Source organism: Pogoniulus pusillus, chromosome 7 (assembly GCF_015220805.1).
Source record: "Pogoniulus pusillus isolate bPogPus1 chromosome 7, bPogPus1.pri, whole genome shotgun sequence".
NCBI lineage: Eukaryota > Metazoa > Chordata > Aves > Piciformes > Lybiidae > Pogoniulus > Pogoniulus pusillus.
Genome location: NC_087270.1, coordinates 24,088,094 through 24,219,307, shown reverse-complemented (window position 1 = coordinate 24,219,307; position 131,214 = coordinate 24,088,094). Strand labels below are relative to the sequence as shown.

The 131,214-nt window shown below is 49.6% G+C and overlaps 1 protein-coding gene across 1 annotated transcript; it reads right to left on the bottom strand.

Moving 5' to 3' along the window:
- Positions 1-17,140: 17,140 nt before the first annotated feature.
- Positions 17,141-116,729, bottom strand: SPRED2 (sprouty related EVH1 domain containing 2). Its single transcript, XM_064146217.1, has 6 exons — positions 116,444-116,729; positions 59,367-59,544; positions 57,553-57,721; positions 52,544-52,608; positions 23,473-23,622; positions 17,141-21,479 (listed from the first exon to the last, which is right to left on the bottom strand). Exons 1-6 carry the CDS (start codon positions 116,488-116,490, stop codon positions 20,829-20,831), a joined length of 1,260 nt encoding a protein of 419 aa, XP_064002287.1. The 5' UTR covers positions 116,491-116,729; the 3' UTR covers positions 17,141-20,828.
- Between the last annotated feature and the right edge of the window lie 14,485 nt (positions 116,730-131,214).

Below are 131,214 nucleotides of genomic sequence, written 5' to 3'. Positions count from 1 at the left end.
AGCTCTTCCTTTCAGCCAGCTGCCTATTTTCATAAAGTCACAGAATGGTTTGGGTTGGAAGGGACACCAAAGATCACCCAGTTTCAACACCCCTGCCATGGGCAGGGACACCTCCCACTAGCCCAGATTGCTCCAGGCCTCATCCAACCTGGCCTTGGACATCTCCAGGCAGGGAGCATCCACAACCTCCCTGGGTAACCTGTTCCATTGTCTCACTACGCTCACTTCAAAGAATTTCTTCCTAATGTCCACTCTAAATCTGCCTCCTCAAGCTTCAGTCCATTCCCTCTCACCCTGTCACTCTAGCCCTTGTATAAAGTCCCTCCCCAGCTTTATTGTAGCCTACTTCAGCTGCAGGAAGGCTGCTCTAAGATCTCCCTGCAGCCTTCTGTTCTGCAGGCTGAACAACCCCAACCCTCCCAGCCTGCCCCCATAGCAGAGGTTCTTCAGCCTTCTGATCATCTTTGTGGCCTCCTCTGGACACTCTCCAGCAGCTCCAAGTCCCTCTTATGCTGGGGTCCCCAGAGCTGGGGGGCAGTGCTGCAGGTGTGGCCTCACCAGAACAGAAGGGGAAGCCTGTGGGTGACTAGTTTCCTTAAGACCTCCTTTTGCTTATCACTGGCTGTGTGGTTCAAAATCCATTACTGGAGTAGTACAGGGAATAGATGAATTGTGCAAATTCAACTTTGTTAGAAACCAAGCCAAGGCTGAATCTCTGCCTGCCTCTTTACTCCAAGCTATGACTAAATTCAATGAGTCTCAGAGCCTTAAGACCCACATCTTCAAAAACCCCATGCTTGCTATTTTTAGTGATCTCTGGCTGGATTTGCTGCGATCATCTGTAGTTCAGGTTGAAACAATCAACAATCACTAAACAATCAAATTAAAAGTATCATGTGGAGGATCTAAACATTACCCAATGAGTTTCTGTATCAGCGCCACTAAGTTTCCACTGTTTGGCTGAACCTGGCCAGGCCTGGTTTTAAGCAAAGCTTCTCTTTAACTTGTATTACTTGTGACTGAGACCAAAGAGATGAGCCTTAAATAGATGATGACAGGCAATCATGATGGCTGCAAAATGCTTCTGTGTTTCTTTAAAGAATGGGAAAATGCACAGAAGAGCTCAGCACAAAGAAATAAACACAAAGAGGCGTTTTAGTATTCTCTGCATTAGCCAAGCTCTTCAAAAAAGAGCTGCCAGTAATGAGTGGCCTAACCCTCTATTTTAGGGGTGATCAGCTATTGGTGAAGCCAGTGGGAAGTTTGCCATTGACCTCAGTGAGGACAGTGTTTGACACCTACCCTGTCAGGTTGATGGGTTTCAGGAAGAAAACAAAGCATTCAATACCTCTCACAGCAAAGCCACTTGTACTTAGGAGCAGGCTTTGCACCTTCACCTCAGACACTCAGTTCATCCCAGTTTTCATCATCACAGAATCATAGAATGGCTTAGCTTGGAAGGGACTCAGAGATCATCTACTCCACCCACCCCTGCCATGGGCAGGACACATCTGACCTAGATTTGATTGTCCAAGGCCTCAACCAACCTGGCCTTGAACACCTCCATGGGAGGGGCATCCACAACCTCTCTTCCAGAGGCTCACCACCCCAATACTGAAGAACTTCTTCCTAAGACCAAATCCAACCCTACTCTTCCTCAGCTTCAAATCATTCCCCTTTGTCCTGTTGCTAGACATGCTCAGGAAAAGTCTTTCTGCAGCCTTCTTGTAGGCTCCCTTCAGATACTGGAAGGCAACTCTAAGATCTCCACAGAATCTTTTCTCCAGGCTGAACACTCCCAGCTCCCTCAGCCAGTCCTCACAGCAGAGCTGCTCCAGCCCTTGCATCATTTCTGTGGCCTCCTCTGGACTCACTCCAGCAGTTCTGTGTCCTTGTGCTGGGGACAACAGAATTGGAGGCAGTATTGGAGATGAGGTCTGAGCAGAGCACGGAAGAGCCAAGAGAGCCCCTCTCTTGCCCTGCTGCCCACACTCCTCTATTTGCAGCTCAGAATAGGGTTTTACCTTCCACATTTTTTAATCACAGGTGCCTTTGAGATAATCTGAGCCCCCCAAACCAAGCATTATAAGTCCACCTCCATGTCAGTGATCTGACAAAATCCAAACCAATAAATTTGTTGTCTTTTCTTTTCACTACCTACTTCACAGCCTTAATCTGTTTTGTCTTTGACACATAGGATACTTCAAAGAAACTGTGTACCAATAACATAATATCATCATGACAATAAGAAAATTAAGGTTAAACGATCCACAAAAGGGGATTAAAACCACTTGCCAAAAGAAGGATTTGCAGGAGGAGACACTGACATTTGCAAAATGGCTGCTCTAGGGCTCCTAAACATCACCACTTTTCAAGGGCTATCTGTATAGAAACCCACCTGGGAAAAGCCCTCAAACTCTTAATTCAGGACTACAAAACTCTCCAGAAACTAAAAAAAAACAAACTGTCAAAGGCTTGAGATGAAATTTGGGAGAAATCAAATAACATTCAAAGAAAAAATTGTTAGGTTTAAGGAACAAACTCACATTGCTGCTACACTGAGTTGAAATGAATAATTATTTTTCTCTCTCTCTAAGAGGCACATAAACTTTCCTGTTTGAGGGGATAAATCAATGACAAATTGTCTGATGTTGGGAAGATATTTCCTCTGCTAGCAGATGATTCCAATACAGAGTTTCTTGTATTCTCTCCCTTTGAAGTATCTGGTGCAGGCTGTGGTTAGAGACAGCATATCAGCCTGACAACCCCCAAAGACATTTTCTTGTAGCTCAGAGTTCAGATGGTCACAAACAGCAGTTGTTCTGGCTAGAAGAAAGCATCACGCATTTGCTGTAAGTTCAAAAGCTCTCTGCTCAGCACCTGGATTTCTGCTCTTCATGCCACATCTTTACAACCACTTCCTTCAGGAACTGGCCATAAAATGTGCTCTGATGGTGACAGCTCTTAAAACATTATGTATGGGAGTGGGTTTGAAAACACAGCCCTTTCATGGGGGTTTCTTTGTCACAGGGATCTTTTCTCGTGTGTGTTAGCACACAGGCACCCTTTCAGCCTTTTAATCTGGGATTGCAAATTCAGCCTGATATGGGAAGGAGCTGCTGCCAGCTTGAAACCCTGCATGCTGTCAAAAATGAGTGAAAGGTGACTGAGGGAATGCCCCTGCCAATTTGTCACTTTTTAAGTCCACACTGCTTACTCCTTCTAGATGCATTATTGTTTTTTTTTTCTTTTCTGAGCTGGTTTGTGAAGGTCCTAATTGAGGCTGACCAAGGGTGATGAGCCAAGTGCTTAGACTAAACTCAGTGCTCCTGAGGTCCTGCTCTCAGCAGGATGTTCTTGCTCCTCAGTCACAGAATCACAGAAACATTCTAGTTGGAAAAGCCCCTCAGGACCACCAAGTTCAACACATATCCCTACTTCACAAGGCTCACCCTAAACCATAGCCTGAAGCACCACATCCAAATGACTTTTAAACACATCCAGGGTTGGTGACTCCACCACCTCCCTGGGCAGCTCATTCCAAGGCCTGACTACTCTTACTGGGAAAAAACGTTTCTTAATGTCCAGTCTAAACCTCCCCAGTTGCAGCTTGAGGCCATTCCCTCTTGTTCTATCACTAATTACCAGTGAGAAGAGACCAGCACCAACCTCTCCACAACTGCCTTTCAGGTAGCTGTAAGTCATCTACTTGCAACTTTCAAACACAGTTCTGTAAAGGCAGGAATAGGGAAGTGGTTCATTGTGTAAGATAATAAACTCCTTTGTGTGGACTTTAGCTGTCACTCTACCTGGTGTATTCCTTGGGAGAATGGAGGAGGGAGAAGGCCATGGAAAATTCACCTCAGGGAGGTGCCAATGCAGGGGGTACTTGGTGTGCCAGACCTTGAGATACTGGCATCCAAATCCTGCAGATCCCAGGACACAAATCCTGGCTTCACAAAAGTGTATGAGATTTTTGCCATTGACTTAAGTGAAGTCAGGAATTTACCCCAGGGAACTGAGGAAAGCAATCTTTTGGCACTGAATGGGCTGTTCCCCTCCAGTCTTCTCCTGCTTGGTGCTGGGAGGAGGCCATTTGCTCCAAGTCTAGGCAAGCAAAAATACAGTAAACAGTGTTGCATCTCTCATGGGTGCTAGAGCTCTGAGATTAAATGTATGTGGTATTTCTTGCTGCCTCTCTGACCTGTTGCAGCCCCTTAAATCTCTGCAAAGCCTCAGCCAGAAGCTTGCTCCAGACCTGTGGCACTTCTGGCCACACCTGGAATCAGAGTCACAGAATTAACCAGGTTGGAAAAGATCTTCGAGATCATTGAGTTCAACCTATTACACAACACCTTCTAATTAACTAAGCCATGGCACCAAGTGCCTCATCAAGTCTCCTTTTAAACACCTCCAGGGATGTGGACTCCACCACCTCCCCAAGCAGCCCATTTCAATGCCAAACACTCTCTCTGGCAAGAATTCTTCCTAGCATCCAGCTTGCCCTGGTGCAGCTTGAGACTGTGTCCTTTAGTTCTGTTGCTGGTTGCCTGGGAGAAGAGGCCAACCCCACCTGGCTACAGCCTCCTTTCAGGTAGTTGTAAAGCGCAATGAGGTCTGCCCTGAGCCTCCTCTTTTCCAGGCTGCACACCCCCAGCTCCCTCAGTCTCTCTTCACAGGGCTGTGCTCCAGGTCCCTCACCAGCTTTGTCGCCCTCCTCTGGACACCTTCCAGTATCTCAGCATCTCTCCTGAATTGAGTGGCCCAGAACTGGACACAGCACTCAAGGTGTGGCCTAATCATGCTGATCACAGGGGCAGAAAGACTTTCCTGGTCCTGCTGGCCACACTACTCCTGATACAAGCCAGGATGCCACTGGCCTTCTTGGCCACCTGGGCACACTGCTGGCTTATGTTCAGTTGAATGTGAACCGATAACCCCAGGTCTCTTTCTGCCTGGCTGCTCTCCAGCCACTCTGTCCCCAGCCTGTAGCACTGCATGGAGTTGTTGTGGGCAAAGTGCAGAGCCTGGCACTTGGACTTGTTAAAACTCATGGCATTGGACTGTGCCCATCTGTCCATGTCCCTATGCGGAGCCCTACTACCCTCTAACAGACGGACACTTGCTCCCAACTTGGTGTCCTCTGCAAGCTTAGTGATGGAGGACTCAATCTTCTCATCCAGATCATCAGTGAAGATATTAAACACGATTGGGCCCAGCACTGATCCCTGGAAGTACAGCCCTGTGGTAGATGGGGGAAACCATATGGAAACTATGGTCCTGGCACCACTGCCAAGGCTGCCTTGCTCTGGCCAAATGGTTTGCAGCAAGCCCCTCCATTTCAGGTGGGTGAATCAGTGCACAGTCTGTCCTAGTCACCATAATGCCTGTGGTTTCCTCTCCAGCCTCAGAGAAAGAGACGCCACTGATCACTCAGCACATGACCCTCAAGTCACAACAGAGCAGATAACTCCTCTGGGCAGAAGAGACCTCTTTGCTTCGTCCTGCTGCTACTAGTTCACTTTATACTCTAGAGGCCTTCCCACTTCTGTGGCTGGCTCGGGCACTTCATGAGGTGCTGAGGTTTTCCCCAAGATGAGGATATTCACTGAGGTCCTTTCAGTAAGGGAAAAGAGAAACCCTGCAGAGATATCCAGCACTTGGGGCTGCTGCACAGAGAGTCCCATTCATTGTTGCCAAGCCAGAAGGGCCAGCCACACAGCTGAAGTTTTATCTGCTTAGTTATTTCTTTGGAGGACGAGGATCACTTGGGTCTGCAGCTCATGCTGGTGGTTCCAGCTTGCTGCTCCAGGAGGATTCACATGCACACATATGTGTATGTACATTTCCTGCTTGGCAGCCCGAGCCGCATTGTTGGTCTTAACAGGAGCATTCTCAGAGGCACAGACCATCTGCCCTTCCTGGCAGGAACACATGGAAACTGCTGAAGGTACCTCAGCTTGAACATCAGCCCCCATACATCACTGTAACACTGGGAGCTTCAGTTTAGGTACCACTCAAAAGAGCCCAAACAGATTCATTTCAGTTGGAAAAGACATTAAAGCTCATCCAGTTCAACCATTCTCTACCTCTACCAAGGCTGGGGCTTAAATCATGTTTCTCAGCACCACATATCTGAGTCTTTTAAACACCTTCAGGGATGGGGATTCAACCACCTCCCTGGGCAGTCTGTTCCAGTCTTTGAGAACCCTTTCAGTCACAAAGTTTATCCTAATATCCAACCTAAACCTCCCCTGGGACAAGTTGAGGCTATTTCCTCTCCTCCTATCACTTATTACTGGGGAGAAGAGAAGGACCTTCACCTGACACCAACCTCCTCTCAAGGAGTTATGGAAAACTTGATCTCCCCTCAGCCTCCTCTTCTCCAGACTAAACACCTCCAGGTCCCTCAGCTGCTTCTCACCAGCCCTGTTCTCCAGCCCCTTCACCATCTTCACTGTCCTTCTCTGGACCTGCTACAGCACCTCAATGTCTTTCTTGGAGTGAGGGTCCCAAACCTGAATCCAGTACTCAAAGTGTGGCCTCACCAGTTCTGGGTGCAGAGAGACAATTACTGTCCTGGTCCTACTGGTCCTACTATTCATGACCCAGGCCAAGATGTTGTTGACTTTCTTGCCCACCTGGGTGCACCGTGGTTCACATTCAGCTGTCTGTCAGCCAGCACCCCCAAGTCTTTCTCTGCCAGGCAGTTTCAAGGCACTCTGCCCCAAGCCTGGAGCATGCATGGGGTTGTTTCGGTCCAAGTGCAGGGCCCAGCACTTGGTTTTGTTGAGTCTCATCCCACCAGCCTCAACACATCAATCCACCCTGGGAAGATCCCTCTGTAGAGACTTAGAATCATAGAATCAAGCAGGTTGGAAGAGACCTCCAAGATCATCCAGTCCAACCTAGCACCCAGCCCTAGCCAGTCAACTAGACCATGGCACTAAATGCCTCATCCAGTCTTTTCTTGAAGACCTCAAGGGATGGTGACTCCACCACCTCCCTGGGCAGCCCATTCCAAAGCAAATCACACTCTCTGGGAAGAACTTCCTCCTAACATCCAGCCTGTACTTCCCTCAGCACAACTTCTCTCAATATATTTCATATCTGGGATGAACCATGTATCTGCATTCAGTCCTAGCTTCTACTCTGTCTTTTTCAGCTGCTCAGTTTTCTGAAACAAATTGACTTTGTTCAGACTATTGAACGAGCCCAGCAGAGCCCTTCCTTTGGCTGTGCACATTGAAATGCTCCCAGTTGTGGCAAAATGCATTTGGAAGTTCTGCTTTCTAACCTGGCTTTTATGACCATTCTTAGGAAGCTGTAAAGAGTAAGCACTTCAAAAGTGAAATCACTTGAGTTTAGTAGTTCTGGAATTTGGCTTTTAAGGTTGAAAATGGCCCTCCAGGGCACAGGGGCGTGAATGCTTCAAATTTTAGAAGTGCCTGAGCTTTTAGGTTCTGAATCAGGTTGGAGCTAGACGTAAGCTGAATACTGGAAAACTCAGAAGACAGAGTACATTTGGGAACATATCAGAGCTGATTCCTCATCATCAAGGATCTGTGTGTGCACTGACAAGTTCCTTACAGCTGTTTAGATTTTTCTTTTTATAAGACTGAAATCTCTCCTCAAGAGCTTAAACAGTTAATAAGCTAACACTGGCACAACAGTGAAGTGGAGAAAGGAGAGTGAAAAATCAGAAAAGTGCTTGATCAACTTGGGAAGCCTGATAACAGTCCCCTAAAACAGCTCATTGTGACATAACCTTCTAAAAAAGAGGGAAAGAAATGTCACTTCACATTGCACTCTTTGGATAATTAAGAACAATTAAGTAGTCCAGATAAGGATTAAGATTAAGGCTGTGTATGACTTGGTGATGTCTTAGTCATCACGAAGTAAGCTTCCGTTCCAGCTGCCCCATGCAATGATATGTACCCTCTAGAGGTGATTCTTCCCCTCTACTCTGCTCTGGTGAGACATCACATGGAGTATTGCATAGAGTTCTGCAGCCCCTATTATAGGAAAGATCTGGATATCCTGGCAGGTGTCCAGAGAAGAGCCATGAGGATGATCAGAGGGCTGGAGCTGCCCTGCTGTGGAGACACACTGAGAAAGTTGGGATTGTTCAGTCTGGAGAGGAGAAGGCTCCAGGGAGAACTTATTGTGCCCTTCCAGTATCTAAAGGGGACAAGAAAGCTGGGGAGGGACATTTAGGGTGTCAGGTAGTGATAGGACTGAGGGGAATGGAACAAAACCAAAAGTGGGTAGATTCAGACTGAATGTTAGAAAGAATTTCTTCAACATGAGAGTGGTGAGACAGTGGAACAGGTTGTCCAGGGAGGTGGTGGAAGCCTCATCCCTAGAGGTTTCTAAGACCAGGCTGGATGTGGCTCTGGGCAATCTGATCTAGTGGGAGGTATCCCTGCCCATAGCAGGGGGCCTGGAACGGGATGATCTTTGAGGTCCCTTCCAGCCCTGACAAATCTGTGATTCTATATTCTTAACATCAGGGACTCCTTAGGCCATTACATGAAAGACATTAAGGCTGGAAACTAACTTTGTCCTTACCTTGCCACTTCAGAGCTGTGATGGCTCATGCCAAGAGGTGTGGTATTACAGCCCTCAGAAACCTTTCTCTCTGCAGCCACCCAGAGCTCTGCTGTGAGATCCTGTCTGACACCACGTTAGGCAGCAGGCTGGAAGTCTAGCAGGAGCCAAACTAAAGTCTGTCAGCTCTTCCTAAACGAATTCACACGTGAGGAACGGCATGGGGGGGGGGGGGGGGGGGGGGGGGGGAGAAGGAAGGAGAGAAGGCTGGGATGGCTGCGCACAAGCGCAGGGAAGCAGCTAAAAATGTTTGTGGAGCTATAAGTACATCACCCCCAAAATACACACATATTTTCCACCATTTAAATATCTTCTCTCTGGCTGGAAGCCAAACATTTTCCTGTTTCTTTCCACGTATGCCACTGAGATGCAAAGGAATTTGATTGCCTAATTCCCAATATTAAGGAAATGCCAGAGGGTTGAGCATCCTGGGAATGGACGAGGTGCTAGGAGGATGTTCACTCAGCTTGTGCTGAAGAAAGGAAAAGTGTTTGTGGCTGCTGGTGCTGCAAGCTTGCTCTCAGAAAAAACACCTGAAAGAGTTCAAGTCCGTGGGACCCAACGGGATACACCCATGGGTGCTGAGGGAACTGGCAGATGAGGTTGCTAAACCCCTCTCTATTATATTCCAAAGGTCATGGCAGTCTGGTGAAGTTCCCACTGACTGGAAAAAGGGAAACATAACTCCCATTTTCAAAAAGGGCAGGAAGGATGAGGCAGGGAACTCCAGGCCAGGCAGTCTCACCTCTGTGCCCAGTAAGATCATGGAGCAGATTCTCCTGGAGGCACTACTGAAACAGAAGAATAATGAAGAGGTGTGATGGTTTGGGTGTTCCCTGCCCCCCACACATTGGAAATCACCCAGACCAGACTCAGCTGGCTCTGGAAATATGAATGAAGCTTATATTTACAGCTAGCACAATATACAAGCAGATATTTACAGTATATAGAGTTACATACAGAAATATACAAGGTAAAAGGTAATACAGAAACACAACTCCCCTCCCAGAAACCTGAGTCCCCAGGAGGGGCTCCCAACTGCCCTTTCACCTTCTCCAGCCCCTCTCAACCTTATCCTAGTCCCAAGGAAGAATGGAGGTTTGGCCAGAGGGTTAGGAAGCAAAGTGGATTAATCAGAGAAATGGCAGAGAGGCTCAAAGACATGCAGCTCAGAGCTCCCAAGCAAAATGACTCCCTTATCTGATTGGATTTTTGCTCTTATACCTCTCAGCAAGCCTATGAGTGAAGTAGACATCATTCTGTTTTTCTTTTCACAGCCTGTGATCTAATCCTTCTCACCAAAACATTCTAGCTAGCTTTAAACTAGCACAAGAGGTGATTGGCTACAATAAGCATGGCTTCACCAAGGGCAAATCCTGCCTGACAAACCTGGTGGCTCTCTATGAACAGGTCACAACATTAATAGATGAGGAGTGAGCAACTGACGTCATTTACCTGGACCTGAGCAAGGCCTTTGGCACTGTCCCACACCACATCCTGGTCTCCAAGCTGGTGACACATGGGTTTGATGGGTGGAGCATGAGATAGATAAAGAACTGGCTTGATGGCTACACCCAAAGTGTGGCTGTCAATGGGTCCTTGTCCAAGTGGAAGCCAGTGACAAGCAGAGTCCCTCAGAGAACAGTCCTGGGACCAGTCTTGTTCAACATCTTTGTCAGTGCCATGGACAGAGGCATTGAGTGCAGCCTCAGCAAGTTTGCTGATGACACCAAGCTGTGTGGTGCAGCAGACACCATGAAGGGAAGAGATCCCTCCAGAGGGACCTGGACAGGCTGGAGAGGTGGGCACAAGCCAACCTCAGGAGGTTCAACAAGACCAAGTGCAGTGTCCTGCATCTGGGTCGGGGCAACGCCAAGCACAACTCCAGGCTGGGCAGTGCCTGGCTGGAAAGCAACCCTGAAGAGAGAGACTTGGGGGTGCTGGTGGATGAGAAACTCAACATGAGCCAGCAGTGTGCACTTGCAGCCTGGAGGGCCAACCAGATCCTGGGCTGCATCAGAAGTGTGGCCAGCAGGTCGAGGGAGGTGATTCTCCCCCTCTACTCTGCTCTGGTGAGACCCCACCTGGACTACTGTGTCCAGTTCTGGAGCCATCATTACAAGAAGGATGTGGATGTGCTGGAGTGTGTCCAGAGAAGGGCCACTGGGATGGAGCACCTCTCCTATGAGGACAGACTGAAAGAGTTGGGGCTGTGCAGTCTGGAGAAGAGGAGACTCCGAGGTGACCTTCTTGTGGCCTTTCAGCATCTGAAGGGGGGCTACAAAAAAGCTGGGGAAGGACTTTTCAGGATATCAGGGAATGACAGGACTAGGGGGAATGGAGCAAAGCTGGAGATGGGTAGGTTCAGGCTGGACGTGAGGAGGAAGTTCTTAAGCATGAGAGTGGTGAGAGGCTGGAATGGGTTGCCCAGGTTGGTGGTTGAGGCCCCGTCCCTAGAGGTGTTTAAGGTCAGGCTGGATGGGGCTCTGGTCAGCCTGATCTAGGGTAGGGTGTCCCTGCCCATGGCAGGAGAGTTGCAACTAGATGATCCTTGTGGTTCCTTCCAACTCTCACTGATTCTATGATTCTGATTCTACGAAATGGTTTGTGGAAAGGGCTGAATCTGGCCTCTGCCACACAGACACAGTTCTGTCTGTGATAAGCACTGCAAGGACACCTCCTGTTCCCAGCCATCCTGACAGCTACTTCCAGTTTGCATTTCCAAGCAGAATTAGCAGAGAAGGGAGATTTGCACCTTCCCTGCTGATTGAGCTGGTTGTTCTGATTTGTGCTCTGTGCAGTGAGGCTCCTGCAGAAGCCCAAACCTCCCAATAATTAATCTTCAGACAGAGTGAGAAGAGAGAGAAGCTTTGGAAGAAGATCATGGTGAACTTGTGCCACAAATTCCTCATGTGATGTTATGCAAGTCATTCAGGCTCTCTTGGACTGCCTGACTTTCACAACAGGGCTAAGCCACTTTTGCCTATTTTAATTACAGCTCTCTGAGCAGAGCGAGCTAAGCTTTAATTGCTCAGTCAGAAAAAGGAGGCTGGCTGCAAATATTCTGCCCCTGAGGGCAATGCTGGGCAGCTGCAGTCACTCCTGAGAAATGCTTGACAGTGTCATCCTAGTGCCTCACAGGAAAACAGAGCTGTTTTAGCTGGAGGGACCCACACATGCCCTCCATGCTCCCTGCAGTTGCTAACCTGACACTGTGTTCATGAGCAAAGGCTTGGTGGAAGTATGTGCAGGTTTCCTGGGTGAGCTCAGTCAAGAAGATCCTCTCCTTACCCTCTGTCTCTTCAGTTACACAAGATCCAAGGAGAAAATTTCACACAGGTTGGACTTCCAACTTGAGCACTGTCTCCAGGTCCTGGTGCCCCCAGCATGAGGGACAAGGAACTGCTGGCATGGGCCCAAAGCAGGCCACAAAAATCACAGGGCTGCAGAACCCTGGGCACAGGCTGGGGGAGTTGGGGCTATGAAGCCTGGAGAGGAGAAGGGTGTGGGAAGGCCTTAAAGCAGCCTTCCAGTACCTGAAGTGAACTACAAGAGAGGTGGAGAGGGACATTTTACAAGGGCTTGTACTGATGGGATGGGAGGGAATGGACTGAAGATTGAGAAGGAGAGATTCAGTCTGGAGACTGGGAAGAAATTCCTGAGAGTGGGGGTGGGGAGACACCAGAAGAGGCTGCCCAGGGAGTCTGTGGATGCTCCTTCCCTGGAGGTGTTCAGGGCCAGGTTGGATGAGGTCTTGAGCAACCTGGGCTAGTGGAAGGTGTCTCCACCCATGGCAGGTGGGGGTTGGAACTAGATCTTTAAGCCCCCCTCCAATCCAACCCATTCTATGAACATTTGTCTGAACCCAAAGATGCCTCCTCGGGAGAAACACCTGGGGATCAGCTGGTTTTGTACTGCTCCTGTTGCCAAAGAGAGGATCACAGAGGCTGGGGAGAGCCATTCTGACCAGGGCAATGAATGGCAACAACACATTTGGTGTCAAGTCTCTTTGCTGTAAAATACCAAAAGCCTGCATTTGTCAGGCCTTTTGCAAGGGGAGCATGACTGGACATTATTCTGACATGCAATTTGTGGTACATTTACTAGTGAAACTGTGCTTTTTAAAGCTATATAGTATTCAGCCTTGGTTGGTAGGGTTGCAAGCTTACAATATCTGCATCCTCTCCAAACTCACATCTCCTTGTTTGCAGCTTGCCAAGAGGACAGTGCTCATCCCAGGCAATGAGCAGGACTAAGCCCAGGACCTCCACATTGATCAGGGCAACAAAGCTGGTGAAGGGCCTGGAACACAAACCCTATGAGGAGAGGCTGAGGGAGCTGGGGTTGTTTAGCCTGGAGAGGAGGAGGCTCAGGGCAGAGCTCATTGCTGTCTACAACTACCTGAAGGGACACTGTAGCCAGGTGGGGGGTGGCCTCTTCTCCCAGGCAACCAGCAACAGAACAAGGGGACACAGTCTCAAGTTGTGCCGGGGTAGGTGTAGGCTGGATGTTAGGAGGAAGTTCTTCACAGAGAGAGTGATTGGCATTGGAATGGGCTGCCCAGGGAGGTGGTGGAGTCACCATCCCTCGAGGTCTTCAAGAAAAGCCTGGATGAGGCACTCGGTGCCATGGTCTGGTTGACTGGATAGGGCTGGGGGATAGGTTGGACTGGATGAACTTGGAGGTCTCTTCCAACCTGGTTGATTCTATGATTCTATGATCAGCAGAAGGCTGATTACCTTTCATGGTGCTTTTGTGTCATGGTGGGGGCATTTTCCATGGATCCAGGGTCCAAATGTACCAATTTCCTGGTCCTTTTAAAAAATCTCTAGGCACAAATAAACCCTTTGATTCACAGACAATAACGAGAGAACGCTACTGGCTTCAAGAGGATACATGGCTCAGTCAGACCTTCACACAGAACCACAGAATGTCAGGGACTGCAAGGGGCCTCCAAAGCTCATCCAGTCCAGCCCCCCTGCCAGAGCAGGATCTCCTATAGCAGATCACACAGGAACACACCCAGGTGGGTTTTGAATATCTTCAGAGAGGGAGACTCCACAACCTCCCCTGGGAAGCCTGTTCCAGGGTTCTGTCACCCTCACAAGGAAAAAAATCCTCCTCATGTTTATGTGGAACTTCCTATGCCTCAGCTTCCACCCAGTGCCCCTTGTCCTGTCACTGGGCATCACCCAGCAGAGCCTGGCTCCAGCCTCCTGCCACTCATCTTTGCATCTTTATAAACATTAATGAGGTCACCTCTGTCTCCTCTTCTCCAAGCAGCAAACCCCCAGCTCCCTCAGGCTTTCCTCATAACAGAGATGTTCCACTGCCTTCATCAATTTTGTGGCTCTGTACTGGGCTCTCTCAAGCAGTTCTATGTCCCTCTTGAACTGGAGGGTTTCAGAGCTTGGCTCAGTACTCCAGATGTGGCCTTACCAGGGCAGAGTAGAGAGGCAGAAGAACCTCTCTCAACCTACTAGTCACAGCCCTTCTAATCCACCCCAGAATGGCATTGGCCCTCCTGGCCAATGAGCACATTGCTGGCTCATGGTCAGCTTCCCATTTACTAGGATCCCCAGGTCGTTTCCACCTTCACTGCTCTCCACCAGGTCAGTCCCCAACATATACTGACCTCTGGGATTGCTCTTTCCCAGGTGCAAGACTCTACATTTGCCTTTGTTGAATTGTGTGGGATGAGCTGAAGTCAAATGTCCAGGGGAGAATGCTCAAGTCTCCTTGTTACCATTAGTCAAGAAGTGTAAGCAACAGGTCATCTGAGCCCCTTTGCCCTCAGTTTAGCCATGCCTGGAGCCAACACCAATGCAACCAAGGGATTTTGTGTGCAACAAGAGTGCTCCTCAACACGTCTGACCCCATGGAGCGTCTGCTTCTTGTGAGGCCTGCAAAGCCTTGTGTAGACACAAACCATTCTAACAAATACACACTTGCATCATAAATGTAAACAAAAATCTATATGAGCACATAAACACTCCTAGAAGCAGATGAATGCAAATATAAACCCATAAAAGGCAAACATGGACTCAGGATCTCAGCAAAGCTGCGACGAATGAAGTCATTGAGGTTACTGAGACAATCAGGGCGTCACCCCATGTGCTGGGTGGGTGCAGATGACACAAAGAGCTGCCCCTGCAGCAAGCAAACCTGTCATCTGGGAAGGACACATCTAGTTTGGCACTTGTGCTCTTTGCCTCCCCCCTCACACACTGCTTGAAGAAGCTTGGTTCAGCAGCACAAGAAGCAACTTGGTTGTGTTATCACCTTGGTGGTATTATCCCTTACCCACAGGAAAGCAACACTGGGCTACTCAGCAGCACACAGGGTCATACAATTGTAGGGGTAGGTCACACAGGAATGCAGCCAGAGGAGTCTTGGAACTCTTCAAAGGATACTCCACAACCTCTCTGAGCAGCCTGTTCCAGCACATTAACAGCCATTTTCTTTATGCTGAGGTGGAACTTTCTGTGTTCCAGTCTGCACCCATTGCCCCTTGCCCTATCACAGGGCACAGAGCCTGGCCCCTTCTTGACACTCACCCTTTAGGTGTTTATAAATGCTACTAAAATCTCCAGGCTAAACAGCTCCAATCCTCTCAGCCTCTCCTCAAAGACAAACGTTCCAGTCCTTAGTCATCCTCCCTTGGACTCTCTGTATAATTTCCCTGTTTGGCTTGAACCAAGGAGCCCAGGACTGGCCACAGTACTTCAGGTGTGGTCTCACCAGGGCAGAGGGATAGGAGAACTTCCCTCAACCTGCTGGCCACACTCGTCTTCACGCACCCCAGTATGCTTCCCTGGTCATGAGGGCACTGTGCTGGCCCATGGGTAACTTACTGTGCGCCAGGACTCCCCGAGGCCCTGCTCCGGAGCTGCCTTCCAGGGCAGTGTTGTCCTGCCGAGCTCCCATCAGAGGCAACAATGAGAAACACTCACTCTTCTCCTTGTCTTTTGTCAGTCCAGCAGCTGCAGTGGTGCCCATTTTCAGGAGATTATTCCTCCCCCATCTCCACAGGAGCCGTTCCCGCGCAGGGCTGGCAGCGCTCCCCGCAGCAGGCACAGCTCCCCGCAGCAGGCACAGCTCCCCGCAGCAGGCACAGCTCCCCGCAGCAGGCACAGCTCCCCGCAGCAGGCACAGCTCCCTGCAGCAGGCACAGCTCCCCGGCGGCCCCGAGGCCTGCACCGGCGAGGCCTGCACCCCCCCACCGTGCAGCCTCAGGAGGGCAGCCCTGCCCGCAGGCCCTGCCCGCTGCCTTCCCCTTGGCCTTGGGGCTGCTCTAGCTTGGCTGGGACAAAGGAAAACAACAATGTCCCCAGCAGCCTACTTAGCCCAGCCCAAAGCAATTCCTGGGGGACAGTCATAGAAGGCTTTAGGTTGGAAGGGACCTCAAAGCTCATCCAGTTCCAACTCCCCACCATAGGCAGGGACACCTCTCACTAGAGCAGGTCACTCAGGCCTCATCCAACCTGGCCTTGAACACCTCCAGGGAGGGAGCAGCCACAACCTCCCTGGGCAACCTGTGCCAGTGTCTCTCCACCCTCACTGCCAAGAACTTCTCCCTAACATCCAGTTTGAATCTCTCCTCTGCCAGTTTAAACCCATTCCTCCTCGTCCTGTCATTACAAAACCCTGTCAATAGTCCCTCTTCAGCCCTCCTGTAGCCCCCTTCAGATCCTGGAAGGCCACTCCAAGGTCTTCTCAAAACCTTCTCTTCTCCAGGCTGCAGAGCCCCAACTCTCATAGCAGCTGCAGCCCTCTGAGCATCTTCGTGGCCTCCTCTGGCCTCACTCCAACAGCTCCAGGTCCTTCTTGTGTTGGGGGTTCCAGAACTGTAGAGACTACTCCAGGTGGGGTCTGACAAGAGCAAAGGGGGAGAATCACCTCCCTTGCCCTGCTGCTCTTGATGCAGCCCAGGGAGAGGGGAAGGCCAGGGAGAGGAGATGGCCAGGGAGAGGAGATGGCCAGGGAGAGGGGAAGGCCAGGGAGAGGAGACGGCCAGGGAGAGGGGAAGGCCAGGGAGAGGAGATGGCCAGGGAGAGGGGAAGGCCAGGGAGAGGAGACGGCCAGGGAGAGGAGATGGCCAAGGAGAGGAAGAGGCCAGGGAGAGGGGAAGGCCAGGGAGAGGAGACGGCCAGGGAGAGGAGAAGGCCAGGGAGAGGAGATGGCCAAGGAGAGGAAGAGGCCAGGGAGAGGAGACGGCCAGGGAGAGGGGAAGGCCAGGGAGAAGAGATGGCCAGGGAGAGGAGAAAGCCAGGGAGAGGAGTCTTTATTGCTGTCACGGCCACAAGGACTCACTCTCTCAGAATGCATGGAATACCTGAAAACCACCTCAAAAACCACTAGAAAAAAACACCTGTCCCCTAGGGCTAGCAACATTTGCCATAGAAAAACCTAAAATAAACACATTTATTTTTTTCCTTTCCTTTTTCCCCACAGAAACTGTGAGGTCTTTTGGGCAGGAGGCAGCATCTCCCCCTCACCTCCCAGGCAGCTGAAGGACAAGGCAGCGGCGTCGTTTTGATATCATGTATTTTATATTTACATGGTACATTGGGAAAGCAACAGCTACACTGATCATACATATTAGAAACAATAAAAAAAGAAGTTAAGAACTAAAATGTACATCATACACTTGTGTATATATATTTTTTTTGTGGGGTTTTTTTTTGTCTTTTTTTTGTGTGTGTGTGTGGGGGTGGGTGGGTTTTTTTTTTTCATGTTTTTTTTTTTACACAGAGGTAAAAAGGCTTTATAAAAATCAATACAACAGGGTTTGGGGTGGTTTTTTTTTTTTTTCCTTTTTTAACTTTTAGTATATAGGTACAATAATGATGAGGCTTCAGGCACTTTAATTTGTTAACGTGAGCGAAACAAACGAACAAACAAAAGTCCCAAACTAAAACCTCCCAACCAAAAGCAATAATAATAAAAAAAAAAAACAAACAACAAAACCAAAACCTTTTCCACAACAGAAATAATAATAATAATAATAATAATCTGGTTAATGTTTTGTTACCACAGATACAAAAATAAAATCTGACTAATTTCTCTCGACTGATTGATGTCAGTATTGCAAAGCTGACCGGGAGAACGCTCCACACCCGTTCAGCAGCGGTGTGGAAATTCAATAGGAGAAAGATTATTTACAAAAACAAAACAACAAAACAAAAAAACCCACCCCAAAACAAAACCAGAAACAAAAAAAAAAAAAAAAACCAAAACAAACAAAAAAAACCCACCAAAACCAAACCACCAGACCCCACCCATGTCTGTCATTGTGCCCTTACACCACTGCCTTCACGAACCAAACAACACACGCAGCAAAATCTACGAGGAGTACACAAAAATAAAACCCCTCAAGAGAATAGGGGAGGAAAGGGGGGGAAAAAATATAGCAATTAAAAAAAAAGTATTAAAAAAATTAAATTAAAAAAAAAAGAGGGATTTTTTTTTCCTTCCTTCCTTCCTTCCTTCCTTCCTTCCTTCCTTCCTTCCTTCCTTCCTTCCTTCCTTCCTTCCTTCCTTCCTTCCTTCCTTCCTTCCTTCCTTCCTTCCTTTCCTTCCTTTCCTTTCTTTCCTTTCCTTTCTTTCCTTTCTTTCTTTCCTTTCTATTTCCAGCCATACAGAAAAAGGCTTGGAGTAGGTCTACTTTATACTTAAAATAAATAGGGGCACTTTGAGAGCAGACAAAAAGCTGTAAGATCTTTTGTTTTTCTTTTCTTTGTAGTGTTGTGCTTTGTAGAGAGAAGACCTTACAGATATTTGTTGATGTGAAACCACTCTGAGAACAGAAATGTAAAAAAAGGTTAAAGAAAAAATAAAAAGGTTGATCCATTTTTTTTTTGTTTTCTCTTGAGGCTGGCTTGATGGTTTTAGACACCATTTGAGAGATTTGTCAATTGCTACGAGGCACAAAAGAGTCATCTTCCATTCAGCAAACCCAGACACATCACCCAGAGTACAACAACTCCATCCCTTTCTCCCCTATCATTCACTTATTTAGTATTTCCACACACACCCCACCCCACCCTCCACCAACAACTGAAGAAATCCCCAGCAACTGCTACGAATTAAACCTAAGGAACTCTAGAGTGTATAAGCACATTGCATAATTAATTAATGGTTAACTAACAAAAAACAAACCCCCAACAAACCAAACCAAACAACAAGCTGTGATTAACTCTCAGAGGAACCGTTGGGACATTCCACCAAGAAAAGAATGGCAAGCGCTCCTTTGACGTTTATTTGGCAAATTAATAACAATAATAATAATAATAATAATTAAACAAACCAAAAATCAAACAAAAAAAAAAAAAGAAAAAGAAATTCCTCTCTTTTTTTAAGACTGATGTCAATGTGCAATAGAGGGAGGGAAAGGACATGCGGCCCACTGGCAATTTACTGCAGAAAGAAATTATGGCAGGAACAGCAGTGCCAGCTTTGACAAGCCAATCCCTAGCTGCCTCAAAGGATTCAGATTGTACTATGCTAGTTAGAGCTCACTGCACTAATTTATTTTTTATTTTTATTTCTTTTTTTTTTTTTTTTTTAATAAAAATTATTTGGCTATTCCTTGTAATATATTAGAAAAATACTCTTTTTCCAAGCTAATTACAAGCCTTGTACACAAGACAACATGACATTAAAAAACAAAACAACAAAACAAACAAACAAATGAAAAAAAAACACCACAATTAAAGTAATTTTATCCTGCACCTTACACATCCACTTGATAAATCTGGGTGGTGAAGTGGGGAGGGAAAAGCCAGGGAGATGCTTCAGTCCGGCTCCTGCAAAGACTCACCTAGAATCATACAGTGGTAAGGGTTGGAAGAGACCTCCAGAGATCACCCAGCCCAAGCTCCCTGCCAAAGCAGGGTGGCTCAGGAATATGCCCAGTCCTATGCTCAGTCTGGCAGCAAGAACGGTCACACACGCGAGACATCGAGACACGTGGAAGCATCTGGAGGACCGGGACCTCAGGTCAGGAAATGGAAGTGGTGGTTAACATCCTGGCTTTTTTTGACTCTCAATACCTGTTCAGATCTCTACCGTGGATGCCTATGTTCTCATGCTCGTGTATGATACAGAAAACAAAGAAACAAAGACAACTTTCCACCACTTAATGCAGCATTTCCCCACAGTTGCCATAATAGTGCTTTTGACATTGCATTGTTAGTTAATTCTTTGCATAACAACGACTTTCCCCATCTGGAACCTTAGTGTTTTATTCACAGATCATCACACGGGCTGGCTAACAGAGAAGTTCCCTTTCTTTTGGGCAAAACTCTGAACACACAGTTTTATTTTTTCCAATGTTATTTAAGGAAAAGAAAAGGAAAAAAAAAAGGAGAAAAAAAAAAAAAAAAGAGAAAACCCCTAATGTCTAAGTTTCCCTTTCAAGTAGTGGTCTGAAATGACTACAGGTAAGGAGAGCTCCCAGATTCTCAATGGTTATGTGACTATGGTAACTGAGCCTTGCTTTCTGCTCGCAGAGCTTGAGGAACAGAGAGAAGTTCAGATGTTTGTTGAAGGAAATGATGATGGACTCTGGAAGAGAAACTGCAGCTCAGATGGCTATTTAGGCTTCCAAAAACAGAACAACGACCCCAAAGAAAACCAGAAATACTGTGTTGTGGTACAAGTTTGTTACTAGCACACCTTCTATACACACACAATATCTTGAGGGCAAGTTAAAATATCTTCCCAGTGAGATTTCATCCACCACACCACCCCCTTGCTGGAAAGGTTGAAGCTTGCGAGCATGCTGGATGGCATCGAGCAAGCTGGGGGTGGGGGGGGCAAGACAGATGCGACCTGGAGATGTTCTAACAATCCACCACCATTTAAAGCAGTTCCTTTTCTCAAACTCATGTTAAAACTGAAAGAAAAAGGAAAAACAACATTAAAAAAAAATTTAAAATAAAAAATAAAATAATAAAATAATATAAACATGTACAAGACGAGTCTGTTTTGATTACAGATTAATAATACAAAAGTCTTATGCTGTAGGTTAGTTAGTTAGAACACTTGATGAGCAAATCAATGCAGTGTGAGCCCCGGACGACTGGATGTAGAACAGGCGGCTTCCGGATGCTGTTGGGCACAGTGGCTGCATCAGAATGAGTGACCTCAATGCTCCAAAACCAACGTGTTCCTTGAACTACAGAAGAGAGAGAAGGCTTCCGACACATCTGTAGTCATCCAGCAGCTTTGTGTTTTCCACCACAGCACCTGCACATGACCCCACAGTGGTAACAAGCCCGAAGCGGCAAGTAACAGCACATACATGGAGCAATGAAAGACAAGGCGATAAGGGCCATCCACCGGAGGCAAAACATTTCATCACTGGTGTCACACGAGCAAGGATCCGTATAGTCTCCTTCTGGGTCGGACATACAGTGATAGAGCATAGTGTCTGCACACCACATACAGCTCACTCGATGGATGCACGTCTTGACGCGGTCCGGAGCATCCTGGCACTGGCCCCGTTTGTTCTCCTCGTGGTTGAACATGTCCCTGCAGTACACGCACCGCGACCTCTCCCCATCTTCCTTCCTCCTGGGCTTGAATTTGACAGGTTGAGTCTTTATCACAGCACCCTTGATATCTTCACCCAGGTCAAAGTCCGAATTGTCTACGTAAGGGTAAGTGTACTCGTGTTTGGAGGCCTCGCTTTTGGCAAAACGCACGTAGGAGTCCATGTCGTCGGGGTCGAAGCTCTTGCCTCGCGCTGGGGCGTGGCGGTAGTCCTCGTACCCAGTCATCCAAATCTTCTCCCGAGGATTGATGCGCACGATCTCCTCGTCATCGTCCGGGAAGTTGACGTGCCGGTAGGATCGTGGGACTGACTGCAGAAGCAGGGAGGGGAGGGAGAACAGAGAAGTGAGCTCGCTTTGCTATCAGCAGTCACCGACACGCTGCTCGGCCCCTCTGTTCTGCTGGACTGGGGACTGCTCAGTGCTCCCTACCCCTCAGCTCTGCTGGCAAGGCTGCCACAGGGCATGGCTTAAATCTGAGATCCACATGGAAAACCTGGGCCCTGGTTCCACCCTGGCTGAGCTGTGTGGAGCTGGAATTGTTCAGCCTGAAGACGATGAGAGTGAGGGGAGACCTGGAGTACTCTGTACAGTTCTGGAGCCCACAGCACAAGAAGGACATGGAACTGTTGGAGCAAGTCCAGAGGAGGCCACAAAAATGCTCAGAAGGCTGCAGCAGCTCTGCTATAAGGACAGACTATGAGAGCTGGGGCTCTGCAGCCTAGAGAAGGCTTCCAGGAGACCTTGGAGTGGCCTTCCAGCATCTGAAGGGGGTGACAGGAAGGCTGGGGAAGGACTATTGACAAGGTCTTGTAATGACAGGACAATGAGGAATGAGTTTAAACTGGCAGAGGGGAGACTTAAACTAGACGTTAGGAAGAAGTTCTTTCCAGTGAGGGTGGTGAGACACTGGCACAGGTTGCCCAAGGAGGTTGTGGCTGCTCCCTCCCTGGAGGTGTCCAAGGCCAAGTTGGATGAGGCCTTGAGTGACCTGTTCTAGTGGAAGGTGTCTCTGCCTCTGGCAGGGGGTTGGAACAGGATGATGTTTGAGGTCCCTTCCAATCTAAACCATTCTGTGATTCTCACTCTCTACCTAAAAGGAGGTTGAGCCAGGTGAGGGGCAGTTTCCTCTCCCTTGTTATAAGTCATTGAAGGAGAGGAGATAGCTTCAAGTTGCACAAGGTGGGGTTTAGATTGGGTATTAGGAAGCATTTCTTCACCAAAAGGGTCATCAGGTACTGGAAGAGGTAGTGGTGGAGTCACCATCCCTGGAGATGTTTAAAACACTGTTTGGATGAGGAGCTTAGGGGTGTGTTTTAACAGTTGTGTCCAGGGACATGTTACAACATAGTTGGACTCTGCAATCTTGAGGCCTTTTCCAGCCAGGTGCTTCTACGATCCTGCCTTCTCACTTTGTGAAAAGACAAGAACAGCTCAGGCTGCAGAGCACCAACTCCAACTTCCCTGCCGTGGGCAGCCTCTCAACTAGACTTGGTTGCCCAAGACCTCATCCAACCTGGCTTTTAACACCTTCAGGTAAGGGTCATCCACAATCTCTCTGAGGCAACATATTCCAGAGTCTCACCACCTTTGTACAGAATTTAGTCTCAGGGATGAGCATGACTGTCACAGACCTACAATGCCCTGTGTGCAGGTGATATAACACATGAAATCACTGTGCAAACTCTTCTGTTTTAAATAACTGGAAGCCATTTAAAGCTATCTGAGAAGGAAAGAGGGGAAAGTGCAGAATATTAGGGGTTGGAAGGGACTTCCAGAGATCACTGAATCCAACCCCACTGCCAGAGCAGAATCACCCAGGGCAGGCCACATAGGAACACATCTAGGTGGATTTCAAGTCTCCAGAGGAGACTCCACAACCTCTCTGGGTAGCCTCACCATAAAGAACTTTCTTCTCATGCTGAGGTGAAACCTCCTGTGCTCCAACTTGTACCTGTTGTTCTGTCCTGCCATTGGGCAGCACCAAACCAAGCCGGGCACCTTCATCTGGACACCCACCTCTCAGGTATTTATAGATATTGATCAGGTCCCCTCACAGCCTTCTCTTCTCCAGACTAAACAGCCCCAGGACTCTCAGTTTGTCTTCATAGGGAGGACATTCAAGTCCCCCAATCATCCTTGTAGCTCTCTGATGGAGTCTGTGCAGCAGATCCCTGCCTCTCCTGAACTGGGGAGCCCAAAAAACAGGACACAGAAAGGGAAGGGGGGTGGGGGGAAAAAACCAACACCAGCCTTAGCTATGGCAGACGGCCCTTTAGGTGGCAACACAAAGAAGAAACCTTACTTGTTCTAGATGGTAGTGGTCAGAGCTGTAATGGTCGTGAAGGTGTCCACGAGTGCAAATTCTTCGATGTTCGCAGGATGCAGGAGAAGCCAAAGTTCGCACAGGCTGTTCCCTTTTCTGAGAGGAGTTTGAGGAGCTGTCTGTGGCATTCTGGAGGGGGAAAAAAACCCAAACCATCAGGCATTCAGGGCTTTTGCCACTCACCAACTTTGCGCACGCCTGCAGCGCTGGAAGCATACTGCAATAGGCACTTTGATCAGTTTCACATTAAATACTTAAATAAGGTAGAACTGTTGCCAAGCCATAAAAGCTGTTGCCACACACAGAAGGAAAAATCATATGCCATGGACCACCTGTGATCTATTCACCAACACCTCTCAGATTTGCTTGGCATGCTGGGTATTACACTGGGCACTGAGTGATGAAGAGCGCTTGCACTGGAAGCTCCCTCTGAAGAGCAGAGCTAAACTCTGTCAGATGATGCAGCTGTCCAAGGCCTGCTGGCAGCCTCAGAGAGCAGAGTGTGCCCAAGCTGGACCCTACCAGTTAGCCAAGCTACAAAAATACTGGCAGGTTGGTTAAGCTGCAGGTGTCCCATTAAGGCAGAAAGTCTTTCACATCATCTTCTCTAAACACTCGCCAAATGCTAGTCCATCAGAGCCTTCATTTCCAAACCCCAGGTATTTAATTTTGCTCCTTTTGTCCCTCACCTCTGCTGTGCAAGGAACGTTACCTGGGCTTTTTTACGTCCCTGGCTCCTAAGGAGTGCTTCCCTTAGATAATTAACTGCCTCAGTACACAGCAACAATCAGGTGAATGGAATACCACACACAAACAGGCGGCTGCCAATACCTGTGGCTTCTCAGATGCAGTCATTGAATGGTTTGGGTTGGAAGGGACCTCCATAGGTCATCTAGTCCAAACCCGCCCTGCAGCCAGCAGGGACATCCCCCAGTAGATCAGGGTGGTGCTTTCAACTAAGAAAAATCATGGACTGCCAGGTGGGAAGGGATCTCAAGGTCCAACCTATTTAGGTAGTAGTCTAGCTGAAATGAGACAGCCCAGCAAGCTGAGTTTTAAAACTGCCCAAAGTAGAGGAATCCACTGCTTCCTTTGGGAGATGACTCCAATGTCCAGCTGTTCTCACGGGGAATCTTCTGGAGTAATAGAATCATAGAATCAACCAGGTTGGAAGAGACTTCCAAGGTCATCCAGTCCAACCTATCACCCACAGTCCAATTGGAATCTCCCCAGGAGTAGGCTAGTTCACATACTATGACTCACTTGCCACAGAAGGAGATAGTTTGTGAACCATGGGTCACCTAACAGGCATGGGGATGGTCTGTGTACCATGGGTCACCTACCCGTCAAAGGGATGCTTTGTGTACCACAGGTCATCTACCAGGCAAGGAGATGATTTGTGAACCACAGGTCACCTACCATACAAGGATATGGTTCAACATCACACCTCTGTCCCATCCCAATGGGGACCACATGCACCATCTCCCCCATCTCCACAAACAAGCTGTGCTGCAGCTACGATGACTCTAAGGGAGAGGTTTCACTTGCCACAACAGTTAGCTAGAGATGCAATCTCAAGAGTGAAGAAAAGTTGTATGGGCAGTGGGAGAAGACTGGTTTTACCTGAAAAACCTTCTCTCCTTGTCAAGAATGCACTCTCTAAACATTGTTTCCCACTGAGCTGTACCAGACACGTCCCTTACTCCATGAACACTCACTGTGGGTATTTGTTTCTTCTGAAAACAAGGCTTGGCAAGGCTCTGTCCAAGGGGTGAGCACACCTTCAAGCATTTAACACACAAAGAGGGATGCTGATCCTCTCGAACCAGCATAGCACTGAAAGCAGAGCTTGCTTTGTTGAAAGCAAACACAGAGATCTGTTTGCAGTGTGATGTAAAGCCAGGCTGGGTTATCTGAGAGGTCCAACAAGTAGGATGAATGTTGAATGGCTGACCCACCCATGAGGAGCAGACTTTTAATGCAGTGTTTGCTTTAGCAGCTACTTCTTTTTCTTTCTCTCTCTCTTTCTCTCTTTCCTTCTCTCTTTCTTTCCTTCTTTCTTTCTTATTAAACAAGGACCTAGAAGCAGAACAAATCCTAAGACAGCTACCAACAGCTCTACAATGTAACTGCACCATTGCTCCAGCCCTTTTTAAAGTGGTTTTGTCATAGAAAGGTTTGGGTTGGAAGAGACCTCCTCCAGTGCCCTAGCAGTCAGCAGGGAAATCCTCCCCTAGATCAGGTTCCTCAGAGCTTTGTTGAGCCTCAAGTACTTCCCTGGGCAACCTGTTGCGGTGTTTTAGCACCTTCATGGTGCAGAACTTGTTCCTAACATCCAATCTAAATCTGCTCTTCTCTGACTTGAACCACTGTCCCTTGTCCTACCACTGCAGGCCTTTGGAACCAGTCCCTCTGCAGCCTTCTTATAATCCCCCTTCAGATCATGGAAGGCCACTAAAAGGTTGCCTTGAAGCCTTCTCTTCATCAGAGCCTCTTCAACAGACTCCCTCAGCCTGTCCTTGCAGGAGAAGTGTTCCAACCTCTGATCAACATCAGCCCAGTCCTCATAACTTATTAGACAAAGGCACTTCAAATCCAGAGGTCAAACCCCCCAAAGCTAATTTTTGCACTCATAATTTTAGGTAGTACAATACAGAATCATAGGATTGCTTTGGCTGGAAAAGACCTCCAAGACCATGCAGTCCAACTGTCAACTAAAGCCACCAAGGCCATTAAACCATGTCCCAAAGTGCCATGTCTACACATTTCTGGATCACCTCCAGGGACGGTGACTCCCTGGGCAGCCTGTTCCAATGCCTGACCACTTTCAACAAAGAAATTCACAGATCCATAGAATGCCAGGTTGGAAAGGACCTCAAAGATCATCTAGTCAAACCTTTCAGGGTAAGAGTACAGTCTAAACGAGGCAGCCCAGCACCCTGTCAAGCTAATCTCCAGCCTAAACCTCCCCTGGCACAATTTCAGGCCATTCCCTCTTGGCCTATCATCTGATGTTAGGAGGGGCAGACCAACCCCCACTTAGCTCCAACCTCCTTTCAGGTAACGGTAGAGAGCAATGAGGTCTCCCCTCAGCCTCCTCTTCTTCAGACATTCCCCCACATTTCGAGGACACTTCAGAAGAAAACAAGCAGCTTCTACAAGCAAGTACTTCCCAGTGACATTAGTCTTCCCACCTCTTTGGAAAGCCTGAGGGAAGTTAGGATTTAGCCACAAGAGCCACCTCACAGGAGTGCCTTTCTGCAGTGCTACAGGTGGTGTAGACCCAGCGGGTGGGTGAGGGTGGAACAGGTTGCCCAGGGAGGTGGTTGAGGCCCCATTCCTGGAGATACTCAAGGTGAGGTCAACAGGGCTCCAGGAGATCTGGATCTAGTTGAGGATGTCCCTGCTGACTGCAAGGGAGTTGGACTGGATGACCTTTAGAAGTTCCTTCCAACCTGGGTGATTCTATGATTTTGTGTCAAGGTGTAATTGAAGCTCCTCAGAACAAGAACAGAAAGGCACAGCCCAGGCAGCTTCAGCCTGCAGCACGCTCTCAAAGTTAAACTTTGACTGGCATGAATCAGCAAGGAGGCAGGGCCTCAACACAGGGCTGTGTCAGCCAGCAGGACCCTTCACCCTCACTGGCTGAGCCCTGCTGGGACAAGCTTCTTGGGGATAGGCTCCAAAGCCATCGTGGGTGCTCTCACGCAAATTAATGAGGCTTGGGAAAATGATCCAACTGGAGGAGGCTACATATCCTAGCCAGCAACCCCTTCAGCCTCCTGGATGAAAATAACAATCCCAGGACGGATATAACTGCTGGATCATCCCAACAGGGCAGCTGGGAGCTAGAACCAGCCCTGCCAGCAAGGTCCTGTTTGCTTCCTCTCGCAGGAGACAGCACTTCAGCGTCAGGCAAATGGAAAAGAGGCTGCAGCGATTTTTATCTTGCCCCATTCTTATCTACCTTTGCTTTCCTCCACACCTTATCCTCCTTCAGACCTGGCAGGGGAACCAAGCCTCTCCTCCATGTGTTGACATGGCTACAGAACCTGTCTGCAGCAGACCGTGGAGGCTGCAGCACTGCCTCCACTTTCACCTTATTAAAAATCGCTGCATTTCCACCTTCAGTGTCCTCAGCTTAGAGGGGCACCTTGGCAACACTAACACCTACCCTGAGCGCCCAGGAAGGCAGAAAGCAAGCTCTCCAAACTAGGGATCTGCTCATGAAGGAGTTCACACTGCCTCCTGCTTGGTGACACTTAAGGACAACTGGATGACAAACAGAGTGTCTGCAGGGCTACCTGGCTGACCACTGAAGTGCTGGTGTGGGTCCAGAGAAGGGCAACAGAATTGGTGAAGGCTCTGGAGAACAGACCTGGTGAGGAGTGGCTGAGGGTAGTGGAGATGTCTAGCCTGAAAAGGAGGCTGAGGGCAAACCTTGCTCTCTGCAGCTCCCTGAAAGGTGGCTGGAGTGAGGTGAGAGTTGGTCTCACCTCCCTAGGATCAAGTGATAGGATGAGCAGAAGTGGCCTCAAGTTGCCCCAGAAAAGGTTTAGATTGGTTATGAGAAGAAACTTCTTCACTTGAAAGGGTTTCTCAAAGACTGGAACAGGCTCCCCAGGGAGGTGGTTGAATGTCCACACCTGGAGCTGTTCCAAAGAGGCAGAAATGTGCTGAAGGACATGGTTTAGCCCTAGCCTTGGCAGAGTTAGATAATGGTTGGACTCGATAATCTCAGAGGTCTTTCCAGCCAAAGCAAATGTAGGATGTTCTGATTGCTGGGATAAGCACTGTTAGTTCACAACAAGGTCTCCTGTCAGAGCTTCAGGCTGCTGTAAGAGAGAAGGCTCTTGACACGTAAGGGTGAATAGCTTGAAGACTGGGGAAAAAGGCCCAAGATATCTCCCTCCAAAGCAGAAGGCCACCAGTGACCCCACAGGCTCCTCATCTGTTCTGGTGAGAACACTCATCAAAGATCTGAAGGGAGAGGTGACCAAGATGAGAGTTTTCTGCTGACCCTTGAGTTATTCACTGGGCCTTAAAATGAAAGCTGACCCTGAGAGCACCAAGTGACAAGAACACCTTGATCTGAGGTGCACAACCATGCAGCCTCAGCCAGCTACCACTGCTCAGCAAAGAGGGCTTGGAATTACAACAGGCAGCCCTGTGGCAGTGTCAGCTTGGTGGCTCAGCAACGAATACAGGCAAAAAAAAAAGCAGGTACAAAAGCAACTACCAAGGTGCTGCACCTATCTGCTGTGCTTCCCTGGCCTATCTGCAGGTTTGGCACTGCCTCCACCCTGCGTCACTCAGGGCATTGCATAGTATCACAGAATTGTTCTGGCTGGAAAAGACCTCCAAGGTCATCCAGTCCAATCATCAACCCAAGACCACAACAGCCATTAAACCATGTCCCCAAGTGCCACGTACACACGTTTCTGGAACACCTCCAGGGATGGTGACTCCACCACCTCCCTGAGCAGTCTGTTCCAGGCCCTGACCACTGATTCAGCAAAGACAGTTTTCCTAATCTCCAACCTAAACCTCCCCTGGCACAGCTTCAGGACATTTCCTCTTGTACTATCACTTGTTACTAGGGAGAAGAGATCAACCTCCACCTCACTGCAGTCTCCTTTCAGGAAGCTGTAGAGAGCAATGAGGTCTCTCCTCAGCCTCCCCTTGGCCCAGGCTAAACAACCCCAGTTCACAGAATGCCAGGGGCTGGAGGGGACCTCCAAAGCTCATCCAGTCCACCCCCTCTGCAGAGCAGGATCATCTACAGCAGATCACACAGGAATACAACCAGGTGGGCTTTGAATACCTCCAGAGACAGAGACTCCACAACCCCCCTAGGCAGCCTGTTCCAGTTTTCTGTTACCCTCACAGGGAAAAAAAATCCTCCTCATGTTTACATGAAACTTCCTATGCCTCAACTTCCACCCACTGCCCCTTGTCCTGACACTGGGCATCACAGTTCCCTCAGCTGCTCCTCATTTCCACAGTGGCAAGCTCAAGGACACAAGATGCTTTCTCAACAGCAGCAATCTAAAGAGCCTGGGTCTCTACATCCTGGAAAAGACATCACAGAATCACAGAATGTTAGAGGTTGGAAGGGACCCGTAGAGATCATCCATTCCAGTCCCTCCAGCCCCACCTAGGGCAGGTGACCACGAAGATGGGAAGAGAAGAAAACCTACTGAATCATGACTCCCATAGAAGCATTAGTTGGAAGAGATTTTACTTCTGGTATCCTTTAGAAGAGTGATGGTGAAGCAGCCACTGGAACAGACTCAGGTGAAACACCAACAGAAGGAGGTACTTCTGCCAGGGTCCACAGTTAAAATGTGGTTTGAGAACCTCTCAGAATAGAAGAAGAATGTGGCTGAGGATCAAAGGCAGGATGATGCTCAGGACTTCAGAACTGTACTCTCGGTACCACTCCACTGGCCTGGCACTTGGTGACTGGTGAAAACCAGACACGTTCTCAAGGAAAAGCCACTCACATCTTCTGCAAAGTGCCACCATTGAGGAATGATAGCAAGACTCTGTCAGTGATGGAAGCAGGAAAAAGCTCTGTTCCCCCATGACAAGGACTGGCTCTTGGCTGGGACTTTGTGAAAATTTGAGGGAAGATGGCAGAGGGGGAGACATGAGAGGTTTGCTGCAAGTCACCCCAAAATAACAGCCTTGCTTACAGGTAGAGAGGACGTGGTGTTGAGAGAAAGGCTCTTCTACCAAAGGAAAAAATGGTCCTGCTGAGCCACCAGCAGTCAGAGAAACACTGGCTTCACAACATCACAGAAGGTATTTGGTTGGAAGACACCTCCAGGGTCATCCAGCCCAACCTTCGCTCCAACACAGCAGGGTCAACACTAAACCACATCCCTAAACACCCCCAGGGATGGTGACTCCAGCACTGCCCTGGGCAGAACATTCCAGTGTTTGAGATCCCTTCCAGTGAGGAAATATTTCCTAACATTCTCTAAAGTCTGCTGAAATCAATCCAGCTCCAGTTACTTGCTTTTGGGGGAAAGCTATTGAAAACATGGTCAGATGCCACAGGAGAGAAACGAACCCAAAACAGAGTTGTTGGAAGAGGGAGGCCAGTTCCAGTGTGAAGTGTCTCTACCCGTGGCAGGGGGTTGGAACTAGATGATCCTTGTGGTCCCTTCCAACCCTGACTGATTCTGTGGTTGTATACCCTCAAATGCTCAGTCAGAAAAGTTTGTGCTGCATGTAGTAGAGATCTGAGATTGCTGTGATGGTTCTGAAGTCTTGTGGTTTCACCACTCAGGTAACAGAATCATTAATCATGACCATAACAGCAACTTTGTAAGAGCCGTGCAACACATTTCCTTCTGGAAGTGAGCAAGCACACCTTTGATACCAGCCAGCAAGGTGCCCTTGTGGCCAAGGCCAATGGTATCCTGGGGGGGGATTAGAAGGGGAGTGGTGAGTAGGTTGAGAGAGGTTCTCCTGCTCCTCTGCTCTGCCCCAGTGAGGCTGCATCTAGTTGTGGGCCCCTCGGTTCAAGAAGGACCTCAGGGAAGTGCCTGAAAGAGTAGAGCCCAGAGCCACGAAGCTGCTGCAGGCAGTGGAACATCTCCCTATGAGGCCAGGCTGAGAGAGCTGCCCTCATTGCTGCTGATAAAGATGTGCAGGACAGTGTCAGGAGGACAGAGCCAGGCTCTCCTCAGGGAAGTCCAATAACAGGACAAAGAACACTGGGGACAAGCTGGAGCAGAGGAGGTGCCACAGGAACAGAAGGGAAAACATTTTCCCTGTGATGGTGCTGGAGCTCTGGAGCAGGCTGCCCAGAAAGGTTGTGGAGTCTCCTTCTCTGGAGATATTCCAAACCCACCTGGATGTGTTCCCTGGGTGATCCTGCTCAGGCAGGGGGGGGTTGGGTGATTTTCCAGCCCCTAACATTCTGTGACATGGCTGCCTTAAGAAACACCACCAGGCTTCTGCATACAAATGGCTACACCTTGATCATCAAAAAAAAAAAACCCAACAGACAAAAAATCCCAACAACCCAACCCACCCCAAAACCCACACAAAGCCCCCAGCCAACGAACAAAAAAAGAGCTGTCTCCGTTTCTCCCTCAGACTTTCAGAAGTGACTCATTAAATTAAGTAGCTGGAATCGTTAGTAAAGAAGATTATGTTAATCATTTACTGCAGTTTACTTCTCACTGCAATGGATTTGCCACAGCAGAAGGGCTGACTAAGCAGGGGCCTAGCTGATATTCTGAGATAGGCATCTATCAGAAACAAATCACAAGGGGGAAAAAAGCCTTCTCCTGCTCCTCAGCTGGACTGCTCATCTTGCCTCTAATGGCTTTGCAGAAGGGGTTCAACCCATGTGAAGCAAAACGTCTGAGGGTGACTAGGAAAAAAAGATTCATCTCAAAGTGCTGAAGCAATGCAATCTGCAGCAGCTTGTCAGAAATGGTTTGCCAGAGGGAAATTGCAGAGCTCTGTCACTTGTAACTTCCAGAAGTGCTCTCTCAGCCAGCTAAAGCACTTGCAAGTTTGCTGTCAAAAATAACAATGAGTCAAGCACAAAGTGGCTGGTTTTTTTGTTTTCCTCTTCAGGATTTTAATGGCTCCTGGAGGTGGTGAGGACATGGGGAAACTGAAGCATCATGATGCTGAACCAACAGTTTTGCAAATAGTGGTCTTAAAGGAATGCAGAAACTGCCAGTCATAGTATCATTGATCCTTAAGGTCCCTTCCAGCCCACAACACTCATCTAGCTCCAATCACCCACCATGGGTAAGACACCTTCCAGTCAATCAGGCTGCTCAAGGCCTCATCCAGCCTGTCCTTGAACACCTCCAGGGAGGGGGCAGCCACAGCCTCCCTGGGCAACCTGTGCCAAAGTCTCCCTACCCTCACTGTCAAGAATTTCTTCCCTATCTCCAGTCTCAATCTGCCCTCCTCAGGCTTCAATGCCTCCCCTCTCATTCTATCAGTACAAGCCCTTGTAAAATGTCCCTCCTCAGCCTGGCCTGTGCAAAGCAGAAGTCCTCTCCAAGCCCTCCTGCTCTCTAATGGCACTCTCAGCCAACTTGTCTCCCACTGCTGTGCTAGCCTGCCCAGTGCAGAACCACATCTGGCAACATGCAGTGTGGAAATGCAAAACCTGGCGGAGGCTTGAGGTCTCTTCTTCACCATGCAGCCTTCTGCAACAGCTTGGAAAAGGGGAGGGTAGAGGGGGACTTTATTAATGCTTACAAATAGCCAAGAGGTGGGTGTCAGGAAGGTGGAACCAGACTCTTCTGAGGGGTCCCCAGTGACAGGATGAGGTAACAGGCATAGACTTGAACACAGCAAGTTCCATCTACACATGAGAAGGAATTTCGTGAGGGTGGCAGAGCACTGGAGCAGGATGCCCAGAGAGGTGGTGGTGTCTCTGTCTCTGGAGATGTTCAAGGCCTGCCTGGGTATATTCCTATATGGTCTGATTTAGGTGATCCTGCTCTGGCAGGGGAGTTGGATTCTATCTTCACTAATGAGAATGACTATGGGACTTGAACATCTCTCCTATGAAGACAGACTGAGAGATTGAATGTTTAGTCTGGAGTGGAGAAGGCTGAAAGGGGACCTGATTAATATCTATCCGTATCTGAGGGGTGGGTGTCTATAGGAAGGTGCCAGGCTCCGCTCAGTGGTACCAAGGAACAACAGGAACAAGCTGTAACACAGGAGGTTTCACCTCAGCATGAGGAGAAAGTTCTTTACATTGAGGGTGATGGAGCACTGGAACAGGCTGCCCGGAGAGGCTGTGGAGTCTCCCTCTCTGGAGACTTTCATACCCTGCCTGGATGTCTTCTCTGTGGCCTGCCCTGAGTGACCCTGCTCTGGCAGGGGTGTTGAACTGGATGATCTCTGGAAGTCCCTCCTAACCCCTACCATTCTGTGAAGAGCAAAACCTCCTTGCAGCAGCTCCTGTGTTCACTTTGCAAAGCCTGGGTGTGTTAAGAGGAGCTCACTGCCACCTGAAAAGACAGGGCAGGACAGGACACCAGCACCTGCAGAACAAGAAGCCCAGCTCCCTCACCAATCCATGGCTTGGGGACGAACCTGGAAAAATAACAGGCAGCAAACTGCAGCCTCTCCCCCGGCCTCAGCCTGACCACCTCCAGCTAAGAACTGCGCCATGAGCTCCCGCGGCAGGCAGCTGGAGCCTTCTGCTTGCCTGCTCTGCCCAGGTGTGATCCCTTGGGAGCCCCAGCACAAGCCAGCTCTTTGCTTGGCCCTTTTCACTCGCTGAAATCAGGGAAAACACAGCTGTGCTATCACCATGGAAAGGAAAAATGATATAGCTGGTGAGCGGCGCTCAGCCCAGCGCCCATCTGAAGTTTATCTGCAGGGCCTCCGCTGCTGCTGAACTTCACTAAAAGGAAGTCTGAGAGTTATTTTGGATGCATGGTGAAGAAAACTTCCACCTTTTCAAAGAAACTGAGATAAAGTATAGTCTTCCAGAACTCCCTCAGCTTGATCCTGCCAAAACAAGTCCTTCCTTTCCCTCTAGCTGTGCTTTTTTTTAAAGCCTACAGAGACTTCTGGTTCCATAGAGGGACACAACAACACGGATTCATGGGACTGGGTTGGGTTGGAAGTGACTTTAAAGATCATCTAGTTCCAGCCCCCCTGCCACGGGCAGGGACATCTTCCATTAGCCCAGGTTGCTCAAGGTTTCATCCAACCTGGCCATGAACACTCCCAGGGAGGGGACATCCACAATCACTCTCTGCAACCTGTTCCAGTGTCTCACCACTCCCATGGTGACGAATTTCTTCCTGTCCTAGAAGATAGCTTTCACCTTGCCCTCAGTGCCCTCTGAGAAAGAGCACTGTTGCAATGGAAAGAAAACTCTTTGTATCAGGTACTTGCAAGGCAAACCCTGACTGTTTTAAGAGGAAAACCCCTCAAAACACAAAGGCCAGTTACTGGGGCGGCTCCCCAGTGAGATGCAGTCTGCCTACCCATGAGGTGCTCAGGTCCTCATCAATGAGCAGGGACAACTCCAACTAGAGCAGGCTGCTAAGGGCCACGTTGAGTCTGATCTTGGATGTTTCCAGGGACAGGGCCTAAGCCAGAGCCCTGGGCAGTCTGTTCAAGTGTCTCATCACCACTCTCATTGTGCAGAATGTCCTCCTGACATCCAACCTAAATCTGCCCTGCTCCAGTTTCATACCACTGTCCCTTGGCCCACCACTCAAAGCCCTGCTAAGCAGTCCTTCCTCAACCTTCCTGTAGGTCCCCTTCAGATACTGAAATGTAGTGCATGAGGGTTGGACACTTTGAGGGTCCCTTCCAACACAGTCTCATTTGTGAATCTGGAGAGCCTCTCCTCACCACAACTCCAATGCTTCCTTCTTCATTCCCTTAACTCTCCCTTGCTGTGGCCTGATTAGGTTTCTCCATGCTGAGAAGAGCTGTGTTGCTTCAGGGGGACCTTTTTACCTAAACTTGGGAATGGTTTAAACCAACCAAGGGCTCAGAGTGATGGGGGATAGAGGCATGCTTTGCCTTTTTTTGCCTGAAGGGTTCTGTTAATCTGTTTATGTGGTGGCAATGACACCTCAGTGCAGGCTACAGCATTGTTGGGATGATCAGCTGCCCACTATTTGTGTTTGTACAGCTCTGAGAAGATTAGCAGAGCCTCCCTCCTCTAACAAGTAACACAAGCCATGGTAGCACAGCTGTCCTCTGCTAAGCCACCAAGGGCCAGAGCATTGTGGCAGGGTGATGGAACCTGTTTCACTCTCCCATCAGTCCCAACACCTGCTCTGTATGCATGCTGGGGTAGAGAAACCACAGGAATCCAGCCCCAAATAATTTTTGCACCAGTCCCTGATCCAAACTAACCACCTGTAGAGGGCTGTGCCCTAATGGCACAGGAAGGTCTCCAGGCAAAGAAGGAGGCAGAGACAGGGGAGTCTGGAGAGGGGTGAGTGCCAGCTCCTGCTTCAAACCCTTTCATCTTTGACTGCAACGAATTTAAACATCAGAGGGAAGGTTCTTCACTATGAGAGTGGTGAGACACTAGAATGGATTGCCCAGGTTGAGGCCTTGTCCCTGGAGACACTGAAGATCAGACCTGATAGGTCCCTGTGCAGCCTGCTCTAGCTGGAGGTGTCCCTGCTGAGTGCAGTTGAGTTAGACAAGATGCCCTTGGAGGGCATCTTCCAACCCAATGCTATCTGTGACTTTGCACCTGTGAAAGAACTAGCTCCCAACTTTAAGTGGTTAGCAGGGAGCTCAGCACCTGTAAAGCTGATGGGAAGCTTTTCCTCTCCAGGTAGGGATGCTACAGAACACAGGAGCGAAGCTGAGGGAGGGAATGTTAAAGCTGTGCACAGGAGCTGGCAAGAGCCTGCACTACTGCTGAGGGCAGCCGGGAACAGATGGCTCCAAGTAGCTCACCACTGAATCTCAGATCTTTGACATGGGAATATCCAAGGGAGGGCTGAGGGAGAAAATCAGACCTCCTTCTTCATCAAAGGCTACTAAAGATTAGGTTACCTGAGCTGAGATAATCACTGCACCTAATCCATGTCTTTGCTATGCACAAACTCAACCCTGCAGCCTCTGAGCTCAGCAGCACACTTCTCCTGTACAACACACCAGGTTACAAATGGAGAGGGGGAAAAAAAGCCCAGTTAAATGCAAATTTCCCACAGCAGACTGGTAGGGTATTTTAAGAAGGCAGTTAGGGGTCATTTATTCACACAGTTATGAGCATCCACATTATTTTAGCTGGAATTCATCACCAAAATAGCATCCAACAGCTGATGCAAAACTTTCAAAATACCCTCTTCACATGCACTGCAAAATGGATCAGGCTCTGCCTCAGAATGCTGGGTGCTGCTTATTTACTTCTGCCCTTCCTTCTCCTTCTGCAGGCCGAAGCAGACAGATGAACTGCTTCCTATAATCACTTCTGATTTAACTTTCACAAAGCATGCATGAGGCAAGGGGTCAGCAGACCCTTGGCAAAACACGTTAGGCAGGTGAGAGAAGGAAGCAGGGCTGGTTAGGTGTAGTTGCTGGTAATGAACTTCTGTACTGGGCAGAGCTTCCACCCTGAGAATATTCTTTGTGTTCTGTTGTTTGCCCTCAGATACTGGGGACAGAGCATGCTGTGCTACGGTGTCAGTCAGAAGGCTCTTGGTAGTTTTTTTTGCATGAGTGAAAGGAGGGAGCCTGCCACTTTAAAGGAAGAATCCTTCTTGAAGCTTCCTGTACAAGGAGATTTCATTGTTTGGCATTTAAAAACTCACTGCCCATTACAAACTTCCCCCCCCCAAGAAACTCCAGCACAAAAAGCAGAGTATTTTGGAGAGGACACAATCAAATTATCATTAAACTTGCAAGACCCATGTGTGAACTCCAAGCAGACTGAACTCTATGCTTTGGGGTTTCTTCCCTCTCCTCATTTCTTCCTCTCCTCTTCTCTCCCACCTTTATTTTCCTTTTTCCCCCTTTCCTTCCTCCTTCCCTCCCCTTTCTTCTTCCCTTCCCCTTCCTTTCCTTTCCCCTTCCCTCTTTCTCTTTCCCTTTGTTTGTCCCTTCATTTTCTCTCCTCCACCCCTCCCTTCCCTTTTCTTTCCTGCCTGTTACAGGAGGAACAGAATGAAGCCAGATCTGCCAGTGTTCAAGCAGCACGTGGAAATTACAGGCTCCCTCACGAAGAGGAGGGCAACATAGTCATTTGCTCCATGGTTCCGACCCAGCCCCCTTCAGATCACTGCCAAGCAGATGTTCAACTCAGCACCAGCAGCCAAATGCTTTCCCCCCTCTAAATCAGGCAGAGAGGCTGGGATGCCAGGGCCAAGCAGGGCTGTGCCCACACTCCAGACCCACATGCCCCTGGCCACACCAGTGCTGCTGGGTTGTGTGCTAGGATTCCCTAATCCTTTCTGAAGCTGTCAGTCATGGCTCTGTCCCCTAGCTGCCAGGGCTGCTTCCTCCCAGCCATGTTTACACCCTGCTCTGCCTGTCACCTTCAGAGGCATTGCCCAGGGCCAGGCAAGACACCCCAAATCCAGGCAGCATTCTTGGCACCATCTGCCAGGAGTGCCCTGAGACAAAGCACTTTACTCTGGCACCACAGCCACAAAGACTGCCTGCAAGCAGAGCTGCCTGCTGAAAGGAATCTCCTAAGTTCCATATATTGTAAGATGGAAAAAGTTAAACTTTTTTGGTTTTGTGACATTTCCAAGCTCCCTGTGTCCAAAAGAAAAGACTATAGGCTGCAAAGGCTAACTGCATGGCCCAGATGAAAGAAGGAACCTCATGGAAAACTACAGCAATATCCACGATGGATTTCCAAGGTAAAAACATAACATGTGGACATAATCTCTACGACACCATCTCACCACCACCTCACCTACCCTGTCCTCTTCATGTCTCAATCAAAGAAGCACTGAATTCTTTTTGATGCAAAAGGACTTGTAAGATCATCCACTCCAACCAGCATCTAACTCTACCAAGTCTGGTGCTAACCCACCCCCAGCACCACATCTTCTCACTCTACCAAGTCTGGTGCTAAACCACCCTCAGCACCACATCTTCTCACTCTACCAAGTCTGGTGCTAAACTACCCTCAGCACCACATCTCCATCTCTTTGAAACCCCCCCCAAGGATGGGCATTCAGACACTTCCCTGGGCAACCTGTTCTCCACTGAAGGATGATTTTTGCAGCAGCTCCACGAAGCAGTAAAACGGCAGAAAAACCAAGTCACAAGTAGAACAGCCACCTTGTATCATGGCAGCAAGCACAGCAGAGGTCTGCAGTAAAGCTATCTTGCAGTCTGTCCATGGCTGAGGGGTAGGCAATGAATTTCAGGTGGCACAGTGAGTATTATGGGGAGGTAGAGATTTTTTTGCTTTGCTGACTGCCTTCATGGTTTCCCTTGAGTCAGTGCCTCTGCTTCTCTGGCCCTACAGCATCCAAAGAGCTACATCACTAGAAAAGGACCTGCATTCTTTTTATGGGGCTACTTTTTGCTTCACTTCACTGGGCTGCCTTAGCATGGGGACAACCAAGGGAACCTGTTGGCCCTTGTCCACCTTCATCTCAACACCCACCCTTCAAATATTTGTAGGCATTTAGAAATCCACTCTCAGCCTTCTCTTCTCCAGCCTAAACAACCCCTGGGCTCTTTCTTCATAGCAGAGATGTTCAAGGAAATGCCCAAGGAAGCAGAGCTGAACAGGAAGGCCAAAAGAAGAAGGGCACGAAGCCAGCCCGTGAAGCTCTGTTGCCAAGCTGAGGTAGGCAAAACCACTCTGCTGCTAACACCAAAAAGATGAATTGAGCCTGCAAACAGCCTTCCTGCCTGAGGGCAAGGGGTTAGAGCTATGCAAAGGGAAACAGGGGGAACCATGGTGCCCACTTTTGGGAAGGAACGACATAGCTCACCTTTAGCAGGGAGTTCCAGAGATGGTTTGCTGACAGGCAGCAATTTGGGCTCCACCTCTGGACGCTTACTCCTCTGCATCTCCCCGTTACCTGAGCTGCTGCTATTGCCTGCAAGGTAAGGTGCTAAATCCCACAGAATGACATAAGGGTGAGGATTGGAAGGGATCCCTGAAGATCATCTAGTCCCATGCCCTGGTAGAGCAGGACGACCCAGACTAAATCACACAGGATTTACTCATGCAGGCAGGTTTGTAATCTTGTCAGAGATGGGAGAGCCCACAACCTCCCTGGGCAGCCTGTCCTGTGCTCTGCCACCCTCACAGCAAAGAAGTTTTTCTTTATGTTTACTTGGAACCTCCTCTGCTCCGTTTTGGGTCCGCTGCCCCTCCCTGCCCTGTCACTGAGAGGAGTCTGGCTCCATCCTCCTGCCACTCACCCTTTAGCTATTCATCAGCACTAATTAGATCCCCTTTCAGTTTCCTCCAGGCTCCACAGGCTCAGCTCTCTCAGCCTTTCCCTGGAAGGCTCCGGTCCCCTCAGCATCTCAGTGGCTCTCTGCTGGATTATCTCCAGTGGGTCCTTGTCCTTTTTTGAACTGAGGAGCCCAGAACTAGATGCAGTACTCCAGATGAGGCCTTACCAGGGCAGAGCACCTCCCTTGATCAAGTGGTCACAGTCTTCTATTTGAAGGTTTAAAAACAAAAAGGAAAAAACCCTCTTCCTCCTGCATTCTACTGTACATACAGAAAGGGCAATTCCATCGTGGCTGTGCTGTTTCTGACACATTTGTGCCTTAAGCACACAAATGCACTTGAGCATTCAGCTCCAGATGAATTAGACAGGCACATGCTCATAAACAGCTTCACACTTTAACTCATCACACAGTTTTCAGTTGATTATTACACAGCCTAATTAGGGTTTTTTTTTCAGGAGGCAAACAGGCAGCTAGCTGACTGCAGGTGTGAAATGGTGCTATGACACACTCAGATCATGAGTTCAGCTGCTAGAGACTAGAGCAGAATCACTTCTGGCCAAGGAATCCTGAGGGCAGGTTTGCTGGGGAACCCTCCCCACCCTGCAGGCAGGTTTGCTGGGGAACCCTCCCCACCCTGCAGGCAGGTTTGCTGGGGAACCCTCTCACCCTGAGGGCAGGTTTGCTGGGGAACCCTCTCACCCTGCGGGCAGGTTTGCTGGGGAACCCTCTCACCCTGTGGGCAGGTTTGCTGGGGAACCTCCCCACCCTGCGGGCAGGTTTGCTGGGGAACCCTCTCACCCTGCGGGCAGGTTTGCTGGGGAACCCTCTCACCCTGAGGGCAGGTTTGCTGGGGAACCCTCTCACCCTGAGGGCAGGTTTGCTGGGGAACCCTCTCACCCTGAGGGCAGGTTTGCTGGGGAACCCTCTCACCCTGCGGGCAGGTCTGCTGGGGAACCTTCTCACCCTGAAGCCTCAAGGGACTGAACATTGCAAGAACAGAGGCTTTCTGGTAAGCTGAAGATCACCTAAATTCCTATCTGCCTGGTTATAGAAAACAGTTAAATAGAATATAACAAATAGTGAAATAGAATACAAAGCAGAGAGCTGGCCCATCAAAACCTGCCACCATGCCATCATCTCAGCAGTAGGAAAGGGGAAAGCTGGTTTTCAGAAGAGAGAGAAAGCAAGCAAAACAAACCTGACAAAAAAATCTCCTTTGAAGTGCTGGGACAAAGTGAGCAGAACCCAGTACTTAACTGGTGCACAAATTACAACACTTACAAGTTCTGGCAAGATACAGCTATAAGGAAACTTCCATCACTGCAAAAGATCAAATTTCAGCTTCCTGCAGGATATATCTCAATCCTAGCACAGGATCAACTGTGTTTGCACGTGGGAATTGTACAGAGCCAGAAAATACAGTACACAAAAATGGTCTTGAGAGGAAGAATTGTGACAAGAGAAATTGCTTACCCTCAGCAAAGCAGCTCAGCACATCCAAGTCACTGCTATAATTAGCCACGTAAGAATGACACGACAGGAAGGCTTGGAATATCTGAGAGCAACACAGAGCTGTGCTGCTTCTGTGTAGTCTCTTTATCAATGATCTGGGTGAAAAGATCAAGGCACCCTCAGTCACTTTGTAGATGACACCACGGTGGGAGGGAGGTAGGAATGCTCTGCAGAGGGACCTGGACAGGCTGAAGCCATATCGATGAGATTCAACATGGCCAAGGGCTGGACCCTGCACCTGGGGCACAACAGCTCCATGAAGACTCCAAGCATGGGGGCACATTGGATGCAAACTGTCCAGCAGAGAAAGACCTGGAAATGATGGTCAATGGCCAGATGAGGATGAGTCAGTGTGGACAAGTGGCCAAGAAGGCCACCAGCACCCTGGCCTGGATCAGGAACACTGTGACCAGCAGAAGCAGGGGAGAGACAGTCCCCCTGGACTCTATGCCTCAAATACTGTCTTCAGCTTTGGGAACCCTCACTACAAAAAGGACATTGAGGTGCTGGAGCATTTGCAGAGAAGGGCAAGGAAGCTGGTGAAGGGTCTGCAGAACAGGGCTGGTGAGGAGCAGCTGAGAGAAGTGGAGTTGTTCAGTCTGGAGAAGAGGAGGCTGAGGGGAGATTTCATTGCTCTCTACAGCTCCATGAAAGGACCAATGTAAGTGTTGGTTTCTTCTCCCTTGTAACAGCTGACAGGATCACAGAACTTTAGAGGTTGAAGGGACTTCCAGAGATCATCCAGTCCAAACCCAAAAGAAGGGAAAAGAAAAAGACCAGCAAAAAAAGGGGGAAAAAAGACCAGCAAAAAAAGGGGGAAAAAAGACCAGCAAAAAAAGGGGGAAAAAAGACCAGCAAAAAAAGGGGGAAAAAAGACCAGCAAAAAAAGGGGGAAAAAAGACCAGCAAAAAAAGGGGGAAAAAAGACCAGCAAAAAAAGGGGGAAAAAAGACCAGCAAAAAAAGGGAGAAAAAAGACCATCAAAAAAAGGGGGGAAAAGACCAGCAAAAAAAGGGAAAAAAAGATCATCAAAAAAAGGGGGAAAAAGACCATCAAAAAAAGGGGGAAAAAGACCATCAAAAAAAGGGGGAAAAAGACCAGCAAAAAAAGGGGGAAAAAGACCAGCAAAAAAAGGGGGAAAAAGACCAGGAGAAAGGAAGATATAGAAAAAGGGAGGTAAAAAACAAGAAAAATAAAGACAGAGAGAAAGAAACAAAAACAAACCAAAACAAAAACCCACAAGAAAAAAGGTAGGTTTTCTTGCTTCAAATATTGCCAAGGCAAGTAGAGTTCAAGGCCCCGGGGACTTGTGCTAACTGCACACTCCTTGCTCCTAGCCAGAGTGCTGCTGTCCTCACCACAGCCTGACCCAGCAGCAAACCATGAACTGAGCAAGATCTCTGCTCCCCCTTCCTTCTTCTGAAGAGCCACAAAGATGCTCAGAGGGCTGCAGCAGCTCTGCTATGAAGGCAGGCTTCAAGAGTTGGGGCTCTGCAGCCTGGAGAAGAGAAGCCTTCCAGGAGACCTTGGAGTGGCCTTCCAGTATCTGAAGGGGGCTACAGGAGGGCTGAAGAGGGACTACTGACAAGGTCATGTAATGATGGGCCAAGGAGGAATGGGTTAAACTGGCAGAGGGGAGATTCAAACCGGATGCTAGGAAGAAGTTCTTGGCAGTGAGGGTGGTGAGACACTGGCACAGGTTGCCCAGGGAGGTTGTGGCTGCTCCCTCCCTGGAGGTGTTCAAGGCCAGGTTGGATGAAGCCCTGAGCTACCTGTTCTAGTGGGAGGTGTCCCTGCCTGTGGGGAGGGGCTTGGAACTGGATCATCTTCGACATCACTTCCAACCTAAACCAGTCTATGGTTCTAAACACAGCTCCAAACCTACTTGATGCTTCTCTGTGCCACCAGTGTCCCTCAGCTTTTCACTGAGATCTCACCCACCTGGTCTACACCCAGGCTCCCCCGGAGCCAGCCAAGCCCCCTCACGGCCAAGAAAGGCCGACAGTCTCCTGGGGGGCATTAAGAAGAATTTGGCCAGCAGGTCAAGGGAGGTTCTCCTCCTGCCCTACCTTCCCTTAGAAGGCATACCTGGAGTATTGTGTCCTCTTCTGGGTCCCCAGTTCAAGAGGGAATTACTGGGGAGAGTCCAACAGTGGGCCACAAAGATGCTGAGAGGACTGCAGCATCTCTTCTACAAGGAGAGGCTGACAGACTTGGGGCTGATTAGTCTGGAGAGCAGATTGGGAGGAGATCTTCTCAGTGCCAACTGACAGCTACATGGTGATGGTCAAAAGAATCACAGAATGGGTTAAGTTGGAAGAGGCTTCAGAGATCATCTACTCCAACACCACCCTGCCATCTCAACTAGACTTGGTTGTCCAAGGCCTCACCCAGCCTGGCTTTAAATCCCCCCAGGGAGGAGGCATCCACGAAATCCCTGGGCAACCTCTTCCAGAGTCTCACCATCCTCATACTGAAGAGCTTCTTCCTCAGCTCCAGTCTAACCCTCAGCTTCAAACCATTCCCCCTTGGCCTGTCTTTAGATATGCCGAGGAAAAGTCCCTCTGCAGCCTTCCTGCAAGATCCCTTCAGGCATTGGAAGGCACCTCCAAGATGTCACCAGAGCCTCCTCCTCTCCAGGATGAACATCCCCAGCTTCTTCAGCCTGTTGTCACAGCAGAGCTGCTCCAGCTCTTGGATCATCTTTGTTGCCTCCTCTGGACTCACTCCAGCAGCTCTCTGTCCTTCTACTGGGGACAGCAGAGCTGGAAGCAGGATTGGAAGTGAGGTCTGAGCAGAGCAGAGGCAAGGGGCACAATCCCCTCTCCTGCCCTCCTGCCCACACTCTGGCTGCAGCCAGCACACAGCTGCCTGCCAAGCTGCATGAGGAACTTCTCAGCAACCAACACCCCCAAGTCTTTCTCTTCAGGGCTGCTCACAGCCTACTCTGCAGCCAGCCTGGATTTGTGCCATGCCTGGAGTTGGCCTGACACAGATTGCACTTTGAGGTAGGGGCTGGGCTCTTTTCAGTGGTGCCCAGTGACAGGACAAGGGACAATGGGTACAAAGCAGACCACAGGAGGTTTCACTTCAACTTAAGGGAAAACTTAAGCTTTGAGGGTGCTGAAGCCATGAAACAGGCTGCCCAAAGAGGCTGTGCAGTCTCTCTGGAGGCTTTCAAAACCCATCAGGATGCATTCTTGTGCAACCTGATCTAGGCAAACCTGCTTTAGCAGAGGGTTGGACTAAATTACCTCTGAAGGTCCCTTCCAAGTCCCTACCACTCTGTGATTCTGTAAATAAACAGACTTAATGTTTTGTGTGCCTCCACATGACAGTCATTTCCCTATTTCCTTCTGTCCAGAGGACAGGCTGCCCATGAACAAGGACAACCTGCAGGCTGAAGCAGATAGTCACTGCCTCTGCAATTTTAAGAGGTTAAAGAGCAGCTGCTATCCCAGCAGACAGCAGCAACAGCTTCATCTCAGTGACAACTGTATTAAATCACCAGTGACTTTGGCTTGCTTGTGCTAGTAGGAGGAGTAAGAAAGCCAATGAGCTGATTTCTAGCATCACTGAAAACAAAGAGGATGTCCTGAAGGAAAGGGAGAAACACATCACTGTAAGAAACCTGACTGGCAGAGAAAACAAATCCTTTCCACTCAACTTTCCCTACAGAGAAATCTCTTCAAGCAACATTAGCTATTCCCACTGAGTGACATGAATTTGCTGTGGGCATAATTCAGCTGGGGAAAAAAGGCAGAGACAGAATGAATCAATGAATGAATGAAAACAAGGGACTGTCTACAAGGGCTTGTAGTGACAGGATAAGGGATGGGAAGAGGAGACTCTGAGGAAACCTCAGACCTTCCAGTACCTGAAGTGGGCTACAGGAGAGCAGGGAAGAGACTTCTTCAAGGGCTTGGAGTGATAGGATGAGAGGGAATGGATTTAAGCTTGACAAGGGCAGATTTAGACTGGAGATGAGGAAAAAATGTCTGACAGAGAGGGTGGTGAGACACTGGCACAGGTTGCCCAGGGAGGTTATGGATGCTCCCTCCCTAGAGGTGTTCAAGGCCAGGTTGGACAAGGGAAGAGGCTGCACATGAGGGACATGGGGCTACTGAAGTGGGTTCAGAGGACGCCACAAAGACAATCAGAGGGCTGGAGAACCTCCCCTATGGGGATGGAATGCAAGTGTTAGGTCTGTTCATCCTGGAGAATGCTCCAGGGAGACCTTGGAGCTTCCTTCCAGTACCTGAAGGGGCTACAGGAGAGCTGGAGAAGGACTTTTTACAAGGGCTTGTAGTGACAGGAGGAGAGGGAATCGATTGTAGCTGGAAGAGGGAGATTGAGACTAGAAATTAGAAAGAAATTCTTGACAGTGAGGGTGGGGAGACACTGGCACAGGTCACCCAGGGACCTTGTGGCTTCCCCCTCCCTGGAGGTGTTCAAGGCCAGGTTGGATGAGTCCTTGAGCAACCTGGGCTGGTGGGAGGTATCCCTGCCCATGGCAGGGGATTTGGAAGTGGCTGATCTTCAAGGCCCCTTCCAACCTGAACCATGCTGAGTAAATCTTAGTCCAGTTCACCAGTTCACTGCTGAAAGCCAAGAAAGGCTTTTCTATTATTTTTCTCCTGCTTTGAGGGAGGACTTCAAGCCTGCTGCTTTCTGTGTGTGAATTTCTCTCTTCTTGGCAAGTCTGTTGGGTTTTTCTTTTTTTTTTTCCTTTCCCTGTTGTTTCTTTTAAAATCTGAATTAGAATAGCTGTGGTTTGCAATGCAAGGCCAAAAGTGAGACATCAGAGGATGTGGCTAGAAGCAGGAAAGCCTTTGGCCATGCATGCAGAGCAGAGCTGGCTGCTGAGCAGAGAGAAGAACACAGGTAAGGCCATCGAGTCTGCCATGATCCCCTCATTGCTTGGCCCAGCCTCACAGAGCAAGCAAGGAGCATCTGCTCACGGTGACAACCTAAGCACTGCACCACATCCCCCTCAGACAGAGCTCTGCTCCTCCAAAGGGCACTTTTTTCCTTTCTCTTACTTTACCTTAGCCTTGAGAAAAAGGAAACTGCAGGCCCTTGCTGCAACTTAGTATCTTAGATCGACTCATGAAAGAAATGTATCTTGCAACCCAGTGCTTCTCTCCCCTCTGTCAGCCACGGAGGGGTGGGACGAGGGATGCTGTGGCATCAGGCTGAACTCACAAATGCATTCCGAAGGCACTGAACTGCCGTTTCTACACATCTACTTTAAAGGAAAAGAGCTGGAGTGGTTCTTTAAAAGAAGCATCTGAACATGCAAAGACCAAGCCAGCAAGAACAAAAAAAAAAAAGAGAAGAGAGTTAGCATTTATCTAACTAACATAAATCTCACAAATTTTAATAGTGAGGCTGTAACAGGCTGGAAGCCCACATGGGAGATGAAAAGTAGGGAAAATGTTTCATGGAAAGACAGCAGGGAGAAATCTGGGGGTTTAATTGGAAAACCAGCAGAGATGCAAGGAGGGCTGTAACGTTAACATCTGCCACAAGCTGCAGCGTGGTGGTGGGGAGGGGTAATTGTGTCTGTCTCTTCAGTGACTGTCAGCAGCGTCCAAGCCACATGACAAACTTCCTAACTCCAATGTCCCCCAGGCACAGGAGTACACGTTCATGCTGAGCAAAGAAAGCAGAAGGGGTGCAGGACTGCTCCAAACACAGAGCCCTATGGTAAAAACATCAGCCTGAAGACTTCTGCTGGAAGCGCAGTGTGAAGCCCCAGCCCCAGGACTGCACGCACAGAAGTGTTGGCACCAAGATCTGAACACATCACTGCAGAGTGCAGGAGAACTTTTTTCCTGCCTTGGAGGTGAGGAACCAACAGGCTTTGAGCCAGGAGCCTGCAAGTGAAGCAATGGATCAAGTCTAGGTGTCTTGAAATGCAAACCTGTAGCTTGGCCATGCACCTCTAGACCACGCCTGCTCTACCTGCCAAGTTCTCCAGGTCTCATTTTGAGCACAACCTAGGGTTTAGAAAGTGTTATTGAGTACCTGAAGCAGCTCTGAGTGCAGTCCACATACCAAACTCAGTAAGGCTGTGACTTCTTTTTTTTCCCCTTCATATTCTCACTAACCCAGAAGAGGACTGCAGTCACTCTTTTAGGTTCACAAAGCAGAAGTGACACAGGAGCTGTTGCACCTCCTGCCAGTTGGCCTTTTCTTAGTCAGCGAAGCATGCACAAGACTGTGAATGTAACTGAAAACCATGAGTGGCTGAACTGGTCACAAGGTTTCAGAAGGAGCACCTCTGCTTTTTGAGATAAGTTGCTAAAAGACACCATTTCAGGCACTCTGCAGACTCTGGAAGACACTGACCTTGGACTCAATCCTTCCTTGGACTCAAGTCACATTTTTCACTTCATTGTCACATGGGATTACTATCTGCAACTGAAAGTGTAGATGAAGGGGGGAAAAAAAGTACGGCGCACAAGAGCTCAGAGGGCTGCAGAACACACCCAGGCCTTTGGAAATGTTCTTTCTGAACTACATGGTAAGTGAAGAAGGCTGAAGACAAGCAGAAGAAGCTGAGAGGCTTGCAAAGACAATGCTTCCCCCACCGGAGACAGGAGGGATGGCCACTCGCACTCAGACTGCCTCTCCAGAGAGGACGATTTATAACATATGGGATAGGAGAAATTTATTTCCTAACATATGGAAAACATTTCTGGGCTCTGCTGAGGAGCTGGAATTAAAGGAACACAACTACATATTGTTACAGCTTCTAAATGCAGATCTCAGTCAAGAAAGAAGCATATTGCCCTCAAGTCACAGACATGCCATAGAATCATACAGTTTTATCAGTTGGAAAAGACCTTTCAGAGCACTGAGTGCAATTGTTCTCTAACTCTGCCAAAGCTGAGGCTAAGCCATGGCCCCCAGCACCACAGCTCTGCCTCTCTGAAACACCTCCTGGGGTGGTCATTCAACCACCTCCCTGGGCAGCCTGTTCCAGTCTAAGAACCCTTTCAGCCACAAAGTTTCTCCTAATACCCAACCTAAACCTCCCCTGGGGCAACCTGAGGCCATTTCCTCTCCTCCTATCACTTATTACTGGGGAGAGGAAGCCAACCCCCACCTAGCACCAACCTCCTCTCAAGGAGTTGTAGAAAACTTCAAGGTCTCCCCTCAGCCTCCTCTTCTCCAGATGAAACACCCCCATGTCATAGAATCAACCAGGTTGGAAGAGATCTCCAAGATCATCCAGTCCAGCTGCTCCTCACCGGCCCTGTTCTCCAGCTCCTTCACCATCTTCGTAGCCTTCTCTGAACCTCCTGCAACACCTCAATGTCTTTCTTGGAGTGAGAGCCCCAAAACTGAAGCCAGTATCAAGCTGTGGCCTCGGCAGCACTGAGTACAAGAGGACAGTAACTTCCCTAGTACAAAGGGACAATAATTTCCCTGGTCCTGATGGTCACACTGCTCCTGACCTAAGCCAGAAAGCTATTGGCCTTCTTGGCCATCTGGGCACAGAGTGGTTAATCTTCAGCAGGCTGCTGATCACCACCTCCAGGTCTCTCTCTAGTTATTTCTCTGTGCTTTTGCTTTCTGCCCTGTTAGGTATGAATTCCAGAGTGGAGGTCTGCATCAATTCACCTGTTCAGGTCTATAATCCACAGGAAGATTATTAGCTGGCCACATCCCGTTGTGAAAGACAAAGCAGCCGTAACAGCAGAGGTGAACACGTGCCATAGGCACAGAGAGTGGTACTGCTGCCAGCCTTATGGTCTTGGCACTGCAAGTTATGGTAATGGAAGGAGACAGGACTACTAACACCTGCAAGAAAATGTTCATGTATCTGGGGCTGCGGGTTAATTCAGCCTCTCAAAAACAAGGAAAACCCCACCCCACCTTCTGGGACATGAGAATGATCCCCTGTTAAGCCACACAAGGTCACAGCCTGAGGGAACGCTCTGCCTCCCGGGCAAATCGTTTCTTGCCATGTAAATAACCTGCTGGCTGCCTGGAAGGGTTGCATGCAGCCTGACAAAGGAAATGGATGATGTACGAGACCTTACAGCAGCCTTCCAGTACCTGAATGGGGCTACAAGATGGGAAAGGAGTTTCCACAAGGGCTTGTGGTGATAGGATGAGAGGGAATGGATTGAAGGTGGAGGAGGGCAGATTGAGACTGGAGATCAGCAAGAAATTCTTGCCAGTGAGGGTGGTGAGGCACTGGCAGAGGTTGCTCAGGAAGGTTACGGATGCTGCCTCCCTGGAGCTGTTCAAGGCCTTGAGCAAGCTGGGCTGGTGGGAGGTGTCCCTGCCCACAGCAGGGGATTGGAACTGGATGATCTTTGAGGTCCCTTCAGCTCAAACCATTCTATGAATCTATGAGTTGCATGCACAAAAATATACAGAATGGCATCATGCCAGGGAGCAGTACAGAAGCTAAGAGGATCAGGGACCATCAGGAAGCCCTGTGTTAATCAATACCCAAGATCCATACCAGGGTCAGCGCTATCATGTAACGAGGCTGTGGCTGTTTTGTAAGCTGGTACCACTACATTGGTGCAAGCACCAGTGTGGACCTGCAAGATAAAGCCAGGGTTGGCTGCCTGCAGAGCAGCGTAAGAAATGTGGAGTTTTGGAGCACTGTGGCTGCACAGATTGAAACATCTTCAAGGAAAGGCAGGACCTCAGGCCAAATATTTGAGGCAGCAGCGTAGCAGCGCCAGCTGGGATTTTCAGAGATGGGCAAATGCCTGATTAAATGACTCAATCATGCAGATGCTGTTGAAAATTCTGCTGCACGCAGTTAAGTTTATTCATGCATGTGTGGGAGAGGGGGAAGGACTGCAAAGACTTTAATAACTACCTTAGGAAAGGAAAAAAGAACAAATGTACTTTCTCTTTAAAAGAGAGAGAAGAAAAAACACAACAACAACAGCAACGAAATCCAAAACAAAACCAACCCAAGCCCCTAAAAATCCTCTGCTGTGGCTGAGGAAAAGAGTTTACAGGCGAGCTGGAAAGAAGGTTTGAGGGCAAGGATGACTGAGGAGACTATGATACGGCAGCCAAAAAGAAGTGCAAAGAAAGAATAAAACAGGAGGGTAAAAATAAAACATATCACAACCCTATCCATTTCTTTTGGTCTTAAAACCCCTCCAGGCTTCAGTCTGTTACTTCTGGCTTGTGCAGTACTTCATACTCCACCAGATAAATGGGAAGCTGAGAGGTCCAGAGAGCTTGAAGACTGCAGGGAAAGGAGAGACTTCAACCCAGGAAAGCAAAGAAGAAACATGAGGGAAAATGATGTTCCTAAAGCCTTTTTTTTGGGGGGTAACAGCAGCACATCCTCCCTCATGTGACAGCCTGACCAATGTCACCAAGTGAGCTAACACCCTTGCTCAAGTCCCTCTCACACTCTGGAGGTCATGAACCACGCAGAAAGCTGCCAGGCAGGGCACAACTTAAGGTATGAATGTCCCCTTGGACCCCAAGAAGGTGCCAAACGCAGCTGAGTTTTCCCTCCTTGCTAATGCTATTGAGGAATTTGCTCCTCCTCCTCCACCAAGCATCCTACCCACAAGTATCTGCACGGTGGGGTGTTATCTGTCACCTCCCTGAGGTCAAGTAGGGGTGACAATCTCTCACACCTTTGACTCTTCACCTCAAATGCAAGGGTCTGGTGGCTTCGGTGCAGCAGGAGCACCATTCATCCAACTTCCCCGCTGAGAAGCAACACCTACGCCAAGGCAACAACTTCCCTTCCCCTGCTAAAAAGCACCCCCTGAATGTAAAAATCAACACTCAACCACAAGACTGAGCTTGTGGAGAAATTCAGGAGCGCTCCCAGATCCCTAATCACCAGCTGGTTGGATTTCAGCAGAAATATCCTCTCCTATTTGCACAGGCTACTTTTCGCTGCCCTAACAGCCAGCACTTCCATGTCCAACCCAGCAAGAGCTGGCACACACCTGCCCGAGGCACATTTGGCAGCCATCCCCTCTCTGAGGAGCCCAGAAGAGCCACCCGCACAGCCAGCAGGAGCACTCATCCCCAGCAGGGCAGGACTCATCCAGCGGATCTGAGCACAGATCAGTAAAACCACTCTGGCTCCAGCCGTGCCTCCCCCCACCCACCCCGGCTTGTCCCATCCCCAGCGCCTATAAATCACTTCTGGCAGGTAGTTGGGAAGCAGCTGCTAATGATAGTTCTGCTGCAGAGCGCAGGAAGTCACCTTTTAACCCTGCCTGCTGTTGTTTGTTTCCCTGAGCCGTGACAAAAGGCCAGATGTGGAGGACACTGCCAGCCAGCAGCAGGATCCGGGCAAAACGCGGCAGGGAACCTGCCCTGCTTCCCCTCAAAAACACCTTTTGGCTTCATGCCCTTCCCGGGGCAGCTTGATACTCGCCCTCAGCTCTCCCTTGCTTGCCCTAAAGATGCAGGGAAGCATCCCAAAGACAACTTCACCGGAATTCCCACCTTCCACCCTCCCAGCACCCAATCCCCCACCTGCGCGGCGGGACAAGGAGGGCATTGATAAGGGAACAAACGCGCGCACGGAGCGGGCAGAGAGCAGAGCCCAGCAAAGCGGTGCTAAGAGACAAAGTCTTCATTGTGGGCATCTTGTTTTCAAGCCCACGGAATAGCCGAGATCAGGTTACAATTTCACCCCACAGAAAAGTTTTCTTTCCCCCCCACCCTTAGCCCTTTCAAAGCGTGTGTGAGCAGCGGGGGGGGGGGGGGGGGGGGGGCGTAGCTGCTTCTGTTTCAGCAGAGCTCCCAAACACATTTGAGACGTTACCACAAATGAAATAGGAGCAACCCACTCCTTCTGAGGCCACCACTGGTGAGGTGGATGGCACGCTGCTCTGCTTGGCTCCAGCTGAAAAGCACTGCCTTCAGCTTTCTGCTTCACACACAGATGGAACACTGTGGAAGTTGTCTGTTGCTAACAACTGCAATTCAAAACCTCATTTCCTCCAGCGTGCACCTGACTAGCAGCCATCTGCTTTAAGCTTGTCTTGAAGGCAGAGGTCTTGAGAGGTCTGTGCACGGCTCAGATCAAGCCATAGGAAATCACAGAAACATCCACGCTGGAAAAGCCCCTCAGGATCACCAAGTCCAACCTACAACCCTACTCGACAAGATTCACCTTAAACTGTATTCCTAATCACTACATCCAAATCACCCTTAAACACATCCAGGGTGGGTGACCCTAGCACCTCCCTGGGCAGCTCATGCCAATCCCTGACCACTCTCTCCATGAAAAACTTTTTCATAACCTCCCATGTAAACCTACTCAGTCTCAGCTCGTGGCCATTCCCCCTTGTTCTGTCTCCAACTACCTGTGAGAAGAGACCAGCTCCATAAATTTGAGTGTTATTATTTGTCCCCATCTAGCCCTGACAACATCTGCTCTGCCATAGCTTTCACGTGGCAATGGGAGGCCAACAAAAAACCAAGGCTTCAACCTCTGGAAAGGACATGCTCACATCAAACAAAGCACACCCACCTGCCAAACGCAACCACGGGTGGAAGCCAACCCCAAGGTATAAAAAAGAAAAAATCCTTTGCAATTAGACCATGTAAACCACAGCACAAAGAAAGAGGATCTCAGCTGATGGGCTACTTACAGTGAAGACATCGTCATCACCAACCTCGGCCTCGTTGTGAAGCGTTGACGAAGAAGTTGTAGACCCTAGGGAAAAAAAAAGTTCCTTTTTTAGACACATTACTGTTTTGTGGCTGCAAGTGTGCACTTGCAGCCCAGAAAGGCAAACAGAGCCTGGGCTGCATCAAGAGAAGTGTGGGCAGCAGGGTGAGGGAGGGAATTCTCCCCCCCCTTACTCCACTCTGCTGAGAGCCCACCTGGAGTACTGTATTGAGTTCTGGAGCCCTTGTTACAAGAAGGATCTGGACATGCTGAAAGGTGTCCAGAGAAGGGCCATGAGGATGATCAGAGGGCTGGAGCTGCTCTGCTATGGAGACAGACTGAGAGAGTTAGGGTTGTCCAGTCTGGAGAAGAAAAGGCTCCCAGGAGACCTAATTGTGGCCTTCCAGGATCTGAAGGAGGCTATGAGAAAGCTGTGGAGGAACTTTTTAGGGTGTCAGATAGCAACAGGACTGGGGGGAATGGAGCAAAACTACAAGTGGGTAGATTCAGACTGGATGTTAGGAAGAAGTTCTTCAGCATGAGGGCAGTGAGAGACTGGAAAAGGTTGCTCAGGGAGGTGGTGGAAGCCTCATCCCTGGAGGCTTTTAAGGCTTTATTTGGGTTCTGCTATTTTTGATTCTTCTTATTTTGGAAGCTGCTGCATATCTCTGTGATACGTAAGACCTTTGCAGTCTTCTCTGTTATCAATCATTCCTCAAAGAACCACCTTGCCCTACATAAGCGAAGTATCTGAAGTGAGCTGAAAGGTGTAAAATCACAGATGACAGCTAAATACCAGGGTGCAGTTCTGGTCACCTGGGAAGGTGGGAAATCACCTTAAAAAAACCCTCATGGAACCAAAGAATCATAGGATTGTTTTGGTTGGAGGAGATCTCCAAATTGCTGAGTCCAACCATCAACTTAAGACCACTATGCCCACTAAATCATGTCCTACAGTGCCATATCCACACATTTCTTGGGCTTCTCTAGGTATGGTGACTCTACTACCTCCCTGGGCAACCTCTTTCAATGTCTGATCACTCTTGCAGGAAAGAAGTTTTTCCTGGTGTCCAACCTAACCCTGCCCTGGCACAATTTCAGGCCATTTCCTCTTGTTCCATCAGCTGATTCTAGAGAGAAAAGCCCAACCCCCACCTCTCCCCAGCCTCCACTCAGGGAGCTGCAGTGAGCAATGAGGTCAGCCCTCAGCCTCCTCTTCTCCAGGCCGAACACCCCCAGTTCCCTCAGCTGCTCCTCATCAGCCTTGTTCTCCAGACCCTTTCCCAGCTTTCTTGCCCTTCTCTGGACAAGTTCAGCACCTCAGTATCTTCCTCAAACCTCTTTCTCTCCCCTGCAGGTATCATCCTCCAGCCACTCCACTGCCTGGGCAGCACCCATATGACTGAAGAATACTAGGGAGAGAGTGGCACATGCCCTTGCTGGACTTGGCAGAAAATTTACACTGTGCCTAAAAGAGGATGAACCCTCCCTCCCTAACCCCAGCCAAGGATCCCAGACTCCCTTCCCAGCTCCCTCCCTCCCTAACCCCAGCCAAGGATCCCAGACTCCCTTCCCAGCTGCTTTCAACCCCCGTGAGGCTGTCAAGGCAGGTGGGTGCAGCAGGATGCTTTGATGTGGGGAGAAACCCCAAGTGAAAGCCAGTTTTCTGGTAAAGAAAGCCTACTGTTAAGCTGCATTAGGGCCACACCACATCCCTAATTGGAAGCTGAACAGTTTGTACCCCCTTCATTCTGGAAATCTTTGACAGAAAGCTGCTTTACATAATGCCATCCGCACCAGCCTTGACTGCTCTCTGTTGCATCACCATGAAGATGTGCAGAGCTAAGTGTGAAAGCCCACTTAAAACACCAAGTAATCTGAAACCATTTGTGCCTTCAAAGTAAAAAGAGCTGCACAGGGTACCTGTGGCAAACCTTCTGTCAGTTGAATTTTAATAACAAAGCCCTTCTCTCCAGTTTCAAACACACACAGTTGGGTGTGCTCAGTATTTACCTCCTACATATGATCTATGTGAACAGGAGTAGAGGCTGATCAGCCTGGAGAAGAGAAGTCTCTAAGCAGACCTTAGAGCAGCCTTCCAGTAACTGAGGGGGGCCTACAAAAAAGCTGGGGAGAGATCTTTTCAGGATATCAGGACTGGGGGAAATGGAGCAAAGCTGGAGGTGGGGAGATTCAGGCTGGACACGAGAAGGAAGTTCTTTAGCATGAGAGTAGCGAGAGCCTGGAATGGTTGCCCAGGGAGGTGGTTGAAGCCCCATCCCTGGAGGTGTTTAAGGCCAGGCTGGATGAAGCTCTGGCCAACCTGGTCTAGTGATAGGGTGCCCCTGCCCATGGCAGGGAGATTGGAACTAGATGATCCTTGTGGTCCCTTCCAACCCTGACTGATTCTGTGAAACTGGAAGCGGGAAGATTGAGAACGGAGCTTAGGAATTAGTTCTTGAGATTGAAGGTGGTGAGACACTGGCACAGGTTGCCCAGGGAGGCTGTGGATGCTCCCTCCCTGGAAGTGTTCAAGGCCAGGTTGAATAAGGCCTCAAGCATCCTGGGTTGGTGAGGGACGTCCCTGCCCATGGCAAGGGGATTGGAACTGGATGAGTTTTAAGGTCCCTTCCAACCTGAACCATTCTGTGAATCTGTGACAAAGGCAATCCAGTGCATGTGCCCATGGCCAGTCATTGTTCATCATTCAGAGAGCCTTTTTAGAAACTAAGGGGGAACATATCCGTGACGATTAGTCTGTGCCATTAATGGGCTAAATATAGATTTGCTGATTTTGAGGTATATGAGATACAGCAGAACTTGAATTTGAATACTTCCACTGTAAAATGGATTCAGAAAGAGCAGAACAGGAGCTGCCACGTGCCAGCACTTCCAAAATACTACCCAACACAGCTGAGTTATCATCTCCTTGAAACTTTGCACAATCCTGTGCCACTTACATAAAACATCACTTATATGACTCAAAATGCTTCCCACTTTCAGCAAGCAAGAAGAAGAAAATGGAAGGCATAGCTGCAACTTCCTCACATTAATGGCACAGGAAAAAGCAAATGACTAACTAGTCGAGAGGATCCTTCCTCTAACTGATGAGGTATTTACCAGGAAAGAGCCCTGGGGGATTTATTCTCTCCTGGTGTCTACCATTTCCATGTTAAAAGCAAGCATAGGGCGCCCAGAGCATTAAGCTGCCTACTGCAGCTGATGTTCTCACAAGGGATACACATCTGCATATATATTTGTGCTAACAGCCTCAGAACAATGCCACCATCTAGATATGAAAAAATCCCAATCCCAGTCACAGGTGAGGAGGAAAAGGTTTTGGACCATAAACTCCTACATTAAAAAAAAAACCCCAAACAAAACAAGGTCAAAAACTCTGGAAGGATTTTGGTTGGAAAAAACCTCTAAGATCATAGAATCACAGACTAGTTTGGGTTGGAAAGGACCTCCAAAGGTCATGCAGTCCAATCCACCCTGCAGTCAGCAGGGACGTCCTCAACTAGATCAGGTGGCCCAGAGCCATGCTGAGCCTCACCTGGAGTATCTGCAGGGATGGGCCCCAACCACCTCCTGGGCAACCTGTTGCAGTGCTCCACAACTCTCACAGTGCAGAACTTGCTCCTAATATCCAATCTAAACCTGCTCTTCTCTCATTTCAAACCATTGCCCCATATCCTGTCCCTGCAGGTCTTCACAAGCAGTCCCTCTGCAGCCTTCTTGTAGCCCCCTTCAGGTACCAGATGGACTCTGTTAAGTCTCCCTGGAACCTTCTCCTCTCCAGGCTGACACCCCAAGCTCTCTCAGCCTGTCCTCAGAGCAGAGGTGCTCCAGGCCCTTGATCACTTTTGTGGCCCTCCTCTGGACCCACTCCATCACCTCCATGTCCTTCCCATGCTGATGGCTCCACCACTTTTTAACCCTACCACAGAATCACAGAATGGTTTAGGTTGAAAGGGATCTCAAAGCTCATCCGGTTCCAAGCCCCTACCATGGGCAGGGACACCTCCCACTAGAACAAGTTGCTCAAGGCCTCATCTAACCTGGCCTTGAACACCTCCAGGGAAGGAGCAGCCACAACCTACCTGGGCAACCTGGGCCAGTGTCTCACCACCCTCACTGCAAACAACTTCTTCCTAACATCCAGCTCCAATCTCCCCTCTGCCAGTTTAAACCCTTTACCCCTCATCCTGTCATTACAAGACCTTGTCAATAGTCCCTCTCCAGCATTCCTGTAGGCTCCCTTCAGATACTAGAAGGCTACTCCAAGGTCTCTCAGAAGCCTTCTCCAGGCTGCAGATCCCCAACTCATAGCAGAGCTGCTCCAGCCCTCTGAGCATCTTGGTGGCCTCCTCTGGACTGGCTCAAACAGTTCCTTGTCCTTCTTGTGTTGGGAGCTCCAGAACTGTACACAGTAACAGAACTGTACCACACTCCACGGCACCACATCTCTGCCTCTTTGAAACACCTCCACGAAGAAGCTGATTCCATTAAAGTCAAGCAGGATTAAACTGCAGCTGTATTACAATTGCCTGATTGCAATGAAATATGAAAGAGATTTATGAGGGCTTCAAAGCACAGGCAATTCAAACAGATTTTTTTTACAGAATTGAAGGAAAACCCCCAAACACAACAAAGCCTTCCAGAACTCCCACCCAACTAAGAGGCTGCAGACAAACCTAATTAACACCAAAAATCCCACCCAAAAAGAAAACAAAAGTTTTCTTCAGCTCCAGGCAGGAATTCATAGAATGGTTTAGGTTAGAAAGAACCTTGAAGCTCATCCAGTTCCAACCCCTTCTGCCACAGGCAGGGACACCTCCCACTAGCCCAGGTTGCTCAAAGCCTCATCCAACCAAGCCTTGAACACCTCCATACTACCACTATGATTTCAAAACCATCCTCCTTCCCAGCTCTGTGACTCAGCCCTCAACCCAGGGTCAAAGTGGCCACTGCCATGTGCTGTGGTACCTTCGATGAGGTCCTCGATGGCTTTCCTCACTCCTCTGTCAAAGGCTCGAGCGTCAGCGGGGCTCTGAAAAGTGAGCCCAAACTTTCTGTTGTCGACTTTCCAGTGGTGGAAGGTGGGGTTTGCCTTTGTATACACCAGGTCCTTCTTCACAAAGCACTCCAGCACCACCTGGAGAGGGCCCAAGAGAGGAGCAAAGTTACTTTTCCCACTCCAAGTCACACAGACAGCACTGCCTTAGGCCAAGTCACACCTTGTGTAGAGACACATCTTGACCTAGGGAATGATGACTAACGAAACCAGACACTGCAGCTGCATTCATTTCTTTTGCTTGTGCTTTTGAGTAGCTGCTTGGTCACTATCCCAGGAGCCCGTTTTGGACCCAGATCCAGTGTGGCACAGGTTGCAGCTAGCTCGGATTCGGGTGAAGGGAGAACTTCTTCCCTCCGTGATGCTGCCCAACAGAAACTTTATCCTCCAGCAGCAGATTTAGGAAGTGCTGGGACACTTCTCTTATGCTTTTTCCCTTCCCCACCCCCAGCCAGGCACACATCACAAGATCTGCTGTGCCAAACCCCATCTCTAGGGAGAACAGGAATGGCTTATTAGTCTTCCTCCATCCCCCAAAACTGTAAGCATGATGTCCAAAAAAGCCTCCCAAGCAAAACAGTAGTGCAAAAGACTTACTAGATACTAGAAGCAGCTTTAAAAGAACAGTCTTTTTGAAAGAAAGAGAATTTCTCACTCAAATAATGCACTTTTCTTGTCCAAAGCCTGAGTTTGCAAAGCCTGTGCAAGAAGTGTCATTTTTTAAGCCAGCCCATCTCTTCACAGGAGACAATTTAGAAGGATCAAATGTCCCAATGAAATAAACTAGAACATCTAAATGGACCCTGGAATGAAGGAAAAGGCTTTCTTAATCTGAGCTGAATGAGGAGAAGAATCATAGACTGGTTTGGGTTGGAAGGGGCCTTGAAGATCATCCAGTTCCAACCCTCTGCCATGGGCAGGGACACCTCCCACCAGCCCAGGTTGCTCAAGGCCTCATCCAAGCTGGCCTTGCACACCTCCGGGGGGGGGCAGCCACAGCCTCCCTGGGCAACCTGTGCCAGTGTCTCCCCACCCTCACTGGCAAGAATTTCTTCCTAACTTCCAGTCTAAATCTGCCCTCCTCCAGCTTCAATCCATTCCCTCTCACCCTGTCACTACAAGCCCTTGTAAAAAGTCCTTCCCCAGCTTCCATGTAGGCCCTTTTCAGGTAGTGGAAGGCTGCTGTAATATCTCCCCGGAGCCTCCTCTTCCCCAGGCTGAAGAGAAGAGAGTTCTTTTCCAGATAAACAAGTACCAGGAGAAGCTGAGTGCGTCAGCTGGTAAGAGACAACTCGTCTTCACCTTCTCACTCTGCTCCTTCAAGCCTTGCAGGGCATAAATAATTCATGGCCGTTCCCGAGGCTAGCACCGCATTGCTCAGTGCGGTGTGACTGGCTCCATGGCTTCTTCACACTTCACTCCTTCCTTACCCTTCCCAGGTCTTAGGGAAAAAAAGACAACAAACAACCCACCCCAAAGGGGTGGTTTCCTCCAAAGAGAATCTTTGCTCATGGACTTCCAACCTGGCCTGCCCCTTTCAGGTGTCAGCAGGCCAAGCCAGACAGCCAAAACTGGCAGTCTGAGGAGAGGGTTTGCTTTGTCCTCCCTGGTGGGTTGCTTAGGTTTGAAACACCCCCACCCCAGATTTGCACAAGAACACAATACCAACAGATCTGGGATAATTCCCATTCTAAGAACAGACAAAAGTTGAATCAAAGTCAATTACCAGTTTGTCTTTCTGCCTTTCACCATGGATTAGAAATCCGCTTCTTCCATTGCCCTCCGGGTACGTGACCTTGCAGACGCCAACTCTACTGAGACCACCTCCTTCTTGTGGCAACCAGCCCCCACTGGAGTCATCTCGGGTCATAACCACAGCTTTGACTCGCACAATATAGCTGTCACTGCAAGGGCAACAAGAGAGAAACAAAACCTCTGGTGAGCATCACACGGGCCCATCACAGCCTTCTGCTGGAGCTGCTTGAGCCAGCGCCCGTCTGGCCTCAGTGTGGTTTCTGCTCGGGATGGAAGTCCACCTCTGTGACAGAGCCACCACTGTTCAGGACACCACAGGAATGAGACCCATGGAATGGCAAGGAAGGAAGTCACTGGGTTTCCAACACACAGATCAAACAACCCACGGTCCTGGAAACCCTTTATGCCGCTGGACAGAGGGACGATGAGAGCAGAGCGAGCCAGGCAGTGCACAGGGGATGCACTAAGGCAGCAGTCTCCTAAGTTCTGGAAGAGCACATGCAGCCCAAACAGCTCATGAACAAAGAGGTTAGGGGGTTTGGAACGAATTACTGAAGTGCTCTTTGTAAGACACTCAAATTCCTCTGCAGCTGGGACAGTCTTATGGGAAGAAAAACAAAGAACCCAAGCGTGGCTCCAGCTGGCACCTCAAACAAAAGCAAATGGGAATCATCTCAGCTTAGATGACACCACAGGACACCTCTCAGGGACATTACGTCTCTGAAACAGCCCCACCAGCATTTTCAAGGAGTTTTTAAAGGCAGTATATGCCACAACCTCACAAGAAACTATTCTAGAAGCATTTGAGATTTGGGCATAAGCCACCACAGCATGGTGAGCCATCAGCCACGTATGACCACGACACTGTCAACTACAGAGCCACTGAGATGCCCCCTAGTGCCCACAATAGTGCCACAGGGCACTCAAACTTGGGGACATTAACAGGGTTTAAGAAAAAAAAGACATGTGAAGCAAATGGCCTAGGAATTGTCCATTGCCAGGCCACCAGGAAGAAGCTCAACCTGTAGAGGTTCAGGCTTGGACAGGTATTATCCTTCAGGAAAAGATACTCCTCCTCTAGGAAAGCTCTGCATCCCAACAGATCATTTACAGATTCAGACATGGAATGGTTTAGGTTTGAAGAGAATCTAAAGATCACCTAGCTCAACTCTCTCTCCATAGGCAGGGACACCTTCCACTGGTCCAGGTTGCTCAAGGCCTCGTTCAGCCTGGCCTTGAACACCTCCTGGGAAGGGACATCCACCATCTCCCTCGGCTACCTGTTTCAGTGTCTCACTATCAAGCATTTCCAGTGACCCTCACTGTCAAGCATTTCCTCCTAATCTCCAGTCTAAGCCTGCCCTTCTCCAGCTTCAATCCATTCCCTTGCTTCCCAGGATGCTGCATAACATGAGGAGAGAAGAGGTCCAGAATGAGAGGCAGCAATAGCTTTCTTCCTTCCACACCAGGCAAAATGACCTCCTGTTCCAGATACAGGTGATGCCTCACTTCTGCAATCTAAGTGCTAAGACTAGAAGTGTGACTACTTCTTTCTGTAACTTGAGCAGACTTATACCCTGTTTAAGCAAGCTGCCTCACAGGTCCTCCTCAGAGGCAGTTTTGATGACAGAGCAAGGGAGGCAGCAAGCATCCTCTAGGCAGAGGTGCCTGGGACCAAGCTCATCTCTTCTGCAGCCAGCCAGATCTCACAAAGCACATGCTGCTCTCTGCCTTTGCCAGCCCTATGCTATGGAGAGCCACCAGCTCTGCACAGTGAAGGCAGCACACAGATGAATCGTAGAATAGCTCAGGTTGGAAAGCACCTCAGAGATCACCTACTCCAATCCCCCTGCCATGGGCAGAGACACCTCTCAACAAGCCCAGGTTGTTCAAGGCCTCATCCAACCTGGCCTTAAACACATCCACAGAGGAGGCATCCACAACCTCCTTGAGCAGCCTCTTCCAGAGTCTCACCGCTCTCTACTGAAGAACTTCTTCCTCATGTCCAGTCTAACCCTGCTCTCCCCTAGCTTCAAACCATTACCCCCTTGTCCTGTCTCTAGACACCCTTAGGAAAAGTCCCTCTGCAGCCTTCCTGGAGGATTTCTTCAGGTATTGAAAGATGCCTAAAGTTCATCCTCTGTTGCTTGGAGAACTTACCACAGGCTGCCAGAAAAGCTTTCTAGCAAATTCAGATACATGACCCACACAGCTGACATAGAAGGCATTAAGAGACCTGAGAACTAACATCCTGAAGAGTGATTTTGTTTGTGTCCTTTAAGCAACATCCTACTACAGAGCAAGTGTGCCCTAGACAGGCTGGCTGGCTGGGCTGAGGCCAGCTGTATGAGACTCAACAAGGCCAAGTTCGGGGTCCTGCACTTGGGTGACAACTCCCTGAACACCTCAGGCTTGGGGCAGAATGGCTGGAAAGCTGCCCAGTAAATAATGACCTGGGGCTACTGGTCAACAGCCAGCTAAACATGAGTCAGTAGTATACTCAGGTGGCCAAGAAGGCCACCAGCATCCTGGCCTGGAGTGGGAAGGGTGTGAGCAGCAGGATCAGGGAAGTGATTGTTCCTCTGTACTCAGCCCTGGTGAGGCCATAGGACTGGGTTCAGTTTGGGAGCCCCCACTCCAAGACACTGAGGTGCTGTAGTGGGTTCAGAGAACCAATGAAGCTGGTGGAAGGTTTGAGCACAGGTCTGGTGAGGAGCAGCTGAGGGAACTGCAATTGGTTAGTCTGGAGAAAAGGAGGCTGAGGGGAGATCTTCTGGCTCTTTACAACTCCCTGAAAGGAGGTTGGAGTCCAGTGGGGATTGGTCTCTTCTCCCTAGCAACAAGTGATAGGATGAGAAGAAATGGCCTCAAGTTGCACTAGAAGAGATTCAAGTTGGTGATCAGGAGAAACCTCTTCACTGGGAGGGTTCTCAAAGACTGGAACAGGCTCCCCAGGAAGCTATTTGAAACACACAGAGATGCAGTGCTGAGGGACATGGTCTGGCCCCAGACTTGGCAGTTAATGATCTGAAAGTTCTTTTCCAACCAAAATAACTCTATGATTTCCACATTGCCACCACCTCTTGGCAATTCCTCTCATCTCATAACCACGTCTCAATGCTGCTGCAGGACTATACACTGAATTTGAGTCTCCTGACTGCTATCTGTGTCCATTATGAATGCAGGCTGGTGGGGCACAGAGCCATGTGGTTTCCATCTTCAAATCCACACCCCTATCGTGACCTGTGGATCCCACAGCCCCTGCCACCGATTTCACCTATGTGCCAATACTGTGTTCCTCCCATCTTCAAGATGGGATCCTTGAATACCTCAAGGCAGAAAATGTAGTCTGCATGACCCTACCACAAGCAAGAAGACCTCTGCTCTCTTATTAGAAAAGAACTTTGCCCAGCAGAAGGTTTCATTCTGGCAAGGTAGCAGCAGAGCTCCTGCTCTGTTGGTGTAATCCCTTGGCACGTGCTCCTGCATGACCGAGTCACCAGTGACGCTGCGCTCCCTGGAGAGCCCTGTCCCCAGGCTCACTGTGCTCCAGCCAGAGGCACATGTTTCCCAACGTGCAACCTCTGCCAAAGCACTTGGGGCAAAGAAAGAAAGGATGGGTGGAAGAGAGGTAGTTAAGGCTTCTTAGGGCTTGATATCTTGGGTTTTGTCACTCATTTTGCAGCCACAGATTGCATCGAGTTGGGAGGGATCCTCCAAGGGCATCTTGTCCACCCCCCTGCACTCAGCAGGGACACCTCCAGCTAGAGCAGGCTGCATAGGGACACAGCAAGATTGATCCTCAATGTCTGCAGGGACAGGGCCTCAAGCACAACCCTGGGCAGCCTGTGCCAGTGTCTCACTGCTCTCCTTGTACAAACTTCCTCCTGATGTCCAACCTAACTCTGTCCTGTTCCATTTTCAAACCCTTGCCTTTTGTCCTGACACTCTAAGTCACTCCAAACAGTCTCTCCCCAGCCTTCATCTGGGTCTCCTTCAGGTACTGAAATGCAACTCTGTGGTCTCCCAAAGACCCTTCTGTTCTGCACTCTGAAAAGCCCAAACTATCTCAGCCTGTCCCCACAGCAGAGGTTCTCCAACCCTCTGAGTATCTCTGTGGCCTCCTCTGCACCCTCTCCAGCAGCTCCAGGTCTCTCTTGTGTTGCGCACCAGAGCTGGCCCCAGCCCTGCAGGTGAGGTCTCAGCAGAGCAGAGGGGCAGGATCCCCTCTCTCCGTCTCTGACCACACTGCTTTGGATGCAGCCCAGGCTGCCCTTGACCCTCTGGGCTGCCAGTGCCCATTGCTGGCTCCTGCCCAGCTTCTCACCCACCAGCACCCCCAGGTCCTTCTCTGCAGGGCTGCTCTCAATCTCATCACCCCCCAGCCTGGACTGATACTGAGAAATGTCCTGATCTAGGTGCAGGACCCTGCCCTTAGCCTTACTGAACCTCATGAGGCTCTGCTCAGCCCAGCTCTGCAGCCTGTCCAGGTCTCTCTGGACAGCAGCTTGTCCTTAAGTCTTACCAATCACACCACTCAGCTGGGTATCACCTGCAAATGAGGTCTCAGAAGCTGCAAGCTGAATTTTCAAGGTTTCCTTTACATGTCTATGCCAAGCACTTGCCTGCTGTTTCCATTTCCAAGCCTAGAACAGGCAATGTTTCTTTCCCTCACACCAGTATTGATAAATACTTGGCAGGTCCTCAAATATCCCAGGTCCATATAAGGACCATGCTTCCTTAGCGTACAAGTTGTTTATTTTCTTTGATGTTTAACTTTACAGGACTCCACCGAGGCTCTGGCTGGTGGAGAGCATGCAAAAGGCTCAGGAGAGAAGCAGCAATTTCCAAATCCCACATGGTCTTCACTCCTGAGGCCTCGGTGGACACCAAAGTGGTGATGTGACTGTGCTCAAAGCTAACACAGTGGCTGGAGAGCAGCCAGGAAGAAAGGGACCTGGGGGTCCGGGTACATAGTAGCTGAAGATGAGCCAGCATTGTGCCCAGGTGGCCAGGAAAGCCAATGGCATCCTGGCCTGCATCAGGAACAGTGTGGCCAGCAGGAGGTTATTCTTCCCCTGTACTCAACACTGGTCAGGCCACACCTTGAGTGCTGTGTCCAGTTCTGGGTTCCTCAATTCAAGAGAGATGTTGAGATGCTGGAAGGTGTCCAGAAAGGGCAACAAAGCTGGTGAGGGGCCTGGAACACAGCCTTGTGAGGAGAGGCTGAGGGAGCTGGGGGTGTGCAGCTTGGAGGAGGCTCAGAGGTGACCTCATTGCTGTCTATAACTACCTGAAGGGAGGCTGTAGCCAGGTGGAGGTTGGCCTCTTCTCCCAGGCAACCAGCAACAGAACAAGGGGACACAGTCTCAAGTTGTACCAGGGGAGGTACAGGCTGGATGTTAGGAGAGAATTCTTGCCAGAGAGAGTGATTGGCATTTGAATGGGCTGCCCAGGGAGGTGGTGGAGTCCACATCCCTGGAGAGGTTGAAGAAAAGACTGGATGAGGCACTTAGTGCCATGGTCCAGTTGATTGGGCAGGGTTGGGTGATAGGTTGGACTGGATGAGCTTGGAGGTCTCTTCCAACCTGCTTGATTCTATGATTCTACACACTTATCACAGCAGCTGGGCAATTCTGACCGCTCCAGGAGAAATGGTTAATGAGGTACTGAATGGTTAATGAAAATATTTGGTCCATTCCCATTAATGAGATAGCAGCTGCTGCTGAGATAAGAGTGAGCAACGAAACAGCTAAAGCAACACACTGCAGCCTCAGCTCCCCTTCTTTTATTGCTGCCTTAAAACTTGGAGACTGCTTTAACCATGGGGCTTGTGGCCTGTGTGCTGTGTATTTCATGCAAACCATTCTTAATTACACACTTTGCTATCTTAACCCTACCTATTTGTCTTCAACAGCCTTAAAAGCTTAGGAAGAAAGTATCTGCAGGGATTACCCAGCTGCATGGCAGCTGGCCAGTGTGTTCCAGGGCTGCTCCAGGTTGCTTGCCTGCCCCACCCAGACAAAAAAAAAAAAAAACAAACCCCAAAAAACCCCAACAAAACCAAACCACCATGATGAACTTGAGGAGTAAAGGTAATGCAGAAAACCCTCTGCTGTTTCCCTTGGAAGGAACAGAGAGCTCTTCAAAAACTATAGCTCATGGGTGTGAAGAGATACCTATAAAAAAGCCCATTAAAAACACAAACCCAGAGTGCACATGTGTGTAACTGCTGCTCTGGAGGATCCTGATACTCTTCCTAACCAAGAAGTGGCTTAGTGATTGCCTGTGCTCTAACTGAACTATGATGACACTATCCAGAGACTAACTTTTACAAAGCATTTGTGTGTTTAAGAGACAGGAGATATTGCTGATGCTGTGCTCTGCTCTGGGGAGACCTCACCTGGAGTACTGCATCCAGCTCCGGGACTTTCAATGCAGGAAGGACATGGACCTGATGGGGCGGGTCCAGAGGAGGCCACAAAGATGATTAGAGGGTAGGAGAACCTCTGCTACAAGGACAGGCTGAGGGAGCTGTAGTGTTCAGCCTGGAGAAGAGAAGGCTCAGGGGACACCCAGTAATGGCTTGCTGGTAGCTGAAGGGAGCCTACAAGGCAGCTGCAGAAGGACTGTTTGCAACAGCCTGCAGTGACAGGAAAAGGGATAATGGTTTGAAATTAGAGCAGAGCAGATTTAGAGTGGATGTCAGCAACAAGTGTTGACACTGCAACCGGTTGCCCAGGGAGGTAGTTGATGCCCCAGCCCAGGAGATATTCATGGTTGGGCTTCACAAGGCTCTGAGCAACCTGATCTAGTTGGAGATGTCCCTTCTGAGTGCAGGGACTAGATGACCTTTGGAGGTCCCTTCCAACCCAAACCATTCTATGACTCTATGTCTCAAGCTGATAAAAAAGTGCTCTCCTCCACCATGCCCAAGCCACATGAAGTGCAGACAGCACCATCCAGTACTCTCTGACATGAGCCACATCACTCAGAGCAAATGGTCCAGCCAGCCACATTTACTGCTTTTCTGAGTCACACAGAAACACAGTTGCTTTGTTGGGAAAAGACCTCCAAGCATTGAGTCCAGCCTTCCACTTAAGACCACCATGGCCACCAAACCACATCCCAAAGTGCCATGGCCACAGGTTTCTTCAACATCTCCAGGGATGGTAACTCCATCACCTCCTTGGGCAGCCTGTTCCAATCCCCGACCACTCTTGCAGGAAAAGAAATTGTTCTTAATCTCAAACCTAAAATTCCCCTGGCACAATTTCATCCTATTTCCTCTTGTCCTATCATCTGATATTAGAGAGAAGAGACCAACCCCACTTCACTGCAACCTTTCCTCAGGGAGCTACAGAGAAAAACAAGGTCTCCTCAGCCTCCTCTTCTCCAGGCTGGAGAGTCCCAGCTTCCTCAGCTGGTTCTGAAGCAGCCCTGTTCTCCAGACCCTTCACCAGCTTTGTTGCTCTTCTCTGAACATGCTCCAGCATCTCAATGTTCTTTTCATAATGAGAGGCCCAAAAATGAACCCAGCATTCAAGGTGCAGTCTTACCAGTGCCATCTACAGGGACACAATCACTTCCCTACTGCTGATGGCCAGACTATTCCTGATCCAGGCCAGGATACTGTTGGCCTTCTTGGCCACCTGAGCACACAGCTGGCTCATGTTCAGCCAGCTGTCAACCAGACGTTCAGCATCTAAACCATTTCCCAGACATCTTCCATAATTCAATCGTGTTTTTCCCTCTGGCCAGGGTAGTAGACCAAAGAGAAGCTTCCATGCTAATGCAGCACTTCAGTATCTTCCTCCCTTCTTCACTTTGCAGTCAGAAGAAATGTAGGTCTCAGACAAAAAGGTAATTGCATGTAAGGAGTTTCAAAATGATGAACTGCATCAACATTCCCAGACCCCAGATTTCAGGGAAGCAGGACAGCAGGAGTCTGACAAAGCAAGAGCAGCAGATGTTGGGCTGTTAGCTGAACTGAACTGAAGACACTGGGTGCTTCACCACTGTTTCAGCTGCATGGATCCATGCAAACCCAGGTTTGCTGAGGATCTGCCAGAGCTGGATGCACTTCAGGGTGCTCTTCCTCTGCCCTTGCCCTAGTGACTCCAACAGCTGCAGTTAAAGCCATAGAATTCTCAGGGCCAGAAGGCACCTCAAGGATCATCTAGTTCTAATCCCCCTGCCACGGGCAAGGACATCTCACACTAGGTCAGGCTGCTCAAAGCCCCATCCAGCCTAGCCTTAAAGACCTCCATTCTGTTCTACCCTGGTGATTCACTGGGAATTCTATTGCAAAGATCATGCCTGGAGTTCATCCCACAGCCATAGAGCTGAGGCATTAAGGGAAGTCATGAAAAACCTATTTTGGGACTGCTGCTTTCTTTATCTGATGCACGGGTCATGAACCTCCTAGCAAGGGTAAAATATCTGCACTTTCTTCTTCAAAACTTTAACTGATCACTTTGTTACAAAGAAAACTTCTGAGTGCACAAAGCCACAGCATGAGCAGCTCCCCAGGAGCCAGCAGTGCCCTCATGCAGCCCAGCAGGCAGCTGTGTGCTGGCTGCAGTCAGAGGAGTGTGGGCAGCAGGGCAAGAGAGGAGATTCTGCCCTGTGGTTCTGCTCAGACCTCACCTCTAACCCTGCCTCCAGCTCTGATGTCCCCAGCAGAAAGAGGCTGCAGAGCTGCTGGAGTGAGGCCAGAGGAGGCCACAGAGATGCTCCAAGGGCTGGAGCAGCTCTGCTGTGAGCACAGGCTGAGGGAGCTGGGGGTGTGCAGCCTGGAGAAGACTCCAGGGGAACCTTAGAGCTTCCTGCCAATAGCTGAAAGGAACTTGCAGAACAGCTAGGAAGGGACTTCTCATGAGTGTGTCTAGGACAGGCCAAGGGGGAATGGTTTGAAGCTGAGGCAGAGCAGGGTTAGAATGGAGCTGAGAGAGTTCTTCAGTACAAGGGTGGTGCGACTCTGGAACACATTACCCAGGGAGGTTGTGGATAATTCCTCCCTGGAGGTGCTCAAGGCTAGGTTGCATGAGGCCTTGAGCAATTAGGTCTAGTTGAGAGATGTCCCTACCTATAGCAAGGAGGTTGGAGTAAATAATCTTCAAGGTCCCTTCCAATCTGAGCCATTCTATGAAAATGAAGTTGGCATTTTGATGTAATTTAGATTTCCAGCAGGCTCAAAGCTTTGTTATTAACTATCAGCAAGGAAAAAAAAAAGCCAACTACAACCCTCTGGTCAAATCCAATATTAAAACTGGGCCTTGAGAAAATCATGGGAAACCTTCCAAAAGTTTGCCTTGCTTCTCACCTTTGCATCACCTCAGGAACACAAACCCACTGTGTCTGTAACCCACCTCTAGTACAACCAATTTGTCTTTCAAAGCCAACAGTGCCAGGATTGAAAGGCACCTGGGAAATGTTGGGTTCTACGTGGTCAGAATAAATACAAAACACTTCAATCTCCACATGTCTTGCTCCAGAGATGCTGGCTGAGCCCTGTAATATGCCTGGTCCTGGGCTACTGCATTTTCAAACAGAGAGTAACCCTACAAGCTCAATGTCAGGACATTTCTGTCTCAACCAAATGGGAAAATTTTGTTGGCATTCAGCATTTCCTCCCAGCTTGCCTCCAACTCCCCAGTTCATGCTGAGCTGAGTTTGCCTTTGTGTATCCTGATCATTTCAGAGGGAAAACACAACACAGAATCATTCCCCAAAGAAGGGGAAAAAATCATAGAACTCTGCTAGCTACAGCAGCACAGAAGGTGGAAGAGGAAAATCCTGCCCCAAAGGAAGCACCTGTGCAAGACCTGGAAATCCCTAGCAGTGTCACAGGGCATGCAGTATCCCATCAAACATCACAGAGGACTTCTGCACCAAGGTTACTCAGTGCTGGGGGTTTGCCTGCTGAGCGCTGCCCGAAGTCCTGGGTGCAGTCAAAAAAGCAGAATCCAGCAGGGCTACCAATCTGAGGGACTCAGAGTCCTGGAGGCAGCAGGGATGCTCAAAGACTGAAGTGTCTTCAACTCTTCAAAGTCTGTCTTGCTATAGGACACAGCTCCTGGAGGATGGAGCAAAGCCAAAGTACCAGCTTTGGATTTTATGTTTCAAATCTCTGATGACTTTCCATTTCTAGAGTACCTCCAAAGGCAGAATAGAGAGGAGTCAGGCCACAGAATCATTGAGTGTTAGGGATTGGGACGGACTTTGAAAGACCACCCAGTCCAACCCTCCTGCCAGAGCAGGATCACCCAGGGCAGGTCACACAGGAATGCATCCAGGTGAGTCTGGAATGTCTCCAGAGAAGGAGACTCCACAGCCTCTCTGGGCAGCCTGCTCCAGGCCTCTGTTACCATAAAAAAAAAAATCATAGAATGGTTTAGGTTGGAAGGGACCTTAAAGCTCATCCAGTTCTAAGCCTCCCCCACAGGCAGGGACACCTCCCACTAGAACAGGGCACTCAAGGCTTCATCCAATCTGGCCATGAACACCTCCAGGGAGGGAGCAGCCACAACCTCCCTGGGCAACCTGTGCCAGTGTCTCACCACCCTCACTGTGAAGAACTTCTTCCTAACATCCAGTTTCAGTCTCCCCTCTGCCAGTTTAAACCCATTCCTCCTCGTCCTGTCATTGCAAAACCCTATCAATAGTCCCTCCCCAGCTTTCCTGTAGCCCCCTTCAGATGCTGGAAGGCCGCTCCAAGGTCTCCTGGAAGCCTTCTCCTCTCCAGGCTGCACAGCCCCAACTCTCATAGCCTGTCCTCATAGCAGAGCTGCTGCAACCCTCTGAGCATCTTCGTGGCCTCCTCTGGACTTGCTCCAATAGCTCCATGTCCTTCTTGTGTTGGGAGAAGTGTTGGGAAGTGAAAAAGTTTTCCTTTCTGCTCCCATGGCACCTCCTTTGCTCCAGCTTGCCCCCAGTGCCCCTTGTGCTGCCCTTGGTCACCCCTGAGCAGAGCCTGGCTGTGTCCTCCAGACACTGCCCTGCACATTTTTAGCACAGCACTGAGGGCAGCCCTCAGGTCCCTCTGATGCAAGCTGCCAGCCCCAGCTCCCTCAGCCTGGCCTCACAGGAGATGTTCACTGCCTGCAGCAGCTTGGTGGCTCTCGGCTGGACTCTTCCAAGCAGTTCCCTGAGGTCCTTCTTGCACTGAGAGGCCCACAACTGGACACAATATTCCACAGACAATCTACAGGTCCTCCACAGCCAGTAGCCAGCAAGCCTGGGTTTGCTTCCAGTGCTGCATCCCACGCAGAAATCCCCTTTAGGAAAGATTGGTTTTGCTTTCTTTTGTTTTCAGAAGAAGGAGGACTTCTCCCAAAAGCCAGGACACCTGCACCAATCCAGCCGCCCACCTCCACGGCTCCTTCAAACACAGGCAGCAAGGAACAAAGGAACCCTTTCACCAAAAGCTTTGTTAAACAGTTGAGGCTGATTTTATTGAGTTTACCAGAAACAGCTCTATCCTAACTTGCTCCAATGAGATTTCATAATCCCATAATGATTTCAGACCCTTCCAGGAAGCACTTGGAAAAGAAATATGTAAAATATGTATTTTTCTATATACCCCAAACAGCAGACAGGCAAAAAAACCTATAATGTAGATTGTGAATTTTTCTATTGATTTGTTTTATATGTAGATTTCTTTTTTCCTGGTTTATATACAGATATGTTGGGTTTTTTTTTCCCCACTGTTTTTTAAAAATGACACAGACTAAAGTATCAGCTTCTGCCACCAGAGTAGCTCTGGCACTGCATTTTCACAATGCAACCTCCCAACTCATTTGGAGGCACCAAACGAGGGCATGAGAGCTGCCTTCTGCTCCAGACAAGGCCTCTGACCCTTGCTTATAGAATCATATAATCAAGCAGGTTGGAAGAGACCTCCAAGATCATCCAGTCCCACCTAGCACCCAGCCCTAGCCAGTCAACCAGACCATGGCACTAAGTGCCCCAGCCAGTCTTTGCTTGAACACCTCCAGGGACGGTGCCTCCACCACCTCCCTGGGCAGCCCATTCCAATGCCAATCACTCTCTCTGGCAACAACTTCCTCCTAACATCCAGCCTGTACCTCCCCTGGCACAACTTGAGACTGTGTCCCCTTGTTCTAAGCACAGAATTGCTTTGGTTGGAAAAGCCCTCTGAGATCATCAGGTCCAACCATCAACCCAGTATCAGCACAGCCATTCACACATGTCCACGCATTGCTTAACACCTCCAGGGATGGTGACTCCACCACCTTCCTGGGCAGCCTGTTCCAATTCCTGAGCACTCTTCAGCAAAGAAAATTTTCCTAATATCCAACCCTGGTGCAACTGGCAAAAGGCTTTTTAGAGGGCAAAAAAAACCCACCCAAGTGGACAAGTGAAGATTCACTGATACAGCTCAAGTGCAACTGCCAAACTGCCCAGGAGCCAGCACTGGTCGCTGGCAGCCCAGAGCCAGCTGTGTGCTGGCTGCAGCCAGAGCAGGGAAAGCAGCAGCACAGGGAGGGGATTCTGCCCTTCTGCTCTGCTGAGACCTCAACTGCAGCACTGCCTCCGTCTCTGGTGTGCCCAGCATAAGAGGGGACCTGGAGCTGCTGGAGAGGGTCTAGGAGGCCACAAAGATGCTCAGAGGGCTGAAGAACGTCTGCTGTGAGGACAGGGTGAGAGAGTTGGGACTGTTCAGCTTGGAGAGGAGAAGGCTCCAGGTAGACCTTAGAGTAGCATTCTAGTACCTGAAAGGGCTACAGCAGAGCTGGAAGGGACTTTTGAGAAGAGCTTGCAGTGATAGGATGAGCGGGAATGGACTGAAGCTGAAAGAGGGCAGATTGACACTGGAGATTGGGAGGAAATTCTTGACATTGAGAGTGGTGAGACACTGGCATAGGTTGCTCAAGATGGTTGTGGCTGGCCACTCCCTGGAGGTGTTCAAGGCCAGGCTGGATAAGGCCTTGAGCAACCTGGGCTAGTGTGAGGTGTGTCTGCCCATGGCAGGGGGTTAAAATGGGATGATCTTTAAGGGTCCTTCCAACCTAAATTATTCTATGAATCTATCTATTTTGTATTTTAAAACCCCCAGAAACCCCAAACCTTTCTTCAGAATGGTTTCACAGGTCAGCTCTGCAAGAAATCCTTGTAGCTGCATACACCAGCATGCCTTAGAGAAAGCTGTGAGGAGCAGCAAGCCCAACGAATGTTGAATTTCATAACAGAATGTGTTTAAATAATTTACCCTGCAGCTCCTGAAGCTGGCCAGGCAAGAGCTGCACGCTCAAGTCTTCCCTGCTGTTGTGCAAGGGGACAAAATATTAGCAGATTTCAAGGAAAGCTAATTAGTGCTATCATTTGCTGTAATGAGAAAGGAAGTTGCCATTACAGGGCAGATGGTATTTGTTTTGCATCACATGCAAGATAAGCAAAAAGCACATGAAGGCTTAGCCAGTCACACAGGTAGCTGCATGAGATCTGCATCCTCAACTGAGTTCCCCAAGCACTCCTCCACCTCTGACAAAAGCCACAAGCAAGTCCTCCTCTAATTTTCTTCTACCATAGACTGATCATCCAAACTCCATTGCTGTCATCCTGTGACAACTGAGTGGTGCTGCTTAGGCAAAAGTATGAAACAAAAGCATAGCAATTGCATTCCAGCTTTACAAGTTTCATGACAGAATGTCAGGGGCTGGAAGAGACCTTGAAAGCTCATCCAGTCCAACTCCCTTGCCACAGCAACATCACCCAGAGCAGATCACACAGGAACACATCCAGGAAGGTCTTGAATATCTCCAGCGAGGGAGACTCCACAACCCCCCTGGGCAGTCTGTTTCAGGGTTCTGTCACCCTCACAGGGAAAAAACTCCTCAACATGTTTCCATGGAACTTCCTATGCCTCAGCTTCCACCCACTGCCCCTTGTCCTGTCACTGGGCATCACCCAGCAGAGCCTGGCTCCAGACTCCTAGCACTCACCATGCACATATTTATTAACACTGATGAGGTCACCTCTCAGTCTCCTCCTCAGGCTCTCCTCTTACAGAGATCTTCCACCCCTTAATCACCTTGGTGGCTCTGTGCTGGACTCTCTCAAGCAGCTCCATGTGCCTCTTGAACTGGGTGGCCCAGAACTGGACACAGTACTCCAGCTTCCTTATTTTGTAAAACAAAGTCAGAGATTTGCTGCTGCTCACCAAAGCCTGCAGAGCAGTGCGATGGAGAACTACACCCAGTTTGGAAGATGATGTTATTTCCACACCACCCTCTTCCTCGTCTGATGAGTTTTTGCTGTCATGGCATTGTAAACCACTGTAATACCCATGACAAAGGCTTCCCAGGGAGACAGTGGAGTCACCAGCTCTGGAGGTGTTCAAAAGCTGTGTAGAAATGGTACTTGGGACATGATTTAGTGGGAATGGTAGTGTTGGGCTGATGATGGTTGGACTTGATCATCTTAGAGGCCTCTCCCAACCTTAATGACTCAATGATAATGGGGAGCCTCATCACACTCTACAACTGCCTGAAGCTGTAGTAAGGTGGAGGAAACATCTGACAAGAGGGCATGGCCTGACACTCTGCCATGGGAGGGTTAGGTTGGATCTTAGGAAGCACTTCCTTGTGGAAAGGTTAATTAAGAGACTGGAAGGGATGCCCAGGGAGGTGGTGGAGTTGCCATCCAAGGAAGTGTTTAAGGAAAGCTTGGATGTGGCACTCAGTGACATGGTCCAAACTTGAACACAGGAAGCTCCATCTAAACACGAGGAGGAAATTCTTTCCTTGGAGGGTGCTGAAGCACTGGAGCAGGCTGCCTGGAGAGGCTGTGGACTGGCCCTCTCTGGAGACTTTCAAAACCCACCTGCACATACTCCTCTGTGATCTTCTCCAGATGAACCTGCTTTGGCAGGGGGTTGGACTTCATCTCCAGAGGTCCCTTCTAACACCTACCATAGTGTGGTAATGTGATCCTGTGACAGAATCAATGACAGCCTGGACCACCAAAATAAATTATTCCATGGGCAATATGACTGAAAAATGCGAAGTTTACCTTGCAAAGGACCCCCTCAGCCCCCCTTGCTCACCTCAAACGAGCTGCATTTCCCCCCAGTCTCCTCCATTCTGATGTGCAGAATGCAGCTATATTTATCCCCCCTGTAAACATCCTCCCTGACATGCAGGAGACAACTCAAAGGCCTGACAATATTTTGGAAATCTAAAACAAGTTCTCTGTGACTGGATTCCAGCTGAATCTGTTTCAGAGGAGGGAGAAGGGAATAAGTGGGATAAATTGTTGTCTAAATCTAAAAGGTTTTTATCTCTTGCCAGGTACATGCATATTTTAATAAAATAGGATAAAAGAAGACATACTTAAACTACATCAAAACCAGTACTCAAAGAAGCAGAGAAGAGCAGGGGTTGGAAGGGTCTTCTGGAGACCATCCAGTCCAACCCCTCTGCTAAATCAGGGTCATCCAGGGCAGGCCATAAAGGAACACATCCAGGGGGGTCTTGAAGGTCTCTAGAGAAGGAGACTCCACAACCCCTCTGGGCAGCCTTGTCCAGTGCTGCAGCACCCTCACATCAAAGAAGTTTTTCCTCATGTTTACATGGAATTTCTGTGTTCCAGTTTGTGTCCAATGCCCCGTGTCCTATCACAGGACATCACTGTCAAGAGCCTGGCCCCTTCTTGACACCCACTCTTCAGACACTCATAAACATTAATTGGATGCCCTCTCAGTCTTCTCCAGACTGCACAGCCCCAGGTTCCTCAGTCTTTCCTCACCAGACAAGTGTTCTGGTCCTTTTGGCATACCTGGAGCCCTCAGTTGGACACTCCCCAATACATCCCTGTTCCTCTTCAACTGGGGAGCCCAGAACTGGACTCAGTACTCTAGATGTGTCTCACCAGGGCAGAAGGGGGATGAGAGCCTCCCCTGACCTCCTGGCCACATCCTTTTTAATGCACACCAGCATGCCATTGGCCTTCTTGGGCACAAGGGTACAATGAGTTTGTCTCCCAAATCTCTAACTCCCCTATGCTCTCAAATCTATCCATGGAGAGGGACAGAAAGGGAAACAGCTTCCCAGGCAGCATTTGCTTTCCTCCTGGCATTTGAGAGAGAGAGAGAGAGGATGCTACCACAGAATCATTAAGGTTGGAAAAAACCTCTAAGATCATCAAGTTCAACCTTCAACCCAATGCCTACATTACCACTAGACCACGTCCCAGAGTGTCTGTCCCATCTACTCATCTTCAGGGACAGTGACTCCACCACCTCCCTGGGCAGCCTGTTCCAGCACCCCACCATGAAAAATCCCTTGCCCCCATGCTAAACTATTACTTGTGACCAAAACCTCTGTGGAAGCAGAGAAGACAGCCCGTGTCTCACAGAAGTAGTCCCACAGGTCACTGATCAATCGTGTGTTCACTTGGGGAAGACTGAGGAGGGGAGGCAGAGGGAAAAGCTCTGCAGCGATACCCAGCGAGAGCAGCCAGAAACATACCTGCTTGGGAGTGCCATTTCCTCCACATTTTACACCCTTCAGCATCATTGCCCCTGCCAGTCTCCCGTTCTGTGTTCTGTGCCTGCTGCCCTGTATTCCAGCTGGCTGCCACCGAGGGAGGGAACGATGAGGGAGCATTTGGCTTCCTCCCTCCGCCTCAACCTCCTTCGTGATTCAGTCTCCTTGAGGGATGTGCTGCATTGTACTGGGTGAGTCATCCCAGAGGTATTCTGCATATTACAGCCCTGGCCCGACCATTACTCATCCTTAACATCCTCCCTGCTCCAAGAGCACAGAGCAGACCAAAGATCCTTGCTTCCCTGTCTTGCTTATAGGCTGGGAGGAAGAAAGAAAGAAAAAAAAGAGAACCAAATTGCAATGCAACATCATAAACTAATACCAGGGGTGCTCAGCAGAGGCTGATGGAGCACATGTGCTGCTGAGAGGCTGTAGCAGAGCAGAGGGCACATCAGCACTCAGCCAGACCTGCAAACAGGTCCAAAGTTGAACGCCTGTGTTGTCATCTCCGGTAACCCCAGCTGCCCTTTACTCCCCAAAAGCTGCTAACACAGTGCTGGGACCAAGGGTCCAAACGATTCAATCGACCCGGGGGAAAGCACTCAGCCTCCCAACCTGCCTGTCTCCATGGCAGCTTGTAACAGGATTTGGAATACTTTCAGTTTGCAACAGATTGGTGTTTATAAATACCAGCTATGGGTCCCTACGTACCACACCTTCGCAGGCAGCCCACGCCAAAGCACCAGCACAGACCCAGCCCTGGGCACCACTTCCATTTCATTTCATGGAAAGGCTTGGATTGGAAGGGACCTCAAAGATCATCCATAGAATCATGGAATCAAGCAGGTTGGAAGAGACCTCCAAGATCATCCAGTCCAACCTAACACCCAGCCCTAGCCAATCAACTAGACCATGTCACTAAGTGCCCCATCCAGTTGTTGCTTCAACACCTCCAGGGACGGTGACTCCACCACCTCCCTGGGCAGCTCATTCCAATGGCAAATCACTCTCTCTGTGAAGAACTTCCTCCTAACATCCAGCCTATACCTCCCCCAGCATTTCCAACCCCCTTTGCATTTAAATCAGACTGGATTGGGTTGGAAGGGACCTCAAAGATCATCCAGTTCCAACCTCCCTGCAATTAAGTCATAGCATGGGTTGGGTTAGAGGGGACCTTAAAGATCATCTAGTTCCAACCACCCCTGCCACGGGCAGCAACACATTCCACCAGCCCAGGTTGCTCAAGGCCTTATCCAACCCAGCTTTGAACACCTCCAGGCAGAGGGAATCCACGACCTCCCTGGGCAACCTGTTCCAGTGTTCCACCTCTATAAAGCTGCTTTCAAGCCCTCCTTTGCTGCTCAAAAGCTTTCATAACTGCTTGAACTCTTTGCTCAGCCAATGTCTCCCCCACACATCCTCCAAGCTGTGTGATCATCCCTAAATGCCCTCTAATTTTCTTAAAGCAGAAATGTTGCTCAGGAACTGCCTCTGCACCAACGACAAGAAGAAAAATTGTGGCACTGGGGCTCTGAAAGCAGGCTTCTAAAAATACCTGCCCAGTTACTGAACTAATCTACATTGATGATTAGGCAGGAGAGGGAAAGAAAGCTAACTGAAGTGTTTCCAGGTTCAGCTGCTTCTGCCTTTCTTCAACCCAAACTGTTTCAACCTCCATTTGGGGTCAAAATCTCCAGGATTTTTTTTTTAACCCCAGGATGTGTAAGAGTGGGCAAGGTGATGCTGTCTGACAGCATCCTCTAGGAAGACTGCATTCTTGTTTCACAGAACACTGAAATCATAGCATTCGAAAACATCAAGGCTTGGACCAGGGAAGCACCAAGCTTGAGATCACTGAGGTCTGAATCCAGTGGCGGTGTTCAGATCCCAGGCTGCACGGAGGATGCTGAGGACATCTCAAGTTCATAGATTGATAGACTGATTGGGGTTGAAATGGACCTTGAAGATCATCTAGTTCCAATTCCCCTGCCATAAGCAGGGACATCTCCCACTAGTCCAGGTTGCTCAAGGTCTCATCCAACCTGGCCTTGAGGAGGCACTCAGGGAGGAGGCATCCATGACTTTCCTGGGCAACCTGTGCCAGTGACTCCCCACCCTCATTCTCAAGAATTTCTTCCTCATCTCCAGCCTCAATCTGCCCTCTTCAACCTTTAATCCTTTCCTTCTCATCATTTTACAAGCCCTTGTAAAATGTCTCTTCCTGGCTTTCCTGTAGCCCCTTCAGGTACTGGAAGGCTGGTCTATGGTATCCCTGAAGCCTTCTGCTCTCCAGGCTGAAAAGCCTATGCCCATAGGGGAGTTGCCAGGACACAAGTATTTGTTCACTGCTCCTCTGCAGCCTCCAGCCAGCACAAGTACAGGTATAGATGCAGGCATTTATTTGCAGCTTGGCTGGATTCTTTTAAGAAGCAACTGAGGGAACTGGGGTTTAGTCCAGAAAAAAGGAGGCTGAGAGGGAGACCTTCTGGCTCTCTACAACTCCCTGAAAGGACTCTGGAGCCAGGTGGGAGTCAGTGCCTTCTCTCTAGTGACAAGTGATAAGATGAGAAGAGATGGCCTCAAGTTGCCCTAGAGGAGATTCAGGTTGGACAACAGAAGAAAACTCTTGAGTGAAAGTGTTTCAGAGACTGGAACAGGCTGCCTGGAGAGGCTGAATGGATGAATCCCTGAATGGATGAATTCCCTGGAGGTGTTTAAGGCCAAGCTGTATGAGGCTCTGGTCAGCCTGCTCTAGGGTAGGGTGTCCCAGCCCATGGCAGGGGAGTTGGAACTAGATGATCCTTGTGGTGCCTTCCAACCCTGACTGATTCTGTGATTCTCTCCCTGTGGTGCTAAGGTACATGGTAGAATGAAGAGAAAGGTTGGACTCCATGATCTTAATGAGCTTTTCCAACTGAAACAATTCTGTGACTCTATGGCACTGTAATCAAGCTACAACCAAAGCCACACTGAAGCCAACAAGAAACATTTCAGTTTTAGGGAATCAGCTGATACTAACTTCAATGAGCAAAGGGCACTCTGCTTTACTAGAAGTGCATTTGCAACTGCTGGGTACTTCATCAGCCAGTCACAGCATTGTAATTAATTATCCATGTCATTAACAAAAAAAAAAAATCATTTTCTTTAATACTGTTTTTTAATTAAAAAAAATCAATTGCACATCCCCACTACTCAACTCATCCCACCCAGATGCAGCAGCAGGATTTGCTGCCTTGCCTTCTTCCTCAAGCTCTGCAGCAGCACTGCTTTTACCTTCAAATGCTTAACATTGTGCCTAACTGCTCTGTCCTCAGCTGTCTCCAGCCACAAGTCAGCCAGACAAACCAAATAAAGATGCCTGACCTTTATTTTTTTGCTGCAAGGGCAGCTTCTAAAGTTTTTCTCCTGAGTGATGGAGGAAGCTGAAATCAGCCTCCCACTGCAGGAGAAAACTATCTTTGAATAAGCTGTGTTGTAAGTGTGTTTTTGAAATACCAGCTTGAATGTTTACTTCTGAAAGCTTCCCTCTTTTCTAGCTTACCTGCTGATCCAGAGACCAACCTGCCACTAAAAGCAGGGCACCTGGTGAGGCTCAGGATTGAGCACCAACATCAGGTGGCTTACAGAGGAGCACCATTGGCAGGCACCACTCCAGCCTTGCACATCAAAAGGTGAGTTTAGCAGGAAAAGCCATCGTGCTGTAAAGCAAGATGGTGAGAGGGCTGGAGCTCCTCTGCTACGGAGACAGAATGAGAGAGATGGAGTTGTTCAGTCTAGGGAGACAAAGGCTCCAAGGAGACTTTACTGTGGTGTTTCAGGATCTGAAGGGGACCTATAGCAAAGCTGGGGAGGGACTTTCTAGGATGACTGGGGGGAATGGAATAAAACTAGAAGTGGGTATATTCAGATTGGATGTTAAGAAGAAGTTCTTCAGCATGAGGGTGGTGAGAGACTGCAACAGGTTGCCCAGCGAGGTGGTGGAAGCCTCATCCCCAGAGATGTTTAAGGCCAGACTGGACATGGCTCTGAGCAACCTGATCTAGTGTGAGGTCTCCCTGCCTATGGCAGGGGGCTTAGAACTGGATTATCCTTGAGGTCCCTTCCAGCCCTGATGATTCTACAGTTCTATGACATAGCTGACACAAGGGCACAGGTAGCTCTCAGTTCATCTCGTTGAGCCATGACTTGGGTACCTGCTACAAAGTCACCCAGGTGCTGGTGCACCAGGATGAAGTGCAGATAAAAGGTGAAACTCCCTGTGTGCAAAAACAGCAGACACAGAAACACTGTGTTACAACACAGCAAGCTCAGCCCACACAGATGCAAACAACATGACAGAACTGGTTTTGGTTAGAAAAGCCCTCTAAGGTCATCGGCTCCAACTGCCAACTTCAGACCACCACAGCCATTCAACCATATCCTGATGTGCCACACCCACAGGTTTCTGGAACAGGTTTCAGCAATGGTGACTCCACCACTTCCCTGGACAGCCTGTTTCCATGCCTGACCACTCCTACAGCAAAGGAATTTTTCCTAACATCCAGACTAAACGTCCCAGAAGCTCTCCTAGCCTTCTGTCTACACCAAGCTGTGGTTGCTTCAGTCAAGAATAACCACCACCTAACTCAGCAGGCCTCATGCCTTGCCCCTGAGGGTTTTCTCCAAAGGGCAGCAGAGAGTAAGTCATGGGGCAGCTGTCAGCACCAACTGAATCACTGCTTAGGTTCTCACATCTGCAAATGCTCCTTAAACAGCTCCAGGGTTGGAGATGCTGCTGCACTTCTACATGTCTGGGTTTTTACCCTGCCTTTTTCAGCACACCTTAGCACCTTCATTCCCACCAGCTTGGTGCTACAAAGCTTTTGTGCATTTCCTAGCCCAGAGCAGTGAGCAGCTCCTCAAGCACACTAATGTTTTCCCCAGTTTCCAGCAGGACACAGGCTGCTGTTAGAAATCTAAAGTAAACATTCAAACCGGAGAGCCAAAAAGGAGGTGGGTCTGCTTTCTACTGCCTGACGGTCAACTACAAGCACTGCTCAAAGAGCTGAGACCAGTTGGAGTGAGAGCAGCCCATTTCCACTGCAGCTGCTGCAACATTTGTGATTAAGAAAAATAAAATGCATTCAGCTTGTTAATCCCAGAATGGCTCAGGCTGGAAGGGACCTCAGAGATTATCTACTTGGATCCTGCAGCCAGGGGCAAGGAAGGCTCTCAATTAGACCTGGTTCCTCAAGGCTTCATCCAATCTGACCTAGAACACCTCCTAGGCGGCAGCATCCACAACCTCCCTGGGTGACCTGTGCCAGTGTCTCACCACTCTCACTGGAGAGAACTTTTTCCTAACATCTAGTTTAAATTCTTCCAGTGTAACCCATTCCTTCTTGTCCTGTCATTACAAGACCTTGCCAACAGCCCTCTCCAGTCTTCCTGTAGGCACTCTTCAGTGACGGAAGGCCTCCTGGAAGCCTTCTCTTCTTCAGGATGAAGAGCCCCAACCCTTGTAGCCTGTCCTCATAGGAGAGGTGCATTAGTTCTGGTCACAACCCAGCTCTATTCTGCTCATGCTCTTCTCAATATAGAGTTCATTCAGATGTTAATCACCAGTGAGCATGCTGCTTTCCTAACACAAACGCACCTGAAGCACACCAGTAAAAGACAAGGCAAGAGGAAGGCTGCATATTTGATCTCCTCTAGACATCATCTGATGCTTTTTTCTTTTTGCAGATGGCTCTGTCAGTGTTTCTTTGCCATTTTAAACCACGGCAACTCTTTCTATGTTGTTAAGAGCAAATCTCCAGGTGACTGACAGCTTGCCACCACCATTTGCCTCTTCTCTGCGGTCTAAAGCTTAAGCCTTGGACACCAGTGTGGCTCTCACAGCTGAATGGACCTTGTCTATCGAGGGGACAAAGAAGATGACCCCAGTACAGACAGGTATTTCTATCCAGGATGCAGGAAGTTTCTGGGTGGAGCCCATATGGATTTAATTCTCCTGCAGCCAGACCAAAGGGAAACCGCAGCTCTCAGTGACCTTCAAATAAATACCTATGGCCATAACTGACATGCACCAAGCTCCTAAGTGCTGGAAGTGCTTTGTGTGCTGCTCTTCTAATTAAAAATCCTTCCTCCAGAGCTCCAAATTGATACCTGGACTAACAGCTGTAAGAGACTCCAGGAAGCCTGACCCTTCACTGTGCTTTCCTTGTGTGTCACAGGAACCATCATTACAGAACAGTCTGCAAACTGTCATTTGCCTGACAAAATGCTCCCCAGTCCCACTCCCCCCACAGCCCAGTGAAAAAGCATGACTCTTCTTCTCTCTTTTTTTCCACAGAATCACAGAATGTCAGGGGCTGGAGCCTCCAAAGTTCATCCAGTCCAACCCTCCTGCCAGAGTAGGATCACCTAGAGCAGATCACACAAAAACACTTCCAGGCAGGTTTTGAGTATCTTCAAAGAGAGAGACTCCACAACCCCCCTGGGCAGCCTGTTCCAGGGTTCTGTCACCCTCACAGGGAAAAAATTCCTCCTCATGTTTACATGAAACTTCCTTTGCCTCAGCTTCCACCCAGTGCCCCTTGTCCTGTCACAGGGCATCACCCAGCAGAGCCTGGCTCCAGCCTCCTGCCACTCACCTTTGCATCTTTATAAACATTGATGAGGTCACCTCTCAGGCTCCTCCTCTCCAAGATCCAAGCCCCAGCTCCCTAAGGCTTTCCTCATAACAGAGATGTTCCACTGCCTTCATCAATTTTGTGGCTCTGTGCTGGACTCTCTGAAGCAGTTCTATGTCCCTCTTGAACTGGGGGACGCAGAACTGGACACAGTACTCCAGATGTGGCTTCAGCAGGGCAGAGGGGCAGGAGAACCTCTCTCAACCTAATATCCACAGCCCTTCTAATCCACCTGAGAATGACATTGGCCCTCCTGGCCACCAGAGCACATTGCAGGATCATGGTCAACCTCCCATTAACTAGGAACCCCAAATCATTTTCCCCTTTGCTGTCTTCCAACAGGTTAGTCCCCAACCTATACTGACTTCTGGGGTTGTTCCTTCCCAGGTGCCAGACTCTACACTTGTCTTTCCTGAATTTCATTCAATTTCATTCAGTCTTCACGAGGTTCACTCCCTGCTGCAAGGGGCATAGGGAGGTAGTGACAGCATTTTTGTTAGAGCAGTACAAGTGAATCTTTGTGAGGCCTGCAAGAATTGTCTTCTGGAAGGCTGGAGCACCTCTGCTATGAGAACAGGCTACAAGAGTTAGGGCTCTGCAGCCTCCAGAAGAGAAGGCTCCCAGGAGACCTTATAGTAGCCTTCCAGTATCTGAAGGGGCCTACAGGAAGGCTGGGGAGGGACTATTGACAAGGTCATGTAATGACAGGACAAGGGGGAATGGGTTTAAACTTGCAGAGGGGAGAGTTAAATTAGATGTTAGGAAGAAGTTCTTGGCAGTGAAGGTGGTGAGACACTGGCAAAGGTTTCCCAGGGAGGTTGTGGCTGCTCCCTCCCTGGAGGTGCTCAAGGCCAGGCTGGATGAGGCCCTGAGGGACCTGTTCTGGTGGGAAGTGTCCCTGCCTATGGTAGGGGGTTGGAACTGGATGAGCTTCGAGGTCCCTTCCACCCTAAGCCATTGTGTGATTCCATGATCTCCCAGGCTCCACTTGGCTCCCCCTGCAGCCAGCCTTCCTGTTTACATCTCTGCCCTCAGCAGCTTCCCTGCAAAGCTGAAGAGCCTGGGGAAGAGCACAAACAAACAGGCGCTTCCTCAGGCTGCAGGCAGCTGCATGCCTCTCTCCCTGCCGCAGGCAGGTCACAAGTGTCACTTGCATTCAGTGGCTTCCATTTCCTGCACTCGCTTCTCCCAAGGAGCTCTTTGCAAGGCAGAAGATGTGGCGCTGCGAGGTACCTGCTCAGCACAGCAGAGGAGTCGTTCAGGGGACATCATCCTGGCACCATCCTCTGTTCTCCTCTGACAGGATGAATTATTCAACACGGCACCTTCTTGTTTTCATGCCAATTCCTTCCAAAAAGGTTAAGTTCTGGGCAAGACAGCCTGAGTCCTCTGGCACATCTGAAGGTGACTGAAGCCTCCCATGACCACAGAATGGTTTGGATTGGAAGAGATCTTAAAGATCATCCAGTTACAACCTGCAGCCATGGGCATGGCCACCTTCCACCAACCCAGGTTGCTCAAAGCCTCACCCAAACTGGCCTTCAACACCTCCAGGAAAGGGGCAGCCACAGCCTTCCTCAGCAACCCATCACAGTGTCTCACCACCCTCGATGCCAAGAATTCCTTCCTAATTGCCAGTTCATATCTGCCCTCCTCAAGCTTCAGTCCATTCCCCTTCATCCTATCACTACAAGCCCTTGTAAAAAGTCCCTTTTTCCTTACAGCAACCCTGAAGGACCTTCTCATTCCCCCCTCCATTTTTTTTGGCACACATCCAGGAACTGCAATCTCAACTCTTCTGGGTTGATCAAGCAACATCAGAGCCATACATAACCAAAACACTGCTAAGCTTAGAAAATACCTAGTAAGAGCTCCTACCTTTTACCTTTGGGCAAAGGACCGCCAATACCATGTGCTGCCCACCTCCACTAAACTAAGCCAATGTCTAGAAGGAAGTAATAAGGCAGGAGGAGTAAGACAGACATGCACAGATTTAATTTTCTCTGCCCAACTTCCCACTTGCTTTTCACTGTCACTCATTGCAGCCACTCCATGAATGTTCAGCAGGTACTAATGGAACTGCTAATGTTTATCTCAGTCACAGAATCAGAGAACATCAGGGGCTGGAAGGGACCTCCAAAGCTCATCCAGCCCAAACCCCCTACCACAGCAGAATCACTTACAGCAGATTACATAGGAATACATCCAGGTGGGTTTTGAGTATCTCCAGAGAGGGAGACTCCACAACCCCTCTTGGGCAGCCTGTTCCAGGGTTTGGTCACCTTCACAGGGAAGAAATCTTTCCTCACATTCACATGGGACTTCTTATGCCTTAGTTTCCACCCACTGCCCCTTGTCCTGTCATTGACCACCACCCAGCAGAGCCTGGCTCCAGCCTCCTGGCACTCACCCTTTACATCTTTATAAACATTCATGAGGTCACTCCTCAAACCTGCTTGGGTTATTATTTCTAAAGGCAGGGGTTGAATTCCTGTTTACTAAAGATACAAAATCAACAGGAGGTGCTCACTTATCCCTCACTACCCTGCCTATGAACTGGGTTTTCTTTTTCCTTAAGGTGGCTTAAACCCAATTGTATTTTGAGTCTTTGACTTCCTTGCTTAGGACTTCCTTAGGTGTTCCTTGCTGGAACACATCTCCTGCAATGAAAAGCTAAGTGGGATGGGTTGGTCAGCCTGGGGAAGTCCTGGGGGAGACCTTACTGTGGCCCTCCAGTGCTTAAAAGTGTCCTCTAAGAAACATTTAGACAGGCTTTTTAGCAGGGCCTGTTCTGACAGGACAAGGGGAGATGGTTGGGAACTAAAAGAAAGTTCTACTACAGAAGCAAGAAATTTTGCACAATGAGGGTAGAGAAACACTGGCCCAGCTTGCCCAGGGAGCTGGTAGAAGCCCCATTCCTGGAAACATTCCAAGGTTAGACTGACTTCCAAGGAAACTGATATAGTTGAAAGTGTCCCTGCTTGCTGCAGGGGGAACTCTGACCTGGGGAACTTTAACGGTCACTTCCAAGCCAACCCATTCCACGACTCTTGATTTACCTGCCTCTGCTGCTGTGTCCACTGCTATCTTGAGCAACAGAAATCTCAGGAAGGAAGAGCCTTAGTCTAAAGCTGGGTCTCCACAGCATGTGTGCAAAGGTCTGCACCCAGCACTCACTCCAGAGGGATGCTTTGGCTCCCGGGAAGATGGCAGTGAAGCGCATTGTGCCAAGACTTCCCTGCCAGGCTCTTGCTGTCCCCTGGAAATTAATATTCAGGGAAGACAGGGTGCTTGGTGTGCTAAGGGAGAGAAATACATCCACACTGCCCAAAAGCAAGCTGAACAGCAGCTCTGCCAAACTATTTGCACTCTGAAGAGAAAAAAAATCATCCTCTTTTGAGTTTGGTCAGGTGCTGTTTCCAACAATCACCTACAAGATGGGGCAAGGGACAATTCCAGCTTGGTGCCTTGAAGGACATGCAAGCTGCTTCTTCATCCAGGGACAACATGAGGAGGCAGACAGAATCATAGAATGGTTCAGAGAGGAAGGGACCTCTGAAGGCCATCCAGTCCAACCCCTCTGCACTCAGCAGGGACATCCTCCACTAGATCATGTTGCTCAGAGCCCTGTCAAGCCTCACCTTGAATATCTCCAGGGCTGGAGCCTCAACCACCTCCCTAGGCAACCTGTTGCAGTGTTCCACCACCCTCACAGTGCAGAACTTGTTCTTAACACCTCATCTAAATCTGCTCTTCCGTAGTTTGAAGCCACTGCCCCTTATCCTGGCACTGCAAACAGTCCTTCTTGTAGGCTCCCTTTAGGTACCAGCAAGCCATTATTAGGAGTCCCTGGAGCCTTTTACAGGCTAAACACTCCAGCTCCCTCAGCTTGTCTTCACAGCAGAGGTGCTCTAGCCCCCGATCACCTTTGTGGCCTCCTCTGGACCCACCCCCCATCAGGTCCATGTCCTTCCTGCACTGAAGGCCCCACAGCTAGACTCTGTACTCCAGGTGAGGTCTCCCCAGAGCAGAGCACAGTGGTAGAATCATCTCCTTCAAGCCACATGCCCAACTCATGTTTCCTCCACCGGAGGGACAGCCCCGGAGGAGCCACCAGGCCATCAGTGTGAAGATGCTGAGGATACTGATGCCATGGGAAGCTCGAAGGGGTGCCAGCCCAATGATTGAGCTGCAGGGAGCCTAACAGCCCCAGCTTCAGCGGGGAGCTGTCCTCCATCCAAAAGAGAAAGCCGCAGGGGAAAGGCAGCTGTTTGTTCCCATCCAGCACTCTCCTCTGGAGACACAGGCATGATGCATACCATCAAGTTTTGAGGTAGAAGGGAGAAACCACATCCTCAGTGCAGCACGTCCAGATGTGCTCAGTCTGTAACCAATCCCCAGGGAACTTGGGAGCCAAGTCCTTGTCCACCACACGCATGCATGCTTGAAGGCTTGTTGTCATAGGATGAAGGGCAATGGATTGAAGCTTGAGGAGGGCAGATTGAGACTGGAGATTGGGAAGAAGTTCTCGACAGTGAGGTTGGGGAGACACTGGCACAGGTTGCCCAGGGAGGTTGTGGGTGCCCTCTCCCTGGAGGTGTTCAAGGCCAGGTTATACGAGGCCTTGAGCAACCTGGGCCTGTGGGAGGTGTCCCTGCTCATGGCAGGAGGATTGGGACTGGGTGATCTTTAAGGTCCTCTCCAACTCAAACCATTTAGATGCAGCTATTTCATTCATATACAGAATCATGGAATTGTCAGGAGTGGAAGGGACCTCAAGTTCCAACCCCCTGCCACAAGCAGGGACACCTCACACTAGATCAGCTTGTTCAGAGCCACATCCAGCCTGGCCTTAAACACCTCCAAGGATGAGGCTTCCACCACCTCGCTGGGCAACTTCTTCCAGTCTCTCACCACCTTCATGCTGAAGAACTCCTTCCTAATGTCCAATCTGAATCTACCCACTTCTAGTTTTGCTCCATTCCCCCCAATCCTATCACTACCTGACATCCTGAAAAGTCCCTCCCCAGCTTTTCTGTAGGTCCCCTTCAGATCCTGAAAGGCCACGATAAGGTCTCCTAGGAGCCTTCTCTTCTGCAGACTGAGCAGCCCAACTCTTTCAGTTTGCCTCCATGGCAGAGGTGTTCAGCCCTCTGATTGTCCTCACGGCCCTCAAAAACCAAGCTGAGATCAGTAAAAGTAAGAAAAGTAGCATCAGTGGCTAACAAGGTTGCTACCATCCTGTTACAAGGTGGTAAGACAAGAGTCTGATGCAGGAAACCAGGAACTCTGTTGGCTAACAGCCAATGCTCACTCACCTTGCTAATAAATTAAATTCACAGTTGTGGCTGTCTCAAAATAAGCTCTGGACACTGCAGCATGCCCCAGCTAGGAGTCTAGGCAAACTCTTGGACAAACCTCCAGATGCACTTAACAACCAAACAAAGTTCAGCCCAAACAATGCTTAGCCAAAACCAACACCAAGACAGTGACCTCTGGAACCTGGGGCTACTTGCAGATGTCCACAAGGACACCACTGACTAAGTCATACAAAAGGTACTTTAACCCCTGGCAGTGATTGACCTCCCTGCGTTTCCTAGCAAAAAGACTTATTACTCAGGGAGAGTTTCTTACTTTTTGTATGAAAATTCAGAGGAGGAGGAGATACCAATTCATTAAAGAGACAGATAAACATGTACAGGAAATACTTCTGCAAAGGTCCTGGTCCCCTGAAGATTAATAGTCCACAGCAACTGGAGACAAAACCATGACACTGAGGAAATAAGCAAACTACAAAAACAGGAAGAAGTGGAAGTTTTTGTTGGGTATTTTTATGTTATTTTGAGGGAATATTTATTTTTCTCTGAAGCTTAAGACACCAGCAAAGGCCTCCATTTGCAGGGCACACTATTCTCTATTCAAAGGCAGCTGCAGAGAGTTTCCTCATCCAGGTCCCCAGAGCTGTCAGCCCAGCGAGGCCACCCTGCACGTGATGGATGAGCTGCCTCCCTAAGCCAACACTGTTGCTCAGTTTTCACTTCATTTTGAACCATTACAATCCACTGGAAGGGTTGTTCCTAGGTGGACAATGTTCTGTAGGTGATACTAATACATCAAGTTATTTTGCTGGTGCATTCCTTCCCCCCCCCACCCGCCCTGAGCCACAAGACAAAGGCACTCCCTCCAGACACCTCTTTCTGGATAAATTGACTCAACATTAAGGTAGCACTTACTGGAAATGAAGGGCTTGGCAACAAAGAGAAACCAGCAAGGAAAGCTGTTGTGGTCTCTCCTGCCTTTTGTTCAAATGAAAATCAAACTACCTCTGCCACCAATTACAGCTCCTGCGAGGATGCAGCAGGGATGTGCCAAACCCAACCATGACATCTGCAGTGACTTGGTGGCACAAGTACCTCTGGATGATCACAAAGTAGCACTGCTTAGTCCACAGGCACTCTCAGAATCATTGAAATGTTTCAGTTTGGAAAAGACCTCTAAGATCATCAGCACCACCATGGACATTTGACCATGGTCTCAAAGTGCCATGTCCACGGGTTTCTTCACACCTCCAGGCATGGGGACTCCCCCACCTCCCTGGGCAGCCTGTTCCAATGCCCTGAAGGAAAGAAATTGTTCCTAATCTCCAACCTAAACCTCCCCTGGCACACAGCCCAGCACGAGGCTGCCTTCTGGGCTATAAGCACTCGTCACTGGCTCGTGTTGAGTTTGTCATCAACTGTCACTCCCAAGTCCTTCTCCTCATGACTGCTCCAGCTACTCCTTGCCCAGTAACTGAAGCAACTTTTCCATCTCCTTGCAAAAGCTTGCAAGAAATGTGGATGGTTCCCACTGCAGCCCATGCTGTGCACATGTACTGAATGCCAACCTAAGAGCTGAATTAAGCTCACATCTGTCTACAGAATTCCCAAGAGCATGGAAAAGCATCAGTATATAAATTAAGTATAACTTCACTTGAAAACAAAAAAAGAAACCACCCAAGATTAAATATTTATGCTTCTAATATGGTCTCATCACTTTGATCCTTAGTACCATATATAGTTGAATTATTTTTGTCCACTGGAAGTGATCCTTTTGAACTAGGGCAGATATTGCTTAGAAAACAGAATTAAATCTCCACACTAGTTAGCAGATGGTAGTTAACTGTAAGGATGGAGAGGAATGACCCAGCAAGTGCAGTGCTTTCAACACAACTCCCCACTTGGGTTTGACCTCCACCACAACTGCAAGGGAGACCTGGCTGCTATTTGTACATTTGCTGTGTGGAACATCAGTATCAATATAGAACTATCTATAGATTCCACCAAATAGCAACCATTAGGCAAACAGCAGCCTGGGCTGCAGCTAAAGAAGTGCGGACAGCAGATGGAGAGAGATGCCCTGGTGAGGCTGTACCTAGAATATAGTGTCCAGTTCTGGGTCCCTCAGGGCAAGAAAGACATCAGCAAGAGTCCAGCACAGAGTCACAAAGATGTTGCAAGCAGTGGAACATCTCCCTGTGAAGACAGGCAGAGGGAGCTGGGGCTTGGAGTTTGCAGCAGAGGAGTCTGAGGGGTGACCTCATTCATGTTTATAATGATGTAGAGAGTGAGTGCCCAGAAGATGGAGCTAGGCTCTGCTCAGTGATGCCCAATGCCAGGACAAGTGGCAACGGTGGAAGCTGAGGCATAGGAAATTTCATGTGAGTATGAGGAAGAGTTTTTTAGACTGTGAGGGTATTAGAGGCCTGGAGCAGGCTTCCCAGAGAGGTTGTGGAGTCTCCTTCTCTGGAGACTTTCAAAACACACCTGGATGTGTTCCTGTGTGGTCTGTACTGGGTGACCCTGTTCTGGTAGGGGATTTGAACTGGATATCTCTGCAAAGTGATTTCAAACTCCTACCATTCTGTGATTCTGCTACTCTGCTCTGCTGAGACTTCACTTGGAGTACTCTGTCCAGTTCTGGGGTCCCTAAAAAAAGAGAGACATGGACATGATGGAGTGAGTCCACAGAGGGCCACAAAGATGATCAGAGGGCTGGAGCACCTCTGCTGTGAGGACAGGCTGAGGTGGCTGGGGCTATTCAGCCTGGAGAAGAGAAGGTTCTTGTAGGGAGACCTTAGAGTTGTGTTTCAATAACTGAAGGGGACTCACAGTAAGTCTGGGGAGGCACTGTGGTGATAAAGGATGAGGGCAATGGTTTGAAATTAGAGCAGGGCAGATTTAGGCTGGACATCAAGAGCAAATCCTGCACAATCAAAGTGATGAAATACTGGAACAGGTTGCCCAGGGCTGTGTTTGAGGCCCTGAGGCTGACATTCAAGCTCAGCCTTGCTGTATCCCCTGTGCAGCCTGTTCTAGCTGGAGATGTCCCTGCTGAATGCAGGGGGGTTAGACAAGATGCCCTTGGAGGGTCCCTTCCAACTCAATGCAATCTGTGAATCACCTGTGAATTTGCACTTTGCCTGACAGAATATACCAAGCCAGAGGTTTTCTAAGTATTGACTAGGAGAGAAACTGACTGCAACAACCCATGAAACTCCAGCAGAACCAGAGAAAGGAAGATCTGACTCTGAAACAATATAAACCAATTTAAATTCTGTGTAGAGAAATGCTGCTGTTTTGCTGGCAGAGAGCAAACTGACAGGCTCCTTGATAACAGGGGATAAGCAATGGTCTGTGCTCCACAGGACAGGTCTCCTAAGGAGTGCCTGTGAGAACTGGGCTTGTTTAGCCTAGAGAAAAGGAGGCTGAGAGGAGACTTCATTGCTGTCTACATCTCCCTGAAAGGTGGTTGGAGCAAGGCGGGTGCTGGACGTTTTTTCCCCCGAGGAACAAGTGACAGGATCAGAGGAAATGGCCTCAAATTGCACCAGAGGAGGCTTAGGTTGGATACGAGAAGGAAATTCTTCACTGAAAGGGTTCTCAAACCCTGGCAGAGACTACCCAGGATGGTGGCTGAATCCTCATGCCTGAAGGCATCTCAAAAAGGCAGAGACGTGGTGCTGAGGGCCATGGTTAGCCCCAGCCTTGGCAGCGTTAGAGAATGGTTGAACTGGGTGAACTTAAAGCTCTTTCCTAAACAAAACTAATCTACACATAGCCCTCTCAAGCCAGCCAGGCCAGTCGGTGGGTCCCTGCCTTATCTCAACTTACATTCCCTTTTTCAAGGGACTCCTCATGTGAAAATCCTGCTGAGCTGCTGCACACCCAAGCAGAGCAGCTGTTAACATCCTCTGCTTTTCACCTGTATGTGTGTGTACCATGGCTTTGCATGACAAAATGTTTTACACCACCCGGCAGCCCTGTATGTTAACCAATGGTATCGTTAATTAAACAGCTCACATCCATTACAAGCAGAAACTGGAGCAATAACAACAGAGGCCAAGGGAGCCCTTGAGCATCAGCTTCTAGGAAATCACTATCAAGAGCCCTGTTGAAGGTCCTGGCTAATTACTCGAGGCAGCAGAGACAGCTGCACCCACATAAGGCACTCACCAAGCTTCCTGTGCTTTGCACCCTGAAATGCCACCCAGAAATGCCATTTCCTTACTGACTTCATAGGCTCAGGTGGAAAGGGATGCCTCTCAACTACACTTGGTTGCCCAAGGCCTCATCCAACCCAGCCTTGAACACCTCCAGGGAGGGGGCACCTGCAGCCTCCTTGGACAACCTGTTTCACTGTCTCTCCACCCTCCCTGTCAGGATTTTTTTTCCTCATCTCCAGTCTAAATCTCCCCTTTTCAAGATCAACGCCACTGCCCCTTGTCCTGTCATTACAAGCTGCTGTAAAAGTCCCTTCCCAGTCTTCTTGTAGGCTCCTTTCAGGTACTGGAAGGCTGCTATAAGGTCTCCTCATCCTTTATGTCCATTAACTCAGAATCACAGAATTGATCAGGTTGGAAAGGACCTTCGAGTCCAACCTACCACCTAATACCTTCTAATTAACTGTGGGTGCCTCATCCAGTCTCCTTTTAAACACCTCCAGAGATGGTGACTCCACCACCTCCCTGGGCAGCCCATTCCAATGCCAATCACTCTCTCTGCCAACAACTTCCTCCTAACATCCAGCCTGTACTTCCCCTGGCACAGCTTAAGACTGTGTCCCCTTGTTCTGTTGTTGGTTGTCTGGGAGATGAGAGCAACCCCCACCTGGCTACAGCCTCCCTTCAGATAGTTGTAGACAGCAATGAGGTCACCCCTGAGCCTCCTCTTCTCCAGGCTAAACAATCCCAGCTCCCTCAGCCTCTCCTCATAGGGCTCCTGCTCCAGGCCCCTCACCAGCTTTGTTGCTCTTCTCCGGATACTCAAGGAGTCTTTGAGGTCCATGGGTACTTCAGCACATCAGAGGTGCAAGCCAATGACATCAGAAATTAAATTTAAAATAAGAATTAACAAAATAAATCAGCTTTAAAAATTTCCATGGCACTTACAGACTACCCTGCCAACCAAGGTAGCACCAAGGAAGGCTGGGCTCTGGTGCCAAGGACCTCAGATGCCCATCATGCTTATGATGACCAGCTGTTGTCAGTATGAGGGATGGCATGGGGACTATTCCAAAAATCCTGCTCCTGAATAGTGCTCAGGACTTGCTTGTGACCCTCTGCCAAGGAAGCAGCAATGGCAAGCTCAAAGCAGCTCCTCGCCTGCCTTCCTGCAATGCTGCTGCAAAATGGGCACGGGTGGCTCCTATGTGCCCAGTGCTGCCCACACCATTCCCAAGCAGAAGACTTTATGAAGTTCAACCTGGTAACACAATAACTCACATCCAGGGGCTGCCAAAGGAGCTACACCTCCATCCCGTTAGATTTCTAGGGCTACCATTCAACTTCTCCTTTGATATGGAGCATCTTCTGCACAGTGCTTCAGTGCCTTGAGGTGCAGGCTTCTGTCATCCTGGGGCCAATTGCCCTTCAAGCTTCATTAGGTCATAGCCCAGGCTAAGGAATTCAATAGAATCCTGGAATGCACCAGGCTGGAGGGAACCCTCAAAGGTCATCTTGTTGAAATGCCCCTGCAGTTAGCAGGGACATCTTTAACTAGATCAGAAGCCACATCAAGTCTGACCTTGAATATCTCCAGGGATGGAGCCTCAACCACCTCTCTGGGCAACTTGTTCAGGTATCTCACTACTCTGATTGTGAAGAGCTTCCTCCTCCTGCTGTCCAGCTGAAATCTGCCCTGCTCCAGTTTCAAACTATTGCCCTTTGTCCTATCATTTCAAACCCTTCTAAACAGTCCCTTTCTGGCTTTCTTGTTAAATCCCCTTCAGATGATGAAATGCAGCTCTAAGGTCTCGCCAGAGCCCTCTCTTCTCCAGGCTGAACAGCTCAAACTCTCTCAGGCTGTCCTCATAGGAGAGGTGTTTCAGCCCTCTCTTCAGTTTTGGGGCCTCTTCTGGACCTGCTCCATCAGATGCATGTTCCCTCCTCTGTGGAGGACTCCAGAGCTGGACACAGTGCTGCAGACGAGGTCTCACCAGAGCTGATTAGAGGAGCAGAATCATCTCTCTTCACCTGCTGGTCACACTGCTTTTGATGCAGCCCCGGATGTGTCTGGCCTTCTGGGCTGCAAGTGCACACTACCGGCTCATGTTATCCCAGCTCAGCCAAGATTTCTTCCCACCCTTGCCTCATTTCCCATGCCTGGGGATGAGGAGCTCTGTAGAAAGCATTCTTAAAGCTCTGCCAGCTCTGATCTGCTTGCCTGTCCAGGGGGTCCTACTGATTTAACTCCTTCAAGAGCTGGAAGTTTGCTTTCCTAAAATTCAGAGTCCTGTCTCTAATTCTTTCTTGTGAGCTTTCATCCTCTTCATGCTTATAGTCTTTAGCTACAGTTCCTCACACTTGCCTTCAACCTCTCCTTCCTTGCCTGTCTCTCTGAATAGCCTGTAGAAATGAGTAGCCACACTCCAGTCATGGGATTCATCCCACCAAGTTTCAGTGTTGGCAATCAGCAAACAGTTTCCTAGCAGCACAGGAGCTTCCAGCTGCTCCTGTCTGCTGCCCACGCTGCCCCTGCTCCTGTAGAGACTCAGCTGGGCTGCTGGCCGCATCACTTGCTCAGTGGAGCACCTCTTGATAACCTTGAGGTGTTTCATAAGAGTTTCTTTGCTGGCTTCTACTGCCTGAAGAGTCTCCAGCTCACCTCCAGTGCATGACAGTGTCCCTAGCACATGTTTGGCCAACAGGTCTATGCTAGCACCGCTTCTCTCTAACCCTTGTAGGACAACCCACTGCTTGTCAGAGGCAAGCCTGATTTCTTCTCCTTCCTCTTTCACACCTAGTTTAAAGCCCTATCAATGAGTCCCACAAGTTCCTGGGCAAAGACCCTCCTTCTCCTTTGAGAGACAGTTTCCCCTTTGACACTAAGGAGAGGAGACCAAGCCCAACTCGCTCCAACTTCCTTTCAGGCACCTGTAGAGAGCAATGAGGTGTCTTGTCAGCCTTCTCCCCACTCAACAACCCCATGTCCCTCAGCTACTCCTCCCCAGTCCTCTTCTCCAGATCCTTCCCCAGCTTTGTTGCCCTTCTCTGGACCCACCCCAGCACCTCAATGTCCTTCTTGCAGCGAGGGGCCCAAAACTGACTCCCAATACTCAAGGTGCAGCCTCATCAGTACTTACTGCAGGGGCATGACTCCTTGTGCATGATCCATAATGCAGGAGCACTAAATGACAAAAAGCACTCACAATACTGCAGTTACAGCCACAGGCAAAGCAAGCCAAGAGTGCTGTGCTGCACAACACGAGGACAAAGCCTACAAAAGGCTTGAAATGACCAAAGCCACAAAGCTACTATGCACGTCTGCAGTGATCCACTGAAAGAGTCCATGGCCAACCCCATCCGTGAGACACAGTGTGCAAAGGCCTGGCCTCCCATCTTCCAGCTGCCTCCCCACAAACATGTGTTTTTTGCCCTTCTCTGGACCCGCCCCAGCTGCCTCAATGCACATAGGAAGTTCCATGTGAACACGAGGAGGATTTTTTTCCCTAGGAGGGTGACACTGGAACAGGCTGCCCAGAGGGGTTGTGGAGTCTCCCTCTTGGAAGGTATTCAAAACCTGCCTGGATGTGTTCCTGTGTGCTTTAGGTGATCCTGCTCTGGCAGGGGGGTTGGACGGGATGAGCTTTGGAGGTCCCTTCCAGCCCCTGACATTCTGTGAAATACCTTCTTACACAAACAGGTTTGTTTCAAGGTTCCATATCCCCTTGGCCAGGTCATCATGTAGGAGACAAAACCACAAAGCCCAAACTCAGGGAGACTTCTCCCATGCCTGCCTGCACACATTTGATTTGAGGTAAGACAGTAACCATCTTTTGACCTTTACAAGGCACTGTTGCCAATATTATTCCCTGCAGAGGGAAATTTCCACACAAAGAATCAAATATCCTCCTCTGGCACAAAGGAGGTTAAGTGTATTTTAGCATTTTAATTAGATCATGAATGACAAAGGCACATTCCTGAAAAAAACAAACACTAAGACACCAAAACCAACCCAACCAACACAAAAATCCTCTGCTTCAAATATTCCAAAATAAAAGTAATACACAGAAGCAAGATTTTAGCCTTTTAGGTATTTCCTTTACCATATTTATAGCCTCTGCTTTTCAGAAGAAGTTAAACAGAAAAAACCCAAGAGCATGCTGAAGCTGCAAACATGCACAATCCTTTCAGCTTCTCTGATTCCATTCAGCAAAAAAAAAAAAACCCTGGGTAACAGCATTCACATTATCCCCAGCCAGCAACATTTTCCCCTCTCTCCAGTCTGGACTTGTCTCTAGGTATTAAAAATTTACTGTCATAGGAGTTTCAAAAGCCTGTTCTTGACCCTGAGGGTGGTGGAACACTTCAATGGGTTGCCCAAGGAAGTGATGGAAGCTCCATCCCTGCAGACACAGATGGAGATCTGAGCAACCTGATCTAGGTGGGGACATCCCTGCTTCCTGCAGAGGGGTTGGACTGGATGAACCTTTAAAAGTCCCTTCCAACCCACTGCACTGTATGAACCTATGATTTATGAACTATTCAGCAAGAGGTGCCTCAATTCAGTGTTCAACCAGGCACATTCCTGTGGGGCCATGGAAGGAAAATCCTGCTTGTATGTTTTGATCTCACTAACATGGGGAGCCGCAAGGGTAGCTCAGTCTCTAAGTAGGACCTTCCTGGACCTTGTGTAACCTCTAGGAAAGAGATTTTAAAGTTCTGGAAGTTTTTTTTGGAAGGGACTTTGAAGACCATCTACTACCAACCCTGCCACCCTGGGCAGGGATACTCTCCATGAGACCAGACTGCACAGGGCCCTGCTCAACCTGGATTTCTGTCCAGAATTTGAAGCTAAAAATGAAACCAGCAGGACACCACAATAAATTGCTTCCTGTCATTGATAAGGTCTAATAAGGATCTTGCAGTACCTGAAGGCGGCCTAAAAGGCTGGAGAGAGACTGTTTGCAAAGGCCTGCAGCAATAGGACAAGGGGCAATGGCTTCAAACTAGAGAAAAGCAGGTTTACATTGGATGTTAGCAAAAAGTTCTACATCACAAAGGTGTTGGAACACGGCAACAGGTTGCCCAGGCAGGTGGTTAAGGTCCCATTCCTGGAGATATGCTAGGTGAGGCTCGACAAGACTCTGAGCAACCTGATCCAGTGGAGGATGTCACTGCTGAGTGCAGAAAGGCTTGGAGTGAATGCCCTTTGGAGGTCCCCTCCAATCCAGCCCCTTCTGTGATTTCCAAGTTGTCCTGAAATGCAAGACATAACAGGAAATTCTACCTATGGATTTAAGAAAACCTTTCTCCATGGGTTCCTGTGTGGCCTGCCCCAGGTGAACCTGCTTTGGCAGGGGGTGGTCAGACTTGATCTCCAGAGGTCCCTTTCAAGCCCTGCCATCCTGTGATTTCCTGTACTTTCTACCAGAGGAAGCAAAGCACAGCTTTAGGCACCAGGTAGCTTTCTCCTAACACAACAGCACCCTGTAAAGCTCCCTGTACTGTTTGCTTTGCAGCGTGGATCTCCACGCCGGGTGCCTCTCCTCACCCAGCGCTGCCACCCGTCACGCTTCGGTCGCCTCTCCCTGGCTATTTACTCAAGGCTGGGCACAGCCAGGAATTCCTTCACGTAACAAAATGTACAGACGTGCTTTTATGCTGGAGAGGGCTCTCAAGGAGTTTCCCTTCGCTGTCCTGGGGAGCTGCTTTTACTCAGGAGCTCAGGAAGCAGCAGCAGCTTCTCACTGCAGAAGTCACATGCAGAAGGGAGGGAGCTGTGCATGTATTCCTTCCACCTAAGGAAATGACAGCACCACAGGGCAGCAGAGTAGCACTTCTGGGAGCTTCTCTCCATTTAAGAACTTACAAATCCCAAAGCACTCCTCCTTCATGGGCTATTTTGCAAACAGGGGCTTGGCATGACGTTGTGCTCCCCACTACTTCATGGAAGAAAGAGGGATTGAGTTTTCATCATCTGGAAACACCATGCTGTTACCCAGGGTTTTTTTTTGCTGAATGGAATCAGAGAAGCTGAAAGAACTGTGCATGTTTGCACACACATAGAGATGCTGTTGCACCTCTGGAGTCACAGAATCACAGATTGCCAGAGGCTGGAAGGGACCTCTGAAGATCATCCAGTCCAACCCCCCTGCTAAAGCAGGATCACCCAGAACAAATCACACAGGAACTCATCCGGGTGGGTTTTGAATCTCTCCAAAGAAGGAGCCTCCACAAGCTGCCTCTCTGGGCAGCATGACCCAGTGCTCACCCACCCTCAAAGTAGAGAAGTTTCTCCTTGTGTTTGCATGGAACCTCCTCTGTTCCAGTTTGTGTCGATTGGCCCTGCCCTGTTGCTGGACACCACTAAGAGGAGTCTGGCTCCACCCAACTGACATTCACCCTTGAGCTCCTGATCAGCATTAATGAAATCCCCTCACAGTCTCCTCCAGGCTAAACAGTCCCAGGTGTCTCAGCCTTTCCACCTAAGGTAGATGTTCCAGACCCCCTCAGCATCTTAGTGGCACCTGAAGCTGCACTGCCATCACGCGCCTGGGTGACACTGGGCAAGCAAAGCAATGAGGATGAACCTACAGTGTGCACAACGTATAGGCTGGGCTTAACAGCAAAAGCACACCCCCTGCAGCCCAGCCACGCTTCTTGGCACCTGCATGCTGCCAGAGTCCAGGAAGGCAGGCATGAGAGTTGGCTTAATGGGCCAGAAAAAAGCCAGATGCTCTGTACCTGCTCAGGGACACACATTCCAAAGACAAGCCAAGGCCTTCCCACAGGAAGGTTTATGTTAGAAGGACCTCAAAGGTCATCCAGCTCCAACCCCCTGCCACAGGCAGGGACGCCTCCCACCAGAACAGGGCCCTCAAGGCCTCATCTAACCTGGCCTTGAACACCTCCAGGGAGGGAGCAGCCACAGCCTCCCTGGGCAGCCTGTGCCAGTGTCTCACCACCCTCACTGGAAAGAACTTCTTCCTAGCATCCAGTTTAAATCTGCCCTCTGCCAGTTTAAACCCATTCCTCCTCATCCTGTCATTACCAGACCTTACAGAATCATAGAATGGTTTAGGTTGGAAGGAACCTCAAAGCTCATCCAGTTCCAACCCTCTGCCATAGGCAGGGACACCTCCCACCAGAACAGGTCACACAAGGCCTCATCCATCCTGGCCTTGAACACCTCTAAGCAGGAAGCATCCACAGCCTCTCTGGGCAGCCTGTGCCAGTGTCTCATCATCCTCACTGGAAAGAACTTCTTCCTAACATCCAGTTTAAATCTCCCCTCTGCCAGTTCAAACCCATTACCCCTCATCCTGTCATTACAGGACTTTGTCAATAGTCCCTCCCCAGCCTTCCTGTAGGCCCCTTCAGACACTGGAAGGCCACTCCAAGGTCTCTGGAAGACTTCTCCTCTCCAGGCTGAGGAGCCCCAACTCACATAGCCTGCCCTCATAGCAGAGCTGCTCCAGCCCTCTGGAAGACACTTCTTGCAGGCATCAGAAAGATTCACTTCTGCTCTAAGAACAACACTGCCACCACCTCCCTATGCCCCTTGCAGCAAGGAGTGAGCCAACTGGCCCAGACTCATGTCATGGCCATTATGAAAGCACAAACTCAGATGAATCAGTACAAAACCCATCAGTGCTTTTTCTGCTGAGCCATCACCAATTAAGTTAACAAACTTCCCTGCCATCCCATCCTTCCCTTCTTCCCCCACTGCTCCCATTAAACACAGGGATGTTTCCTCCCACAAAGCCTGCAGAAAACAATCCAGTGCTAACCATACTCCAAGTAATTTTTAATGCAGCCTAACATTTAGACTGCCATTTCCATAAGGCGGCGAGTGAGGATGTGAGGGATCTCTCTCTGATGTTCAGAGCTGAGGAGCAGCTAATGTGAACCATCTGGAGAGACAAACTCTTCACAGTGCAGATATGCTCCCTGCAACCACCAGCAGCACTTTTCAGCTGGATGCCTGCAGGTTCCCTAACTGCAACTCACAGCACATCTTACATACTGCCTCCAACCCTTCCATGACAGCTGCTCAGAGACAGAAGACCCAGAAACCTCACACCAAGCAGCTGGGTTTTTCCACCCTTGATCACAGGGCAGAGGTTGCTTTATCTCTGGAGAAAGCTGGCATCCAGCTGCTTTAAATGTCTACCCTGTGAGACTGTATAAGCTAAGGCTCACCATTGGTGACCCAAGCTGAGTGATCGCTGAGGACATGGAGCTGCTCAAGTGAGTCCAGAGGAGGCCACAAGGATGATCAGAGGGCTGGAGAACCTCTGCTACAGGGACAGGATGAGAGTTGGGGGTGTTCAGTCTGGAGAAGAGAAGGCTCTGGGGAGACCTTAGAGCAGCCTTGCAGTAGCTGAAGAGGCCTACAAGAAGGCTGGGGAGAGACTTTTTACAACGACTCAGATGAGAGGGAATGGACTGAAGCTTGAGGAGGGCAGATTCAGACTCAAGATTAGGAAGACATTCTTGACAGCGAGGATGGTGAGACACTGGCACAAGTTGCCCAGGGAAGTCATGGATGCCTCCTCCCTGGAGGTGTTGAAGGGCAGACTGGACGAGGCCTTGAGCAACCTGTTCTAACGGGAGGTGTCCCTGCCCATGGGACTGGATGAGCTTTAAGGTCCCTTCCAAGCAAAAATATTCCATGAATGTATGAAGTGGGAGAATGTCCAACTGGGGATTCGCATTTGTAATTCCACCTCTACTGCTTGTACCCAAAGCACAGAAATCAGAGCAACTTTTTTCCCTCTTAAAACACATACAGGGAAGCACTGTTTGCAGTGGAGCATTTTCAGCAGGGTACCAGACTTGTGTAGAGAAAGCCACAACCTCCTTTTCTACAGCAGAGCAGGCATTGTGGGGGGACCTTAGAGCTGCCTCCCAATACCTGAAGGGATCCTACATGAAGGCTGGAGAGGGATTTTACCTAAAGGTGTCTAGAGACAGGAAAAGGGGGAATGGTTTGAAGCCGAGGCAGAGCAGGGTTAGACTGGAGCTGAGGAAGAAGCTCTTCAGTATGAGGGCAGTGAGACTCTGGAACAGGCTGCCTAGGGAGGTTGTGGATGCCTCTTCCCCAGAGATGTTTAAGGCCAGACTGAATGAGATCTTGGGCTACCAAGTCCAGTTGAGAGGCATCTCTGTCCATGGCAGGGGAGTTGGAGAAGACAACCTCTGAGGTCCCTTCTGACCTAAGCCACTCTATTATTCTATGATGCAGAAGAAGGAAACCATTTAGCAACACAGAACCCATTTTCCTTGAGCCAGTCAGCACAAAAGCCTTTTACTGCAATTTCTTCAGTTAAGCACTGCAAGGACACATTTTCCCCTGCATCAGCTCACCCCAAACCGACACAGAAATCTTAGACACATTCACAATGCAAAGCCAACTGATTCGCAAAAGCACCCAGATACCTCACTGCTTAAATCCCTGCCGAACCCAGGGGCTCATTCTGTCCAGCAGAGGCAAACCCAAAGCAGCCAGTGCTCTCCTGATCACTATTTCCCTTTTGGCTTTGCTTCTTTAAGTCAGACCTGAGAGAGCAAACCAAGCTGTCCACTCCCAGCTGCTAGAGCTGCAGGAGTTACGTGGCACCAGCACCAGAAGTTTATGTATTTTCTTTTTAAGACATGAATGGGAAAGTGTACACAAACACCTTTCATTCCCCATCCCTTCCTTCCCATAAGGAGGAGTGTTTGTTATTTTATTCAGCCTTATGAAAGCCTGGGGAAGCTATTCCACCAATACTCTGATAAAGGTAGCCCACACTTCCTTAGAGTAAAGGGAAGAATGAAAAGGGAAAAAAACACAACATAAAACCAAACAAAAAACCAAAACAACAACAAAAAGCCTCAAACCAAACCACCAAGAAACCACCCACCCAAACACCCCCTCCTGGAACAAAGCTGCTAGGAATATATTTAATGACTTCTGTACAGAAGAGGGAATTCTAGCAACAAATCAAGGCAGTGTACAAGCCATCTACAGCCTTCCTGAAGAAGAGAACAGAGGTACACAGAAGCAGAGGTGCTAAGCACCACAGAATTTTGGCACTTCACAGCCAAGCCCTTATGTCCAAGATAAACTTGCCTGAGATGGGGCTTCTTGTGTGTCAATTTAGGGGGTTTTATGATCATCACTTTTAGAAATAATCCACATGGCTGCCAGCTTTAGGGGATTGTCTCTCTTTTGTTGCTTATAGGGGTGTTGAGGTGAAGGAAGGGGCTTTGCTGCACACCCTGGAAATTGATTTCAGGAACATCGTTTAAAGGATTGTAAGCAGGTTGGGAGAGTTTGGGCTGTTCAGCATGGAGAGCAAAAGGCTCTGGAAGATCTTAGAGCAGCCTTCCAGTAACTCAAGAGGGGCTACAAGAATGCTGGAGAGGGAGCTTGCAGTGACAGGATGAGAGGGAAAGGACTGAAGCCTGAGGAGGGCTGATACAGACTGGAGACTGGGAAGAAATTCTTGACAGTGAAGGAGGGGAGACACAGAACAGGCTGCCCAGGGAGGTCATGGATGTCTCCTCCCTGGAGGTGTTCAAGGCCATGTCAGACAAGAACTTGAGCAACCTGGGCTAGTGGAAGGTGTCCCTGCCCATGGCATGGAGACTGGAACTAGATGATCTTCCACCCTAAACCACTCTATGACTCTGAGTGGCTGGTAGCTTTGCTAAGCCAGAGGAGCTTCTTGCATTTGTAAGCCGTGATTTGGACAGGCTCCTAGGCAACGACTGGAACAGCTGAGGTCAACAGGCACAGTCACCACTAGCTCCATTGCCTCAAAACTGGGAGATCCCAGTTAGATCTTGGTCTCTGGGTACACAAACATTTGTGGGACCTACTAATAAAACCAGGAGAGAGGCAAGGTGACTCTTAACCTGCACACATGCTAGAGAAGTTGGGTAGCTGCATCACTGTACTGAAAGCACACAGATTTTAACATCACCCAGCCATGGCAATCCCAGAACCAACAAACCCTTTTGGACTTCAATCCAAGGCCTCAAAATAAGCCTACTTCTGCCTCCACTTTATCTGCTGTCTGTTAATAATTTCTACACATACTACACTCATAAAAGTGCAGCTTTCAGTTGGGGTAAGACAGACACACACGCATCAATCTGAGCAGCTAAAATCATTCAACCTCCTTCTGCCTCTGCCAGTCTGCACCATGCCACTTAACTCTGTCCTTGGAAGGATTTTAACCACTGGCCTGGGAAGGTTTAAGACTTTTGGGTAAGGGCAAGGGAGACAAGAGACTTTTTAATAACTGATAAGAGCACTGACAGACCTGATTAATAACTGGGGGTAAAAAAAAAAATGCTATGTATCATAAACCTAATTTTAGGAACTACTGTAAAAAGGCACATGGCTGACCTGATAAGATCTGCCCCAATCAGTGGAGTTTATGTACACAGAGGCAAAGGGGAAATGGTTTATTTGGGCTTTAAGGTTCTTCCTGTAGGATGCAGTGTTTATAAAGGGTGTTTTTAGAACTTCCTGATTGCATTTGTGAGCCTGTGCTCTCTGTATGCCTCCAGTTCCTCTCTGCAGTACTTATTCCCAGTGCCTTAGGAGTACAGAGGCTGTAGATGCTTCATGGCAAGCTCCACAGTCAAGCAGGACCAAGTTTTAATTCACTAAAGTGGACAAGACACTGGAAAAGTAGTTGTTCTTGTGTTGGTTTTGATAGAAAACTCTGGAAAATCACAGAATAAAATGGAAAGGACCATCAAGATCAAACAGTTCCAAACCTCCTGCCACAGGCAGGGACACCTCTCACCAGCTCAGCTTGCTCAAGGCCTCATCCAACCTGGCCTTGAACACCTCCAGAGAGGGGGCACCCACAACCTCCTTGGGCAACCTTTGCCAGAGTCTCACCACCCTCAATCTCAAGAATGTCCTCCTAAACTCCAGTCTCAATCTGCCCTCCTCAAGCTTCAATCCACTCCCCTCTCACCCTGTCACTCTGAACCCTTGTAAAAAGTTCATGCTTGGCTTTCTTGCAGCCCCCTTTAGATACTGGAAGGCTGCTTTAAGGTCTCCCTGGAACCAACTCCTGCCTGTCCCCACAGAGAAAGTTCTCCAGCCCTCTGATCATCTTCGTGGCCTCCTCTAGACCCACTCCAGCAGCTCCATATCCTGCTTATGCTGGGGCCCCTAGAACTTGATGCAGTGCTTCAGGTGGGGTCACACCAGAGTAGAGGGGCAGAATCCCCCCCTCACCCTTGTCTAAGAGACAATGCTGTTTGGGTTATTCACCCTTAAAACACATCTAGTCCCTTTTCTCTCCCTCTCCTGCCATTCCCCCTTTTTTATTTTTCATTCTATTTACTGTTTCCTAGCCAAGACCTCTATTTCACTTCTTTTGGCCAACAAGCAGAAGCTCATCTCCAGCACTGCTTCAAAGATCTTTCCAGCCATTCAAAGTATGAGCTGTCATGCAATATTACAATAACAAAATGTTAAATACTTGCAGAGAAAACCCAAATCCCAGGAATTTCTTTCTCTTCAGCAGCTAGAGTGGTTTTATTGTACTGCAGCCTTTCATTCTTGTTTTAAAACACACAGAAAATGGGGGGGGGGGGAAGCTCTGCACTAAGTTTTCCTTCTAAGTTCAACTAAACCTCAGATGCCTTTTCAAAAACACAATCCAAGTGTTAGAATTACAACCTTATACCACCATACCATTTCCTGACCTTTCCATCTATACAGCTCCCAAACTGTGCATTCATAGATTCATAGAACAGTCTGGGTTGGAAGGGAGCTTAAAAATATCCAGTTCCAAGCCTCCTGCCACACGCCAGGAACACCCTCTGCTAAACCTGGTTGCTCAAGGCCTCATCCAACCTGGCTTTGAACACATCCAGAGAGGGAGCATCCACAACCTGCCTAGGCAACCCGTGCAGTATATCCAGTAATACCCAGTAAGAGTAAGGCAGTGAGAGGCTGCAACCAGCTTACCACCTCCCATGCCATGTTTCAGTCAAGGATGAATTATGCTGGCAGCACCATAAAACCTCCAGTGAGAAAGTTTCTGCTGTTATTCTCACAGTTTCTGTCACAAACAAAAAGGCTCTGCCAAAGTATCAGCAAATTTCCTGCAATTTTTATGGATCCTGGATCCACAGACTGCAACTAACTCAAACCCAGGGATTTACAGCACCACAGAATCACACTATGGTAGGGGTTGGAAGGGACCTCTGGAGATCAAGTCCAATACCCTTGCCAAAGGAGTTTCACCTACAGAAAGTCACACAGCAACATATCAAGGCAGGTTTTGAATGTCTCCACAGATGGACACACTCTGCTTTCTCTCTGGGAAGCCTGTTTCAGGGTTTTGTCACCCTTAAACAAGTTCCTCCTCATGTTTAGACAGAACTTCCTATGATCAAGTTTGTGCCTACCACCTCTTGTTCCATCACTGGCTGCCACTGAAGAAAGATTGGTCCCATCCTCCTGACACCCACCCTCCAAGTATCTATGAGATCCCTCCTCAGCCTTCCCTTCTCCAGACTAAAAAGCCTGAATTCTCTCACTCCTTCCTTGTCAGAGAGACATTCCAGTCCCCTCAACATCTTCGTAGCCCTTTGCTGTACCCTCTCCAGCAAGTCCCTGTAGCCCTTTTCTGTGCTGTGGTCTAGCAGGGGTGCTACAACCCTGGCTTCTCCATCCCCACAGATGCAGTGGAGGTCTTAATAAAAGTTAAAAAACCAAACCCAAAACATTAAAAAACAAAAACCCCAACATAAAATCAACGCTAAAGAATCAGGTCCCTTGGGAATCAGCAAATGTGATCTAACAAGGAGCTGCACTGCCAAGACTGTGGAGAAGATGGCAGAGGGCAGGTTTAAGCCTCTGTTTTCAGCAGTGTGTCCTCCCATGGCCACCTGGCAGCAGAGGAGGGTAAATGTCTCAGCTTGTTGGCACCACGAGGCCTCGCTGCATTGGGCATCAAAGACAAACCCAAGCATTGCCCTCCCTCCCCATCATGCTGCTGGACTTCTATTCCCACCCATGCAGTATGGACAAAAGCTGAAGAGATGCAAAGCTCCAAGTGCTTCAGGAATCAAGCTCTTGAACCAAAACTACAGTAAATTCAACAGCTGAAAAAAAACTATTCCACATATGCTTTGAATTAGGCCTGGCGATAGTTTCAGATCTGGATGTAGTTTTTAAGAACCAGACTGTTTGTAAACAACCTGCAACCCCAGACCCAGCAGCCCTGCAGCAACAGCCAAGTTTATTCCTCAGCTCTGCTGTCTTCCTGCAGTTCTTTACAGCATCACTTTGACTTCTGGAAAACAACAACAACAAAAAAACAACTCTCCAGCATTAATACCTGGATATACATACATGTATTTCTTCTCAGCCCTCAGGTATCTTATAAAGACCCCACAAACAACTATCCCAGTAGTACCTTCCTGGAACCAGAGGCAGGGTGAAGAGCTGCCCAGGCACTGCTCACTACCAGGGCATGACCTCACCTATGCACCCCCACAAATTTTTGCCTCATTTTGTCCTAACTGGAACCAAGGCAGACACTTCCCTGTGCTGCAACCTGAAGAAGCCTCAGTAAGCTTCTATCAGCTTGGGGGCATAGCTTTCCACTTGTAAAACCAGGTAAACAGCCAGCTTTGCCTTCCACGTGCTTCCAAACTCAGGCAGCACTGTTTGGACATGTCAGCAGAAGAGCTGCAGTGAGTGGAGAGGAGCCAAGCTCTTGGCACAGGACCAAGGGTGAGGCTGACAGCTATCTTTTGGGGTACCTTTTTTCCTTTCCCCCTTGCTGAAGGTGCTAAGGGTGAGGAGTCATTCTGGCTGCAGAAAACTGAGTGTTGCCCATATTTAAAGGGAGGAACCCATCCCAATATAGAAACAAGCCATGGGAGAGCCTTCCCTCATGTTAGCCTCCTGAAAAATGTTTTCCACTCTCAGTATGTGAATTACTAAATAAAACTTGAAAATAACTGAAAAAAAAAAATTAAAAAAATTACAGTATCACAGAACTACAGAAACATTCAGGTTGGAAAAGACCCTCAGGATCATCAATTCAAACACAGAGCCCTACTCTATAAGGTTCACCCTTAACCATATCTCCAAGCACTACATCCAAACGACCTTTAAACATATCCAGGGGTGGAGCCTCTACCACCTATATTAGATGTATTAGGTGTGCTTCAGCTGAGATACTGAGTGCTGCTAGTGGCATCAAGTGATGTGGAGTCTCCAGCTCTGGAGGTGTTCAAAACCCACCTGGCTGTGTTTCCTACGTGATTTACTCTGGGTGACCCTGCTCTCACTAGGAGAGGTTGGATTAGATAATCTTCAGAGGTCCCTTCCAACCCCCACCATTCTGTGATGCTGAGAATGGACTTCATTCCTATAAAGACACACCATTTCAGGAATGCTGTCTTTCTGCAGGCAAGAGGACAGAGCACAAGCTGGTAGGAGAGACCATGGCACTGCAAGAGGCTCTGCTGCTTAGGGAAGGAGCTGGTAGGAGAGACCATGGCACTGCAAGAGGCTCTGCTGCTTAGGGAAGGAGCTGGTAGGAGAGACCATGGCACTGCAGCTGGCTCTGCTGTTTGCTGTTCAGGGAAGGAGCTGGTAGGAGAGACCATGGCACTGCAAGAGGCTCTGCTGTTTGCTGTTTAGGGAAGGAGCTGGTAGGAGAGACCATGGCACTGCAGCTGGCTCTGCTGTTTGCTGTTCAGGGAAGGAGCTGGTAGGAGAGACCATGGCACTGCAAGAGGCTCTGCTGTTTGCTGTTTAGGGAAGGAGCTGGTAGGAGAGACCATGGCACTGCAGCTGGCTCTGCTGTTTGCTGTTCAGGGAAGGAGCTGGTAGGAGAGACCATGGCACTGCAAGAGGCTCTGCTGTTTGCTGTTTAGGGAAGGAGCTGGTAGGAGAGACCATGGCACTGCAACTGTCTCTGCTGTTTAGGGAAGGAGCATCGTGATTACAGAACCACAGAATATTAGAATATTAGGGGCTGAAATGGACCTTGAAAGCTTATCCAGTCCAACTCCCCTGCCAGAGCAGGATCACCTATAGCAGGTCACACAGAAACACATCTAGGCAGGTCTCGAGTATCTCCAAAGAGGGAGACTCCACAACCCCCCTGGGCAGCCAGTTCCAGTGTTCCATCACCCTCACAGGGAAAAGCCTTTTCCTCTTGTTTCCACAGGACTTCCTATGCCTCAGTGTTTTGAAACTGATGCCTGGGCAAACAGAATCACAGAACCACAGAATTGTTTCAGTTGGAAGAAACCTTTAAGATCATGAAGTCCAACCTTCAGCCTAAGACCACCATGGCCATTAAACCATCTTCTGATGTGCATTTTAGGTCTTGTGAAGGAAAGTCATCCTGCTCCTCACTAGTCATCAAGAAGGAAAGAAAGCATTTCAACATGCAGTGCAGGGAGGGAAGCTGCCTAGTCTTCAGACCCACTTAACTAAGCAGGACATGGGACTTTCCAAACAGAACAGATGCATAATGCAATTTAGAGCCAGAATTAAAATCTAAGCATTTCCAGACCTCCTCGGGCCTGCAGCACATGTGCAGAACGTGCTCCTGTCCTCACAGGGCAGCACAGGTCCTTACAAGCAGAGAGATAAGTTTCCCAGAGGACGGATCAAAAAGACACTATCAGGTTTTACAACACATCTCCTAACACCATCAATGCAAGCCTCACCAAGAGAAACAGCAGAGGTGTAACAGCCATCAGCTCCATTTCCCTGACAAAAAAAGTGAGGGGAAATGGTTGCTCTCACCAGGAGACACTTCTGTTCCTGGAGATGCACACAGGTTGGCAAGTCCTAATGGCACTTCTGATAAGCCATTTAATACATGCACAAAGAAGAAAGGTAGTTCACTAAGGGCACTATTTCGGGGTTGCATTTTGCCTAGTTTCTGTAGCAACTTGGACAAAAAGTACTAGTAGCAAGGAACGAGCTCCATCACCTTGGTAGTCTTCAGGCCACCAAATGCTTTTCTCCTTGATAGGCACTGCTGTCAAAGCCCAAGAACTTTGTGGAGGTAAGGAATTCCAGTGTCCCACTTTGGAAAACACCACAGGTGAGGAAATGAAGGAATTTTGTCAGAAGGCCCTGTAAGCTCTCTGCCTGCCAGTAACAAGTTTCCTTCTGAGCTGGAACAGTCACCAGCTACTGAGCTCAGCTGGGACTCAAGATCTCTCCTCTGATTACAGCACACAGAAGCAGAGAACAAAGGGGGGGGTTGGAAATCAAGCAAACAAAAATAAAATAAAACCAATGCAAAACACAGTCCCTGACTTTCCTTGCTTGCAACTCACACTTCAAAGAAGAAAGTTATTCCGAGAGTCGAAGAGCAGGCAGATGGGAGACAAAAATAATCATTTGGGTTAAATCTCACTGAGACCTACTGCAACAGGTAGAACCTGCCAGCTGTTGGCAGGAAGGTCCTTAACAGCCTTGAAAGCATATTTTGCAATGCTGCTTTTGATAAAATGTACCTTACTTTTAAGGTGAAGCATCTAACTCTGCATGAAGCAGTGTTTTGCTCCCATGCCCGCACGAGGTCCATGGAGAAAATACTGCCAGTAGGAGCTGTGGTGATAGCAGAAGTCCTGCCCTCCAGACATGAACAACAGGTGTAGAAATAAAGTAATAGGCAAAAAAACAACCTCAAGTCCCAACAACCCACCCCAAAAGTGCAAGGGAAAGGAAACGAAAGAGCACAAAAGAAGAAGTGAAACAGAGGAAGCAGGCAGGAAAGTGCAGACAGGCAGCGGAAGGAGGGAACAGTCTCCTGTTAGCTCCACGTGGAGAGCTGCGCCCAAGCCCAGCTGGAGGCAAGATCAGGTCTCCCACCGCTAAGTACCGGCCAGTGGGGTACTAAGGCACACCTACTTGCCTGGGTGCAATCGGGGAGAGGAGAGAGGAACCATCAGCAACTTTGCTAGAGGAGGGACAGCACTCGGACAGAGAAGGCATCATCTTGGACTTGAAGGAGACAATCTTCCTCTGCTCAGCCATTTCTCTGGCATCAGGCTGGAGCAGGAAGTGAGGAGCATCACTGTGAGACTCACAGGTACCAACACCAGTGGTCACACTGATATGACAAACCTCCCCAAGTGACTGTGCCAGCGAGCAGCAAGGCAGGATTTGGGCACTGCTTCGCTATTCTTGCAGCACTACCAGGATCCATCCCCTCATCCCATCTTTGTTTCTGCAACCCAGCACCTCTCAAGAAGGGGCCAGTAGTCAGTCAGCTCTGCCAGCAAGGAACAAAGTACAAGATACAAGGATAAAGCAAACCTTTCCTTGGAAAAGCTGACACAAGACCCAAGGCTGAGGGCTAGGCACAAAAATCATGGAATCACAGAACGTTAGGGGTTGGATATGACCTACGGAGATGTACTCCAACCTCAATGCCAGAGGAGGATCCACGGCAGGTCACTCCAGAAAACATCCACGTGGATTTGGAAAGGCTCCAGAGAAGGAGACTCCACAATCTCTCTGGGCAGCCTGCTCCAGGCCTCCAGCACCCTCGCACCAAAGAACTTTCTCTTCATTTTGAGGTACAACCTCCTGGGTTCCAGCCTGGACTTGTAGTTTCTCATTCTGTCACTGGGCACTACCAAACAGAGCCTGGCACCTTCATCCTGACCCCCACCCCTGAGATATTGATAGGCACTGATAAGGTCCTCTCTCAGTCTTCTCCTCTCCGGACTAGCCAGATGCAGGTCTCTCGGTCTCTTTTCATAGAAGAGATATTCAAGTCCCCACATCATCCTCAGCTCTCATCAAGAAGGCAGCCAGCAACAGCCTAGCTGCATTTCTCTGTAGCTTCAGAGGGTCAGGTTTTCAGTACTGAGCAAGCAGAAAAACATATGATTGAGGGAAATTTGACAAGGAAAGGGGGTGGATGTGGGTAGGGAAAAGGGAAGGAAGAAAAAGAAAAAATCTTGGCAGAAAACCAACAGATAAGAAAAGAAACAAGGGATAAAAAAGAAGAGCATTAGAAACCATCAGCTGAGTTTAGCCATGGTCAAGGTGGCAGAGAAAGGGTCACTGCAAGCAAGGTGACGGAAGATGCTCCAGTGCTCTGCTTGCTGGCAGGCTTGAAGACCTCTTTTACCAGTTAGAGGATTTCTGTGACAACAGCTCCTTGCTTGCCTTTGGCAGTTCACAGAAACGGGGTCTGCTGTGGCCTGCATCTGCTGTCAATCAGCTCTGTAGTTTATTGGTGCCTTTTTCTAGCCAAATGACCCTTTTAATTTACTTTTACATTTCTTCACTGTTTCAGAAGTTAAGTCCTCCCAAAAAATTCAAATGCTCCACTTAGCAAACAGGGCACATATCGAAAAAGCAAGCTGTACTTTTAGCTTTACTGATCTCTCCACTTCTGCAACTCTCTTGTGAGAAAAATTATCTTCGGTTTAAAAAAAAAAGGGGGGGGAGGAGGCAAAGGTAAAAACAGCAAAACAAACCAGTTTTTAATGCATTTCTTGAAGAGAGCAGATCCTATGGCCAAAGCTGGTCCTAACAGTGCCAGAAAGCAGAGGTGCAACTTTCTCAATGAGCCACAAGATCTCAGCTCTGCAGCAAACAGGGTTGGGCTCGCCATGCAACCTTGCTTGTGTCAGGACAAGGCAAACTGCCTGCATCCTCTCTATACTCAAACATTCCAAGTACATCTCTCATGTTCAATACCTCCAGAGGACCATTTAGTCTCAATTCTGTAGAAGGGAAGGAAATGGAAGTTACTCCTTCCTCAAGCATGCCACGATGTGCAAGAATGCAAAAGGAGAGGTTGGAACCAATAGTTAAGCTGTCACTCAGAGTCCTCAGCTCCCATTTTCCAGCCTGGTCCAGAAGAAGGACAATTACCATCATCTCCCTGCAGTTCAGTGGCCAACAGGAAACAATTCTGTGGTTTCAACTCAGCAAACCAAGTGCAGACTAAGAGCAAACCCTGCCATGGAGCAGAGTTTTGTTTGCAGCCTGGGGATTTATTTATACAGGCAGATAAAGCCTTGTCTCCGAACCCACACCCCGGGGTGCACCCCAGCCAGAGGGAAAGCAGCCTGCGAAGACCAGGTCACAGATGAGCCCACTGCTGCCGAGGCACCTGTGCCACACTTGAATGTCATCCCACTGCCACTGCCCCCCCTCGCTCCCTGCTGAAGGAAGCCTCACCGAAGAAGCTTCACTTCCTGGCCCAAAGGTGAGTTGTTCACATTTCTCCTCTTCCATGCAGGACTGGGGTTATCCAAGAGCTCCCCACTGCCACAGCATGGGCCAACATGCTGAGAAATTCAAGCCTGGCCCTCAGCCACTTGTGCTAACCCTCTCAGTACAGGTTGTCTGACCAAACCACCCTCTCCACACATCTCCCACTTGCTTCCAAGGCTTTTCCAAGACAGAAGCAGAAAGGGCAAATCCCTTTTCTCACTGCCTCTCCATCAGCTGAGAGAGCTGCTGTTCCCTTATGAACAGCAGCTTCTCCCAGAAACTGAACAAAGCAGCTACTTAGATGTCATATTTTGAACAGGCATGTTTTCAGGCCAAGAAATAAACAGTTGCATTTTGGCAACCCTTCATTTCCTGCCCTGTTTGTGAGCACTAATGTCACAACACATAGCGTGTCCCATGCCTTCCTCCTTGGAAGCTTGCAGCAGAAAAAAAAAAAACAAAATAAAGAAAATTTGAGCTAAATGAGCTGCTTAAGATACCTACAGGAAGTCATGGGCAAAAGTGGGGTGAAAACAAAGGAAAATGTAAGAAGAAAAAGAATCTTTTTGGTGTAAAAGGCAAACTGCCATACTGATAGATTGGATGTTCAGAGGAAGCGTCACTGGTCTCTGCTCAGCCATGGAGGGAAGTGAGATTTTAGGACCAGCAAAGGACAAGTGAGAGTGAGTTAAGTTTAATTTTCTTCCCCTGGACTGGGAGAAAAGCATCACCCAAAGCACGGCTGTGGTCTCTCACTGCTTTTCGCTGTCCCACACGGTGCTGCAGCAACCCTCTCCACACCACCCCGAGACACAGCCCGCTTAACGCAGCTCATTAAAACCCTCCGGGGGACTGGTCCCGCTTGCACACGCTGGGCATGCCTGCTCCAGGCTGGCTGGAATAAATCAGCCGCACGGTAGGTAGCCGAGCGATGTGGGGACACCCCGGGAGATGGGAGACACCCCAGGTCCGCAGCCGCCGCCCGCCTCGGGCATGGCCTCCCGGCTGCATCCCAAGCAGCTAAGGGCTGCGGACCAACACTTCCTCGTTCCCTGACCCTTTCCATTTAATTACTTCCTGTGACTTTCTTGGAACGGTGCATCGGAACGAGCAGCAGGCAGCCCCCGGGCATAACCGAATCGCTTCAAGGGTTCAGCTCCATCCTCCTACTTACAAATGGAAAGACGCCAGCAGCCCAACTGGGAGCTGACGGCTGGCAGAGAGGGTCACGATTTGCAGCAGGCAGCTACTCCTCTCAAAGGTGCAGGCAGCGCTGCCCCAAACTCTCCCACCACTTCACACCCCACGCTGCAGCTGCGCGGCTCCTCCGGTGTATTACCGGGCAACCCCCACCTCCCCCTGCCTTGCAACGTGCCAAGGAGAAGCGCCGCGGTGAAGGGGCTAGGAGGGAAGCAGAAATAAAGGCTGAGATGCAGAAAGAGGCACTCACTTCTCAATGACAAATTGACCTCTAAGTATCGATCTGAAATGGTGCAGTCATGAAGGGACCAATGTGTTGCCAGCATCCTAAGCCCCATTTCCCCCTCTCACCCCCCCTCGGTTTTAGAAATTCCTTTAGAACAAGCCGGTAAGATTTTGAACCCCCTCATAATTCACTCGATGGTGGTTATTTTAAAATGTGTCCTGACAGCGTTTGGTTTGGGGGTGTTGTTTTTTTTTTTTTGGGGGGGGGGGGGTGGTAATCTGGCTGTTAACATTTGCTCACAGTGCACTCAGTGAAATGAGAATAGCTATGCAAATTAAAGCCAGATATCTAGGGCAAATAGCACGCTATGCTACCATTGTTCTGCCAGCTTGAGAAAACTCATCAGCAGAGCCTGTCCTCCTTTCCTTTAACACCATATATATTGGGGGAAAAAAATAAAAAGAATTAAAAAAAATTAAATCACTTCACCCAGCACCAAAACGAAAAACAACCCATGAGTCACCGGCTACAGCAACGCTATCAATCAATGCGAGGCTGGAAGGGAAGAGTTTACCGAGGGAACCATGGCTTACCTAAACCACCTCACCGTGCCCTGCGAGGCAAAGACCTGCAGCATACCACCAGGAGACTCAGCTACAGCCTCCAAAACAGCAGTCCTGGATGTGCATCGGGGCAAAGACCCACGGAGCATCTTTCACCTTGAAAGCCAACGCATCTACCAGACATGAAAATAGCTAACACCGGCCTGGGAAGCAGGTTGGGTAGCAGCTCCCAGAAGCCACTAACGCACTCTGTGGCTACCAACGCTCCCCATCTCCTGTGGACTCAAGCATTATGCTGCTGGGTTGTCCTGGTTTACCAGGAGAGGCAGCATGATTCACAAGCCTCCCTGCCTTGCCCAGGTAGAAGGCATATGAAACCCATTAGCCAAGGCATTCCTGTGTATGGAATGATAGTGGCATATGGAAGAACAATTTACTCCAAAACAAACTCCAGCCTACAACGAAGAAAAAACCCCCAACCACCAGAGCCAGGCAGTCACTGTTTTACACTGACACACATCTCCACACTGAGCTTTGCAGGAAAAACGCTTCCAAAGCAGCATCAACTGGGTCAGGTTTGGCCTTGAGCAACCAAACCTGGAGACAGGGACCCACCTCCCCTCCTCTTGTCCAAGCTGAGAAACAAACCCCAAAATCTCAACTCCACAAAATCAGGAACCAGCAGGTTGCTGTTGGAAATGAGTCGAGCACATCTTCCCAGCCTGCTAAGCGACGGCAACCTGCACGAGAGAAACCCGACTCGTTGATTTTTTTTACTGGAAGAACCCTGCCGACTTCTGGAACAGTCACCATTTCGGAAGCCAGCCATAAACATGCACCTACAGTCTCCTCTTCATCATGAAGCACCAAAATAACAACCCCTCAGCACATGACCTGCAGGCAAATGCCATTTACTGGAGCCATTCGAGAGACTAAAGGAAATCACCTTCCAACGAGTTCGACGTTACAGAGGTGTAAAGGCAGCACACGCTGCCAATTATGACTCTTGGTTGGGCTTTTTTTTGCTTTGTTTCAAACTCAAAAACCAAGCCGAAAAGTTGCACAACTTCAAGCCCTGTTTTTATAAGCCCTGAGAGAAGTCATTTTAAAACGCAGTACATCCTATGGCGCTTGGCACCAAACCAGTCCTGCACGCAAGTGACTCATTTCTCTTGACTGTCAAAAACCCAGAAAGAGATAGCCAGGAACGACGTTTGAGCCAGCAGGGCTTATAAAAAAGCCTTTCCTGCCATCCCACTGCAATATCCTTTAAAGTTTTATCCTGATGAAGCAAAATAAGGGCACTCTATAAAAGGGAAACCAGCGCTGTCAGGCATTTTGAACGCCTCGGTGCGGCCTGTCGCAGGGGTTTGTTTGGGGGAATGCTGGAAGAGTGCTCCTAAGCTGCGGTTTGGTTCTACGGGGAGGGGGAACAGTGCAGCAGACACCCGCAGCTCCCCCCATGCCGGGGATAGGTACGGGGCTGGGCAGGGTGGGTGGCGGTGAATGGGGAGGCCGCCGGTGCCCGGGTTTATGAATGCGGCGTCATGTGACGGCGGCGGCGGCCGCCCTCCTATTCACAAAACGGCGGCGGCTGGGGCGGGGATCCGCGACGTTGTCGTGTCGTGTCCGTCCCCCATCCCGCTTCGCTCCGCTTCTCCATTCCACCCCCCCAACCTCAGGGCTGCGGGGCGGGGGAAGGGCAGCGCACCTCCGCGCCGCCCCCCGCTCTCCCGCCGCAGACTGGCCCCACCGGGAGCCCCGCAACCTCCAACCCCCACCCCCCCGCCCAAGGCTCCCCAGCCGAGGCGGGGCGGAGAGAGGTGGTGGCTACGAAGGGTGTCCGAGAATGCTCCCCCGCGCCCCAGTCCCCGCACCCCGGCGTCCCCGCGGGTCCCGGGGGTTTTTATGAATGAAAAGGCGGTATGCAAATGAGGACGGCCGGGGCGGGGGGGGCACGAAATGGCGGATGCGCGGGCGGGCAGCGCGCACCCGGACGCGCGTGTCCGTGTCCGTGTCCCTCTGTCCGCCCGCGGTCTGCATGTGTGTCTGGGGGCGGGGTGTGGGGGGGCCGTGAGGGATCTGCACCGGCTCCCGCTGGGGCAACAAAGGGTGCCCCCCGCCCTCCCGCCCGGCCCCGCTCACTCGTCAGGGTAGGCTTCCTCGGTCATCTTCTCCCCGTCTAGGCTCATCCCTCGCCGCGGGCGGCCGGGCTGCGCCTCCGCATCTTCCTGCGCTTCACATGGCGGGGAGGCCGCGCCGCGGCGGGCCGGGGCTGGCGGCCGCGCCGGGCCCGACGGCGCGGGAGCGCGGGCGGCGGCGGCGGAGGTGGGAGGAGGGAAGGGGCGGAGGAGGGAGGGCTACGGCCAGGCTCGTCGCCGGGTGGTGGCGGCGGCGGCCGGGGGCGAAGGAGGAGGAGAGGCGGCGGTCAGCGCGCCGCGGGGGGCGCGGCGGGGCGCGGCGGCGGCGCGGGGTCCGGGCCCGGGAGAGCGACGCAGCGCCCGGGGGCAGGCGGCGGCGCCGGGCCAGCCCCATGGCCGCGCTCACGCCATGGCGGGGCGCCGCGGGGAGCGGCGGAGAGGGGAAGGGAGGTTGGGGTTAAGCCCCGGCAGGAAGCGGCGGCGCTGCCGAACGGCCGCGACCGCCGGGAGCGGGTAGGGCAGCGCCGGACCCGGGCAGAAGGGGAGTCGCGGCGGCAGTGCCGAGGAAGGAGGAGACGCGACTGCCAGTGGCGCCTCCCCCGCGGCGGCACGGCCCGCCCCAGTCCGGCCCACCGAGCCCCCGCGGCGCAGCGCCCGGGGTGCGGCCGTCGCCGCCTCGCTCGCCTCCGCCCGCCGGCACCGCCCCCCGCGCCGCAGCCCCCTTGCCCCGCCCGTTGCCGCTCGGCTCGGCCCGGGTCGGCTTTGCCCACATCGGGCCTCACCTCGGCTTGTCTCGTCTGGGTTCAGCCTCAGCCGCGCTCAGTGCCGTTCAGCCTGGCCTAGTAAGGCCCAGCTCAGCGGGATCTAGCCCATCTCCGACCCGCCAGGCCCAGCTCCCCTCAGTCTGGCCCTTGCCAAGCTCGTCTGGGCTCAGCCCAAGGCAGCCAAGCTCGGCCCCAGCCCAGGCGAGCTGGATGCAGCTGCTTGCCGTGGCTGACAGGGCCCTCAGGAAGGTCTGGCGGGCCTGTAGGTGATCGCGGCAACGCCTGTGTTTAGCGGCCTGTGGAGACAGGAAGAGCTTCCATGTGAAGCCCACAGCTGTCCCCACGGAGCCGCGTCTGGAGGTGATGTGGTTCCTCTGCCGACGCAGCTGGGAAGCTTCCCAGCGCACTTCTGTTCTTTCTTGCTCCATCTTGGCCTCTGCAAGAGCTCAGATCAACCCTTGGAGCCATGCTCAGCAACACTATGAAGTGAGCACAGGTGTGCTGGTCACATCACGCAGCATTCTTGGTAGGTCACTTTAAATGTTGGGGATTTTTGTGCTACAACAAACAGTGTAAGCACCTCACGACATCACACTGACTTCTCCTGCCCTGGACACTTGCTTGGTTCGTGGAGGAGGATGTGATGAGACCCAACTTTTGAAAATAGACTTTGGCCCGTGAAGTTGAGTAACTAGCAGGTTTTGCTCCATGAGGTCCTCAGTGACCAGGCAGAGGAAAAGAAATCGGGGTTGGAGTGGCTGGAGAGCAGCCAAACAGAGAGGGATCTGGGGGTGCTGATCGATACCCTCCTGAACATGAGCCAGCAGTGTGCCCAGGTGGCCAAGAGAGCCAGTGGCATCCTGGCCTGCATCAGGAATGGTGTGGTCAGCAGGAGCAGGGAGGTCATTCTGCCCCTGTACTCTGCACTGGTTAGACCTCACCTTGAGTACTGTGTTCAGTTCTGGGCCCCCCAGTTTAGGAGGGACATTGAGATGCTTGAGCATGTCCAGAGAAGGGCGACGAGGCTGGGGAGAGGCCTTGAGCACAGCCCTACGAGGAGAGGCTGAGGGAGCTGGGATTGGTTAGCCTGGAGAAGAGGAGGCTCAGGGGTGACCTTATTGCTGTCTACAACTACCTGAGGGGTGGTTGTGGCCAGGAGGAGGTTGCTCTCTTCTCTCAGGTGGCCAGCACCAGAACGAGAGGACACAGCCTCAGGCTGCGCCAAGGGAGATTTAGGCTCGAGGTGAGAGAGTCATTGGGCACTGGAATGGGCTGCCCGGGGAGGTGGTGGAGTCCCCGTCCCTGGAGCTGTTCAAGGCAGGACTGGACGTGGCACTTAGTGCCATGGTCTAGCCTTGAGCTCTGTGGTAAAGGGTTGGACTTGAGGATCTGTGAGGTCTCTTCCAACCTTGTTGATACTGTGATACTGTGATACTGTGATACTGTGAAATGTGTTTGTCCCGCGCAGGCCCTTCCGGCCTCTGCAGGCTCCTCAGCTGCAGCATCTCTGCCATTGCATGTGGGGCAATGTCCCTTCTCTGCCCTTGCTGTGTAGGGATATTCAGGCCCTGTGCGGCTGCAGTTCCTGAGGAAGCCATTAGTGATTTATCTTTCAAGCCTAGTCTATGGGATTTAGTCTTGAAGGGACCTTCAGATTTTGGGGTGGAAATTGTGTTTCTACTCTGTTAGGTTTTGCTTTATAAGTGCTAAAAATTGCCTTTTCAAAACACAAGTGGGAGATTGGAGGGAAAAAAATCTGTGGACGGCTTGTAATGTGATGGAGGCAAAAGCTGATGACAGCTTTGAGGTCTTCTTTATGGGAGGTTACCCCCAGGGAGAAAGAGCATGTTCGTTTGGATGTAGTACCACACTCTGCAACTCTGGTGGCATTACCATGTTGTAGTAACACACTTGTCATTGCTAGAGGTTGAGCCAAACACCAGATAATGTGTGTGCTTCACTCCCCTTGGCAGCCTGTGGCTCCCTGGGGTGCCAATGTTGCCACCCTCCCACCACCTTTCCACCAATTCATTCCCCTTTGACTGCGTGTCCCCCTCGGGTGTGTCCCCACTGAGGAGCACACTGCTCAGATGGTCCCAGCTAATAATACCCCCCAATACTTATTTATTTTGGAAAGATATGCAAGGATCCAGCTTGCAGAGACTGGCATGATGAACATCTTGGCAAAGCTGAGCTGGCAGCAAAAGGAAGTGTCAAGGCAGGAGTAAGCAGTCCCAACTTGGGATGTCTTCAGCTGCTGTACCATAAAAGACCAGATGTAATGATTCGATGCACTTCCACCCACCCTGTGATTCCCTCCCACCCCCCAAAGCAATGCTGTGATTGCACAGATGTCTGACACTCCTAAATTCACAGAATCATAGAGTTGGAAAAGACCTTTAAGATGAAGTCCAACTGTTCTCTACCTCTACCAAGGCTGGTGCTAAGTTACGTCCCTGAGCACCACATCTCTGTCTCTTTGAAACATCTCCAGGTATGGAGATTCAGCTACCTCCCTGTGGAGCCTGTGCCAGGCTTTGAGAACCCTTTTGTTGAAAAAGTTTCTTGTGATAGCCAACCTAAACCTCACCTGGTGCAACTTGGGGCCGTTTCCTCTTGTCCTATCCCTTCTTTCTTGGGAGAAGAGAGCAACCTCCGCCTCACTTCAGCTTCCTTTCAGGGAGCTATAGAGCAAGAATGTCTCCTGTCGGCCTCCAGACTAAACACCCCCAGTTCCCTCAGCTGCTCCTCACCAGCCCTGTTCTTCAGACCCTTCGCCAGCTTCCTTCCCATTCACTGGACTCACTGCAGTACCTCAATATCGTTCCTGTAGCGAGGGCCCCAAAATCTTTCATGCTGAAAATCTGTGGTCAGCAGCAGCATTGGTGCATATGAATTGTGGAGCACAGCAGTTGTCTAGTAAAGAAACAGAATGTGAGGAGAATTATGGCCACATGGAACACCCAGGGTGCAATCATGTAATTAAAAGGCCACTTGAATGCCTATGCTGCTGAGGAGAACTGAGTGTTAGTCACTGTCTGATTAATGCTTGAGAGCCTGGCTGTATGATCCGGGTGGACTTTGATGTACTTTATGTGGATGTGGGTATTTGCCCCAGTGATGAGGAGAAAATGTGTCTGAAGCTTGGAAGGCTGCACTTCTACCCAGGCTAGTTTCTTGAGTCGTTTCTGAGATCTCACATTTGCTCTCTGCTTTCCTTGTCCTGCTAATTTGGAAGCTGCCAGGCTGTCTATTCTCTGAATGGTTTCTCTCACTGCACAGCCCTCTTGCTGCTGCTTTCATACACACAAACACTGAATTTTCCTGATATTCAGGTCACCGCGGCGCTCCTTGCAAGCAGTGCTTTCAAGCTGACTGACTTTTCTGAATGAGAAGGCTCTCAGAGGTGTGATTTGTGTTTGTGCATCGTGCTGTTTGTACACAGAGCTTCTCCTTACACGCTGAACAGCGCTTCGCCCCGATGCCGTTGTGAAGGTACCTAGAATTAATTAGCCATCGGTGGCAGAGTGTCAAGGCAGCAGCTTCTGCATGCTAACGACATGCACGCTGTGACTGTGCTGCCTTTTATGTTCAAAAGGAGGAGTGGTTATCTTGCAGAGTAATACTTTAGCTGTTGCAGAGAGCCTGGAATCACAGAATGACAGAATGGGAAGAGCTGGAAGGGGCCTCTGAACTTCATCTAGTCCAACCCCCCCCCCGCTAGAGCAGGATAACCCAGAGCAAACCACAAAGGAACACGTCCCGGCAGGTTTGGAATGCCTCCAAAGAAGGAGACTCCACAGCCTCTCTGGACAGCCTGTTCCAGGGCTCACCTGTCCTCAAAGTGGAGTTTTACCTTATGTTTGTGTGGAACCTCCTGTGTTCCAGTTTGTGTGCACAGAATCACAGAAACATCCAGGTCGGCAAAGCCCCTCAGGATCACCAAGTCCAACCTATAATCCTACTCTACAAGATTCACCTTAAACCACAGCCCTAAGCACCACATTCAAAAGACCCTTAAACACATCCAGGGTTTGTGACTCAACCACCTTCCCGGGCAGCTCCCTGTGCAATGTCCTTTCTCCTGTTGCTGGATACTGCTGAGAACAGTCTGGCTCCATCCTCCTGACACTCACCCTTTAGCTATTGATCAGCATTAATGAGGTTCTCCCCCCAGTCTCCTCCAGTCCCCTCAGCATCTTAGTGGCTCTCTGCTGGACTCTCTCCAGTAGTTCCTTGTCCTTTCTGAACTGGGGAGCCCAGAACGGGACACAGTATTCCAGATAAGGCCTCACCAGTGGAGAGAACAGAGGATAGGAGAACCTCCCCTGACCTGCTGGCTATGCTCTCAATGCACTCCAGGATGCCATTGGCTTGCTTGCCATCAGGGTACGTTGTTGGCTCCTGGTCAGCCTGTTGTCCACTAGGACTCCCAGGTCCTTTTTCTCACAGCTGCTCTCCAGCAGGTCAGCTCAGTCTGTACCGGTGTGTATAGACCTTGTTTCTGCCTGGACTGAAAATGGACTTACCTCAACGCAGTTATTAGGGGTGAGAAGCACTGGGACTTGTAGCAGCAAGGTTTAGGATGGAATTTACTACAGGCTTACAATGTAGCCTCCTACCTTTACCCACTCTTGGTTTTACAAGAGCTGAAATCCTCCATGCAATTGACTTCAGACCCTAAAGATGAATGTCAGTACCTTGGTGACTGTGCTAGTTTCAACGACTTTCCCATTGACTCACTTGGTGACACTCAGTGAGTGAGGAGTGGAAGTCAGCAGTCCTGAATCATGCCATCCTCCAGACAATTGCCCCCTCCCCGATCATTCTTTTGGGCAGCAATCATATTTTCAAAGCAATGATTACATCCCACTTTTCCCTCAGTGTAATCGCTTAGAATTTAAGAAGCAAGCTGCAGCATTTGCACTCAGCTTGAAAGCTTTCAGAGCTGACACCTCCTGGGAGGTCACACTGTTTGGAAATACCAAAGGGGTGGTGGTTTGGAGTTGGGTTTTTTTTTCTTCAGCAGGAGTGGGATTTCAGCAAGCGGTTTGGAGAATTGTCAGGAGGGTTTCAGGCTCTTGTCATGGGGGAAAGGAAGTGGAGGGCTCCTTGCAGTCTTCCCAGAATGTCCTTTTGAAGGGTGGTAAGACCAAAGCAGAGAAGTAGAAAGGGAGACTCAGGACCAGATGGGCTGCTGTGCTGAGAGCTGACTATTTCCTGGGCTTTGCATCCCTGCATTTTAGCAGGCAACAGATCTCTTCTCTCCTGTGTGCCTGTGTCCCTGTGCTGCTGTGAGGGGCTGGGGCTGGTGGCCAAGGGGAAGAAGGGAAAAAGAGGAATGGAGGAAAGCCGAGATCTCAAAAATAACCCAGTGCTCACCACTCTGTTTAGAAGGGCAGCTCAGTGCTTGCAGCTAAAAGCAGAGGTGGAGCCAGAGCTCAGCCTTTTCTGGACACCATGGGATCCAGCTGGGCAACTGCAATGCCCCAGTGACCGGGCAGGCATTGATCAGTGCATCCATGCAGTCACTAGGAGACATGGATGGGGCAATCTTGGTTTCATTGGTAGCTGTATTCACAAAATCATGTGCTCTCCTTTGCTCCCTTCCAAAATAAATGCAAGAAGTGAGGGGATTGTGAGGCAAAGGGGGCATTTCAGAAGCCTTGCTTTCCTACTGGGCACTCTGCTGCCCTTTTAATATTCAGCAGTATGTGATTTATAGCCCTCCTGACATGAGGCTTTGGTGTTTCCTTTGTGTACATAACTTCCTTTTGATATCAAGGGATGATAGCAAACCTAAACTTCAATCTCACAAGCACATGACACATTGTCTTTGCGGTGCAGAGAGCAGGAAAATGCTCTCTGATCTCCAGCTCAGCCCTTCGACCTCCCCCCCCACCAATTTCACTCTGCTGATAGAGTGGCATTAGCAAGTTTAGTGAGGCAGTAACATTGGTGAGGGTGATTCCTTCAGATGTAGTGATGCAGGATTATCCTTCTTTTGCTAATCCCACTACAGCTGAGTCCCTGGCATGGGCTCAGCAGGAGATGGGCGCACAGCTGGTGCTTGAACTTCCCTCATACCTTTTTTTGCTGAATGCTTGGAAGGAAAAACTGCTACAAACCCTTCACCTATCACCCTTGGTTCCCCAGCACTGCTTTGTTCCTGTGTGTTCCTGGCTCAAAAGCATGCCCTGGCCCATCAAATCAAAAAGTAAGTCTGCATGACCTTTGCCAGTGTCACAGATCAATGGGCAACCTCCAAATTAGTCCTGAAGCTGGCTAACTTTTGACATGAGGGATGGGCTGCTCTCCTCTCAATATGCCTTTCCACCCCTGAGAGGTTTCTGCATTTTTGATACAGCTGTTTCAGGGCCTCGTGGAGCTGAACAAACAGATGCCAAATAGTCTGTTTCTAGTTCAGGTAGCACAGAAGTGGATGGATATGGGAAAAAAAACTTTGGAGCCTTGCACACCTTTTCCTTTCTTTCTTGGGTGTTGTTTCATACCACAGAATTAGAACTGTTCTGCTTGGAAAAGGCCTTTAAGATCATTAAGTGCAACCATCAACTTAAGACCACCATGGCTATTAAGCTATGCCCTAGAGTGCCATGTCCAAGGTTTCTTGAGCACCTCCAGGGATGGTGACTCCATCACCTCCCTGAGCAGCCTGTTCCTGTGCCTGGCCACTCTTACAGTAAAGAGATTTTTCCTAATATCCAATCTAAATCAAATCAACCCAGTTTGAATTAGGCTCAAACCTGTTAAGTGAGGGCTGGCACACCTCTACTACGAGCACAGGCTGAGGAAGCTGGGGTTGTTCAGCCTGAAGAAGAGAAGGCTCCAGGGAGACCTAATAGCAGCCTGTCAGCACCTAAAGGGGGCTACAAGGAGGCTGCAGAGGGACTGCAGTGATATGATGAGAGGAAATAGCTTCAAACAAAATGGCAAACAAAAAGATTTAGACTGGATGTGAGAAACAAGTTCTGCACCATGAGGGTGGTGGAACTTTGCAACAAGTTGCCCAAGGAGGTCGTTGAGGCCCCATCCCTGGAGATATTCAAGGCGAGGCTTGACAGGGCTCTGGGCAACCTGATCTAGTGGAGGATGTCCCTGCTGAGTGCAGAGGGGTTGCACTATGATTTCTGTGATTCTATGGTTGGAACAGGCTGCCCAGGGAAGTGTTGGGCAGTCACTATCCATGGAGATGTTCAAAGAACATGTAGATGAGGCACTTTACCACAGGTTTTGATGGCCACATGGTAGTGTTGGGTTGCTGGTTGGACTAGATGATATCAGAAGTCTTTTCCAACCTTAATAATTCTATGATTCTATAGACTGGATGACCATTGGAGGTCCTTTCCAACCCAGCCCATTCTATGGTTCTATTTGCTTTCTGATGCACCAGTAAGAGATGTTCCTCCCTTTCCAGCCCAGCTAATGGGACATCCTCCTTTCTGAACACCAGGACCTGCTTTCCTGCTAAGCTCACTGGCTGACCTCAGCAGGTGACAGGATGAGCTCTTGACTACGTGCTTTGACAAAACCAGTCTCTGTGGTTTGACCTGCTTTCCTCATGCAGTGTCCTGCTGTGAGCAAAGGCTCCCAGTCTGCTATCTGAGCAGTTATAACTCTGGGTTTACACAGATCAGGCTGTGGCAGAATGACCCACACAGGTAGTGATTGGAAACATAGAAATAAGGACATGGCTGGGTCAGGCCTTCAGAGGTGTGTGGCAGGCATGGGAAGCAAGTGGAGTGAGCATTATGTGTATCCTCAGCTGAGGCTTCAAGGCTGCTCAGTGACTGCAGAAAAGGGCCTGGGGGTGCTGATTGACAGCCAGCTGAAGGTGAGCCAGCAGTGTGCTCAGGTGGCCAAGAAGGCAAACAGCATCTTAGCCTAGTGTGGCCAACAGGACCAGGGAGGTGATGGTGCCCCTGTACTCTGCCCTTGTGAGGCCACATCTCAAATACTGGGTTCAGTTTTGGGCAACTCACTACAAGAAGGATATTGAAGGGCTGCAGTGTGTCCAGAGAAGGGCAACAAAACTGGTGAAGGGCCTGGAGAAGAGGTCTGGTGAGAAGCAGCTGAGGGAACTGGGGTTTATTAGTCTGGAGGAGACTGAGGAAAGATCTGGCTCTCCACAATTCCTTGAAAGGATGTTTGAGCCAGGTGGGAATTGGTCTCTTCTCCCCAGTACCAGGTGATACAATGAGAGGAAATGGCCTGAAGTTGTGCCAAAGGAGGTTTAGGTTGAGGATGAGGAAAAATTTCTTTTGGACAGGAGTGGTCAGGGGCTGGAACAGGCTGCTCAGGGAGGTGGTAGAGTCTCCATTCCTGAAAGTGTTCAAGAAATGTGTGAACGTGGCACTCTGGGACTAGGTTCAATGGCCACAGTGGTCTTAGGTTGATGATTGGACTTGGTGATCTTAGAAGTCTTTTCCAATCCGTTATTGGAATTCCATTATTCTATGGCACCAATCCGTACGGATGCTCAACAACACTTAATTTCAAAGGGCTGTAGTCCACTCTGGTCTCCAGGCAGATATTTGCCCTTGTGTCAGTGTCCTCACAACAACTCCAGCTAGGCACATGGCTTTCGAGTGTCTTGGAAGGACTCGGAGGTGGAGAACTGGAGGCAAAGCAAGTTCATGGTTAACCCCATCCACCTCTGCACAGCCTTGCCAGCAATAAGTCACAGCACACAGTGAAGGAGCTGGGAGGAGAGCTGAGTGGTCCTTGCAGAGCAGGACCTTAGCCAGCCATGCTCCGAGACGCTTGCATCACTGTTCCTGAGGATTCCCATGGAAAATAACCATGTGCTCCTTTTATGTCCTTGGAATCACAAACATGTTCTGCTTCCCTGCCCACTTCTAAGCAGCTAAGTAATTAGTCACTCCACGCAAGTCTTTGGGGACTGTGCTTGCACTCCAGCCTGTATAGCTGCTCTGTCTAGAAGGGAGCGAAGCAGCTCCTCAGCTGTGTGTGCTTATTAACAGATGCTGCCTGTTGCAGCAACTGAGGGCAAGGCCTTTCACCTGCTTCAGCAGCTTCTGCTGCCAGGCTTCATAGATGCAGAGAATGGCTTAGGCTGGAAGGGACCTTAAAGATCATCCAGTTCCAACCCCCCTGACACAGGTAGAGACACCTCCCACTAGCTCAGGTTACTCAAAGCCTCATCCACCCTGGCCTTGAACATGTCTAGGGAGGGAACATCCACAACTTCTCTGTGCAACCTGTACCAATGTCTCATCACCCTCTTCGTAAAAAATGTCTTCCTAATCTCCAGTCTCAGTCTGCCCTCCTCAAGCCTCAATCAGTTCCCTCTCATTTTATCACTACAAGCCCTTGTAAAAAGTCCCTCTTCAGCTTTCTTGTAGCCCCTTTCAGGCACTGGAAGGCTTCTGTAAGGTCTCCCTGGAGCCTTCTCTTCCCCAGCTCTCCCAGTCTGTGCCCATAAGGGAGGTTCTCCACCCTGTGATCATCCTTGTGGCCTCCTCTGGACCCAGCAGCTCCACGTCCCTCTGTGGGCTCCAGAACTGGAGGCAGTGCTGCAGGTGAGGCTTGAGCAGAGCAGAAGGGCAGAATCCCCTCCCCGTGCTGCTGCTCTCCCTGCTTTGGCTGCATCCAGCACACAGCTGGCTCTGGGCTGCCAGCGACCAGTGCTGGCTCCTGGGCAGTTTGACACCAACTGGCACCCCCAAGGCCTTCTCCTCCAGGCTGCTCTCTAGCCAGTCTTTGCCCAGCCTGGATTTCTGCTTAGCAAAGCCCAGCAAAGCAGGCTCAGGTTATGAGAGCTTTGTGCTTGCAATGCTAACAACAGGGGTTTGCCTCCCCAGAGCTCACAGCCTGCTCACAAAACGGCCTTGTTACATGGGAGTAACTCCAGCTTCTTACATAAGAGCCTCTCCAGGGCTGGTTATTGATGGATGCATGTTCTGACCCTAAAACATGGAAATAAAACCTATCCAAGATATGGGACTGACTGAAGTGGCAGCTGAAGGGCTTTTTCTGTTCATTCTGCTACAACTACAAGCAGGGAGGAGCAGAGGCTAACTTAAGGTTTACTGAGACAAAGGATTATATAGAAAGTGTTAGGGAGCAACAAGGAGAAGACATTCTGGAAAAATAAGCTTTGTTTTCATGTCAGGACTATTTGACTTGCAGGGACTGTGAAGGAAACCTAGATCCATGGCAGGTGAAAATGTGTCATTGATTTTGTTCTTCTCTTAACTCCAGCGTTTACACTTAAATGGATCTGCTGAAAGCTGTCTTTAGGAAGAGAATTTCATCCCTTCCTGCAGGTACTTCTAAAACGTGGTTATTGTTTGACTGCTGCTTTACAAAGTATGGCTGGAGGGGTGATTTCTGTAGGAGGATTCATAGAAAGGTCCTTCAAGACCATGGAGTCCAACCACTCTCTAATTCTGACAAGGCTGAGGCTAAAGCATGCCCCTCAGCACCACATCTCTGCTTCTTCGAAACACCTCCAGGGATGGACATTTAACAACCTTTCTGGGCACATTAATCCAGTCTTTGAGAACTCTTTCAGACAAAAGGTTTCTTCTAATATCCAACCTAAAACTACCCTGGGGGAACTTGAGGCCATTTCTTCTTGTCTATCACTTGTTACTAGGCAGAAGAGACCAGCACCCACCTCACTACAGCCTCCTTTCAGGGCTGTAGAGAGTGAGAAGATGACCCCTCAGCCTTCTCCAGAATAAACCCCAATTCCCTCAGCTGCTCCTCCCCAGCCCTGTTCTCCAGACCCTTCACCAGCTTTGCTGCCTTTCTCTGGACCTGCTGCAGCACCTCAATGCCTTTCTTGGAGTGAGGGCCCCAAAACTGACCTCAGCACTGTAGGTGTGGCCTCACCAGCACTGAGTACAGGGTGACAGAGAAGTTACGTGGCAGTGAAGATAAGTGCCTGACTCAGCCCTCCTGAAGGCAGTGGCAGCAGGATCAGGCCATGCAGAAGACATGTTTGATTTTAAATACCCATTGCATACTTTTGGTGGCCTATGGCAAATTCCTGCCTCCTTGTTTCACACATGGGAGCTGTCCCATTGAAGATATGGGCAACACATATGTGATAGGACCTCTGTTGTTTGCTTTCTGCTTCTCTCCCCCAAGATGTGTTCTTCCCATAGAATGTAGGCCAAAACTCATTGAGGGGTGACAGAATTACCCTGATTACATGGCCCATATGCTTTACCTTGAATATTAATTGCTAACCCCAAGGAGCAGTACAGGTTGGGCACTGATCTGTTGGAGAGCTGCATAAGGGAAAGGGACCTGGGGGGTCCTGCTGGACAGAGGATGACAATAAGCCAGCAATGTACCCTTGTGGGGTGTGGTTAGTGCCTTGGTGAGGCCATGTCTGGAATATTGTGTCCAGTCCTGGGTCCCTCAGTTCAAGAAGGACCTCAGGGAACTGCTTGAAAAAGTCCAGCCCAGTGCACCAAGCTGCTGCAGTGAACATCTGCCTGTGAGGACAGGCTGAAAGACCTGGGGCTTGGAGCTTGGAGGAGAGGAACCTGAAGGCTGCCCTCATTCCTGGTAATGCAGATGTACAGGGCAGTGTCAGGGGTGTGGATCCAGGCTCTGTTCAGGGGTGTCCAATGATCGGACAAGGGGCACTGGGGGCAAGCTGGAGCAGAGGAGGTTCCATGGGAACAGAAAGGAAAACTTTAATGTGAGGGTGCTGAAGCCCTGGAGCAGGCTGCCCGGTGAGGTTATGGAGTCTCCTTCTCTGGAGACTTTCAAAACCCACCTGGATGTGTTTCTGTGTGACCTGCCTTGGGTGATCCTGCACTGGCAGGGGGGTTGGAGTAGAAGATCTTTCAAGGTCCCTTCCAACCCCTAACATTTTGTGATCATATGATATCTGCTGCTCCTCCTACCAAAGCCACTGCCTCACTACTAGTGTTTAATTCATTACTGCATAAAATGCTCTGGATAACAATGGTGCTGAAAAGGTGCTTACAAATCAGGTCCTGCTCAGCTTTGAAGAGTTTTGGGTCTTCTCTGACATTTCTGAGTCTAAAGAAGTCAAAAATGTGACAGCTCTCCTGTAAGAAGGCTTGACCAAAGGCCTGAGAGGTGGCAGTCTGAATTGTGGGCTCAGGTTGGAAGGGGCTTCAGAGGTCACATAGTCCAACCCCCCTGCCATGAACAGGGATGCCTCTCAACTAGACTTGGTAGCCCAAGGTCTCATTCAGTCTGGCCTTGAACACCTCCAAGGAGGAGGTATCCACAACCTCCCTGGGCAACCTGTTCCAGACTCTCACCACCCTCACGCTGAAGAACTTATTCCTCAGCTCCAGCCTAACCCTGCTCTGCCTCAGCTTCAAACCATTCCTCCTTGGCCTGCCTCTACACACCCTGAGGAAAAGTCCCTCTACAGCCTCCCTGGAGGATCCCTTCAGGTATTGGAATGCATCTCTAAGGTCCCCCCAGAGTGTTCTCTCCAGGCTGCACACCCCCATCTCCCTCAGCCTGTCCTCACAGCAGAGCTGCTTCAACACTTGGATCATCTTTGTGGCCTCCTCTAGCTTCACTCCAGCAGCTCTGTGTCCTTCTTTTGCTGGAGACAGCAGAACTGGAGGCAGGATTGAAGGTGAGGTCTGAGCAGAGCAAAGTCAAGGGGCAGAATCCCCTCTCTTGCCCTGCTGCCCACACTCCTCTGGCTGCAGCCCAGCACCTGCTGGGCTGCATGAGGGCACTGCTGGCTGCTAGGGAGCTTCTCAGCAACCAACACCTCTAAGTCTAATCCTGCTTTGGCAGGGGTGTTGGACTCGATCTTCAGAGCTCACTTCCAACCCCTGCCATCCTGTGGCTCTGTGCAATGCTGCTGTGAAGCTGCCCCATCAAACTGAATGTGGCTGTAACTGTTTGCCTGGCATGGCCTGGGTAGAACTGCTCCAGTGCATGCTTCCACACTAGGAAAATTCTTTATGCCCTGATTTCCAAGTCTGAAGATAACTCACCAAAACTTTTTTCTTTTCACCCTCCAAAGAAATGTTTTCACCTCCAAATACTTTTTTATTTGCTGCCTGAACAGGAGCCCTTTCCTTTGCGCTTGTGCCAACATGGTACTTGGACAAAGAATTAAACTTAGGTTCTTACTTGTGATGCTTCCTCTATTTTTGCTTCCTTATTAATGAGTGTAAGACACATGCTCCCTTCTCCGTGGTCATCTTTCTAATGGAGGTGTGTTTGAGGAAGGCACACCCTACAGCAAATGTGCTGTGGTATTGCCTTGGTGCCTTTTAAGTGTTGAGGACCAGCTGCCTTTTCAGTTCTGAGTGCATTTTTCAGGGTCCTTACATCACTGAGGCCTAAATTAAACCACTCTTACCATAAAGGGGTTGCAGCATATCCTAGAAACTGCACTGTGACATGAAAGATACCCAAACACTCCATGTAATTTGGAAGATGAGCAAGGCTTGGCCTTTCAGATGTCCCACGCGAGGGAAGCAGCCACATCCTGCAAAATTGCAAGCTTCTGAATCATGGCAGTGGGATCAGAAAGCCTCTAATTCCCACTGGCTGAAAGATGTGTGCAGCAGTGAAAATCCAGCCCAGTGCTCAGCTGGGGGTGGCCAAACTGCCTGTGGGATGTCAGCCTGTGCAGTTTCCAGGCACCCGGCATGACCCTGGGAGCTGCAGGGCTTCAGGGTGGGCTAACTCTGCCTTTATGCCTTCCAGCAGTCAAGCCCTGGTGGCTCTTCATGGTGTGAAGGTTTTGCTCTGTGGTTTGCTGGCTGAGAAGGGCTGCTGCTGCCCAATGTAGAGAATTATTTGTTTGGCTCTAGGTATCTTTGTCTTGGTTGAGACTTGGAGAAAATTGTCCCTCTCCATTGTGGTGGGGTATAGACCAGGAGTAATAGCACTGGCACCTTTGCTTTGGGTACCTATACCAGGGTGAGCCCAGCAGCTGGCCTTTATGCAGCTATGGGAACCTTCCACAAGCTGTGCACCCCTTCAGAACCAGAGTCTTCCTTTC

Coding starts and splice junctions, on each gene's coding strand:
- SPRED2 (XM_064146217.1), bottom strand. CDS start 116,490: ATGAGCCTAGACGGGGAGAAGATGACCGAGGAAGCCTACCCTGACGA. Junction 57,722..59,366: donor AAAGGCAGAAAGACAAACTG/GTAATTGACTTT, acceptor GGCCCTCTCCAG/GTGGTGCTGGAGTGCTTTGT. Junction 23,623..52,543: donor GTGATGACGATGTCTTCACT/GTAAGTAGCCCA, acceptor TTCCCCCTCCAG/AATGCCACAGACAGCTCCTC.